This window comes from Bombus vancouverensis, chromosome 5 (assembly GCF_051014615.1).
Source record: "Bombus vancouverensis nearcticus chromosome 5, iyBomVanc1_principal, whole genome shotgun sequence".
NCBI lineage: Eukaryota > Metazoa > Arthropoda > Insecta > Hymenoptera > Apidae > Bombus > Bombus vancouverensis.
The window spans coordinates 8460171-8573087 of NC_134915.1; the positions used below are offsets into that span (position 1 = coordinate 8460171).

At 34.8% G+C, this 112917-nt stretch overlaps 3 protein-coding genes across 5 annotated transcripts; 1 reads left to right on the forward strand and 2 right to left on the reverse strand.

Moving 5' to 3' along the window:
• Positions 1 to 3324: 3324 nt before the first annotated feature.
• dve (SATB1_N and homeodomain domain-containing protein dve) lies at positions 3325 to 62228 on the reverse strand. 3 transcript variants are annotated; one of them, XM_033343385.2, is made up of 9 exons: positions 60895 to 62228; positions 57244 to 57353; positions 50728 to 50998; positions 15510 to 15652; positions 14473 to 14775; positions 6237 to 6534; positions 5986 to 6173; positions 5240 to 5620; positions 3325 to 3765 (listed from the first exon to the last, which is right to left on the reverse strand). In XM_033343385.2, the coding sequence occupies exons 1-9, from the start codon at positions 60929 to 60931 to the stop codon at positions 3589 to 3591; spliced, it is 1908 nt and encodes a 635-aa protein (XP_033199276.1). In that variant the 5' UTR covers positions 60932 to 62228; the 3' UTR covers positions 3325 to 3588. The 3 variants fall into 3 exon arrangements, with proteins under 3 accessions (XP_033199276.1, XP_033199272.1, XP_033199281.1); XM_033343381.2 differs by having other exon boundaries at positions 5986 to 6534; XM_033343390.2 differs by lacking the exon at positions 57244 to 57353 and having other exon boundaries at positions 5986 to 6534.
• Positions 62229 to 86550: 24322 nt separating this feature from the next.
• On the forward strand, positions 86551 to 94509 carry LOC117160798 (Organic anion transporting polypeptide 33Eb). The gene is made up of 10 exons (XM_033341821.2): positions 86551 to 86742; positions 87483 to 87743; positions 88134 to 88343; positions 88624 to 88882; positions 89332 to 89473; positions 89547 to 89838; positions 89940 to 90132; positions 90213 to 90468; positions 90666 to 91107; positions 91760 to 94509. Exons 2-10 carry the CDS (start codon positions 87485 to 87487, stop codon positions 92662 to 92664), a joined length of 2958 nt encoding a protein of 985 aa, XP_033197712.2. The 5' UTR covers positions 86551 to 86742; positions 87483 to 87484; the 3' UTR covers positions 92665 to 94509.
• A 348-nt stretch (positions 94510 to 94857) lies between these two features.
• Oatp58Dc (Organic anion transporting polypeptide 58Dc) lies at positions 94858 to 105478 on the reverse strand. The gene is made up of 8 exons (XM_033341834.2): positions 105133 to 105478; positions 103801 to 104415; positions 103182 to 103291; positions 100350 to 100789; positions 98851 to 99526; positions 97363 to 97744; positions 96344 to 96445; positions 94858 to 96001 (listed from the first exon to the last, which is right to left on the reverse strand). The coding sequence occupies exons 2-8, from the start codon at positions 104129 to 104131 to the stop codon at positions 95880 to 95882; spliced, it is 2163 nt and encodes a 720-aa protein (XP_033197725.1). The 5' UTR covers positions 104132 to 104415; positions 105133 to 105478; the 3' UTR covers positions 94858 to 95879.
• Positions 105479 to 112917: the final 7439 nt, after the last annotated feature.

The following is a 112917-nucleotide window of genomic DNA, read 5'->3' on the forward strand; positions in this document are numbered from 1 at the left end:
TGGTTTAAATTATTCCTGTGTCGGCTGACAAATTAAGATCAGATAGAGAGATGATCCTCGAGGCTGCTGACTTTTAGATTTTCATAAGGCATCGGCCCGCCACCCTACCGGCTTCTTACATTCCACCCTCTTTCTTCCATACTCTTCGACCTCAATTTTCTTATCCGTCTGAACAGTCTACTATTTCCGTCTCTGTTTCTGAATCTTCAATCTGGCGTTTTTCGAATCAAATATTCGAACCGCGTTCAAGATTTGTGAAATTTTAATGCCTAGTTCAGAATTAATTATTTAGTTGTACTCCTATTTCGTTTGTAGAAACATGTCATCAGTTGTCAAAAGTTGAAATTTTTTAACGCGTTATGGTGATTATCTTTTTCAACAAGAAACGACGAAATTCCGTAGAAAATGTACCGTGAACATCAAATTTACAAATAAGTGCTTACACATAAATCTACGTACGTATTATTCCTAATCATAATTAATTGTTTATAGAAACATGTGAGGCAAAATTTTTTTTAATTAAAGCTTAATGCAGTATGACTACATCAGTGTGTTCTTATTTTTCATATCATTAAAGAAAGATGATTAATTTCATTACACACTTCTTCAACGACGCACAAAAATGTTTGCATAGAATGATTGAATGTTTAATACGTCTAGTTTATATATATTATAATTCAAACAAAACGAATGTTATGCAGAGTTCTCAAAGGTTTTTCGCTCAAATAATATCCATGGGTTCTGCAAGCATAAATGAGGCTCAACTTTGTAAGCTTTCATAAAAATAGAATGAAATAGTGTGATACTTCATTAATTTGTCTTAACGAGCACCAACATAATTTAAATGAAAAACATGGTTTTCCATTGAAACACTTAGCTTGATCTTAATATGTTTTCTTATTTTATTTGCAGACAACATTTTGAATTGTTCAGTTAGTAACTCCAGTATTCCTTTGCAGTGAAGCTTTTTGAAACCAAAAATGATATTTCGGAAAAGAAGATTATTCTTATGTATTAATCTTCATGTACACATATTTATCTTTTCCTTTTTAACTTGCTATCGATGAAAATAATAATTTATCAAAATTGCAAAACCGATATCACTGAAGTACGAAAGCTTAAATAAGGTTCAATTTTTAACACAATTTTTGCTAAAATGCAAGGAAAATCGTTGACGATACGTATGTATTTACGTGAAGCACTACACCAGTAAAATCAAAGGTTTGGTGAATTGAATAAACTTTTGCTACGGAGTATCGATAACAAATCGTTATCCGTTTATTGAATGTACTAAAAAGACATGCAATACAAAAAGAAATACAAGATATCAATACATTGCAATTTTCTTAATTATTTAATTGTAATTTATTGTAATTTATTTAATATATTATCTTTTTATTATTTTAAAGGTAAGAGAAATCTTGAAGTAAAAAAATTAATGAATTTCCAAATTCTGTGAAACTTATTCGATATTTATACGATTCATCCGATATCGGTAAAATAGTCCCGATTTCCTGAAGAACGTCCCTAAATCTTTGCCGCTCTCTTAACGATGTCTCGACTTTGCTTCACTCGAGAGACGAATCTCAATAACGAAAGGGATAACAGTTTGAGTTTGTACCTGTATAGTCTCGGATAAGAAGAGGCTGCTGCGGTGAAGTCGAATTTCGATGTTTTGCGAATGAACGAGCATCGACCTACGTGGATCTTTACAAGACATTTTAATTGGACAAATCCGCCTATCCTCATTAAATCCGCCCTGACTTCAGTACGATCTCCCTGTTGTCGTCCTATGCGTGTATCTCATAGATGACGAAAGCACTTCCCCTTCGTCATCTTCGTGTAGCATTGTCGACTTAAACGGAGTCGAAAGTCTGATATCCTCTGATCAGATTCGCTCATACCGTCACAGGAACTTCGATAGAAAGATCCGTTTCCTCTTTAATCATTAGTTCTGCATACTATTCGCCATGGGGAAAACGTGTCGTTAAATTTTATGTTTTCTATAAAGTTGATTTAAATCTTAGTTATTAGTTGACTCTTATAATTGTATCATTAGCTTTTTTTAATTTTGGCATTATTTAAGAACGAGAAATTTATTTGATTTCATTTTAACTGAGCGAAAATAAATTTGAAAGAAATTTGGCAACAATTTGCATCTCGTACTGAATTAAACAAATTTTAATGCAGCTCAGTGTCAGTGTATGTCACGTTATGATTTATATACATTTACATCTAAAAAGTTTGTAGATTTTATATATAAAAATAAATGACGTTGAATAAGATTCTCTTTTAAAATGTCTGTTTATTTAATATATATGGTCTGCTATAATATTCACAGATCTTAAATAAGTTAGTACATAATAAAATTTTTCATATACATTCCTTAAAATTAGTAAACATCTCCAGTTTACTTAAAAACATAATTAAGATTATGATGTGTAACGAAACAAGCACGTATACTGTATTTAAAAGAAAAACGGTTTAAACATCGAATTGTATATACTATAAAATTGTAGTATTGATTTTGAAGAAGTGATAATTTTATGTTGATGTGACAAGTATAGTTCTTTGCCAAATCTGTAGAAAGGCTTTGATTATTATTGTAAAGCTTGAGTCGGAGTTGACTCGACAGCAACACGTTGATTTCATCTTGGGGTGAGATTTCAACCCCGCAGACTCTACGTTTCGAGACTCGCAGACATTATTACAGACATTTACGCTAGTCTGTATCATATCTTATATACCGCATCTAATTAGATATTGAATAGGACTGGGTGCTGAATAGAACTAAATATAATAAAAATATATAAAAATAATACAAAATAGTTTTTGTACGAATAAACATTTCTCACATCGATGTATGTGAAAACTAATTTTAACCCCCTCCTATTTGATATTGCATATATTCAACATTGCACTTTAACAAGTTAACGCATTTTAACGATTAACTAAATGATAAATGTATCAATGTTTTCGATAAAATTACTTTTAAGTTCTAGTAAATTATGCAAAATCTTAGTAAAAATATCAAAAGATACGTATTCTTGCTATTAATAATACATAAAAGTGAAAAATTTGTCTCGCAGAATGACATATGTAACATTTACTATCCAATTATGCCTCATTGGTAGCATAAGTAAATGGATAAATAAAATAAATACTATGAAATGGGTATAATAATATCTCAATGCATCGCATGTTTGAAAAGATTCTTTATTTATTTGTTCCTTAAGCCATAACAGACGAGGAGAAGAGTATTTACAAACAAGGAAGTATAGACACATCGATACTATTTAAGAAGGATAATGACGATGCTATAAATCATGACGTATAGTTTTTATTCGACAGTATTCTCATTATGTACACTTATTAAGGTCCATAATAATTATATTAATTATTACGCGATAATTACAACAAAAATGTAACCGGCGAATATGGTCACAAGTCAACGATATTAAAGAATAACAGGTTGATTAACGATGTTTCCAATTCTCCTCTTCTCTTTTCTTCCGTTTTACAGTACATAAATGATCGTGTCTTGTGACACCTTGGTTGTTCCTACTTTACGTTACATGAGGAAACGAGCTAGTCTGCATGATATGGGTGCGTTTGTGGTGATTCGCCCTCAAAAAGGGCCATTTTCAAGCGCTTACACTTGGCCCGGCGATTCTTGAACCAAAATTGTACATTTTTTGGTTCCAGTCGCGGGAACTTTTGTCGATACGGCATCCGATTCAGCTCCTCCGTATATTTCAGAATCAACTGCGAATTAAACAAATTAAACCTCTTAAAATAATCGATTGATTGACAAAAGTAACAAAATGGGATGAAAATTATAAACAAAGTAGATTCTAGTTACGTCTTGATTCTTATTGAATTTTTGAAGTGAAAAAGTAAGTGTGAGACTGGGCATTTATTGATAATAAAATATATAATGTAGTTTATCTTACTCATATATCTTGAATAACATCTAAATTTATTATGTTATAAACACATTGGACATAATTTGTTTCACGTGTAATCATTTTAGAGATTTTAAACTGAACTTTATTTTCTCAAATAGGATGTTAATTTTTCGTGTTCAAATTTTAAAAAAATTTTAGAGAATAAAAAGATCTGCACAAAAATGTATTAGTACTACATAACTTTCAATTTAATAATTTAGAAAGCGTTTGGCTTCATTTTTTGAGTATTTATTTGGCATAATTTGTACCTTTACGTAATTTTTCGTTTATTCCATCATCATTTTAATAATATTCCTCGTGTAAATATCATAGCACTTTTTTTTATACATTTGAACATAAATATCTATCTTTTCATTTATACAGAATATCAATTTTCTTTTTCTTTTTCATAATCGCGTATGAAGCCTGAGAATACTATCACTACTAAAGGAATAAGATATATTTTCCATATATTAGACAAAATATTCGGTTAATTAATTGGTTTATACATATGTCAGTATAAATACAAACAGATATTTTATTTAGAATTGTTAAAATTTTGGAATAAAAAATATAACAAATAGTACAAAAAATATAATGCTGTTTTAAACAAAGTAGACCATTAAATCTTTCGAAGGAAATAATTCCACGAAAAAGTACGCAGATTACGTGCTTCTTGAAATCATGTAACTTTCGTATATAGCAATTTTTGACTATAATTTGCAAAGTATTTAAATTATGCGAATGAATATGAATTAAATACTATATTGAGTGAACCATTCTGTATAAAAGTGTGTAAATTTTATCTTTTGTATTATATTTTTTTTATTCACAGCCACAGGAATTAAACGCATAATCTTTAAAAGAATGCAATGTACAATTCTGACTACATCTTCGTTACAATCAAGGACATAGAAAGGATAAAATCACGTATAAGGATGTATGAAATAATATAGCGATGTTAAATTCATTTTTACTAACGTCATATTTAAAACGCACTAATATTTTAAGCTTGAGCAATCATGAGTGCTATTTTTACCTATTACATCAAATCAGGAAGCGAAAAAAATGTAATTCTAAATGCTAGATAAGAAGATTGGCCATCGTACTGTACATTATTATTGATCATTCTCGTTCGACTTGCACGAATATATTTATTCAAAATTTCAAAAATAGTATTAGCTTCAAACATCCAAGAAATATCGTAAAACTGTTTCAATGACTAGATGAGTATTAATGCCGAGTAATGACAAATGTACATGTCGATGGTTAAATAGCATCATTCGACTTACCGCGTGACTGGGATGAGTATTGTGAGTGAACCAAGTTTCGAGTCTCGGTACTTCCGTTACAGGATCAATGAATGTCCGGTTCCTTTTCCTCCTCTCGTCCAACATGCTAGTGGAACAACCAGCAGATCCACGTGGCGGCAGATAAGGTGACATATACATTATTCCATGACCAAACATTGAACTAGGAACCAGAGAAAATCCAGGTGGCAATGGGCCGGTCGGTCTTGTCTCGTCGTCTTCTGAACCGGAGGATACCCTGGCATCTTCTTGTTTCACCGAGGATGGCGTTGAAGGTGCAGGTTGTTGATCCTCGGGTCTGGTTGTAAGTGACAATGGACCAACGGGTGGGCTACCAGGTGGACAGGGAGAAGGTGATGTCGACTGAAATATAAATGCATAATAATAATTACATATTAAACATAATTACATATTAGTAATCGTTATAGCAATAGTAAATTTGCTGTACCTTATACTTTATTTAAAAACGTATGTTTACTAACTGAATTTCATTTTAAAAGCGATCAAGATTAATACTCGTTTTAATATTTGTTTGAAAAATAAATTTGCCAAAATTAGGGTTATACTTGATTCATTATTATAACATCGAATATTTTGCTCTTCTTTTTGAAAAAATTACAACTTTGTTTTCAATTGCATTAAGATGAGCTTTGATCAAAATCTGTTGACTCCGTATCTCTGCTACAGGAGCAACAATTGTTTTAATTTTTTCGTGTTTCGGCACATACCTGGTTCCTTGAATCCTCTTCCTCGTCTGTACAATCTTCGCTGACAATACTGGCGCCTCTCGGACTGAGCCCAGGAGGGCTGTAACCATTGACACCCCTGTTTTCAGCCCTCTTCTGAGCGGCTCTGGCATTCTTGAACCAGTAGACAACGTTATTTACGTCCAGGGGCTTCCTGCCTCGTCGAGACTCTAGGGCATTCAATTCCGAGACGTAGTGTTGAATTTGTTGACGTGACGGGTGTTGATTCTCACCGAACCATCGCTGAAGCCGTGGTAACTCCAGTTCGGGATCGAAACTCGTTCTCATCCTAGTTTTATGTGAGTATTGAAGAAGCGCGGGATGCGGAGGACCGATCGTACCACCTGCCGATCCAATGGTACCGCCTCCATCCGGCTGAGGGCTCTGCGTGTGATGCTGATGATGGTTGGAGGAAGGTACTATCGGGTTTAGACCTAAACCCAACTGTTGCTGTTGCAACCAAGATTCGAAGTTTCGTTTAGTTTCCTCTGATAAATCGTTTCCACCTCTACAGAGAGATAACAGTGTCATCTGCAAATCAAACAATAAGTTGTACTTGAGTAACTGAAACAATTGCAACAAAGATGAGAACCTTCTACCAAGTTTGAATGCATTTCGTTGTTGGTTAAACAGTAAGTATGGCAGCATCCTCGTAACTTTCTCTTTGAAAGTGCATTTTCTAGGTATTTTAGTACTGGAATGTGGTACTGAGTCTTATTTAGTGGCTTTTGCTTATCACATTATAGATCGGGAGACAGTGAGCATTTTTGATCGCTTATTTTCATACGCAATACTTGCAGCTATTCCGATTCTTTTTAATGATGGTAATTAACAAATGAATAGTCTGGCTATTGATTACTTATGAAAACAATGTATTAAAAATATAAATACACTGTTCTCTTTTTCACATACGTGAAACTTGACATACTAATTAATACTATCAATACTATCATCAAACTTAGTAGAAAAGTAGTGTGACTGATCTTCGATTATGGAATTTGCAGTCTGGCAACGTTTTTCGGTTAATAACTTCTTATTTAAAAAATTTTAATTAGAAAATACAACAGGCTTACAAAATTCAGTTTGATTCCAAGGTATGGTACAGTTATCTTCGCACATACGAAAATTTTTTTAATCATTAATATTATTATGAAATTATGTAAAACAATAGTCTGGCTGGCGCACAACGTTGAAGAACGAGTCTGACGATAATTCGAAGATTTGACAGAAAGAAGTTAGTGCACTTATTTTCAACAATTTGTCTCTGGACTCCAGCAATTACTGTAGCAAAGTAATCTGAAAATTTTCTTCGTTTTTGTGCATACTTGTCTTCGTTGCGTTAAAAATTTTTAAAAGGCGGAATTAAGCAAATAGACCGCGGTCACCTTTGTTCATTCAGCAATAGAGAGTTACAGCGCTCGCCAATTAATGCATTTGGCGAGCCTGGCTTGTCTTTGGTAGTTCAAAATGACAGCCAGACTATTTTTTTTCATTACTTCATACATTGAATTGTTATGTGGCTAAATTTCAAGCCTGTGAGAATAAAATTGCGTTCCTTGTATGACCGCAAACGAAAAAACGTACGGATTTCTTGGTATTTGCAGGAAATATTTTATTTCGAATAACATCCAAACTATCTTCTTTCCTCATTTTATGAGATTGTCATCTGATTAATTTTCAGCCGTACGAAAATAAGTCCACTAAGCTTCTTTTTTCACTATTTCCAGGCCAGATTAATTTTCCATTTATCCGCCAGACTTTCTTACTGAGTTTCACGATACGATTAATTACTACATTAAATTTCATCTTCGCGAAGGTGCAACCAGTTTTTATTCCAAATTATTTAAAGCCTTGTCGCAGTTATGTCTATCAGAAAACCGTAACTAGACTTTCCATTTCTTAATAAACAGTAATAATTCTGTCTAAATAACCTTCAAATTTGGCTGCAAAAATAAATGATCAAATATGTTTACCGCCTCCTGGATTGTTATGTCGTTGTTTAGTTTAAGATCCTTTCTTTCTGTTTATTCTTGGTCGCGAACATCCCTTGTACGTTAAGATAGCTGAATTTTTTGAACAGTTTAAATCACACACAGGACGCCATTGAAATGCGATTCAGTTTTATCAGCCGCTACGATTTTGGCAAACAAGGATATTGGTACAAGAAAAATGCAAGTAAAGATAATGAACATAATGTGATTCTAAGAACGAATTAGCGATACAATAGTGCCGTTAGATTAAATGCTATGTAGGGAATCGAATAATGAGACTACTAATATGTGTAATCGTCAGTGTATTTAAAACAGATCTTGTCGCGAAACGGTATCTATACAGTCGTTTAGTCACAGTTTAGACTGACTCGTTTGCGATCACGTTCGTTTATTTATAATCGTCAGGAGAAGGTCAAAAGATACAAATTCGTCTTGTTTTACGGTTCCATGTAGCGGCGGCATTGTTTTGCCCGGAGTTCATAACTCCTTGCAATACCCGTGACCTAACGGTCTTGATACTCCGAAACCAAAACAACAACATGATTTGAAGCAAATTCTAACTCTTGTGCCGCTACATCACCCCCTACCAGTGATAACGTTTTATTGCCTTTGCAGAGAAAGTCCCCGTGTGTAATCTTTTGTGATGCCTAACCGAAACCTGCCAATCGGGAAATATACACCTCTACAGCTACATATGAATTTGAGGAAATGTCTATTTCAAACATCAAAACGCCAAATGTTTGCTGAAAAGCTATGCACTTTTATATCTCATAAAGATCATAGAAAACTCACGAAGAATCGTGTCTTTTAAGAGTCGACGGACGAATGAATTCACGCGAAGGTTTCACGCGCGTTTCTCAACAGTTCATTAGATTACATGGAGAAATATATGTATGTATGCATATGAACGTGCGTACTTGTGACGATATCGCGCGTGTTTGCGCCGGATAAAAATTGATGCGTACACGCGGTTAAGTTCATTTATACATGTTACAGATACATAAACGATTGTCATGCATCTGCCGATGAACGTTATTCTGTTGCTACATTTGTAAGTACGTTGCTTCCTTTTTAATAACACCGAGTGTCTGCTGAGCGCGGCAAATATAATAACAATATCTCAATTGTTTCCATTTAAGACTTGATGAAATAAGCGGCGAATGAAACAAATAAATACACTGAAAAAACTATATAATTTAAAAGAAAATTATTACATTATATGCAATAGATACTTCTTTACGAACGTATGTTATATTCTCATTAGACGTACGAAAAATGAAAACGGAACGCTGTGCTGTGCCTGGGGAGTTTAAAAATTTTGTTAACAAAGAAGGGATTGTAAATGTTCGTATATAACGGAAGTAGAAACTGAACAACTAAGATATAAACTAATTATTCAAACTTGAAATGTTAAATAAAAGAGGAAAGATGAGTACTAAATTAAATACTTTCATACGTATTCGTTTTATTCACGTATTAGTGCAAAAAGAATTTCAGAAGCATATGTCTCAAAAGTTCATTGAAATGATTTTTAATTGCGAGTTTTGAAGTGTTCTACCTTGTTATTTATTATTATGCATAATATAAATATATACAACAAAAGTAGAACAAAAAACGGAACAAAATATGGTTGGATTGAAAAATGAATCATTGCTCCATAAGTAGTGGATTCAAAATTATATAGGAGATTATTTATTCAATTAAAATAACAAATGATTATTAAAAGATAAGTAATGTAACAAACAATTTAACGCATACGATGTGATTTTTACAATGCTATTTAAATTCAAAACGACCCTGGAAATGTATGTATCTTACACTTTTATTTATACGACTTTATTTGCTTCTTACAAATTACACCCAGTATGAAAATAGTTGTTAATAATATCTATGACGTCCATAAAAATTACACAGTAATAAAGTTATAAGTATTACTGTATCGAGTGATAATACGAGTTAGGAGGGTATCGAGGTAAATATATACATATCGTTGTTCGCGCGATATAATTCCACCGGTGGTGTGGCATTAAGAAGCCAGATTATGGAAAAGTTTAGATTCGTAGGAAGTAGTACGAGGTTTGACAAACGTGTGCGTTATCTGGACAATGATTTATAAGAACAAATATCTCCGCCCGCGAGGATCAAGGTGCTCGACGCCACTTTAATAACGCGGTAATCCGTCGCGTATCCATGGCACCTTGGTAGCGTCAGATACGGCGCAGAACAATTATTATCCACAGGCTGTCACCCGTTAGAATTTCTCATACGACGAATTTTACAACCCAGCACTTAATCACTCAGGTAGGCAGTCGAGACACAAAGCGGTTGACAGGGCACGAGATTTCTGAAATCGGTTGATATACATGTAAACACCGTCGAAGAAAAAAGACGGGCCACCCAAGCTTATCTGACAACATCGCGCTGTAATTCGAGCTCTGATTTACGCCTATTTATTATTTCCAGATGACGCAGTAGCGTCAGCTGATCATCCGCAGGGTGGTAGTAAATCAATCGTCATCGCAAGAACTGATATCAAATATTTTGATGATCAAATATTCTCGACTGAACTCATATTGTCAACGAATGCTCGAATGTAGACTTTTTCGTAATACAGAGGCTAACGGTTGGATACTAGTGGGAGACACAGCAGGAAAACCACCAAGAAAATTAGACAAGGATTTAAATTTGTTGTTACGAGATTCTAGATTTGCTAATGTTACCAGCAGCTGTCTCTTATTTACGCATATCGTTTTTAGTACTACATTCTCACACAGTACGTCAATGTACAAATTATTATCTCCGCTGATATGTTTCTTTACTTCTTTATAAGTAGTCGTGTTGTGTTTGCTCACTTTGTCGCGATGGAAACGGATGAGGATATTACCTACAACTTACTTAATATACTAGTTGCTTGCTGCTCAGAATAATGTACTAACGTTATATATATAACGTTTCTTTTCCTATAATGGTATGATATGACATGATAAAAATATCGATGAAAAATGCTATTATACTTTCTGTTAATATATCTTCCAAAATTCTTCTTGCCAAATCGTGTGTGAGGTATACATATGCATGCACGTATTTACCAAGAACAGAGCAAGTCTACTGTTTTTATGTTTTGTATGCGCAAATAGAGAGAATTATTGAAATCTAACATTTATGGAACAATGAATTCGCGTTTCTGATTGATCCGAGTCTACATAAAGACCTTGCTGGAACAATGAAGCTCCAGGCAATGATACTAAACGTTAAGGAAGGCAATTCTAGGCATGACAGCTAATCATGCAAATTTGTCGAGACTTCATAAATCGGTTGGTTAGCAAGTGTTAGCTAGCGCGAATGTCGAGTCTTGGCCAAATGATCGGCAGATTAAGTCGCATGAACTCGAGTCGGTGATTCTCCATCACAGCCGTTCGCCATTAGTCGACGGGCCGAAACTCGAACAGGAAACGTCTGTCAGGGAAAATTGGTAATCATAGACCACCGCGAGCGGCATTAAAGTTCAGGGATGGGCGAGTATAGCAGGATCTTCAAAGAGAGTGCACTTAGATAATGCCCGCCCGAAGGGGGTGGCATACCCCATCACCCTTCTCCTTCTTCCGATATCGAGGGGGCTTTTGATGAAGGCTGCGAATTTGGTTGAGTAAAGGGTAATCCTATCACATGCTATGAGATCTTCGTTGCCGTCGAAAGGGCGCGCTCGCGTTGCTCTCTCATGGAAATCGTACGATGATGCCTCAACCTTCGAAGAAACGAAGTCGAGTGAACCCAGTCCTTAGGATTATCTCTTCCGAGGAATTAGAAAAAATGTCTCTATTTCGGTCATTTGGTTGTTAATATTCTTTTGAACGTGATTCTGGACAATCGATGAGAATGATCATTTCAATTACGAATTAAACATGATGTTTTTAAAATCACCTAGGTTTTCAGAACTTTATTCGTCTTGAAAATGTACATTATTTTATTCAACTATTAAGTTCTTCAGATATATGGTAAGTATAGTAAGTTATGATCAGTAGATATATTGTTACGAGTATTATTTTGATAGCCACAGTGTGAAATGTCCGAAGCAATGTGTATCGCGACAGAAAGTCAAGAAGAGGATTAACAAGAAAATCGATATTGATTAAATAAATTTAAAAAATTGTTAGAAGTTGCTGAAATCTCGAAGTGTAAAGATAAATCATTTCAAAACGAGTATCATTGCATTGCGTTATGAATACATATATGTAGAGAATAATTTTATAAATATTGATGTAAATACTCGTAGGACATATGGTCACGGATAACAATGCTATAGTATACTATATATTTGTGATTTTTCGAGTTTCGATCGTGTTATTAGTATTACATGTATTAGTGTTATTAGTACTAGTATTCCAGTTCACTTCTTCAGACCTGAAAACCTTTCACCTGAAGACACAATGTACTAATAACACGATTGACAAAATCACAAATATACTAATTAATCATCGTGAAAGTTTAGAATATAAAATACATACTATAGCTCCATTCTTGTTCAAATTTATTAATGGTTTGTAGTATGTCGTGTAAATGTTGGAAATGTTAGTAGATGGGCTAAAATAAGTCAAAATAAATTGTAGAATTATTAACTAACAATAGGTTTAATTAATTGGAAATGTTCCTTATATTGAACAAGGAGGATTTAGATACTGTTGTGGTTGTTTGAATCTGGGAAAACATTTATTTAAAGCGGAGATCAACGGGGATCGAGACCAAAAATCTGGCAAAGATTACTGCTAGTTCTTAAAGGACGAACAAGAGCGCAAGACGGAGGACTTCTTAATGAGATTAGGTGTCCCGAAGACAAGCACTTTCTGGTTAGATTTACATTTTAAACATTTTTAAGCGGTCTTACACGGAGATTCCTTTCGGCTGCTTGATCTTTAAGTTGTTCTTAAATTTCGCGGTTTAATGCTTTAACACCGTTAGTCGATCTTAATCTTTGTTCGGACAATTGATTGAACTTGTTAATTTAATTTGTAATCTCGTGAACATTCAATAACTCGTTTATGTCTTTAATTGTCATTATGATACTGCTTCACACTGGGTAATACTATTACATTTCTAACTTAGTTACAAAAGCATTGTTTGAAAAAGTTTCCAAAAATATTATCGTAAAAAAGAAACAATGTTACAGTATAGAAATATGTAACAATATTATGGAAATATTTAAAACAGACAAGACCGGATCTGTTTATGATATATGAATATATACTGCTATTCGTAAGTATGTAGACATTTTACTTGATTATTATGTATTAATAATACATAACGTTACTAAAATATAGGAATTAACGAGGAACTATTGATGATAGCAATATTTATTATTTTTACGTGTGGAGTCAACGGATGCCATATAAAATATAAATTGTTTATTTAATATAATCTAATCTATTAACATAATTGTTACATTCGCGCTACATAGTTAATTTTCTTATCTGAGAATTGGATGCTCGGCTTGAATTTTGTGAGGTGAGATCAACGCGAAACATGGACCTTCTCCGTGAAAAACCCACGTAGTGCATAGATTTCATCTATACATTTCTTCTATTTCTTCTCCTATTACTTTTCTTTTCCTTAATTTTTTGGCTATAAAAAGAATAGGAACAAGAGCTAAGTGAATCCAGTTGGACAAGAGTCTTTGTACCATAAAACTCTGGAAGATCAGGTATCAAAGTCGCGATCGAGCTTATTGCAACCCTTACTTTGTGATTTGTAGTTAGAGTCAACACATAGAAATCGCGATAATTACACCGAACAATTGTATGCCCCAGTTTACAGAATATGCATATACAGTACTCTCTACTATATACCATTATATCAAATCATAATATTCGCTGAGAAACTCCACAACGGTATACCTTTGCCGCTCGAGTAACCGATTAGCTAACGTTACAAGGCCTACGAGTAACATTTCCTGCGGCTCCCAGCGTTAACCACACGTTGCATGGGTTCATCCCTGCGTATATTTTCTTTGGCAACCAGTTTAATAAGCAAGGTTGAATTTACCATACTAACATACTTCATAACTTAATTATGGGCTAATCCGGTTCGTAACGTAATTTACGAATTTCTTTTGTCTATCGATTCTTCTTAATTTTCTCTATTTCATTCGTAACTTGACAATCAAGCGAATATGATGAAGAAAGATGTTCCATAAGAGACATTTATATGGTGTTGCTCAACGTCTACAGATGTAAATCTTTTTTATTGCATATTAACGTTTAAAAATGAATTTTACCATATCATGATATTGTACGACAGCTCTGATAAAGGATAACATCGTCCTACATTTTTCTATGGATGAGTACTTCTATTTTTTCCATTTTATAACTTTGTAATTAAATTAAATATTTTAAAGAAACGAGCAAGTATCCGCGCATTTCTGGACGTTGTCATACGTATTAAACATAAAGACACGAAAAAGCTGATTTAAAATTGATAAACTTACCTCGTCTAAAGGACAACCAGCTGAGACAAGAAGTGCATGACTATGGAGTAACAGTAATCTTAATAATTTGTTTCTAACTTCAGCCGCTGGACTAGGCGGCGGCGGCCTCGATCGGTATACTTGAATCTTCAAAGTGGCGACTGATGTTAGTTCAGCTAAAATATCACCCACTGTTAACAAAGGACCGTCCGCAACTTTTTCCATTGGCAGAGGTTTCCAGTTCCTTATGACGATACTTCCTCTAGCGCTTGGTATCAAATCGCTTGAATAACCAAGACGTACTAATGCCTCGCCTACTAAATCCTGCAAAGGCGAAAGAATTATCTTATTAATACTATTGGAATATGTGGTGATAGTCGAAGTAAAAACAGGGTTAAGTTAAGCAAGTTAAAGACAGGAAATCTGTAAACTCTGGGTAAATGGCGCATCGTTTTATCCAGATTATATGACACTATTTTTATTAAATCACAGTTAAAATTATTTTTGTTAAACGTTACGCGTTATATTTTGTTCTTCTACCGTCGGGAGACTGAATTGTTAATTTATAAATGGAGATTACAAGGGAAGAACTTGTTACATTTTCCATTTTTTATAGAGTATCAGTCTTAAAATCAAGTACATTGTAAATTAACTTTATGTTATTCAAAATATCTTTCTATTTCATTTTAGAGTTAAATATGTATTTTACCATCCTTGTAATTTAAAAAATATCGCTTGTCGTATTATTAAAGTATTCAAGGACATTTAAATATTGCTTGTTTTATAAAGCATAAATTGTTCTTAGTTATAAAGTGATATTACAATAAAAAAAAAAAAATAAACAGAAATGTACTTATCATGTACTTTTTTCTCGTAATATTCAAACAGCTAAAATTGAAAAAGAACTTTGGACCATTCTTATGTAGAAATTATGCTTGTAACTACTATGTTTATTAGAATCTTATGTTTGCTGATTGAAGTTATTACTTTCCGAAAAATGAATGGCGGTGTTTAGAAAGTAATACTTAATTTTACATTAAAAAGAAAGAAATACTCACTTGGAAAGGCATAGCCACAGGGATGATAACGTAAGAATCCGTTTCTACTTGAGGCCTCCGCCAGTTCTCACGAGAGTTGCTTACATGCGTTTCTACGATATTGTGAATCGTCTCGACTACACAGTGCACTGGAAGATTTTTTCCTGAAATCAACATTGTTTTCATTCTTAAGATTCTCTCATATAACATTCGCACAAACATGACATTCGAGTTTACATTTGCATAAATTAGTAAAGTGTTAGTTCTTTTCATAAATAAGAAATGATTTGTAGAAAATCTTGATAAACTTGTTGCTATAACGATTTTCCCAAATGTTTACGTCATGTTTCATAAAATTGTAGAGAGATGTGTAAAACTCTTTCAGCATTTAATTTTTGTAGCGCAAATGTAAGTGTCAAAAGATACTTTCTAGTATAAAGTGAATTTATAGAAATATTCGGAAATATATAAAAATATCCGAGATGTCGACACATTAATTAGAAAATTTTACTTCTATAAAATTCAAAATACTTTAATGTTTAGTATTTGACGTAATATGATAAATATAAATAATAATTCTAATAGCAATAATAATATAAGTTACCTGCTTTAGAAAAAATTAAATATCTATATAAGTTATCCGTTTTGGACTAATGTTAATTAAATTAAATGTACAGTTTTATTATCAAAGAAACACGATAATTCGTGTTAATGATAATTCACAGAGTAAAAATTTAATTAATTACAATATTTGTATATATTTCAAGGTAACTTGTAGTACTGTATTATAATAATCTATAACTCGACAATTAGACGGCCGATTCGTACGTAATACGAAGTCAGAGTATTTCGACAAAAGTTTTCAATCGTTCAAAATGGAGAACAGGGCTTCTTGAACAATCAAGCTAGTTCCGGCTCTATACATTCGACCGACAATAGGCACACGCTTTCGCATTTCAGGATTTGAATTCGAGGGTCCAGATGATTCGTGAAGCTGAAGATCGCTGAGAGAAGTCTAACTCTCGTGCTAAGCATATGCAGATCCACTCGTCTATCCCGAGACAATAAGAGCTGGGCGATGGCACAATAGCTGCGATCCTTGTGTAACCCTGACTTAAGTCCCAGAGTCTATCCCACTTCAGGTTATAATCCCAGACTTCTACGAAACTGAGGAAATGGAGAACGAGAGGAAACAACGAAAGAAGGAGAAGGAAGGAAACTTGGTTTTGCCGATTTCATTCGGAGAACAACGAAATACTTATTAATCAAAATACCGGCGGTATCTCTCTACTGAAAATGAAACGATAACTGTAAGTAGTTATTCATCCCGGAAATACATATTGTGTCGTACTTTTAATTATCTAGGATATATATGTGGCGCTTTTTATTTTAATTTTCCATGGAATAGATGTCAATTATTCGTTATACGAATACACAATCAGTAAGGAATTAAGTAATTGAGAAATCAATTCTATTTTTTTTTTGTCAATTTTTAATGTTATAAGGCAAATTATTTTGCTACGATATACGAGCATAAAAAAATAGATAGTCGTATTAAATAGGTAATTGAATAATTATATGTAAATATAACCAATAAATTTTTATATATGATAGTTGTCTATATATTAAACGATAAAATTTCTGTAATGTAATGAATACACAAGCAGAAGGAAGGATAATTTCTACATTGTGTTCTACTAAATATTTTTATCATCTAATTACTAATTTCCTTTGTTTCCGCGTTTCAATTATACGAATTAAATATGAAATATCGAAGTTTACCACGAACTATTTTCAATATGCATGATTTCTTCGTTATGAACGTGTTGATCGACTTACATATTAAATCATAAACTGATATAGGATGTTCTCAATACTCGGTGATGTAAGGTGCTAAGTCTACCAGTAAGATGACCAACAAAGGATTTACTGCCGGTGGCATGATATTAGGTATTAATGCCCTAAACTTCCATCTAATACGCTGGTTGCTATAGGGTCTACCCCCAGGATGCATAAGACAGGTCGTACCTAGGAAGACCGAAAGCTGACCAGTGGCCACCTTAATCCAGGGACGTATAGTTTTCATTAAGGTGCCCTGCCCTAGCGTCGTCTCTGTATGGGGATCAGCTGGTTTAAGGTAGGCATATACTCCGCAGATTTGACCACGACCGGCCGTATTATGCGGTCTGTTTATTAGCAAGCTTTCTTGATACGCACAGATCCGCTGCTGTAATCTACTGCTTTGATATTTATTTCGTCAATTTTTAATATCACAAAATGTATCGCGTTCATTTTATTTTTCTTATTCTTTCCGTTACAAAATATCCATAAGAACGCGTTCGGTTTTTAAATAAATATTACTAGAATGAAGGCCATATATAGTCAGTAAAATAACATCTATATAATAGATAATAAAACTTGGAAAGAAAAATTTACAAGTTCGATTTAGGTGACATTAAATTAAAGAAATACAGGTATGGCAAAATGTATTGTTAGTATCCGTTACGATGTTAATGCTCATTGTGCTTGAAGTTTGCTGAAAATATCAGTAACGTAGCTTTCCATATATTTTTTGTTTTCAATACACGAGAGAGAAAGAAAGAAGGAGAAAAAGTGTCAACCACTCATCCGCAAAATCTTTAATCTCTGCAGCGGCAAAGACATTTCTCATTTCTGGTGTAGACCCTATCGGGCTTCCGGTTATCTCCCCGTTTGCGCTGTGAAGGAAACACGACGGAAGCGTCAGGACGGTTCGTCTTTGACAGTTCTCGCTACAAGATAAGATTCATCCCAAAGACAACCCTTGAAGAAACGAAACAACTTTTCTCTTGATAGATTTCTCTCGTTTACGAAAGTTGCTATATTTTCAAATCGATCAATGAACGACTTAATCTATCATATTTGTGGTATCTATTCTGCACGCATGTTGTATATATTTTAATGATCCTTTGAAGCGTAAATTGCCTTTTTTACGAAATTGGAGAGATTGAAATTAAATTTCGGACATGTCTTTTCAGAATATGTTTGTAAGAAATATTCAACGGAAAAGTTAAAAATAATATCCAGTTACAAGCTGAAACTTAATAATCCTACGTAACTGCAAATGAGTACTGTAGTAAAATACCGTCTTTTAAATTTTGAAATACTCGCAAATAAATTTTAGCAAGTAATTATTTATAGTGCATAACGTCTGTATTATATGAATCTAATATTCGTAAATTCGCGTAGAAAATAAATAAAATTGTATTAAAAGATTATCATTTAATTTAAAATATCTTGTATCGAATAACTATTGTTTATAAAAAAAAACTTGACGGCATGACTGTTATTAAGATAAAATGTATTATAGAAAATGAAATTGTACAGTGTATATGTATAAGAAAATATATAAGCGATTCGATAAATATTTGAATATACCTTGTAAATGTAATTCACATAGCTAACGTTTAACGAAGTTCTACACGATAAATTAGCGGACTGGTTCTTGCACCCATTGCCAAGTCGGCGGTGCAGATACAAGATAAAAAGTTGGAACATATTTTTCGACACCCCGTGATCACCCATTCCACGCTACCGTGATAATGGGTTCTTTAGGTGCACACGGAGCTGCCAGGGGAATGAGACGAAAAATCTTTACTGAATATTTCTTCTATATCTTCGACCCCTGTTCCTTCTTAGGGGATGATTATTTATAATATCAGATTCGTGAGAACGTTTTTAAATCACTGTCGAAAGATCCTCAGGATCATTTAGATACATCGATAGAGAAAAGAAAATTCCTTGCCTCGTTGCAGAGAAATTTTGATTAAGTAATTTACGGTGGAAAACGAAATTTTTTTTCATTGTTTATATACATATACGTATACATACACATAATTCTATTATATATTCAATTCTATATTTATATTTATATCCATGAAATCTGCAAATTACAGAGTGGAGATGGATTGAGATTAACTACGATATTTGTGCATTTACATTTCGTTTTAATATAAATCAGTTTGTTTGTACTGCAAATAATTCGTTGGAAATACATATTACGTGTAATTGAATGATTTTTGTAACGGTATTATAGAAATCAAAATATTATGTTTGTTCGAACATTTGATAAATACTGCCAACAATTTGCATTCTTTGTTCCAAGAACAGAAATCCGCACCAAATCTAATGTTCTACATCCGGAAGAGCAGAGCTATGCAGATGACTCGTAGTACGGCAAAGTCTTCGATCCTAAGGTTTCCCCTTCGTCTTGGTGACTTGGTAATCCAAGACGATTTTGTCTAATCTCTCAAAATCGAATCAAGCTGTGCCCCGAAGCCTCGACTAAAGAATAGGGATATTAGAATCCATGTTTGACGGTAAAAATTTAAACGAAAACAATTCACAGGTAAATGAAAAATCTTGTCTATTGTTGTTGTATAAAATAAAAGACAATATCACGAAGATATTTGCAAATGTTTTCTACATGTACAAAGAGAGGATCTTCTATTACTGTAATAACCTAGGCTAACGTAGGAGACATAACATTCGTGCACGAGCAAACGTCTAAATTATTCAATGTTCGTCTATCTTGTCGATTGCAAATAAATCTGAATCTATAAAAATGTTGGAGGCAAACACGTCCTAGCACGTTACGGAATTTGCGATCTATGGAAGTCTGCCACTTCCGTTCTTGAAACTTAACCTAAGCGCGTACATTAGAAGGAAAGTGTGGGCGTTTTTGGTATCTGAAGCTGATCCGGCGGATGCCGGCCTTTACAGATAAGCGACCAACTCTTTCGAACTCTTTATCTACACCCGTCCTCTTTCAAAGTCTTTCCCTTTCGCGTTTATTCAATCTTCCGTGTCGTGTTCCCAACGTACCATATTGTTTGCAGCATGATTAAACATTTGTAATGCCAATTTTCATGCTCTGTCTGATTAATTTAGAAAATATCGATACGGTGTAACATTCGGTTCGCAATAGCAATGCAACGCAATTTAGTATTACAGATCATGCGTTTCCATTATGGATTAAGCGTTGCGAAAAATGTTCGATCAAGAAGATTCTTCGTAATATTCGCGACATAAAAAATCAGAAGTTGATATCGCTTGGTCGTGCTCCATTTGCGTGCATACGAAGGTTGTGTCCGTGAGTTCGCGTGCGATTTAAGCTCTACAGCACCGCTAAGCTCGCGTTGGGGAGAAAGCACCAGATAAGATGTAATGAGATAACCTCACGGCTAGTGTGGCTTATAAGATCACCAGCCACGCGACGAAACCTTCTAAATCTAAGTGTTAGCCGATTCTTAGAGACAGGATCACGCACCGTGCTAAAAAGTACATCTCAATACAGTACTCGATTGAAAAGTGCGCGATCGTACGCGAAATAGCAGATCGTAACGAAATGGTATTTCATTCTCTTCTAGATTTCATCGACGCTTTTTATTTCTTGTCTTTTCATGACGTTTTATCTCAGTTAATTGGTGTACTAGATGTAGAAGACGGAAAAATGAGAGAGACGAATGTAACAAGTTTATATGTTATATGTAGAATTTAAAAATAATTCCCAATTTGCTCCAAGTTCTTTTATAAAAATAAAGCAGGGATGAGAAGAATAAATCGCATCAAAAGTTTGAAAATAAAAAACATGTAAGCTTTAAACGGATGAAAGAAAAGTGTGTGACTGGCAAGGATGCAGAGTTAATATGTCTCCTTAATCTTTTATTTCGGACCATTTTTGATATAACAACGTGATCTTCCCTTTCTCTCTCTCTCTCTCTTTCTACCGGGCTCATTAGTTGTGTCGTGCAAATATTAATCTCTTTGTATTTCGCTGAACCTCGATCCGAACCTCCGAGGCGCGTTTTACTCGATAGTCGAGATCATTCTCTCAACGTATGCGTCGCCGTTGAATGAAAGCAAGGGTGAAAACTTGCCCTAAGACGCTTAGAGAGTAAGCTCTTATACACGACAGAGAATAAGAGAAGGGCGTTGTTCGCTCGTACTCCGCTACCGTTTCCCTGTATGTATATCCGTTTCTATGTATATAGGTGTTTTGCATATGCGTGTATCTATATGCGGAATATGCGAGTGTACGCGCGCTTACACGCACACACATCACGAGCGAAGAGTTTGTTTTCCAACATCTGCACAGGTTCGTACGATTTCGCGTCGTTCGTCGCGGTAACTGACATTTGTGTGCACGCACTATACTCGAAAGATTAAAATTACTTTGGTAAACTGCGTCGAACGAAGGAAAAGGAAGGAAACTTCGTAAGATACTAGAAGGGGACGGGGGACGGGCGGGGACAGGATTCTCGAAGAGGGAGAACGTCTCGTAAATTTCTCGACTAAGGAGCTTAATTTGGATTTTCGGTAACGAGTTATTGTAAGCGCCAACTCATTGGGGGATGATTTAAGTGGCACCAAGGACAGGTTCCGGTCGTCTATTACCGATAGGCGATGGATGGATTATTCGTTGGATTTTCAAGAACAATATCGTGAAACTTCTTATCGGTACCAGTCTGTCGCTTTCGAAAGTCTTGCAGCGTATCAGAGAAGACAGCTAACATGAGATTCGGTTTATTTGTTTAATTTGAGCCTGAGATATCGGGGTGGAAGCTGATGGATGGATTTTTCCCTAGTTATGCAATGTTAACCAATATTGTCTAGAAATAAGAATATGCTGTTTGCGGAAAAACAGCGATGTCTGCCTGATGCATAAATTTAATTGATTTCCTTTAAACAAGTAATGATTTCGCTTCGATTCTGGGTACAATAAACGTAGTAGCGTAAACGACGTTAAATACTATATGTTAATTTAACGAGTTATATCAGGATGTTTTTACGCAGGGTTTATAATGCTGGATTAAGAAACAGAGATATGTATGTACAAAATGTATATACCGCAGCAAACATACCGTGTTTATGTACAATTCAATATGTGAAAAACATTCGAGGAATGAGTTGTTGTACCGTTGTACTGTACTGTACTGGATAGTACTTTTAAGTAGGCTAGCAAAACAAATGATACTATCTTATTCACTCTAAGGATAGCTACACATAGGTTGACATTTCTCGATTTTGTATATATGGCCATTCCTTCACGTAACGTGAGAAAAACAAAGTTTGTTACCTGAATCGAACATATCGTTTGTATGAATTTGTTTCATCGCTTTTGAGCATTGAATTAATTTTTGCGCTATCTTTCATATGGCGGGTTATACGCCAAATATTATATTCATGTCACGTTTCTAAAGAATATAGGTCATCCCCTAAGCATCTGCAATATTTTCGTTATTGTTCGACTGTATGGAAACAGTTTGCAAAGTTTAACGATTCAATAAGCAATAGCTTCGTCTCTCAAGATTTTAAGTTGCGAAATTTCAGGCTCTCGGCACTGATTTAACACTTTCGCTACCGCCGTTTAAGGCAAAAGTCGCTGTTCGCAGTTCGAGTTTCCAATTTTCAGCATGTTACATAATATGTCATATATTTTTACGTATATATATAATAATAAAAAAAATGATAGGTAGACGATCCAAGGAGCATTTAGAATGCGTCACGTATGTGTGATTATAGGACTGTAATAAGCAACTAGTGCGTCACACATGCGTTGTAGCGAGAGGATAAACAAGATAACATATCCAACAAATTTTATTGTTGCATAAAATTTATCAATTGTACATAGAATGGAGACCTGTATGACGCGAATGATACGTTCCGCGTATATATATATATTTTATTTAAAATACCATAAAAAATGATCACTGTTCGTTTTTACACACTTTGAAGAAATAAATCAAATGCTGTTCCTTACTTATAGATAATCGTATGATTCTCGATAAATTCACAGGTGGTTGGGACACATACGCATCGGTTCTTTCCTTGTACGACAACAAATTAAATTTTATTTCGAAGTATCATATCCTACAGAATAAAAATCGTTTCCAAAATTGTGTACGATTATACAGTTACAATTTATTAATTTACTAAGTTATCGATTTATTTATTTATGCAAGTTAATGGAATTCATTTTTTCATGTACGTATAAACAATGTAAATGAAACAATGTGCCGTTAAAAATTAGTCGAAGCTCAATATATCACACAAGTGTAATTTCATTCTTTTCTACGAGTAATGTTTTTATGTGTCGATGAATTGTCTCGTTTCAAAGAATGTAAAAGTCTAAAATTTCAAACTCTCAAAAGTCGTAAAAAAATATAGATAATCTTAAAATTTCGGGAATTGGAATGTTGACAATCATTCTCGCTTAGCGTGAGATTCCTTGCAAGTGTCTGACGTATGCCGCTGTACTGTTTTCGGCTAAAGCCAGTATTTACGCCGCAGGAATTTCCTGTAAGTGTCAGACGTTTATATGTCAATGCATCGAAAAAGCGTGCTTCTAAATGATTTTCAGCTATCGTATTCGCGTCAGATGTACACAATTGGAAAATTGTAGGAAGCCCACCTTTCTCGAAATATCTGTTCCTACTAGATAGAGACATTTAGTCACAGTGTTAAAAGTTAAAAATAAATATAATTTATATAGGACTGTATGTAAAATTTCTGAAATAAATGAAGGACGAAATATATTTGACAAATAGAATTTTTATTTTATATTCAAAACAATTGAAGAAGAAAAAAGGAAGGAAATTAAAAAACTCATTATAGAAAACCTAGGCTTCCTTTATAGTGAATGATAAAAGAGAGGGGAAAGACGATTTTATAAGAAGAAGAGTAGAAAATATTTTTTCTATCTGTACAAGTCACTTTGTTTAGGAAATTATTTCACAAAGTCTTTCTTATATGAAAGCAATTCTCGTCAAAAAAATATCAGATGATTCGCAATTGACAAAAATTCAATTATCGTTTAGACATTTTGCCTAAAAAAAGAATTCATTAAATATGAATACAAATCTTACGGAGAGAATTATTAACAAATATTTTTTAACGCAATTACCGAGCTTAAATGCGTTACAGTATTAGAATGCAAATGTGTAATTACTCAAATTGCCATTTATAATTGTACAAAATATGCAGTGCATCCTTAATGTCGCACAACCTTCAAGATATATCCTATTTCTTAGAGATAAATGTACCTTACGGCTATAATAAGGAGAAAGTTATTAAAGATTATTTAAAAGAAAGAAGCGCTAAACGGTATGAAATGATTCAGCCTGTGGCTGACAACCTGATTTAGAAACGGGATGGAGTCCTCCACGAAATCCTCAGAAGGAAGAGAGCTGATCCTTCCGGCGACCGGAGAGTCCTGCAGAATGACGTAGTAATCCCACGGGAGAGCCTCGGCCTTAGCCTTAGCTTAAGCCATAAGGGTTTGCATACACGCGCAGAGAGAGAGACCGGCACAAATCAGGATACACACACAAGCAAACGTACTGTATACAGTGGCTTGCACGCGTCCTTAAAATACGGATATACGCGCAACACGAATGCTCCTAATCCACGAGGGTTTCAGCAAAACCTGAACCCGCCATCGGCCGAGGAACACTTTGGATTTAGCTATTCCACTTGCTCGGACGATCTAAAATATTTAGGGAGATCGATGAGAGCTGCGTGCGTTCTGAAGTAACATCAAAGACGATCGGATATGCAAAGAAACTGAGTAAGATTCCTTCTCGACTTGCCATGGAAAAATAAACGTTTCAAAGAGCTTATAGGTTCCCGGAGGACCGACGAGTTTCATTTTGCTAATGATGTTTCAAACCTTTATCTTTCAATTTCTTTCAGTCTCGTCCCTTTCCATTTTGTAGAATATTAAAAAATCTTAACATTGTGTTTAATTGCAAACAGTAAACATTTATGGAAAAATTTTCAATTTAATATATTACGTATTACTAACGTATTACATATTACGTATTACGTATTACGTATTACGTATTACGTAATATTTCACGTTACCATCGACGTAATATCGACTATATTACATCATATGTATAATTTACTTATCTTATTCCCACGTTTCTGCTACATTTTTGTTGCTAATCGCTCTTCTTTCGCACAACTGGAAATACCACGCAAGAAGGGTTATAATTGAAACACAATAGTTTCGCCGGTTCTTTTGAACAATGAAGGCATTTTATGCGACATTGTGCTAAGGCACGTAATCTTCGGGGGTTTCTCGGGAAGTGACGCTGGTCGGAGCAAGCTAAGGTCGGTAAGAGAGAGGGGTCGAAGAAGACGGCAGCCACGAGCATCGAATCGGTGATGGAAGGGTGAAGGCTGAAGGAGGGTAAAAGGGGAGGGTTAAAGGGCTCCTTAGCGGAGATCTTAGGCAAATCCAGCGTGAAATCGCATCAGAACATCCCCTTGCCAAAACCACCACTTACTCGTACCATCCTTGCTTGATATCAGTGGTATCCGCCTAAGAAAATTTTTATTGCTATTTTTTCTTCGGTCCTCTAAAAAAAACTACGTTTACGCACTGCTTAAATATTATGTAACATCATAAACGTTAGGGTAACTTAGGGTAAAAGAATTGTCACTATTATAAGTATTTTGTGATATTTACTTGTGTTGAATTTCCGCCCACTACGATAGATGTACTTGTTTTACATATGCATTTAGTTAATTGCCATACGCGTATACCTATTACATATATGCCTATTATACGCATGTAACTGTTAATTGATTCTTAATATAAGTTTTTATATTCAATTTTAACTTCGAAAATATAACATGGGTAAATTCCTATACGTTGTTACGTATTTGTCATGCAGTTACAATTCCTGCACATCATCAATTGTCGCTATCTGATAGAATTCCCAGCAGGGAATAAGGGATAATAAAGTCTCACCTCTGTTTTGAATCGTCACGGTGCTACAGGTAAATGTGACTTTTGACGAGCTGACGACCATAAGGCTACAATTACTCAAGACTTTAGCCAGCGCACTATCTCCGGCACTCGCATTCTTCCTTTTCTCTTCCACGTTCTTGCCACGGGACCTTTGTCGGAGCTTGCTTCTCTTAATCAAACCACGGAGAGAAAAGACATTAAAAGCCGCGGAGAGACCCCGTATCTCGCTTCGAAATAAAGTTCTAGTCAACCAGGGAAGATAAGGCTCCCCCTCGACGCTGCTCTCTTTCTTCTACTCTTATAGGATCGCTGTCTAAACGCACTCTATTATTACAATACACTCAGCCGAGCTCAACAGAGTCGCGTGTGATTTCTTCTTCCACAGAAGATTATGTCGTATCCTATGAAAATGTTCCCCTGGCATTAGATAACACCTTAATGATCGAAGGTTTAATGCATTCCCTACTGCGTGGAAGTATTATTCTTTTCTTTTTTTCAAGCTTCTCTAAATTAATTAAACAGTTTTGAACTTTAGGAATCAAATCCTCTTACGAATAAACACTGCCTTTATTTATTTTATCGTTATTCGGATATGTTAGGATTAGGTTTTACTACTTAAATCTATGCCAAATACTGAAGCGTACACTATAATCACTCACAATCAAACTTTATTGTTGTGCTTATTACTTCCAAACATAGAGCTTGAAAACATAAGACTTTCGAATATAAACGTAAATAATATTTTCACAAGATGGTAAGAGAAATTTTTGAGAAAATAATTTTCTACTGTAAAACGACATATGATTAAACACGAACTATTAATTATTCTGTTCATATTATCTGTTCTTAACACGTCTATGATTCTAAGTTAATTACTTCGATCATAGTTCAGAACATTTACATGAAATTTATTTATTCCCTCTTATGAATTCGCATTGCTAGTTTCAGTATAATATGTATCAAATTGAAATGTAAATAAAGTTACCGAAAAATGTGTATAATCTCTAATATGTAATCTATAGAGTATCACAAAGGAAAATAACCTAATACATATTTCTTTAATATAGATTCTGAAACGAACCACTATATAAATATCATAACGAATACTATACTTTTTGATGTTTCGTGCCTTTTTGTCTCGCACGCGCATTCTATCTGTCTCTTTCGCCTTTGAATTCCCCATAAATGCATAAACATCCACAGTCTATCAATTACATATTTTATCTTTTTCTCGGTGAGCAGCAGAAGCTCGATAAATTTGAAACTCTTCTTTCTGTAACATGCATTACAGCAACGAGCTGCATGCAGCGCATAGTTCTTTGTTTCATGGTCTTAAACCTGCAAGAATATTTGCGAAGAAAAACTTATCACTTACGAGAAGCTTAATACGCAAGTCTATTGGTCGGGAAATCACTTGAACGGATCGAATCGCGCGGTCACCGACGCGCCGTTCTGGTAAGCCGCGCTTTCGCGAGCATCGTCTTCGACGCGAACAGGAACTCGAACTAGATCTCTGCGTGAATACATCCAGGTGAATACATAATGTGTAATCCTCGGGGTATGCGGACTCGGCGTCTTAAGCTAATCTTGTTAGGCGTTCTAAGCCTTCGGCTGACCCTGCGGAGCGGACTTTTAATCCCTTAACACGGCTACGCGCACGAAGATTTTGCATAAGAAAGAAATAGGATTGCCCTGCCCCTGTTCGAAGGTGACGAGCCGTTTTCCGTCTTCTTTCGCACACTGCCAATGTGTTTCTTAAAGAATCGAAGTTCCGTGTTGCATACGTTCAGATCGGAAACCTTTTCATTCGAAAAAGCAGCAGATGCCAAGGGTCTCTCTTTATTTTATGCGATCTCTTTTTGCGTCACCTTAGAAGTGTTAGCTTAGAAAATTCATAGAAGTGTAACTATTTTTTTACTACAACGGAGCAGCTGGCAACATGCTATGTTTAATTTTATGTCAGGCGCAAGATAATCGGTTGGTTACATTCGTGTAATCGTGTACGTTACAGTACATAAATTATGTCAGCATCTGATGCAATTTGATATAAAAGATTCGTATCTTTGTTACATTCTCTGAATTATAATATAAAAGTGTTCCATAACTAGGGTTAAATAAAACACTGGTAATCTTAAGCTGAAATAAGTAATTTGCCTGCATATTACGTTACTCTAGTTTTGTATTTATTTGTAAGAAATGGCTGACGCTTTGTAAAATCTATATGCTCTTGTAGAATGTAGGTATATAGAAACACGTGTTTTAATCGCTGCAATTGTAAAACCTTAACGTTGAACAAACTCAGTTTATAACTACTTAAATTCACTAGATCCAGGTATCTTCGTACAACTTATTTTTATCCAACTCCAACTACTGTTCTTTTCTTTATGTATCGATATTTACTAACTGTACGCAGTTGGCCGAGATTCAAAATCATGGTTCAAAATTAGGTTAGTGTGGTTTTATTTAAAAAATATATTTTATCTATTTATTATATAATATAAATAATATAAAAATGTCCAAATATGTATAAACGATAGATTAACATCGAGGAACAGATTATTGATTCAATTCAATGGGTAAGTAATTGCATCAGTTCGCCGATATTTTAAGTACATTACATAATTGACGATTACCGAAAGAGCGATTCGTGGTTTCTTATCCCGAAAAAATTTCAAAATTGGTATGATGTTTAGTTGATTCGGTAGATGTAATATCACAAGTGCTAGAAACGTTTAAAGCACAGAGTGGACCACATTGTCTTCATTATAATTTATCATGTTGTTAGTGAATGGATCAAAATTTCAACATAATATGACTGAATCTCACGACTTTTTATCTTTGCATAACATGTGCCGAGGAAATTAATCGATTTTGGTACGAAAATATCTTCATATACCTCGCTCCACATTTAATACAATTTAATCGTGGATTTGTTAAATTTCATATAAAGGATCGAGATTCCCTCTTCCATTTTCAATTATGATACGCCAATAAATTTTACCATGAAAAAACTTGAATAATTGAAATATCGAATAGTAATTATTTGATGTAAAATAATAAACTTAACGTGTACTTCATATCCGTCTGTACTAATTAGTTCAAATGTTTTGCAATAATTCTTGGTGTCAGCACTACAATATCAATAACAGAATTCGAAACTTTATAATTACATAGCACTCTTCTGATAATACGAAGTAAGCCAAATTACTTTTCGCATAAATGCTTGTACATATTTTTATAACATACAATACAAATTTAACAATTTTATAATATACAAATATTTAACATACAATTTGGTAATTGTGTTTCAAAACCTATAAGATTGAACCTGAAGCTCTGGACTCTGCAACTCACATAATCTATGTTTATAGCTTTCAAATTTTACTTTATTTGCTTGTCGATATGCTATTTATTTTATCTTGTTAGTACGTTATTATATCGATAGTAAACGTTTTATCTACGAGAATAATTATCCCCCAAGTTTCAAATTAAATTAAAAATCTGTAATCGATATTAAGAATCTCTTCTTTCACTGGTGTACAAAATTTTAGCTGCAAGGGTTTAATCACGTTTGAAAATTAAGTAGTTAAACATAAGTATCTAAATTCGGACGATGTGAATGTGAAAATAATTATGATATCAGCTTTCGAGTGGAGAAACTCTTTATAATTCGTCGCGGTTCCAGTATACAGTTTGTTTGTCCATGCGCGTTGCAACATAAGGAAAAAGCAATTAACAAATCCTATTAAAAATAAAGTCAGGAGACGTTGTCGACGGAGACTTGATGTTGTCTTATATCTATATTTATAAGAGTCTTAGAATATTAAGGCTCCAGAAGAGACTATTATGATTATACAATGAGAGCAAATTCGTAATTCAACGACACATCCTTTCTGTTTTCTATCCTGCTTCAGGCTATTCTTAAGGTTCATAAGACGACTTCAAAAGAAAATTACCGTTATTGAAATTTAGTCGCCTTAAAATTTATTTCTATTAATATAAAAGTTTCATATTTTCCTTGATCTATTTATATATGCAATAAGATATTTGTCTCTGTTATAATATCCCTACAAATCCAAGATCGATACGATTAAAACATATTTGCATTTATCATCATGTAACATATTACATTATAATAACACAGTAATATTCTTATGTTAAAAAATATAAGCTTTACTTTGTTTATCTTTTCTAACAAGGTAGTAGTATTTTTTTCTAATTGGAGAGCAAACAAAGATGCAAATAAAAATATGTCGCTTGAATGAATAATTTGTGGAAACATCTAATACAAACCAACATCCTGTATTAAATATTCATATTTTACTTAAATTGGATAAATATGTGTTATGTAAATATTGAAAAATTATTGAAAAATAAATATTGAAACATTAAATAAAGATCTCGTATGCTAATGCCTTTTTTAACGGGCCTTATGTTCTATATACAATCTTCTAGTGATAAAAGACGAAGAACCACGGTAAAAATTTATTTAATATCTAATATATCCATTATAATGATTACTGGCGTCGCATAAAACACGTGTAAAGTATCTTACAAATATTACTCAAATTAAAATGTTAATGCATACCTTACGCCAGACGTGTACAAAAGTTAATATGTAACATAATGATTTATAGTCCCACATGTGCTAGAATAGCTGAGGTAAATTCGGGGTATTTGTCTTGCTCCTAAAGATTTTTTTTACTTGGAATCTAATCGAGTAGACGCCCGGGAATAAACATTTAAAGCGTGATTACGGAAAGGGCCGGAGGCACCCATCGATGACATCACCTGCCCCATCGTGAGCCTGAAAGAGGAGAAAGATAAATCGAAAACAGGATGCAGAGGCGTGGATTTTCGCAGAGGCCGACGTGGTGGCATGCACACACAAACTCGTATCCACCAGTACATTGGAAAACGTAGTTGGAGATACGGTGGAAAGAGAAAGAGCGAAGATGAGGGGATCAGTGTATACCTACACGCGTCATGGTACACACGAGAGTTAATGCCACTCACACACCGTTGCCACCTTCGAGGATTATCCTACGGGGATATTTTTGATCGTGCAATAATCCCTAATACGATTTACACAGCTCGTGCTCGCAGGGACGCACACATTATTCGCTGACGCCCATAACCATTCGCGACATTGCACCTGACTGTCGCCAGGGCGCCTCGCGTTCCGCAAGAATTTTAATTAACCGATACCGATGTCGAATAAATCATCTTTTTATTCGAGATAGTTTACATTGTCTTTCGGAGAAATATTAATAAGCAGGGGCTGTACAATTTGTTATGGAAAGCTCGAAGATAATGATTCAGTGATAAATCGTACCAGCGAAATATGATTAATATAAAACGCTAATACTTGTGTAGCCGAGATAGTGAGCGTACTAAGTCATAAAAAGTATACAGCCAGAGTACTGGTATAAATTTAAATAACGATTAAAAAGCAAGTGCTGAAAGATATAAATAAGTTTTGAACACACAGCTGGTGTACGTACCTTAAGGTTGTTTTGGTTGGTTATGATTTAGCGGCGTAAAATACGTGACTATTGTTACAGTTTAGGAGGAGAGATACTCATATAGTTAATTATAGACGCATGATATGTAATGTAGCAAACAACTTCAAATGTTACGAGGGATTGACAATGTGAAATATTCTACAGTTTCATTAAATTCATTGAATCGTGTCTTTTAAAATCAATGATTTACAAGTTTGGGATGAAAAGATTTATTAGTAAGGCATCGGACTTCGCTAATCTCGCGGTATCGTTTCGTCTCTCCTGCTCTAGGTATACATTTACAGATCTGTATATTGTATGTACGAAAAGATTATTACCTTACGTTAACGCATATTTTAGTTCCTATTTTTTCCCTTTAATCTGAAACATATTTGTATTCAACATAGTGTAACATATTATATTATGATAACATACAATATACATTACAGGTGCAGTGTAATAAACATATGGTTTTTTATCGAAAGATACTGTTATTTTATCGAAATATATATATATATATATATAAAAATTATATAAAATATCTAGAAATATATAAATATATAAAAATTTCGATAAAATTGACTTCATACGTATTTATCTGTGAAAGTCAGCAAGCAATAATTTAAGTTCTATCTTGCAATTTTAAGAACAATCTATAAGAATCTTAAGGACGAAGAGGGTAGTTCTAATGAAAATTTTTATTTAACAAGCACCAATGAGATCTTTGACAAGAAAGATTAAACTACTCTTTGATGCTACAATGTTAATTCAATTACTTGAACGAAGGAAAAGGATGGACTCAATCGCACAAGGCGGCAGTTTTCTCCCATCTTAACGATAAGAAACGGCAAAGACTGAGATGTTATTGAAATGTCGCCGCTATTCCACTACAAGATATTACAGATTGATGAAACTGCAAGGACCGATTAAAAGATTAAAACATAGCGGCTAATCGTTGTTATGGCGCGGCGGGTAAAACGAAGGAGCCAAGTGGCACTCAACGGTTGTTAGTCGCTCGGATAAAGATAAGCGTCGACCCTTCTTCTTCTGATTGTGAGACTCCTTCGTCTTCTTCCTCTCGTCAGACGTTGGCGAAGATTAAGCCAGCAGCCGTGGCCGGTGACCCGTGAAGATAACCGGCCGTATATTCCTAAAGCCGTCGATCGGTTCGTCGTCCATGCGCTTCTCGTAAGCCGCGACTTTTTTATCAACCCCTTTCGTGCGTTGCATCGTTAGCTTTCGGATTTCCGATGTGCCGTTCATTGCACTTTCAGCTGCTCGCACGCGCTTACGCCGCAAGGAATCGCGTTCCAGATATCGCATTCATCGGCCAGCGAAACAAGACGTTGAAAGAGAAAAGAGGAAGGAGCGGTTTCTGTACGCGGATGCTGTACCTACCTGTTCCGCAGCTTGCAACAATGCCCATCTTTCGTCATTTCTCACTGGTCCAAATTTCGTCAATATTCATGATCGCTTCAGAGCCTATCCAATTTCGGACAAAGATATATTTCAAGAAATTACAAACGATTGGATTTATTATACACTTTATGCGCGTAACAAGAAAAAGAATTTTGCCATTTAAATTATTTGCTGAGAACGAGTTTTTTTATAGAATACCACGTAGAGGCGTATCTTCTTGCGGAAATTATTTAAACATTTTAAAATTAAAAATTGCGTATGATGCGTTTTAAGAACATTTAATCGCAAATGTGACGTATTGAAACATGTATTAAAGAAGAAAAAAAGAAACGTACATATATTTCGAAGCTTTTATCTGCTGAAAATGATATTCTCAGAATGATATTATCGATCATTTTTATTCCCTATAAAACTGTAGCGCTATTAAATTTTATATTGAAAGATTACAATCACCATTTCGTTATGGATTTGACAGATTATACATACATTATTTGCACAGTTTATTAAAAAGTAAATCATATGACAACATACATTTTGAATGCTGTATGCACAATGTACATACATTGTAACCATGAAATGTAGCGTGAATCACTCTCTTTGTTCAAAGAATTAATTTTATTGACTGCATCTTAGGTTAATCGTAAACAATAATACAGATAAAAATAAGATAACGTGACACGAGCTTAATGTAACATGATAAAGATCGAGAGATTAGGTGAAAGTGTGAAATTCCATTTAGAATATCGGTGACCTCGTTTCTAAAATTATGATAACGCTTGATTAGTATCTTGTAACCATTTTTGTAGCAAAAAAATACGACATCATTTTAAATTGAGATCCATTTCTGACATCATGAAATTAGATAATCTCATGGAATCACCCACAGCGATCACTAAATCCTACACTTCAAAATTAGCATGCTACGCATTTGTGTAACCATACCCAAGATCATGCTCGGCTATAGATATTATTATATGCGTGCATTTACATACTCATGAGATTATGTGTTAATTCAAAACTTGCTTTGGATTTATCTTTGTCAATGTAATTTTCATCTTTCAGAGTAAAAATCCATTTTAGCAGAGACCGCGTTTAAAGTCGATTATGGAATATTTATACGGGCTAAAACACGTATCAATTATCATGATATTTGAGCTTTGAAAACTATTTCAAGCAAAAGATAATTAGCATCGAATGAAGGCAGGAATTTATTGGTGCAGAAGGAAATATTTTCTCTCTATGATAAACCGAAATCATCTTGTGGTTTTTAAATAGAATTAATTTTTGCCCGCAACTTCGTTCGCGTGGATTAATATTCGGAATGATTTTTGAGCAGATGAACTTTTATGAATGAAAAGCCAGATACCTTTTGTGCTATCAGTTAGATTAGTTTCTGTAGTAAAAAATATTAAATTACGAAAAGGTTCGATTTCAGAACAAATATAACGTGAACAATAACGTAATCGTTGCTCGTCTTCTACAAAACATGGGAACGTATACAACTCAGATGTTAGGCTGTTCCTCAGTTTCTACAAAACGGATTAAGACGAAACGTACCCTATTTTCTTTCTCCGACACTAAGCTATACAACAGAGAAAGCCCCATCAGAATCCGTTCAGTAGTTTTTACGTGATGCAAATATAATACAAACAGATAGACGGACAGACAGACAAAAATTCCAAAAATTGGTTTTTTGAAACTCCATAGCTAATGGAGCTATATAGCCGTACCTGGATGACTATTTTATTCTTTCCTATTCAATGTACAGACACAACCCTTCCATTGTTTTATCATATTTGTAAACAGATATAGAATATGTTGTCCATGTTCTTAGATTATAAGAAGAAATTATTTTGGAAATACATGGATCATGCAGTTTGAGATTAAGAAAAGGAAAATACATGATGTTATTCCAGATACTCCAGTTTTTTATTTAAAAAAATGTATTAATATCTTCTTCAATTAATATCGATGAAAGTTCAAATATCGTTATGATCAATCCGTACAATGTTATTCAAAAAATTCAAGTCTTTTTATAAAAAAAAATAATATCCTCTTCAATTAATGTCAATGAACATTCGCTTAAAAAATGCTTTTGTGACGTTAAATTGAGGATCAGTTCAAATATCGTTATAATAGTCCGTACCACACTCTGTATATACATACTTGCTATACATTCGGCAATTTTTCGTTAAAATTATACTTTGTTACAGGTATATTATAAATATTTGTTTATTTGCAATTTTATTTAAACCTTCGGTATTAGAAAATTTACAAAATTATACTTCTTTTTATCGTAAAAAGGTTTAACGAAATACTATATTTCAGTTTAGTAACTATTGGCGTTTCATTAAGGTATATGTGACTGTTAAAGGTTGGAATTATTGTTATTGAAACGTATACGATTATTTAAATTTAATATACCTATGTATGAAAGAAACTTATTATGCGATTTTACATTGACTATTTAATTGCTAAATATGTAAGTATTTCCTCTTAGTTGGATCAACTAGATCTACCAAAGATGTAGTGTATGACGCTGCAGGGTTATTTCTATTCTTGCTTGACTCGAAGCGAAATAAACTTTTAGATTTTCCATTTTCCTTCACCATAGATGGTACTAACAGGTTACGGTATAACAGAACTAAATTTCAGAATGTAAGGGAATCTATTCTATTTTCTTTCAAATATATCAACATGTAAATCTTCTTTATATCTATATTTTGTAATTATTACGTAATGTGCCTCAAAGTTTGTTTTATTTTATTATTCATTATTGAAATGATATTATTTATTTTTACAGTTTATTTTCATATTTCCGTACTAGCCACGGTAGTATTTATAATAGTATTATTTACTTTATTGCAGTTAAGAAATCTCCATAAGCTTCTCGTCAAATTTTGTTCTTTAGATTACTGATAAATGTACATATATATATATATTTGAACATTACATCATTATTAAGTACAAATGTTTATAGCACTTCGTATTCACATGAAAAGATCATTGAATGAGAACAGAATAGATTTCTAAGCTTGTTAGTATCAACTACATTAACAACGAAGAGTAAATACTTGACCAGTATGTCTTGAAAAATACAATACGTATCGAACATGTCTGAATTTTATCCAAGTTTGTCCTTCCATATTACGATGATGCTGGAGCTAAATAGTCAGCATAATGTGTCCAGTTTATATTAATTCTGGCATAATATTGTACAATTTGCAGTTATACAACAGATTATTATAATGATCATATTTCTCGGTGCAATAATTTTTAATAAATGCCAAGATAATATTTTATTTCCTGTAAAAAAAATATCAATTACTCTCATACCCACGTTCTCTCTCTCTCTTTCTCTCTCTCTCTCTTTCTCTCTCTCTAGGTCATATACAAAAGTATAATATATTATACAATTTACTCATTACTGTATAATACAACAATGTTGAGTGTAAATGTTATATCTATCTTTTTTCGCCTTGTATGTCGATGATTATTTTATAACACATGTACACAATGCACACATACGCTGTCTTGCACACAGCATCACGGAAGTGCGCTTTTAATCCTCGAGCTAAAAATCAATAGCGTGGCCCCTCGATGGCTAAAACCTCCCCCGGGATAAGCTCGCGCTAGGACCGTAGTTAAATAAATCCTGGATCAAAGGATAAGTCCTACCTCCGCTCTCTTTTTTCATACACACACTTTTTCCTCTCCCCTCTATCCGCGTTCCCTCTCCCTTCTATTCTACACCACGGATTATTTCCAAGATCGTAAATTATGAATCTTAACCAGGTCGACCTAGGGAAATTATTTCCTTTCTCCCTTCTGCCTTTTCTGTTCTACCGGGTACAACTCAGCTAAGCAGGAAGATCGAGATTTGTGGGGGTCCCTATTCGACGGAATTAAGATCATGTTCCGACCTTTTTTCGCATCGGCCTCTCCTGCTACTTTTTCCTTTTCTTCCTCTCTTTCTCTTACTTTCTTCGTTCTCACCGCTTTTTGCTTGAAATAACGTTACACATATACAGGCACCTCGTGCACTTCGTTTGTACGGGGATGTCGTAGTGCGAGGCTTAATCTCAGATTATTTCTACCTGCTTCGAGGATCAAGGATTAATTCAAGGACGAGTTGACTTATTTGCGAGCAACGGCCTACGAACGTATTACTCTTTTAAAGTGGAAAATGCATTTTATCGATCTTGCAGCAATTTGCTAATTTTTTCATCGTTCGTAAGGGAGTTTCGACATCAATCAGTTTTGCGAATCATTAAATTATTTCTGCTAACGTTATAACCGGGACTAATTGCTTTTAAAAAAGCGTATGATAACAAAAGTATCGTGGAACGAACGCGAACACCATGTGTAAAATATATGAAACGTAATATAAAATGAATTCTTGTATAATCGTACGGTATTGAACGTGTGTATCTGCGGAACTGACAAGTACAGTTACTCGCGTTTAGGATCATTGGCCGAAATTAGTGCCTTCTTTAAAACTATGTTTGCGATGAAATTGCAGTATTTTACGAAACACGAGTTGCACCGTTAGAGTATTGCAAAATGTAGCATGCATATCATATGCTATGCGCAAAGTTCTTTAAAGGGAATTTAAATTGACCAGCAAAAAGGAAACGAAAAAGGAAGGCTCAGTGTTTGAGCTTTTAAGGATGAGCGAGTTCTTTAGTCAATAGGAACGTGGAAAAGAAATCGAAAAGCTATAGAGGTTGGTTTCCTATCGTCTTGTTTAGGTTAAAATCGAAGGGCCTTCTGTATCAGGGTTTTATACGACGAACGTATAGCATAATCCTTTATTGGCGCAAGGAGCAGGCTAAACGGCTACAGGATCACATTGATCCTAGATTTAAGCCCAGTATAAGGAGTTTTAATATCAGGAGTTCATAAGTACAACAGGAATCGTTTGCAACTTCTTGAAGATTCCTGGCAAGATAGTCCTTAATTAAATGTGCCTGTTTCAATTGGTTTTGACTCGCAAGTATTTGAAAGTATTGCACTACTTCAGAAGCAGATTATTTCCTGAAATAATAAAACCCTCCTTAAAATATTTTCTAGAAAGACATACTAACAAATGAACATAAATAATTAATAACATGCGTCAGACAACTAAATACTTATTGCACGAGCACACGCCAGTTTATGAAATACAAATTTTCCCTTCAAAAATTGAAGAAGTATGTTTCTCCTTTATGTATTATATCTTATACTCTATAACATATCACGGTTTTTTAAATTATTGCTGTTGTTACATTTTATTCCGATTATTGTTCATCAACTCGAAAAATAAAGCTTCTATACGACGTATCTCAGGAAAATTAATTATCAATAGTACGAGCGAATGTTTTGAAGCGAGTGACTGAATTAGCATAATACCACGTTACTATATCATACAATTATATAATATAGAATAGCAGGAATGTAAATTCAATAACGTGAATATCAATTCTATTTCGCGCCTCTACTTCAAGATCAATTGCTATGATATAGCTACTCCTCTTCCTTTCACATAGTGCGAAGGGAGGCTGAACCGCTTGCAAGGATCTGTAATCCTGATAACACCTTCTACGTATATCCCCTCTGGATCGCCTTTAGTCTCATGTACAAATGCATCCCTATATTTGGACGCGGTGTCCGTTCCTTCTTACGCTTGTTGCTGGCTGACGCTATCCTTGTTGGCGTCTCCACGTTATCCCATGGGAATGTAGGTAAGGGTACTGTGTGACCTCTCTATCCCAGGAGAACAGAAACGATGGGAAGAACTGATAAGGGATCACTAGCTTGTTGAATATATCAAAGGTCTCGAAAAAATGTCAGGATCTTTATTATATAAATGCATGGAATGGTTACTAATTAAACAATGCTGTTATATGAATCCTTTATTCGTTGTAATATGTATTCGTACAGCTTAATTTTCTAAGTAGTCAATTTTATAATCAAGGTACTTTGTATTTTTAAATTTGTTCGATAAAACAATCGTAACGTGAAAGACGTTATATTTTCAAGCATAACACGTTTGCAACGCAAGATGATTCTTTTAATTATCGCCCAAAGTATTTTTATGATCGTTCAAAAAGGACAAGCAAATGTCTTTACGCGAGTTACATTCCGGTAAACGGATGATTACAGAAACAAAAAGGATACATTGTATTTTATACTTGAACACTCTGTAATTTGGAAATCTCGGATAAAGAAATTTGTTAAATGATTAAAGGGGGATAAATTGTGTATGCCACGTATTATGAAATTGGGTTAAATAACTTTTGATGATTATCAAATTGCAAATTCATAATAATTTCACTAATTCATTGAAACGTTCCTTTTGTTGTTTTCAGCGATACAGAATTATTTCATAATCGTTTGATGGATATATTTTCCATTGTTATTCTACAAGCGGTACGTCCTGCACTTCACATGATGCGTGTAAAATACATGTGCACGATGTAAAAAATAAGCGAAACTTGTTTACTCGAGTATTAGGGAAACATGCAGCCTAGTTTCCCAAGGAACATTCGCAGGATGTTTCCTATTTCCACCCTGTTGGAAGGTTCTTTTTTCTACTAGCAAGGTCAATATTTATCACAACAATCGAACATAAAGAACAATCTCAAGAAATTTTACAATTTCAACAATTTCTGTAGCGTTCCCAAATTTCTCGTCGATAAATTTATTTATGGTACACTGCAGCCAAAAGTAACAAGAGATGAAAGTACCTTACGAGTTCAATATTTCAAAATGTATTACAATCATAACAAATGCAAGTTATTATGTTGAACAAGTATAGTTGAAACACGTACATCTATATTTTATTAAACAAGATACAAAGTAGAGATGTGTAGTGAATAAAATATCTTTCCAATACCAAAGATTTCTCGTCCTCGGTGCTTTTCGAATTTCTAACAAAGACAGTTTCTATATGGCTTTTGCATTTGTTTCTATTCGGTCTTGGTTGAATGTAACTTACAATTTTAAGCGCATCATCTACAACGCAGACTGTACACAGACACGCGTCGATCAAAATCGATTTTATGACAGACATAAACGCGTATACCTGTTCGAAATGTTCCTAAGGATGTGATATAATTTATGTTAATAATAATTCCTTAAAAACGATTTGTCGTTCATATTGTTGGGCGCAATAAATATATGTCCTATAATGCAGCATTTCTGTATTTGGAAAAAAGAAATGAAATCACAGAGAAGTTTTATGTAATGAATTTAAGAAAGAAAAGAAACTTTTACTTTTTTCTTTTACATGCAAAGGTAAACGTTATTTAAAAAATTGATCGGATATATTTGGGAATATAATTAGTGTATATCTGTAAATCAACATTTAATTTATCTTGTAAAAGTTGCGCAAAAAATTTACTAATGCATCCAACTGTCTCTCTGTTAATCTTGGATTAAATAATCCTCAAGATTATGCAACCTTACCGTTTTGTTTGCCAAAGACGCTTCAGGGATTAGTAAGTCTGGGTCTTAAATGACGGGATTATATAATCCAGAAGATTATTTAGAGCAGGATTAGACGTAAGATAGACACAGGGTAATTAATTTAACATCAATGTGCGCCGTTATGTGCCACGTCGATAAACACGATAGACACGTTATCAAGGTATATGAATCATTCACAAAAAATGACAAGGATCTTACAAAAGCAGAATTTATCAATGAATTCTTATTAAAAATAAATCAGTCATAATGAAGAGCAATTGGCCGTATTCTTTCCACCGAGATTCTCGATATCACATATTTAATTTCTATAGTTACTTGTTCCTCTTCACAGAAGCTGACCATTATTTAATCGATCGCATTCGTAAAAGTTTCTACCATCTCCTAACTCCTTAACGATCTTGTACGTTGAATTCGAACAATTGACATTCAATCAAAACCTTAACAAATCAATCAATTACGTGCTACATGAAAATCCTTCGATGCATAAGTCATCAAATCTTCGACTAAACGAACTTGACGAAACTGATAAGCAGAAGTTTAGATCGTTTCGAATTCTGTAGAAGTTAAACTTCTATATATTTACTGCATTATTTTTCCTTTTTTGTAGACATAAGAAAGTAGCAGAACAGCTACAGCTTGTATTTATAATCCTTTGAAATTTATCGTTGAAGGAAAATATAGATGAAAAGTAGAGTAAGAAGAAGATGAATATATCGAGTAGAATATGTAGATAGAAGAGATTCTAAAAATAAACAACGGAAAATGATAAATATAAAATATGAAAAAACTAATGGGACGAGAAAAGTTTTGTAAGAAAGTGAACAGTTTGGAGGGAGGCACGCGTTATACGACGAATAAAGCTCGCGTGCAAGGGCGAGGTATCCTGCCATCCTGCTATCCTGGTTGTCGGGATCCTACAAAAGCCCTTATTTGGGTCACGAACCATTTCTACAATCCGGAATGTGCTTTAGGACACCTACTCGCCGCTTCTGCTTTCCCATTCGTTAAAATAAGGCGGCAGGTGTCAAACAAAGGATCTCATTTGCATACTTTTCGAGTAAAAAGGATACTTGTGACTTTTTGGCCAGCGAATAACAGACCAAGGCGGGAATATCCGAGATAGGTTACTTTCTAACAAAATATGCGCGCCCGATCCACGAGACGTCTAGTAGGCCTACGAATTATTAGGAATCGATTTATAATTTATACCAACATTCGAAAACTTCTACTAAATAGTGAAAATGTACGGTATAAAAAATGGGAAGAAATAAAAGGATTAAGAAAAGTTTACATTTGAAAACTGTTGGGACCTTGTGTAATTTGTAGATAGAATAATTCTCCAATGAATCAATAAAAAAATAGCAAAAATAAAATGGGAAAATTATGGACAAGATCATTCTTGAGAATAGCATAGGTACGATAGTGAAAAAAGAAATACGATTAATTATAATAATATATGCAGTATTAAAATTTTTAATTCTAGACGGAAAATCTGGAAGCATTGTTGTAAATAAAGATTTAAAACGAAAATACTGTTGAATATAATTGGTGTACGTAGTTTAATATTGATAAGAAATTACAGAATTAAGTTACAGTCAATAATAACAACATTTGGCTATATCGTATAAAATATAAAATAAAGGGAAAAAACTACAAAAATATTAAGAGAAGTTTCACTTTATTGTATGATACAACTTGTATCTATTTGCCGAAGCTTCACAAATGGTATGTCCGGATAACATACTAAATAAAGAGGTGTTTGGGAAGGTAAAAAAGGGTAAGAAATGACCCTTGAGCACCAGGATCACAGAAGAAGAATTACAAAACACTGGTACCTGTGTTCCAAATCGATTATCCTGAAAAGTCTAAAAATCCACAAGGATCAGGCCCTCATATCCTACGTCCTATGCTATCGGTGTTACAAGGAAGTCTACCTTTTTCTTTCCTGCGATCCTAATGTCCTTCCTCGCTCTTTATCCCAATTCTCGCGTTAAAGTTGACCGGATTCTGGACAAAATCCAGCAGACAGAACAGTCCTAATTGTAAGAAAGTTGTATTGCTTTCGAAGTGTAAAAGCTTTATAGTGCTACCGTTTGTCTCTTTCTCGTCGTCGGATGCAACAGGCTAAGAGCGCTCCTACGACGATGCGCGCCAAGAAGGACCTCCGTGTGTTGTAATCCTTGTCACATTCTGTTATCCTGACACGAGAAATTCGCCGCAATGATCTGTCGCGAAGCCTTCGAGCGCTCATATAAGGACTTCAATTTATTTAATAGGTAAAAACTCTTTTTTTTTTAAATTGTCACTTTTATTAATCGATGTACAGGTTATTATTAAGATAAAAATTTCTCAAACCTTTCAGAACGAAATATATATTTTAACCATTTCAAAGTTTAGATTTAAAACAGTTTATTAAGGAGGGAAGTTTTAGCTAATGTTTCGTTGAGAAATTAAATCAATTGTACAACGTACGTTCTTTTGAGAAATTTTAGAGTTTTTTTCTACAATGACTGAATTTTTAAAATATCAAGACGAGGACGTTATTATATTCTAATATGTGAGAATTGTTTCCCCTTATTAAATAATATTCAATACCTTTTTTTCAAGAACATGAAATGTACCATTGGTCGTATTAATTAATTAAAAATGACGATATTTACTATCTTTATTTTCGCAAATATGTTATACAAATGTTAAAACATCGCTGAACACGTCAAAGTCAATAAACTTTATATGTGTCATTTATTACAATGTATTTAAGAGTATGTGCATGTATTGAGGTTATATGATCCACGGATTTATCGTCATAGTACGACTGCGAGGTTTTAGACTCTCTAATCCTGAGATTCGTTTCAGGGACAAAATGGCGAGATTATACAAACCCCAGATCATTTAATCCAGGATTAAGATTATGGTCACAGAGGAGTGGGCCTCTGCGAATGTGTCCCCGCATTTTTCTTCTCCGCGGAGAGGAACGAGGGAGATAAAATCCATATGGGTCTCCATGAATTAGTGCCCCGAGGAAGATTCTTTCGTGGAATAATAAGGTTTTACATACGATATATTCGAATTTTAATCGTAAAAAGTACAAATTAAATCCCAAGTCATAATCTATCTTCTATCTCCAGGAAAATGGAATTTACATAATAACTATGTTATACATAGTATGCAGTTGCTTGCACGTTCTCTGTATTCAGCGGTGAAACCTCGTGTCTTATAAATTAATATCGTCTGATGTTAATAAATTATTACTGCCGATATTCCCAACTGCATGAAATATACATACATCGGAGAGTAATTGGAGTCGCAGATACCGGCCAGCGCGTATCTTCCTTGTGTTTAATCCTCCACAAACGATTCAGGATTTTACCAAAAACTGGAACTTCTCCGTGCACAGGCAAACAAACAGAATCCACAAAAACACGGCGCATTCCTGTAATCGTCAGCCGTACGATGAGCAGTAAAATCGTCTTGCGTCCCTTTCACACCGACTACCGACCAATATTTCCATACAAACCGAAGCAGTACGGCGCGTCACGCCGCGCATACTCGCGCCTCGACCCCAACTCACAAAGAGGATATCTTTCGAATCGTTCGTAGAATTCCCGTCGTATCAGGACGGGATGTAAAGCTTTCTGGGGGATGAGCCGCTTAGCCTCTAAACCTTGTGTGCTCTGCCATAGTCCTCCAGCTCCCCGCGTCGCCACCCTTGATCCACCCCCGCCGTCGTTCTCTGCGCCACCCTTTTGTACGGACCATCATCTGCGTCCGTGATAGGTGTGCTCTCGTACGTGTATACGCATACGCGATCCGGCAACCGTATATACGGTTCTACACGGGGATTATCCAGGTTCTGTATTCGTGAGGATTATCTTTGGCCGTTGCATCGATGTGTCCTCACGTGTGTGCGTGGCTTTGTGTGCGTGTAGCCAAATCCTTTGGCGGCTCGGCCTGGTTCTCTCTCCTCCGAGTCCTGACGCGCGTGCACCGTTTTCTCTTGGTGTGCGCGATCGCGCCTCACTGCAGGTGCACGCTCGTGTAAATGTACGCGTATTGCGACCACGTATACTTCAGTCACTTGGTTTGACCGGACTCCATGCGCGTCCCTTGCGAATGTACTGGTAACTCGCTGCGAGGATATATATGTTGGTGTAACTGTGTGAGTCCTTGGTTCGGTACATGTGTATACGTATATGGTCGAATCTGGGATTAATCCGGGATTATTGGTCGAGTGTGCGCTGCCCGCCTCCCACCGCCTGCTCCCCAAATCCGAAATCCAACGCACACAACTCAGCTAATCCTAACCCCCATCCTCTCTTCCTCGCATCTCGCGCTCACACCACCAGTGTTCCACTCTTGGCATATCCTGTGTGTTCCACGACAGTCGAGGCATTATCTACAGGGTGTACGTGAAAGTCTACAACCGACTCTTCTTTCATTTCGCCCGGGACACACTCTGTTTTAAACCTCGTTTCATTCGATTTTTCGTCTTAACGACCAGCTCAACGACGGAGCTCTCTGTCCTTCCGGAGAACAAATTTCACTCACATTTTCGAATAATCTTAATTAAATCCGATAGACGCGAATTTCGTCGAAATGGAATGCAATTAAACGGAGTTCCGAATCAGCTTTGTTACGCGTGTATTTCTTTTCGCTTAAACGGAACTCCTATTAAGCTAGGAATTCCCGCGACCGAATGCAATCATTTTTCCTTCGAATTCTAGTATTATATCTAGAATTCTATATTATGTGATTACATTAATTTCACGAGTTCTCGCCATAACTATCGTTATCTAACAATTTAATCTCGCTGTTTTCAAAAGGATCATTTTTAAAAACTTGGGTATTTCGCGTGCTGATTGATATTTATCAAGCGGATTATTGTTTGTTCTTATTCGGACGAATGACATCGCGATACGATTAAATACGAGTAATGCGGATTTATCCACGCTCAAGTATAGATTTTGACATTACATTGCGTTCATAGTTAAGAACTACTCAACGTCGCAATAATTTTCGATGATGGTTTACAATTTACCATTTTACATTACATTAAATTTTCGTACATTTCATATATATTAATGTAATATACATTCCATATAAATATAGAATATCTATAAATCAATAATCTTCTTCCGTGTTATTCGTTACACGTACTTTTTCATTTACATGTAGATATTGGTTTTACTAAATACTAGCTTACAGCTAAACTTTTTTCTTTCCACTAGTTGTATTTCATTACTTATGTTCATAGTTCTTAGAATAGCAAATGGAAAATATGAAAATAAATAGATAATACATATTTAGTAACATCTTCTGTCAAAAGGTATAGCTTGTAACAAAGAAGATCACGTATAAGATAATGAAAATTAATCGCATATATACACACGTAAGTAATGAGAGATACGTATATATTCGTACATCGTATGAACGTTGTCAAAATAATGATATCGATTTTGTCTTTAGCTTTCTGTGTGGTCAAGTTACAAGCCATATGTAGCTGTATGCGTACAGGACAATTTCTGCAATACAGATCATTTTTATCTTTAAGCGTTTAATAATTTCTTACACCGTGCACAGCCTCGAAGTTTTTATAAATCAGATATAACATTAATACGTGCTAATTTTACCAAAAATGTCATGAATTTGAACATTTAGGGAACTTTCCATATCAGCTTTACCACTCGCTTCACATTTCCTTCATTAATTTACCAATTAATAACTCGAACCGAATGGAACACTATTGACATCCGACTAGAAAGACGGATGAAGTCTTCAAATGACGAGTCGCTTTTGATTCTTTCATAGTTAATATCACATAGCTGATTAAAGTTTCCATTGAAAATGATTAAAAAATAATAAGCTTTCGAATGTATCAAACCGTAATATACCGGTGTAGGTGAATCGATAAATAAATTCAGAGCTTCTGGATGATAAACAATAGGCGAGGGGATCAAAAGTTCGATTTCCAGTTCCGTAGCAATCTAAATGGAGTTGGAGAATGGGTTAAATGTCGTAACGAGTTCAATCGTATGCTGCAAGACGGTGTAGTACATGTTCGCGGATCGCCCAGCCACATAGCCAGGGATTCAAATTTAATCCGGATTAGATTGTAAGGGTTACAATATCCTTCTCTCTCGATACTCAACCCTTATACGTACACGAGAAATCAAGCTAGCCTCGCACAGGTAGAACCGAGACACATGTACACGCACTCTATTACCCTAAGTCGCGATTGTCGTACTCGCCAGCCAGTGAACAAGACGACGCAATTTCTATCGAAGAAATATAAAGGTATTTTTATTCAACGTCTTTTTTGTACTGTATTTCCAGTAAAGCTATTTTGAAGAAGTTCCAACAGATAGTAGCAGGACGTATGAAATTTAATGATGAGGTTCTGCTTAACTCTACTGTAGAAATATTACGTTCGAATTAAAAGTGTTACGAACAATAGTAAACGCTGCATGATTCTAACGAAATAAGAACAAGAGAGATTTGCAAGTAACAGTAAAGGCAGAAATACTTAATTTTCGTGAAAAATAAATTAAGAGACTTCGCAATCGACGCAATTTAATATAAAAACGCTAGAAATCTTTGATTTAGATTTATTAGACTTATATATGAATCATTGAAGGAACGTCTATGTGATATGGATGATACTAGTTACAAAAATTTACTTATTAAATTTAAATGTAAACAGATTGTACATGAACTTAAACAAATATATTAGCTGAGCACTTTTGTACGATAAAATTAATATTCAAAACGAAATTTTACATGTTGCAAGTTTTAAGCTACCGGCGTTAATAAATCCTCTTGCACAACGGTAACAAGTTTGTCGATAAAACAAATTAAATTAAAGTAAATTCTACAAATTGCTGAGCCAGTTGACTATCCTACCTTCTAACAACTTTATGCATGTTGTATTAAATATCATAGTCAGTCATCAGATATCTCGATAGTTTTCGGTATGAAGTACCAAGCAATAGATTTGTTTGTTATGCGCTGGAGAAATCATCGGCTAGTCATCGAACTGAGCTAGTTGAGCAAACAGTTCTTTCCATCGATCCCAAGGTTTCGTAGAATTTCATGGGATTTAAAAAAATCGAAAACGACAGGGAAAGTCGTGATAAGAGCGACGGAGACGGCGGAAGAGTGGGAAAAGGAGGTATCGGCTGAAGACCGAGGATTAGTCTTGACGCTGAAGATTTAAAGAGGATCCTCGAAATCCGTAGATTGAAGAAGTGCGTGCTTCCACGTCTTCCCTTCCCTTTTGCCTTCGTCATTCGAAATTCCAAGGGCAAATATGTACTTTTCCGCTCCCTATATTTCAACGATCACCGTTTTCTTACCCAAAGTCACGATCATGGGAATTCCACTGGGATATATCTTTCAAAAACATTCGAATATGCCCCATAAACTATCTTTCTTCTAAACTTTTTAGCTTTTTAAATGGTTAAACGTAACAGTGTATTATCGTATTAACGGTTCGAGAGAAAAAAGAGATACAGATTGATGGTATTATTACGAGTAAGATGGATTATTAAGAGTAGTATTTTAAAGAAACTAATTTAACTAATTTAAACGAAAGGGAAGGATTCTTTAATTTGCTTTTATTCTTCTCTCATCTTTTTTTCTTTCTTTTTTTTCGTTAGCAAATAAATAGATATATTCTAGATCCATGTTGCTATTTAAGGAACGCGTTGAAACACTTGTCAAAGGGGATCGATACGTCTCGAAGCCAAGCGTGGACTCTGGTTTTCGTTCGCTCCGGCAAACGGACGCGTGCAAATTGTTTCCACTGCATTATCGAGGATCAAGGAAATTCCGCCGATAGTCTATCTCGTTTACGAGCTTTAACGACCCCTTCGAGCGACCTCCATCGTCTACGCACACAAGCTGTTCGTCATTCTCGATGGAAACTTGCTCTACGAACACGGAATCCAAGTTCTTTAACTTGTACATTGCGATGGTTAACGGTTCCACTGTTCCTCGAACAGTATTACCGGGTTATTTTTATTGTTTGAAAAGACGCGGGATTAATTGGACGATTACAGTGATCATTACGCTAAACTAAAAAACAACCAATCAGTGCAACACAAAATGAACCAATTAAGGCATCAAAATTATACATAAATTAAAAAGAGATGCGCTTATACTATATTCAATAAAGTTTGGTAGAATTAAAAATTAGAACAATCGCATGTGCATATACAGTGAATACAAAAAGTGTTAAAACACCGTTGTAGATATTTATCATAGCATTTACACACTAATTAATTAATTCCAAGTACCTATATTACACTTCCTATTATTTAGTAGTGCTTTTGTATGGCTAGAAAAATTTGACATCATGAAAATTAAATGTAGAACCTGACGAAAAATACGCTTCTTTCAAGAATAGGGACGCCATCGTAATGTAAAATTTAATGTACGTTTACGTGCTTCTGCAATTGCAGAATGTTCCGTTAATAATAATAATAAAATAATATAATTACCTATATATACATATATATTCATATTAATTCTTATATGTATAATGTACAACAATATTATATAAAATTTGCATATAATATATTAATCATAGTTAATACAGGTAAATAAAAAATGTATATAATAATAATAATATAATATTAACATTCTATCTAGCACACAGTAAATAATTTGGAGACGTGTTCAATTTTCAATGTAGAATAAATATCTTTAATTGGGAACGTTTATCTTTTATATTAAATCAAATCGTTTCAAATAGATATTTTCTTAAACGGGCGTATTTTAAGCGCATCAATTACTATTAAAAAATAACTTAATATGTGGCGAAGGATAGTTTGGTGGCATCATCGACACTGATAGTCTAGACCAAGGTTCACGATGTAAACATATAGAAGTCGTTTTTATTCGATTCAATACCATGAAGGTGATGTACGTCCAAGAAAATAACACATGAGCTATTCAATGTGATTTTGGATGAAACTGTAGTTAAGAAGGATAAATAAATAAGCGAAACAAAAGAGGAATTAAAACGAAAAAGAAAATTGAATAACTTTGCTGGTTTTTGAAGCACCAAGTAGTAAAATAATACATAAAATTGATGTAAATACAACATTAACGAAAAACACAAATAAAGTTATATAAATATAATATTAAATAAACTATCACATTAAATAAATATTAATGTAATATTAAAATAAACTTATATATCTCTTACAAGGCATTAGACAAATCAGATAGAGAATCGCTATGGTATAAAAAAAAGTGCTATCCTTGTAAACATTTCAATTTCTTCAAACTTAATAGAATTATAGCAATTGGTAGAAAAGAAAACAATGATGAAATAAATATTAAGCAACTCCTCGAGCAAAACCTTTCGTATCCACAGTGTCAGAAGATAGAATTGAATAATGTAGATTGATTAAAAAATAACTGCGAATAAAATGTTGCGTTGATGTTCTGTTTTTTCTTTTTTTTTTTTCTTTTGAAATCATGCAACTTGGAAACTATGCCGTAATACTTTCATGGAATTAAAATTTTATGTCGATATAATAATATGATACAAATTGGAATCTCTGTCTTCATAATCCTAAAGTGATCAAAATAATTAGTAAGTTCGATTATAGTATGAAAGAACCGCGCTAAAATCTTTCATTATAATTTCGTAAAGTTAATTAATAAGCTTTACAATGTCGTTTGTTATAAACAGCTTGCATAGTGCAAGTATTCTATAAAATACGATATATATTCTATTGTACTGTATACACAGTACAATAGAATATATATCTTATTTTATAGAATATGTGTACGGTGTCATAAGGTATGATACATAATATCTTTATCATATAGAATATATTATAACATTTAAATATTAATTCTAGCATTTTATGAATAAGCGGTTTCACCCGACAGTGTCAAATTATTTGTAATAAAATTCTCCCAATCTTATTTCAGTTGTTTGTCAGAAATCAGTGTGGAGCAATTTATTTGATTTAATTCGGCCATCGACGATCATCGAATGATAGATGGAAGAAATGGAAAAAATGGTAAAGCTCACCCGTACTGGAGGTAGATTTGCTGAGATCGAATCCTTCCTGTTTGGGGCTTGTATTTGCTTCTTGCTTGGGGTGTTGATTGTGCGCAGCAAACGGTGTCTGGGGCGTGCTTAGGGGTGTCTGCGATTGATGAGGATGCACCGGCGGAAGCTGAGTAGTACTCTGCGGCTGAGACTGTTGGGACTGGTGAGACTGAGGACTCCTCGGTAACGAGGACACACTGCTCGGCCTCGAAGGTGGCGAGGTCTTGTGTGTCAATGCCAAAGCTTGGCTCTGCAAACGAAAGAGTTCAACTTCCTAATTAATTATTTACTTATGTCGGATCATTCCCAAGATTTCTCAGAAAATTATCGTGTATAGTTTCAGACAATATGTACATATTGTTAACATACACTCGTTGTTAATATAATATAGTGATTGAATCGCAAAAAATTCTCGTTCGTTGAGTACGTACAATACATTAGAAAAACTTGTTAAAATTGTTATACATTTGATGATTAAATATTCACAAATTCAAATATCAACAAAGATAGTGATAGTTTATATATTAGTATTTCACAATGAATTTATTAATCCCAAAAAATACATACATACACCAAAATGTAAATATTGGTGAACTGTGAGTAACAATATTATGAATGACATACTAAACTAGAAATACTAATAGGTCAGAAAGACGTCCAATCATGTGCATATTTAAAAACCATTAATTACTATCATTTTGTCAAATACAATGAGATTTTTTATAACCGCCCCCCTCTTCCTCCTTACTTCACATCTGTCAGATGCATGAACTGTACATATGATAATCGTGTAAAACAATGGAAAGGGAACTGTATATATTTTATATGAAGAATCACGTGCGTACCTTGCTTTCAAAAATCGTGTATAACTGGATTGCAATTATTACGGATTACAGTTACGGTTTATGATTATCATGCTACGTTACACAAAGGCTGTAATACTTATTAATTTCATTGAAAATTCCGAATTCTCAGTTTATAGACGTGTCTACTTACTGATATGGTTATAATTAAATGGATTAAAGTACGTGAAATACCGAATTAAAATGTTCTTAAGGTAAATTTATATTCTAAGAAAATATATATTATATTTTCGCTTTTATTTAATATATAAAGATTCGCGATAATAGCGTAATTTATCTTTTATATGTTATTCTTTCTGAAATATCTGGTGATAACAGCAATAACAAATCTTTCAAATATATAAAACTGTGAAATACTTGTGAATTAAAATGCAAAATATTTATTATACATCGAAAAAAAGTAATCATTAATTATCTTTATAGCTTATATATCGTAATATAATCTTAACAGTGTTGCGATTTCCCAATTACATTGCATTGTTGCATTGTTGATAATTATTAGTAATATAAATTAATATAACGTTTAGACGAGAGGTCATACGCGTTAATAAAAAATTGTGTGTATATATATATGTGTGTGTGTGTGTGTGTGTGTATGTTAAGATTAATAATAAAGAGTAAAACGTAACTTTCGTGGAAATAAAGTGATAAATTTAAACGATCATCAACAATCGTTAGCAGACACGTAAAGATAGATAAAGTAGACGCAAGGAAAGCTGTGCATTAATTGTGCGGTTTAATAATAGACATAAGGAGAACAACGTAATAATTTCGTCATTAATTCCGATGAGACGACACTCTTAACATAGTCGAATCCGCGACGATTCGGTCGTATCGAATGAGCCGGATGATCTAAGCGTTCTCGTCGATGAAATCTGAACACGTGCTCAATTCCGACAACGGTCTGCTAAGGCATAAGCGCGGACTTAGATTTATGTATGAGTGAACTGAACTTAACACTAACGGCTAAGCCGTTCACGATGTCAACGAGGGTCAAGTGGGCCCAGAATGCGACAATCCTACACTACGACCGAAGTGCGAAATGCACCGCGTGGCAGTTTTCGTTGTCTGAAAACTGGATCGTCGATGACGCTTCCGAGGAACTGCATGACCAAATCGACCAAGAAACCGTTTAACCCTCTCATACTCTATCGTCATTATCTTCTCGATCCGCAACGCATTTTACTCTCAATTTTTATTGGCCGTTATCCTACTATGCTAATAAAACGATCGAAAAAATAGCGAAAAATGTCCATGAAGCCATAGTACATACTTACAATTAATTACGTTCGTTTACCCTATATTTTTTGTAATTTTTGTGAATTATAAGTAAGTTCAGTACGAATAATTTTGAATTAATTTTGGATTAATTTTGGATCAAATGTCTTAACCTAGTAAGAGATTTAATGATGATTAAAATCAAATTAGAAGATTAAAAATATACCTTTTTATATCACAATACAAGTGATAAAATAATGCTTAATTTAGTACGATCGACATGTTGTTTTATCTAAAAATATAGCTAAATTAATGTAGAAGTATATTGAATAGACTTATAGTATATTGCATCAAGATCTTAAATTAAATTTGATTAGATAGCACATTTCACAAAAAAATACAGTAAGTATATTTAGAAATACTTGTTATATATGGAGTGTTTTATAATTAATGATATAAATCATCATAATTAATCAGTAATATTTTTATAAAGTAAGAAACGAATGGATTTCAAAATTGTTTTTTGAAAAGAGAGGGGCTGTAAAAATTTATGAATCAACAAAATCATTTTCTGCTTACAAAATTGTTAATATTATCAACTATTTATCAAATTTAACAAAATTGTATACCGTATAATTTTGCAGCATCACTTTCTAAAATTCATAATAAATAAATCCTAACTTTAATTATAAATAAACTATAAATAAAATTAGTTTACATTATAAAACATTAATTTGCATAATAATATATCGTTCTTGTAATATATCGAATGTTAAGTAAAATAGCCTCTGTATAGTAACATAAATGGCTGATAATTTAGTCCCATGTGCAAATTTTATTATCTTTGTATCTAATAATAATATGCTATAAATATTTGTCAAGTTTTATTTATTACGAATATATCGAATCAACGTTCTTCACATTATTTTCCTATACCTAACACAGTACTCTTGATATAAACTTTGCGTTTAATCCTGGTAAATTTACAGAAAATAAATTCATTATGCCTGGTTTCCTAAGATATTTATTCTACTGTATATTGTTTGCTAAAAAGAAAATATCCATAGGAAATAAACGAACAAAAGTACAAAACTTAACTATTTATTTGAAATAAAAAATCATTTAATCAATTCGTGATATTTACTAATTTGTTACGTAAACAGTTCTTAGAGTCAAATACGTGACAATACTTTCTTCGAAATATAGATACACACCTTATACTCGATACATCGTTTTGATAAACTATTACGATAATTCTGTACGGCCATTATAGGTAGATTTTTGCCACTGCCGAATTAATAGATTCAAAGTTCAATCAGATTGTATCATCGAAATTTTACAAAGATGTAAGATAAGCAATATTGAATCAGTAGTAGGCTTGATCGTGCCATTTCTAACATGATCTTACGTTCTCTCGCGCGATTCGATTTTCTTGAATTCTACATATAATTGCAAATGATAAAATCTTATATTTTATAGGTTGGCATTTTCTTCCACTTTCAAGAATAAATTGTATACTTACTCCTTACTGTTTCTTTTTTCTTTTCTTTTTTTTCATATTCGCCTATCATGAAGACAATAGAATAAACAAAGCGGGCTCTTTTTGCTGTAGAAGTTGTTTATAAACTGCATCTATTTATAAACTACACAGTATTATTGTACGTCGACTGCACGAATTGGCCATAAATAATGGGAAAACAACTAAAGCGAATATAACGTGATGTGGTACGTTGGCGTTAAGTTCGTGTAAATCCCATCATTTCGGTGCAATAATCTATCGCAAGAAAATGATCGAAGAAATATTCGACGGTTGGCGTTGATCGGTGGATAGGCAACGAGAGGACCGAGTTCGGGTCGCTGATTTTTTCACTGGTCCGGACTGTACCGGGGTACCAGCTACTGTTTCGGGAGCTGCTTCGAGGTATGCACTCGCAAAAAACACGTCAGACCGCTGAAGACCCGGGCTTGGGTGCGAGAGCAAGAGGGTACAAGGTGGTGAGAAAAGGAACTGCAGGAGAGAAGGAAAGAGAAAAAGACGGAGGAGCAAAAGAATCAGACGGCGCTGGCGGAGGAGGTGGAGAAGGAAAACGTAGAAGAAAAGAGACTGACGAAGACACCGTGGAAGCGGCGAAGAGAGGAAAGGAGCACAAGCCTGACACCGGTGTATAAAGTAGTGGACGAGGGAGGAAGGCAAAGTCCGGAGGTGAGCGAGGATTGAAAGAGGACGACTGCTCCTTGGCTCGTTTCTACGCGAGGAATGAGGATGAACGCGGGCCTGTAAGCGGGAACGCATAAGAAAAGGCAACAGGTGGATGGGGTTAGCGGCTTATCCGGCTAACGCCCCAAGTGATATCGCGGTAACTTCGACGTGACGCGAAAGGGGATGCACCATTCACTGTGCAAAGATGCGTTCGTATTCCTTTGTATATCCCAACAATTTCCGAATCAACGTAGATTCCACTGCTTGCCTATCCCGTTTCTTAATTGTACTATCTTTTCGATTACCTAATTTTAATTGATTTGATTGATTTTTTGAATATTACCTTCAAAAATTCGATAAAGAAAGAGAAATTGATGCTTAAAATACGAACGAAATTTAAATATCGTCGTCCCAATCGACGACAAATTTAACAGAATGAAAGTACTCTTATGTATAATACGTACCTAAGTTTCGCAGCTGTAGTTTTAAAGATAGGAATTCAATGTTAAATCTGCACGAGAGGGAATTTTGTTTTCTTTGACTTAAGTAATTACTTAAATTACCCCTTGTCTTTCTATGCAGTTACTTACGTATGTATATATATAAATATATATTTACATATATTACGTATAACTGATGTAACCATAAATTCTAGATTATCGTGGCTACCGATTTTATCCTTTGCAAGCGAAAGTAACAATCTATAATTTCTGAGCGGAGCAAAGAATTCACAAATTATACCGAGCAAATTCGTGGCTGTTTCTCTCGTTAATAAAAGAGGAAGTACCTATCAATGTTAGTCCGAAAAAAGTTAAACGAATAATAAAAAGTAAACTCGGTTGTTGTATGCAAAATGCAACATCATCACGAATTAATGCCAGCATCGCAAACAACGGTTCGGCATCGTTTATCGGCGGATCAGCTTATCTACCGGGTGTAACAGAGATACGCGTCAACGACGTTTCCTGCTAGAGTGTTTCCCGTTAAGACGATAACCTTAATCGCCGACCAATGTAAAATGCTGCCTGGTCCTGTGACGATCAAAGGCCCCAGAAATTCCGTGAATTTATTTGCGGCTAGACTTGTGTCGCGTCTTTCTAACGAGCTTACGTAAGTTCGAACTAGAAATGGTCGGCCTACAATGTTTGGCAATTGAACATAGGTCCAGTTCGGAGTACTCCTTGCGTCAGCTTCAATAACCTTCTAAATTAATACATCTTCCTATCAGAAATTTTGCGACGTCTTTCGTGTCGAACCTTGCCGCTCGTGTTCTTCCACCATATCCGTAACGCGTAAATTATCCAGTATTCCACGCGTATTATTTTCTTGAAATTTTAACTTTCGTTCTTCTTATCCGGATAATTTTAGTAGGACTCCATTCCCATTTGCATTTGATCTGATAAATTCTAAATGGTTTCTTTCTTTACGAATGCTGATTTTTATTCTTCATGACGTGCACCAGTATCGAACGAAATCCGAAACGGTGATCACGATTTATTTTATTTTTGCATACTACCTGTAACTTGAATTTAAATTTATATTTTCGTAACGCGGCTTCATACGGATAATTCGTTATGCAAGAAAACAGCGCTAGATACGACGTGTAATTTATTTATAACAGTGGCGTTTATTAAATTTAATTGTCTGGAGGTTTTCAAATTTGAAAATGTATTGCTTGAAGCGGAAGATAGATTAAAATCGTATTAAATAACTTGCTTTTGATTGTTAATTGATTAATTGGAACAATTTTAATTTGTATCGTTTTACACGAATTGTAGATTTCATGCATTTAAAACATTCGATAGATAAAACATTTAATTCAATTTCTAAATATGCTCCTTTTATCAATATAATCTTCTAGCGTTTATTAACGAAAAAACCAGTTTACAAGTCGGTGACTCGCTGTAAACTGGTTTTCTACGTTTTAAATATTCTGTGTAAGCGTGTACAAACTCAAAATCAACGATCACATCTCATCTTTCAATTCCAATTTATAAGTAGCATTGGATGATTGACGAAAGCAATTTCGTAAAAGCAAAGCACTTAAAAAATGTCCTCCCGACAAGAGATTAGCGATTGAATAACACCGACCAATGTAATATCTGTTTTTATCCAATATCGATAGAATGGAATTAAATGTCTCTGTGGTTTACGTTAATCGTGCAACATTCTAATCAGGCTTATCGAAATATCAGATGGCCGATATCCACGTACAATAATTGGCCCTCTTCCCGCGGTAGATAATCCACGGATTGATGCTTCCACGACTACGTTACGTAAATTGCTCATTTCGCTACCAGATGTTCGCTGCCTTCTAGTCATTTCTAAAAAAAAAAAAAAAAGAAAGAAAGAATACTACGTGAAACAAGAAGAGTATCATTTCAATCGTTCGCTGAACGAAATCAATAAAATCGTAACACATGCTACGAGTGTTTCAAAATTCTAAATATTCAAACTTCCCTATGTACTATTGAATTGGATTATTTACAATAATTTATTATGATTAGTAACGCGATAAGTAAGAGATATACGATCACGAAATATTATTATTTACACGCAGAATTCTCCCTATTAAATGAAGATAACGCACGATATCTTATTTTCTATTTGCACCTTAATAACGTCGCACTTATCGTAACGTACCTGTAACCTACAACGGATGTGATCGCATAAAATTGTATTACGACAGGAATACCTTGATTATTGTGTGTTGATTAGACATTTTTAACGGATCGCGATGTACCTGAAGAAACGTGATAAACGTTTCTTACAGAAATAAATCATCAATGTTACCATTTCTAGACAAATGACGTACGATGTAAGGCTAAGTATCAACACTTTTATAAATATTAATAAGATATTCATAGCGTGTTCGATGTTGAAGATAACCGAACAGAAAACTTGGATGAGGAACTGTCAGGGAAAGGGACGAGAAAAGTTCTATGTGCATTTGATGTATCGGCTTCGGCGGCCGGATAGATGGATTACAATCATTCCGGTAGCTGGGGTGGTCAAATACCGTGACCATGCGTGCCTCGAACCTATCCTCGGACGTACATGTACGCACTTTCGAGTGCACACGTGGCCTCGGTGTTCGTACACGGTATACTCCTGCGCGCAATACGACAAGGACGCATCTTCGACTACCGGAATCTGCTTTTCACTACTGGAATTTTGGAACACCGAATATGTATTCCGGTTATCTTGAAAGCTACCAACTCTCCTTGGGTTACCATGTTAACAGAAAGCATACGATGTCCTTTAAATTAAAAAAACGTCGCGTCGTGCTGTCTGTGCAAGAAATTCGTGATTTAAATATCACATGTGGAATATTTATGTCATTTATTTCGCACAAGATTTCTTTTAATGAATTTAATCTAAGGAAAGATCTGAATTAATGAATACCTTTACAATTCCGTTTAATAACCTCTGTTCTGATTATTGTTTGACGTACGTAATATTATTATATAGCAATTTCTTTTTCAAAATGTTATTGTTCTTGATAATACTCGATAGAAATTAAGATGAATAAAGCTTTTGGTTGAAACAATAAAAGTACATTATGTTCGCCATATACAGCATATATAGCATACTATAGTTTCTGTCAGTAAATTTCGTAGAATATAAAAATATCTGCCTATTCCGAAATCTTTCCTATGTTCTGCGCGTAAAATGTAATGTAACGATATATGATAATTTACGTTTGACGTACGTGACATTTATGTACTTAATACGTAACGCTAATATTTATTACCAGGTACTTCGGTACTGACTAGTTGAGAAAAACTCGAAATTTATTTGCATACGAAACTGACTTGTCGCTATGACGTGTAGAGTTGCTTCCCCTACATTTTCCCCTCAATTTTTAAGAGCGGAAGGTAAATGCCTGTTACACTTCAGAGAATAGCAAGGGAGGGGCCGATTTGGATGTCCAACAAACCCCATATAATACTACCGAATCCCTCTCGGAATATTGTTCTTGTGTTTATTGAGGAAAAATACGGATTACATTATGCGTAATCTTGACAAGGTGCAACACTCCTAAAAAAGGAAATCTCTCGATTCCCTGACAAATCAACGTAACAGGCATTACCGGATTATCTTTGATTTCGTCGCTTCTCACGCACCAAGTTTAGTCGTGTTTTTATACGTGCAGGTGCACTCAGAACTCGAACGACTGAGAAAAAAAGCAAAGAATATTTTTCGAACTATTTCCTGCTCCATCTAATCTCTATCTACAAAGTGAAACACATTGAGAACACGCATTAGAAGTAACAGTTAGAAAAAGTATGTGACTAGTGCATGCATATGACGAGCACATTGAACTTCCGTGTCTTGGAAATTTTCGGATATCCATTGATGTTACAATGATAATATCGTTGTAGTATAAAAACAATAACATTCGTTGTGAGATTAAATATTATATTACGAAGAATTTTGTTATCCTTAACGTTTATAGATAGAGTGGAACGTACCACGAAGACGATAAGGTTTTTTTTAAGACAGCAAGATGTTGGTACACCGAGATCGGAATACGTTCGAATATCTAGGTCAGAAATAAAAATCAGAAGTTTCTGACGATCGAGAGATCGACTGGTCAATGGAGATGCGGTCTTATTGCATTGAATGCCAGAACGTGGACGTGGTCGTAGCACAGGAAGAAGGCAGGGGCACATCCGTATCGTGGTCAGAACCCGTGACCCCCCGTACGTACACGTGTAAACGTACGTATGGCCATCCACGCAACACATACGACCCGCGGTTTTACCAAGGATTATCTGACAACCCTTTCCACCACCTCTACCACCTTTAGCATCGCTCCGGTTGCCTTTCTGAAATTTTAGAGCGCCGAATCTACATACATACTTGACACTTTTGTCTACCTCACTCGACTTCTTCTGCTTAAGAAATTCCTACTACGGAGGACCATATATAACGATCTGGTTAACCAATATTATCTAAGTACATATGAAGTTTTTAATTCCATTTTCTGTAGCACTTACTGTACTCGACATAATCTGTAATCGTCAAGTTGAATCTTTTATTTTCCTCGACACATTTCGTGGTACCCGTAATTGTTCCCTCGTAAATTATTTTATGTTAAAAAATTTTAGAATAATCAGCAAATTGCAAGACAAGATAGCATTAAATCTCTTAATTGTCTTGAATTTATTAAAGGCAATATATAATTCATTGATTATCTGTTAAAAGAATTTGATGTTTCTAAATCTTGAAGATTACTCTGGGATTCAATTGAAGTTATTTCTTATTCATTTACCGCGGTATGATTTTTTAATAATTACTATCTCTGATGTGACACGTATTCTATGTAGGTATTATATTTTTGAGAACTGACCTGTTAATGTTATAATCGGTGATTAACTTGCAATTTTCTTGGGATATGTTAAGACAACCAACTTGTACAACTAGCTATTTAACTAACTTAACTACTTAACTCGTAATTATTGCCAGCTTATGATTAATATATCTATATAAATCATTGTTCGTCTCGTGCATTATATAATAAAATTGATTGTTTATAGTTTTTTATATTTACTTAATATAAAAATTGATATTTGAAATACTTTCTTTTGTATCCAAGTAAACTGTCTATTCTAAGATCTAACGAAAAGTGGCAAATTGATATCGGGGAATTAGCTTGGTGGCAAGTTGAAGTGCTCCGAGAGGGCAGAAATTGCTAGGGTGGCCAATTGGCTGTGTAATGTTAGAAGGGGTTACTTTTCAATGATGTTATTCACGGATGCCAAAATCGGGATATCATTTCTTCGATATGAATATCAGAAGCGAAAGGGATGTTTGAATAATCATTTGCTTTTAATTATTAATGATACACATATTATTTACCTGTACTTGATCTGTTTTCGTATTTGCAGCCATCCATGCCTCTACAAACGTGTCCATAGCGCTCTGAAAATCCATTCCCTCGTAAAGAGTTCCTCAATAATTATCCTGGGACTCGGAAGTCGCCGCCATTTTTTATTTTACACTGACATTTATTGTTTCGATTATTTTCACTGATTAATGTTTGTCCTTAGTTCATGAAATTTACCAACGATTAAGACCCAAAATCGCTACACTTTCTCGCTACTCACCATGCAAATATAAATTTGTTGTAAAGTCACAATCGCGTCTATTCATATTTCGAACGTCCTTAATTATTCTACGTCTCCTAATGTCAATTTTTTAGCATACACAATACCATACACAAGATACACACTCTAATATAGGACATACACTTTGCTTCAAATCTCATTAACCGTAATTACGTACGTTCGGTTATATCCTCATGGCAGAAGTTTTTTTTACCGCGACGTTATTGATTATTAAGAATACATTATATTACTATCATCGAATAGTAAAATTGATTTAATCACTGGATCAATAACGGCGTCGACCGCGCGCACTTATGACTAGATTGAGAAAAAATGGTTTTGCACACACGTGTTTGCGGAATGATGCGACAGTATCTCGAAACTCAATGAAAACAGCGCATGTATGGAACGTGACTTTACACTAAGAATGTTAAACCGATCGAATATTAAATTTCAGTTTCTTTCGATACATACGATAGCTTTTGATTTTTTGGAACAAAAGTTCACTATACGTTTAAATAGAAACACTATGTCAATAAATAATATATACACTGGTAAAAATTGTTTGCAAAACACTCCAGGAATATTTCAGTCTTTAAGGAGAGTTTAAAACATGTACTCTTGGTTAAGTAAATTGCAAAAGTGTCACTAAATCAAATTGATTTTCGATCGGCCAATCGTATGACGTTTCAGTTGAAAATCGGTCTTGATCGATTAACTCTGATCAAGCTTGAAAAGCTTCAATGTCATCGTCAAAATCACTCCGAACGATCGATAACAGATTTAATCTTAAAACGGTCTCACAGTTATTAATCGTACGACATCGTCAATGAACACTATTCTCAGTCATGTTTTCAGAAACTTAACGTTGCTTTTCATCGATCTTGAAAGAAAATCCATCTTCAGGGCGGAATGTGGATCGAAAGATTTTCGTAACATGTATCTCGATCATGTTCTTTCGAAATCCCGATCTAAATGTGAACAGGTCGTGAATATTATACACGATGCTGAAAAAGAATACACGAACCGCGAGAATAACACGTTCGCATGGGACGGCGTTCCAGCCGCGACTGTGCGTGCCGAAGCGTCGCGGCGCTGGTTCTGCCCCTACGACGCCCTACCCGCCGTCGCTATTACCCCACCACCTCGCCAGCTACCATCGCCCACCGTCGAGGACTATCCTGGTCCTCACTTGGATGGTTCACCCTCAAACCCTCCGGAACTACCTTCCTCATCCGTGCAGTTTCTCCGCTTCTCTCTTTCCTCCTCTCCTCCTTCTCCTCCCCCCTCCCCGCTCACTTTTTTCACTCCATCTTTCTTTCATTTTTTTCTTTTTCTCTCCTGTGATTCGTCATATCCTCTATCCTTGTCTTTTACTCATCCGCACGATCTTACCCTTTTTTATCTTTCGCCGTCCTTTCATCTTCTTCTCTTTCAAGTTTTCGTTTAAAGTTTCCTGGTCCTTCGATTCTCTTTGCTTTTCTTTTCATGTCTCCTCTACTCTCTCCTGCTTCGCCTTATTCACCCCTTTCACCTTGTGTCTACTTATATCTGCTTTTCTCTTTCTCTTTCCCTCCTGATGTTGTTAGTTTCCTTTCTTTCTCTTCTGATCCCTCCTCTCCTCATTCCGTCTCTCTCCTTCGCTATAATTCGACTCCCACTTCTCTGGTTCGGGAGCTAGTTTTCCCATATACCCCGCTCTTCTTAGCTGTACCACTTTCAGTCCGGGGGTGTGTCTAGAGATAAGATGCACGTACACTGTTGCACCTGTGTACCTGCAACACGCTGTGCAAAGCATCTCGTCGTGGGCATCGCAGACCAGGGGCCGGAAGACGGAGAATTAAGATCTCTTACGAAGATTTCGATCCTGCCCCTTCTAACTTGTTTCCTCGGCTATGGGTTTGTTCTCCTGCACTAAGGAGTTTCTCATCTTTCTGTATTCATCCAGTTGCGTCAGTTTTCTTTGTCTTCTATTCACGTTCTGCTTCGGCAAAAACATTTCGCGGAAAGAGTTTAAGCTTGACATACTTTTTGATATTGGCTGTAAATTTTCTAATAATAGCAACTTCTTAATACCCGGGGAAATTCAAATGAAGCAAAATAAAAAGAAACGTACAATGAAATATTTACGTACGATAGAATATTTATTTATATACGCTCTTTATTTTCAACTTCAGAATAAGCAAGTATTTTGATATTTCTGTCGAGACGAGCATCTTTCAATATTTCTCTTTAAAATTGTTTTATCTACAATTTTAATCTTACTTTCAGCGTTCATGTATCGTAATATTAATGTTATTTTTAACCGACAAAATTATAGAAATATTTTATAAAGGAATGCTTTTCTTTTTATTATAATATGTAATTGTGTATACGAATCTATAAATTGATTTATATTATTTTCAGACAAGCTAAAAGTATATAATAGCTCATACATAAATAATGTATCATATTTCTGTCGTAATAAATCGAGGGAAATAAGTATTTCAAGTGATAGCGCTTACTATAATTAATGCCACTGTTTTAATAATAAAACAAAATTTAACTAAGAAGTATTCGTCTAGAAAATTTAATTATTTATAGAATTGAAAATTCTCAGTGTAAAACAAAATTATAAAGGATAGAATATATTGATTGTAGTTGTAATATCTACACATTGTTATTATGTATTCCTTGATAAAAGTCCTCTTCTATGTTCTATATTTTATACACAATATAGAATATAAAAATTACTTGGTAGATAGGCAATATGAATTAAACTTATAGTATACAATACTAACTACTAAGTAACCGTTAATAGCCAAGATATTGATGCGATTCTAAATTCCCAATTAAAAGAAAATGCCTTGGTGTTTTTAATGGTATTTACATTTCATGATTTCAAGTTCAGAGAATTTTGTAAGTTGAGTTGGACAGTAAAAGTACAGCAACGTTTAAAGATCTATATAGCTGAAAAATTTTATATTAAAAAATTAAATTTTGTTCTGCATATTGTGGTTTTATAACGCGGTTAAATTATTATGATAAATCTATTATGATAAGCCAATATTGAACTAATTTTCTTTTAACAATAACAGTACAAACGTATGTAAGTATTAAGGAATAGTTTAAAATTGACGTTAATGGATAATTTTAGTTTTATATGAAATTTAACAGAACTGAATTCATATTTAGCTCATGTCACGTATATTTAGTGCATTAGTGTTTAGTTCATAAATGCACTGCCTTGTAATCTACAGATAACGAATTATAAAAATAATAATTTATACTACACCTATAAAATACAAAATGAGTGTCGCTAAATGCAATTTAGATAAAATTTTGATTTTTGTTCATGAATAAACATAATGCCTCTGTTTATGAAAAATAGATGATATATTAATATAGTTCATCTCGAAGTGGATGTTTAAAATGTTAAAGAACATAAATGGATATCGAAATATATTATCAGCTACAGAATTCGCACAATTGAAATTCTCTCACAAAAATTATAATGGTACACGACTATTTCTAGCGTTAAAATGTGTTGACACGTTATTCGTTTGATAATTCCTTTGAAATTATTGCATCATTTAAATTCTTTACATTTTTTTATAAAATAATCCTATAGATTTTGTTGATTTGATTTAGTCGAGTAACTAATATTGGCTTTTCGCTATTCCGATATGTTCGTATTAATTCGCGTTAATAAAATCTCTATTTTGATAAAATTTTGTAATTTACCAAATCATACTTGAGCGTAAGAACAAAGATAACGTTAGATCAAAGGAGCTAACACTCAAGGGACATACACCATGGACGATACTTGCGTTGATTTTGGCTTCAGATTATACGATTCGAGGGAATTAATTTGTAGCAAGCATAAGCGACGACGAATAAGTAATAACGTTATTCGTGGCTAACATATCTGTGAAATTTCGGTGCTTCTCGCTGTTCTTGCATATTCTCCTACACGAACATAAATTGTTACATTCGTATATGACTCATGTATGGCTTCACATACACTCAATTCAAGCAGAAATATTCATTGAGTTTCGCACATAAAGACATTGCGAGTAATATAACGAAATAAGATAACAAATAGATTTGTGTGTGAAAAACACTGGAAACTAATGAATGAATAATGGAATAAAAAAAAGTCTAGTACGTTACTATGCGTTTTCAATAGAATGACCGTCAGAAAAATTAAAACATTCATCATTGCATCAAAGGTGTGTGAAAATAAGGGTCTTAGCGCAATGTGTAAGTATCTTTCGCAATTAATTCTAAATTAATCCATAAAATGGATACAGGGTATTAATTATTAAACACAGAAATTGACAAATAAAGACCAAAAGATAACTGAAAATCTATTTTTAAAAAATCTCGAAACGAGTGTCGTTATGATTGTTCAACATTTGTAACAGATTACATGGAGTAATAGATTGCTTATATCTACCGCGACGTTCCGTATCAGTTCCGGTTTCCGGTGCATCGACTATAATAATGATTACCGTTTAAAATATTTTACCGTTTCTTTTCTTTTTTTTACTATTTAAATTCGGTGTTATTTCTGCTTTCATTTATAAAGTTGTTCCATTTATCAAATGACGCGTTGAATGCGCACATCGGGATACATACTTTATATTCAGTTAAATGAAACAGCAAAAGTCGTTTAACCCAGATTGCGAGAGAAGTTATTGATATCGATATATGATATTCGATTTATGCGAATGAAGAAAAAGTTCATCAGTCAGATCGGTCAGCTTAATCTCGGCCAAGCTCCGATAGCGCCACGGTATTAGAATAGATAATCTCGGGATTAAGGGGAGTGCTCGCCTGTTAATCCATTATTCACGTAACATCTGCCATTCAACGTTCCATACTATTTCAACGGTGTTTTCATCGTTTCTTTTTTCCCTCTTGCTACTCCAGTTTACTTTCAACTTAACGGAATTACCTGTTAAAACTTCATACGAATAAAAATGTAGTATCTAAAATATTCGATCGATAATTACGGTGATAATCTGTGCTTGAACACGCAGGTTGAGATTTTTCGGTGTAGATATTTTCGATTCGTTGAAATTTTATGTTTTTTATTATTGCGAGATATAGACACGCAGTTACGTATTTCAGGTCGAAATAAGATAATGGAAACGCGTTGCGAATTTGTCTGTATACGTAGTATGGTCTCGTGCATCTTACCACATGTTGGCTGAAGCCAGCCGAAAATCTTCCAGGCAAATTCCTGGTGACAGATTGAGGAAATCAGGAGATTTCATTCAGTGATACAACATTCTACACTTTTCAAATCCAATTCCATACGTCAATCAGGTAAGCTGAAATAAAAGCTGGATTTTCGTATCAAGAAAATGCTTAATCTATTTTTCAGTGGAAATCGATATTCTCAATAATTTGTCATTGTTTTTGATTAACTTGAAAAAATTAGCTAGTTGCTATGAACAAGTAACGATAGAATGCACTTGCTCAAGGTATCATATGAAAATGCTATCATGATTAAGAAAGATTTTGGTATTGTTAAACTTTGACGTTTAAATACGTAGTTTGAAAAAAATGAGAGTACCTCCGATTGTATTGTACTCCAATCGTAGAACAGAGCCGAGAATTTATGTTTGAGAAATTTTCTTTTCTTTTCAGCTAGTTAAATTATTTTTTAAAAGAAAACCTCTTCATTGTATCAGGCCCGCTTAACACTAGTTTAAACTTTCTTTCGCACTCTGATTTCTCGTTAACGGAAAAATTATATCAGCTACCCAGTTTTATCTTACTTTCCCTTACTTCAATTAAATTAGATCGTTCCCCGATTTTTTTAGCATTGTTGAAACAATTTATCCATTAAAGCCATGTATTTTTCAAATTATCCAAAGAATACGTTCTTGCGATATAGAGCATTTCTTTATATTTCTTTCAGTACTGATAAACAATGTGGAATAAAACGATTAATATAATTACCTTATGACCAACGTATTCGATGATTTCTCGTTCCAAGCAGAATACTGTTTAAAAGAAATCGTGTTTATTATGTATCGAATATGCGAATATTGTTTCTTTATACGGTTTCCTGAACATTGCTTTACATCTTTAAGCGCAAACAATTTTACCTTCAAACAAAGAAACGACTTTCTTTTTTTAAATGAAATGCATCTTAAAAGATGCGAACTTGCCTTCGATCTTTGTTGCCAGTGACGTTTAACGATTAATTGTATTTTAGACGTTCGCTTAAAATCGAGATGCCGTTTACAGATACAAGGGTAGAAAATTCTTTTTTCTATCGGCAGTATAATTTCACTATATGTAGCTGGAAAAGCGCCGGTGACATTTAAATAGTACGATCACCAATAAATTTCTAGCGAAACGTAAAAGAACGAATTCGCTCGCTGCCAATTTCGAATCCAGTTTCGCGACGCTTTTCCCTATATTACTATTTCCCATGGTAACCCAGCGCTCCTTATCGCAACGGTGAAGCCAATAAAGCATCTACGAGGCTTTACCTCAAACTTCTCCAACCCCTGCCTGAACGATGCACTCTTCCGACCAGCCATCCCCATGCAAACGACACACACGTGCACACGAACGGGTACAAACTAACCAGTCTGGCCGTATATAGATTGAGCGTCTTCCTTGTAAAAGGAGCAAGGACCGGTAGCGAGGTAATGATTGCATCCGCGGATGCCACGGATGCAATCTGTGTGCAAAGCGGACCGAAGTTGAAACTCGAAGGGTGGAGACCGGAGGAAGAGGAGGTTGGGGAAGGGAAACGAGGAGAAATAGAAGGAAGAGAGACGGCATGATGGGGGAGGCGAGGAAGATGAAGAGGAGGAGGAGGAGGAGGAAAAGGAAACGAAAAAACGAGAAGCAGGGGATGGATCACGGATGGAAGGACTACGGTTCCCGTTTAACCGTGGAGGGGTTACCGGTCGAAGCCTCGCCGGTGACACGGCTGGTCGGACTATTTTCCAGGATCGCCACAGTGGGTGGTAAAGCTACGCCGGCGGGGCGTGTTCCACGAAGCTTGCAGGCGGAGCTTTTGCGACTCACGCCTTCCAGCACCAAGAGAGTAGCTTTCCCTTCGAACCGGCAACCCGTCCCTCTCATCCCTCTATGCGGAGGATAGTTCCTCTCGGAAGCCACCCCTGATACGACGCGACGCGAAGCGCCGCTCTTTCCTCTTGGAGTTTTTCCAAACCGGCAAGCTTTCCCCTTTCCTCGGCTCTCTTTCCCTATACTCGCCAAACTCTGCATCCGTGTACCGGCGGATGTACACGCTTGTACGCGTGTTTGGACACACGCTATCGCTGGAAAAAGTGGAAAAAAAATAGAAGCTTGCCCATTTGCTCGAGAAAATCTGACTTTTTAGGAGCAGCGGAGGGGCTGTTAGGTGGAGCCAAGCGAACCACGGAGGACAACTAAAGCGAGGGTAACGTATGCTCGGGGCTAATTTGTCGAAGCTTACCAAGAAAATTATGAGCGTCCTGCGCGATGCATGCCAATATCCATAAGGGCGAGGTCGTTTAGCACGCTTCATCCTGTATTTTTCATCTTCCTCAAACCGTCAAACACTTTTCTCGGAACGTTTAACGAAGAAAACGGGGAAGCTGGTAGGGATAAACAGCGCTATCGAATTTTAATTTACCGATAGACTCTCTTAATACGCTGGTTCAAAGTAGCTTTCACATCGATAAATCGCATCCATACGAATATTGATTCTCTTCGAAGATTTATATACGTGTATTACGAAATATTATTTAAAACAGTTCAACCGGGTATTTTATTTCTCAAATTTTGTAGTGGTAGTCGCAGGATCTGTCGTTGATAATGAAAACAAAAGAAAATGAACTTTCCGTCCAGAAAAGTGAAAATTTCTTATGTTTATCGTCTGAAATATAGCAGTTCGTAAATCTGCGTAACTGCATAAAAGTTTCTCGAAGGCCTTACGTGCTCGTTTACTCAAGAGAGATAGTTGGAAAGTAAAGCGAGAAATAGGAGACGATAATCAAAATGTCGACATTAATTCAAATTCGATAAAAGATTTACTTACACGTAGAGAATCGCGTATTTAAACAACAAAAAAGCAGAAAAAAAAGGAAATATAAGAAATACGTAGCCAAAGCATCGAAGCGTTCATTGATTTACTTTCTCTCTCATTCAATTACCAGGATTGGCAATAAAATGGAAGTAGCCGTCGAATTTAAATTTCGTAGTCGATGCTCGAGACGCGTAAGCGATAAAGAAGAACTGGTTGGAATAATATCTGAAATAAGAAAAGAAATATACAGTTCTTTTCGGAAATACGTACGCGATATGCCGCGAAATCTGTCGAGCATGTGGTCTGGATGCGTTAAGGTACAAATTGAAAACCATTTAGCAAATCTCCCCCATCGTTCGAAGTGTTAATAAATTCTGGTTTACGAGGGTCGGAGGGGTTACGTTATGGATCTACGAGCGTCGGTGCGTTAACTCACATAAAAGCGGTCGCGTTTCCGCGCGTGTAAAAAGGATCTCCTGCCGGAACAGAACGCCATGGGAGCCCGCGAAAAATATTTCGTGTCATCGGTACGGATCTTTTTGCCGCTCCATCGAGCATGATCGTCCTTTTCCTATGTGACTATGCTGTCGCACGAACCTAAGGGGTGCAGTTTCTTTAACGCTAATATATTTGAGAACGTTATTAGATAGATCGAAGGAACTGCATCGAAATGTAAATAATACGAATAGTTTAGCGTAACAAAATAATTGGAATAAACAATTTGGTTGGTTCATGGGACTGATACAAGGATTTTTTAGTTATTGGTGAACAAGGAATAACTTCGTTACTTTCACCAGTGTACTTGGTAGGTTAATAATAATTAGAAGCAGCGTTTACTACGTTTCATATGGAGTCATCAGTCTGTGAATATTTATCAAAAATATATTAATGATATATGTTAATTAATTTTATAATTAAAATACACCTCGTTGAAAATAAGCAAGTGTCCGGATACATTTTAAGTATCTGTAGAGTATACATATAGTTGTATTACTCGACAACGTTTGTGTATCATAGAATCGTGCATTGTATATATTAAATTTTATTGCGTACCGTACTATATATCTAAATATTACCGGAATGCATAATATCGTTATAGAAGATTAATATAATAAATTTTATATGAAAATATAAAGATAGAGCGTGGTGGGCACTAAATATGGGTAATAATTATAATAAAAGTATTAAATCTCTTTCAGGCGTAATTATTCCTTTCAATCCGGAATTCACAAAATAACTTCGTATAATCGATATCATAACCGTACATTTTAAAGGATCGCTAGCTACGTTATAATCGATAGAAGCAATAACACATGTGAAAAATAAATATACAAACGTAATCATATAAGTAAGCGATTTTGTAATTAACGTAATAACACACAGAATATGTAAAAACAGCATAAAAATTATATTTATTGATCTAAAGATTATATTCTTACATCAAAATTGCTTCTATAAATTAGTTTGATCGATTTCAAATCTCTTCCAAATAAAATCTGAATTCGAGGTAATTTACAGATAAACAATAATAGCTGACGATCAATACAAATATAATTGCCACGCATTAACATTACAATTATCGTCGAACAAAAATACTTCTCAATTGTGTTTTTAAGATTTGTTAAAATCTCTATATGAATCAATAACGATGCTGCTAATGAATCACGATAGTTTTTCCCAGCGTAACTATAAATTCGATCTAAATGTAATCAGCTTCCATGCTCTTTCCTTGAGTTCCTTTATCTCCTTGTCGGCCTGAAATGATACTGAATTTAATACAGCTTCATTCAATAAACTCCCATATACATACTCATCTTCGTGTCACCAAATTCTAACTCGACATAGAGTTGTACATCGTAATCCTCTGACTATGTCGAGCAGGTCCTTTGAGGGTGAAAACGTTACCGGCAGCACGAACGAGAAGATGGAGCAAACGAGAGAGAAACAGAGAGAAAGGAAGCGGAGATGGGTAGATATATTCGTAGTTTGTCAGAAATCTGTAGGTATAATACACCGTAATAGGAAAGAGGAGATTCACCCTCGTTGCATACGACTATCGGGAAAGTATAATATTATCTGGAAAATGTACGAATACGTGAAACGAAAACATTATGCGATAGACTGAGGGAGCGGAGGATGCGCGATCACCTCAAAGGCTAATGTGAGGTTTTGAAATTTGGATTAGGTTTGCAACAGTGGGAGGGACATACTTGCTACAGGACACCGACGATGTCCCTTTTAGGACATTGAGGTGCGTAGTTTGGAAGAGATTTGGGGGTGTAAATCTAGTGAATAGGGTTTGCTCGTGTGGTATTCGACATCAAGCTGCTTAAGCGATAACTGTAGACTAATCAGAGCTGGGAAAGTTCGAGAAATTGCTAGAAAGGGGTGAAGATGCTACAGCCTTTTCGAAAATTTCCAGATTTTAAACGAACCGTTTATGCTTATTTTTGTGGCAACCAAGATAACGACAACGATAACAAACGTTCTCGTAACCGAGCAATTAATGAAAGCAATTGCTATGAATCTTTATTATTGTAACAAAAGGGTAGGTCATATAAGCCATGAGTTTTAACGAGAAACAAAAAAAATTGTATTCCCTCAGTTTAAGATAAAATTATCTATCATATAGCTGGATTCGTAAAGTTTGTCTTGAAGTATTCGTATAAAGTCTAATTTTCTCTCTAAAACATAACAGAATTTCACTCTATATGAAATGTCATCCATATAAAATATCAAGGATATAATTTGGTGATCCTAACGACGTAAGTATAGCTCGCGTATAAATTTCCTATAAGTGACAGCATTAACCACGAGAAGGGAAACGCGGAATCGGTAATTCAAATTCGAAAAGATAATGTCCCGTTGGTATAACGTATATTTCGCGGTACCTGCGCCTAGTTAGGCAAGTTCGCTTCCGAAACCTCGTCTCTAACCCCCTCAACGGCGTGGACGTAAGGCGATGTAGACGCGGCTTCTCTCCCGCTACTCGACCGTGGATGCGTTATATATCACGAAGAAAACTTTCAGCATAGATAACCTACTTGAGGAGTTAGCCCGCGTACATGCAAATTTCTGAATTATTATGCCGCGACGAGTATATTATGCGAGCTAGTTCCCATCCCTTTCGCGGCGCTCGCGCTTTCGTGGCCCGTTCGTTTCACCCCCTCCCGAACATCACCCTTTCCGCGTTTCTGCTACGCTCAACCGGCTGCACTTATCTACCGCTTCGCCACTCTTCGAGATCGTTCTTTCGAATTAATCTGACGAGACTAGGTGCGCGAAAACGCTGAAGGAAATATTCGAATTACGTAGTTGTAATAACTGTTTGATATTTGTTGGCGAAGAATAAGTTATACGATTGACCAATCCGATTCGAGATGTATTCAAAAAACGATATCAACCTTTTCAATCAAAATGGGAATATGATCGCGTCCTCAAACGTAAACACTTCTAGCATGGAGTTTGTCTCAAAACGAATACAGCGATGATTCGTCGTAGAAGAATGCGTTATATAGGATCATCATACAGTAAAGTATTTGGTATTTTTTTAATGTCAGTGACGTCAAATTTACGATACTTTCACACGAAAGTTACTTGTGTAAAAGCTACATATCATTACGTAATTATGGCAATAATAGGTGTCTTGTAAATATTAACTACCCACTCCATGAGAATTTAATTCTCATCGTTATTCCTATTATTGGTATAGAAATAAATGGTAGAAATAAGAGCGGAAATATATAATAAACGAGGGAGAAATATTTAATAAATATTTATTTACTAAAGAATACTAAGGTAAACTTTGAGAAAGAATGAGTTTTTTGTAATATTGTAGCAATAGCTAAATCGTATACCTTTTACGTTTATTCAGTCAAAAAGCGCATATCGTAAGAGATATCGCTAGTGCCTGTCTACTACTATCGATATCTACTGTATTACATTAAGAATGAAATTATTTTTTCACAAGTTAATTATACAATAGGAGGAACTAAATGCGAGATGACTCAACAGTGAAATGAAATTGATTCTTTCTCCATAATTTTTCCATTTCGATATAGGGTATGAGTAACACTTCTGTAACGACAAACGATCGAAGATGAAGAAGTTCGAAAGAAGACTGGATGCGCAACACTTTCTCCGGTTAATTGCGTTAATTGTTCCGGAGCAATATCAAGCGGTAATTAAGGCTGCGACGGCTAATTAAGTTCCAAGCAGAGACATCCGTCCGAGCACTATCACCCCTCAACCCCTACAACGCGATAGGACACAAAGCTACGGACTAACTGAATTTTCTTGAGCAACCAGGCGTCCATCAAAGATCCCAGTACTGGAAGACCTCGTAAGGGCTTTCGAAGGGCATAACCCTTAGAATTTGGTTTTCTACAATTTACCACTGTCAGAAAGTGTTAGCTCCATTTATCGAAAGGTAAGCGACACGTAATCGAATAGAAAGGAAAACGAATGTACCAATAAAGTAAATATATAAAGAATTTTCCCGTGCATAGCCTTCCATATCTCTATTATTTTTTATATCAATTGGTATTTCCAATAATAAAAGTCTGTTCAAAATGCAGTTGACGTTAAATGATTTCGGAAGTACCTTCTCAAACAGAGTTGGCAACACTGAAAAAGAAGAAAATTTAATCTATGCTTCCCATGTGTCCATAAAAAAGGTTCATGTGGAACTCGAATTTCGTAACGAAGTTAAGCTTAATCCCATTACCGTTGTCGGACAAAGGAAAAAATTTCAAAAAAGTTGTCGCGGTAGGAAAAAGGGTTACGTGTGTTTATTCACGTCGATGAAATTTATTCTCCTCCCTGAGTATCCGTGACCTATAGCTAAACGCATCTAGTCTGTATACTGGGTGTACGCGATAAGTAATTCACTTATAACTCTATTGAGTTAACCCTTGCTTCTGCAGTGCCTCCATTTAGTCTCTGAACCCCCTGTTTCGATGGTACTTCTGCTCTTCTACCTTCCTACCCCCCCCCATTCTCGACTTCCTCTGAATCAATTGGTTTTCGCGATATTAAAACCGTCGAACTGAACTTCTATTCTGTACAATCTGAATATCTGCAGATCGCTAAAGCAACGTGACCGAAGATCGAATATCTCGTGTTTAATCTTATATCGTGTGAATTAGCTAAGACATGGGGACGTGATACGAGGAAACTGTAACGATGAATTTCTGTTACTACCAGTTTGTAATAATTGTTATCTACACTGTTTGTTATCCATTCAACAATTCATGAATGAATATCGAAGATTTTGTGTCATTCTGCGATATCATCATGAATATTATAATAATCGTGAAATATAGCTACGGATTTTGTTAATAATTCATTGAACGATTTGAACCAGTTGCGATATTTCAGTTGTGATTAGCCTGTAAACTAGAGAAATCTCTCAGGTTCACAATTTCTTGGTTGTAATAATTCTTAATTTCCAAAAGTAAATTATACCATTTACATTTATACCAATTATACCATATTTACGTTTATCCGCTATGATTAAAATCGACATAATTGAAATTGATCTGTCTTCCCTGATTTTTCATTCCGTAATTATAGAAGCTCTAAGTGGCGATCCGATTAACAGATTAATTGAGATTAACAATAAGAAAGTTAATAATTTGCACTGATCGTGGGATTAATTTCTTTCCATGATAGTTCCAAGTATTGAATCGTTTAGCATTCGAAAATATGAAACTCGATATCCGATTAATTAAACGTATAAGCTATAGAGACGATGAGGAAGAAGGGGAGCAGAGGGAAAGGTAAACTTAAGATAGAGAAGGATTGGGGAGAGAGAATGATAACAGAACAGAGCAAAAGGTTAGGTCATATTGCGGATAGGCAAAGTAAGTATCTACCTCGTCGAAACGTCAGTGTAAGACCACTTAGGGCAAGGGTTCGTCTCTTTGGGAAAGCTTATGGCGGGCCCTCAAAGTGGCCATTACGAGCCGATGGTTGGTCCATGGATGGTCTGTAGAAATCGACGGTCAGTATCGTCTCTTCCCTCTTCTACCCCTTACCACCAACTTCTTCCTATCTCCTCCATCTTGCTCTCTTCCGGTACCATTTACCGGCCAAGTTGTCCAATTAGGTGTGTCAAGAGGTATCGAATAATTATAGCAGTTTACGTTGGTCGGTGTTCCTATGAAACACTATCAGATCATAGAACAGGAATTATTTGCTTGCAAAAATCGGACCATACCGATCAAGGTAAAGTCACGCGTTTATATGTCAAAATCAATCTTTCTAAATTTTTCAATAAATGGTGTCTGAGATATTACTCGTTTCCAGGAGGAGCAATAACTAAAGAAGATATAACACGTGAATATAAAAGTTCTATCAGTTTTACGTACTGAAGGTATAACAAGTGTTTTTAACATTTTTTAATGTTCCCTCTGTGTTCATATGCTGTTTATTTAATTCTGCGACTCTTTTCCAACTACTATACTCCTCATCTGATTATATATGTGTATAATATATATGTAATATATATAATACCTCTGGCAAAGAACTACTGGTTCCTAGAGTCTATGAAGTCACCAATGCCCGTTTGCTTTGTTCCTCGTTTGTAAATGATCCGCTTCATTGTAGTTGATCTTCAAGCAAAATACCCATAAAATAAAAACGAATAAATCGTCCTTTATAATTTCTTCATTTATAATTTCATCATCATACTTGCGATATATATTTTGTACAGATTTTTGTACTGCGCTGTTAGTTTTCTTAAATTCATATGGCATGCAACGAGGTGTACGAACTTTAATCCATGCAACTTTGAACTTTAACATTTGCCCACTTCAATCGTTGATATAAAATAAACAAATTCATCATTTTTTATATATTCTTAAAGTAGGATACGCAAAGTTATTATGTAGTATTAGTTTTCATTTAAATTTATCGTAATTTATTTACAAAATCAATGTTGGTGATAATGCAGCAGCCGACCCAATTTTTGCATTCACCTGATACATAAATCTACATCGAATAGAGAAGAGAAGAATTTTTGCTTCATAAGCCATAATATTAGTAGAAGTTGATGCATAAATATCTATTTTACGATCAATTTCTAACTTGGAATTTCTTTTCTGGAAACCTCAGATTATTTAGTTTGTATCTAGTTTGTACGAAAGGAAGGAAAGTTGTCATCGTGCTTTTTAACGATAAGTTAATTACATACGTAGCTAGATATTAATTTTTGTAATTGAACCATAGTCTGAAACATTTGTATGACAGCTTTTGTTAGTTTCATATCTGGTCTAGGGTCTAGGTCACTTGCAGCGACATTTCCGAAGAGTTCGACAACTCATTGTCAACTATCTATACTAACGTTTGACAGTTATTCGATAGTTTCCGCCTTAAGTAACATCCTTTCAGTAACGTTTAATGTATCAACGCTGCTATAACCTAGAAAGTAAATCTTATGTTATTTCCTTATTAACGAATTAACACACGTTTGTACGTATACGTATTTGAAGAAAGTTAATCGGTATTGTCGTATTTCACAAGTACGACTGAGCGAAGATTATATTGGTAATGGATATCTTCATACTCATCGCATGTATCACATTATTTCGGAAATTAAACTTTCCCACGAGGAATGTTTCATAGAAATTAATTTTCTTCAGATTAAGAGAATCATTAACTAAATGTAATATCGTGGAAAATAAATCTTTTCCGTGGATCGAAACAGTTTTGGAGGAAAGCTTGTAGTAACGGCGAAGGGTATCTCAGCCGGCGGAAAGACACGTTTAAAGAATTAAAGTATCTAATGCGAAAGAAAGGTCTTCGAAGCCGCCGTTTGAAAGCGAAGCATTGTCTGCTTAAGCCTGGCATTCAGTGGCCTCTTTCTCTCTTTCTCTCTCTCTCTCTTTCTTCTCGAGTATAAATTGCGAAAGGTAAGATAGTACGCAGGCTGGAGCCGGTGGAGGGAGAAATAAGAAATTAAGAGAGAGTCTTAGAAGAGAATAAAGCTAAGAATTAAGGCGGCAGAGAGGCTTGGCGGAGAGGAGTGGAAGAATCAGGGGAAGAGCGGAGAGAAAGAAAGCAGGAAGAACGAGAGAAGACGAAACGAACTGAAACCGCCGCTGGCGCTCGCTTTCGAGCTTAAGTCCTTCCAGAGATTCTTACTCGCGCGTCATTTAACAAAACAATTAGAAGTTAACCCCTTCCTTCGTTCATTCGTTCTTTTCTTTCGAATCTACGTCCCAAAATTAAGGAGGATTTCAACCCTTTTCAAGACTTCTCGATTTAGTATGAAATCTACCGAATTTTATGATCTATGGTTTATAGATCGGAATACGTCGATATCGAGTGCTGAGATACTAACCGAGTTATGCGTGCGTATATCGTGATGTACTGTGCGAATTTACCACTATCGTCCAAAAATTTACAGAAAATACTTTGCTAAAGAATAGATCTCTTTATTACTATCTCTTTCGGATTTTTCTAAGTAGAGACAGAATGCCAATTAAATAAATTCGTGGTATCATACCAGGTGGAAATTGGAAAGAAATTTGAAATTCTTTCCGAAATTCTCGCATGGATCAATTTTGATATAAACATCGTAAACAGTATACCAAAAAAAAAAAAAAGAAAAGAAAATGCGAAACGATAAACAATCTCGTGCGATGCAACGCGACGATTCTATTTAACTTGGAAATTTTAGACGTTAACATTTCTGGTTTACATGGAATATTTTATTTCTTGTAGAATCGTAGACGAGGGAGAGTTCATCAGAGAAAAAAGCAACGACTCCACTCATGAAATTACCGAGTATCATTTAGCACGATGGTGGGAGGGGAACCATCTGCTTTTTCCCTCTTTCGTGAAAAGTCTGCGACGGTAGCAGCGCGCCGCCATGAATTCCGTCTTTCACGGCGATAAATAAAAGTAAAGCGTAAAGCAAAGACATCCGGCGGCAACCGCCCCTCGTCTGGTTGAACTGTACGACCAGCGACTACCCCCGATCTTGTCGATACCAGACTGCATCGAGCCCCTCTTATACCCCATTGAAACCACTACCTTTTAGAACTATGACTGCTTCGCGTATCGAGCGTATAAAATAAATATACCATGTTTTTCCGTAGCGGCTACCGTCAAATGTGCATAATCTTCAAACGAAGGTGTATACAGGATCGCGATGTCGAAGGGGTTCGTTTCTTTATGGAGGGTCGAAGGGACTGGAAGGAAAGATTTCTACCAATTATCAGAAACGCGCCTTTTGATCTGTTTGCGTGTATGCGTTGATTTATAAAACTCTTACTCTTATTTGAAAAAAATCACCGGGGGGAAAAGATGTTCTGTCTACGTCTGTTTCAGCCTTCCCACGCCTCCGTCCGAGACGTTCCGTCCCTTTACTTTTATGCGCGGATACATCGAAGGGGTTCGCGCAAAACTTTCCTCCCGATTCCTTATTTGTCTGGCAATTATTTTTTTCAGGGAAAATTAGCGTGGACAAACTTGATGTCGCTTCCCTTTTCCACGGTTCTCGTTGATTTAACCGATTGCTAGTTTAGTCTTCTGGTAGCAAATACTTGCTTTTCAAAGTTCAACTTTCCTCTATGTGTGTATGCAAACGATTTACACAATTTTATCTATGCATCGGACTACGATATTGATAAATGTACATAGTCTTTGGCATAAAACTCCGTAATTTCATTGCGAACCGAGATATTTGCCGTAGTCTGCGATCACTGCTGAATATTAATTATAACAATCAATAATTAATAAGTTCTAATACACACTAGCGATCAGAAGTATTAGAACACTCGTTCGTTAAATTCTTTAAGAAATTCTAAGAAATTTCACCTTATTTGTTATTTTACATTAAATATGTTGCAATTTTTAAGCAAGCATTTTTATTTAATCCGTTGATGAATAACTAAAAGAAAATGCAAAAAAATGTTACATTTCAATGGGTTAGATGTTTCCATTCTTATAGAACTCGACCAAGTTTTTCTCCCACTATACACTAACATCTTTATCGCTTGCCTATACTCAAATCTCTCATCGCTGAACAATGCAGAACTTTACAGTACTGAATAACCAGAATTAATCTGGTTCTTTTTATTCCCTTCGATACAAAATATATATCTAAAGTAAAAGTGAAAATAATGAAATCACGTTGAATTTAATACTTATAGTCAATATTGTAAATACGTATAGAGTACGCATTTCGTTGCATCTGAGAAATTAAGTAGAATTGGATTTAGGACACAAAGATCTCAAAAAAATTCTATTCTATTCTATTCTGTTCTGTCTATTATATGCTGTATCCTTCTGTGTATGAGTAGGCACAATGTAGTTGGATATTTGTTTACTGTTTTTCTGCAAGATTCGGAGGATTATGAAACCAAACGTAAACACAGTCAGGTATCGTGGATCGACCAGTCAGTACACAAAGTGAGTTTAGTGAAGCAGGATACGTTTATTAAGATTATGACTATCGTGAAAATTTATGTTATACCCGATCTTTGCGAACGACTTCAACAATTCACGAGAAAACGTGGTCACATCTTTATTGAAATCAGAGATGCTCCTTGAAATTTTCCTACGCAGTAAGTAATTATAACAGAAAATAAGCTGTAATTTGGAATTGTTGACATACGAGCGTGTTTATACGGATTTTCTTTACACATTATTTTTATACTCCGTACCTTTGTCGTACTTTCTATAGGGAGTTCAGGGAAACAAAGTCTTAAATAATCGTGTCGAATGAGAATCATTATTGTTATACTATTTACATTATTTCGTTAATTACAGTTTTACTTGTTCTGTTTTATATTCAGCGAACGAAAACCTTCCTACGACCCAATAACACTACAATGTTTTACTTTCATATAAGCCTGAAATTCTTACTTGATTCAAATAATTTCCTCGTTGTAAATTAATTCTGCTATATGTTATTTTAATCATTGCCTTGTCTTTGATATTTTTTCTTATTGAAACTAGAGTACGTAATATTTTATCATTGTTTCGTTACTATAGATATTGGTAAAGATGAAAAGTGTCTCATAGTATTGTATATAGCAAGTTTAATTGTTTTATACGAATCTGAAGGTTAAATCATTAGATACCGAATGTTAGTTAACTAGATACTTTATCGTATATGTATTTCACATATTATAACATATGTGTCTATACGTGACATAAAATTGAACGATAAGATTTGTTTAAAAAAAAATTACTTGTTTTTAAGAGAATCGCTAATTTGTTCAGAGAAATAGTAAAGATTAACGAGGGAGACGCGTTGAAAGAACGATTTATCAGGATCTGTGATTCATAAAAGGTTTGTAATTCTTAGTCGTGATCCACCTTTGCATTGAGTCCGATGGGAATACGTTGTAGGCGAGTGGTGTGAGTTTCCCTGAGTGGCTATTGTCATGTTAAGCGCTCGTCTTTCACCCCTGCCGTGGTTTCGTTAGGTCGAAGACTGTTATCTCATCAGTGCTTTTATGGAAAACTCTGCGTCGTATTTCCTTTAAAAAAGCAAACGGGGAACAAAGAGAAAGAAACTGAGGTTATTATACCATAAACTTCAAAGGATGAATTGATGTAGTCAAATTGTCGGTACGAGCATCCATGTAGCAGTCAAATGTAATATAGCTCCGTATTATCAAGTATCGAAAGGATTGAACGATTCAAAACGTGGAATAAAAAAAAAAAGAGAAAAAGATTTGAATCGATAGACATTTAACGATTACTTCGATTTGTTTTACGCAACAATTTCGGCCGAACAGAGCAAACACAACACCGGATTCCGAATGTTAGAAATATATTCCGCAATCTGTACGTTTCCTTTGATAAAACGCACGAAATCGCAGAGTAAAACGATAAAAATCAACGAATATATTTAATCGTACAACAACACGCACGGTATATTGTCAGTGGACTCTTGCCACAAGTGATCACCGGTCAAAGTTAGAGTCGCAGACGGACATTTACACACGCGAATACAGCGGCAACAACCGCGTTCGTATTTGAATGAATCCCGTGGAAGGGTCGAGGTCAACGAGAAGGGGACAAACCTATGGGATGGTCCACCGACGAAAGCCAGGAGCTTTTTAACCGACGGCTACACTACCCCCGATCGGCCGCTCCAGATTAATTTCATCATGAATGTTAGCCCAACACTTGAGATTCAACCGCAGCCAAACACGGTCCACGATACTCTATTAACAGTTTAAAGCGTATTACAGTCGCGACGCGAGCTTGTTTCGTCCGCGTATCACGAGCCCGGCCAAAGCTCGATGCTCGTGAAAAATGTTTTCAACAAATATGTTTTCAAAGAAATGTACCAGCTCGATTGAAACATTTGCGACGTCCGAGAAATCTGCTGCTCGTAACATTTACAGTCTTTTTTAACGTTACTAAACTGTATATGTAAGATATTGAGATATCTATGTAGAATAGAATAGAATATGTAAATAAGGTATTGAGATACCTATGTAGAGTAGAATAGCGAAACTGACTGGAAAGATCACTTTGGTTCGGAATAAATTAGAACTGAACCGGTGCATGTAACTCTTTCGGAGCATACATCCATTTTAGACGCTTTACGCTTTGTGACAAACGTGAATCAATACTTTAATATAACTTTAGTAACCATAAAATCGAAATATGCATATCTTCGGTATAACACTTGTGCATCGTTAATTGGCTACATTTCGTACGAAATTGAATTTTAGTTGCTGCAGAACTATATCGATATATACAAGGTAAAAGGTTTGATCACCCAAATGAAAGTCGAAAGCCGTGAAAACGATATTATGAAGGATATATCGATTACGTGATCGTTAAAGTTTCAGAGGCGACGTGTTACCAGTTTTTTGCCTGGTTGACAGAGGCTGCCAATTAGGCGTGTCTGAAAGGTCGTAGCACTGGGTAAGCTCGTTTCTCGAAGACGGGGGCCTCGTTCGAGTTAAGAACTCGATGGAAGTGGAAAGAAGAAAGAAACAACGAGAGACGCGATACGTGGGATCTCTCTTTTGCCTCCTTTGCCTTTTTTCGGTGGAAATAAAACTGTTGTATCTACTAATAAAGGCGGAGTCTTACTTTTAAAAGCGCGTACCGCTGCTTCTCTTCTTCTTACCCGCTTCGTTCCTTCTCTCACCTTCGTCCTGCGTTAAAATAGGAGGGATTAGTTCCTATGGTAGCGCGGGGGCTTAAGCATTGATGAGGTTTTTAAATGGGTTCTCCTTTGACGATGGTAAGAGAGAGCGCAGAAGACGTGAACGGCCGACTGGTTGGGAAAAGGGGGACAGAGTGGGACGATATTTACCGGGAGATTAAAAAATCGGGGGAAAAATTAAGTGTTACGGGGGCACGCCCCCGACCAGGATTTAATTCTACGTAATCCTCTGCTAAGATCGCCGAACTGGCGATCCCTCCTCTAGTTCTGCCCCTCTCCAATTTTGAGACGGCCGTTCGTGATTTTCAACCCTCCTCGATAGTCTTTCTTTTTCCTACCCTTTTTTTTTCATCTTACGCTGATCGTTCAAGATTATGCTTTCAGAAAGTTCTCGGTTAGATGCGCGTAAGGAAGTTGTGAAATGTTCAAACAACTCCTAAAACGTTTCTCCCTGTACAATATCTTTGTTTCGCTTAAGATATACGTTCCACTTGTTATTGGTACATCTTTGTTCGCCACTTTGGTGGGTCGAGCATATTTTTAAGTCGTGTTGTTATGTAATACAGTTTTTCTGACGATGCAATTTGCCACTATAATCGTCACGTCTATTTTATAAAAGAAGAGTGAAAAATTTAATAGAAAGGTAGTAACAATTGCGAAAAACAAGGGAAAATACAATAATATACTAGATATAATCATGTACTAAATATAAAAATTAACTTTATAAAAGAACTATATTATTTGTAAGATGATCTAATTGTTATAAATACCTATCTTTCTATTCGTATGAGTTTGTAATTGTAATTTTTTGATTTTCCAATGTAAAATTCACAACAATAATTTCAATACTAATATATACAGTCGCGATATTGTATATAATTTGAATTAATATTACAGATATATAAAAACAGTGTTCATTTGTTCTATCATTTTCTTTTACTTGTCATACCTTCGTTCTCGGTGTTAATTAAAATCACTCTTGTGTACATAAAATAAAAAATCTATCTGATCAAACATCACAGTATTGCATATGACTGTATCGTAGAATTAACTAACACCGTTCTTATGAACCTTTGTTAAATATTCGATTTATTTGGTACTAAATTACTGTGTGAACAATATCAATTTCTTTAAACAAATCAATTGCTTCCAGTAATCACACATATTTGCCTGGCTTATGTTAGTTTGCATACATAGGGTAGAAACTCATCTGCGGTAGTTCAGCAGTACGGTTGATGGAAAGTTCATTTTGGGAGGAGTTGAAGTTTGGCGACGTCGCGGGTCTTTTTCCTGGCTGCTTCCACTCAAATAATAATGTAGCTTAATTACACGAGGACAAGTCGATATGTTGGCGATACAAATATTTAGAGGGTGGACGAAGAGTAACCGTGGAACGATGTTATTAGTAAATTAACCAACATCAAAGAAAATGCGAGCGGTGGTCACTTACTCCGCTAATGGAAAGCCTGCATCCTCCTGTGTGAGATATCTATAGATGTACTTACATACGCGTGTATATAAATACATTTCTATATTTCAGTTATAATACTTGGAGCGTTGTGCGATCGTTATGAACGAGCATATTACCGTCTATGGCTCCTTGATGAGCATCCATCCAGAACTCCAAGCATACGTACACCAGTTATCTGATGCAACTTTGTAACATTTATCCCTCTTCGTACTTATCTGGCAAATTGAATTTTCCTATTGTTTCAAACGTGCAGTTGTTTTTATTTATTCTTCGGTGTCGCTAAAACGATATTCATTTTGGATACTTATATATGTTATCAAATAAATGACGAATGTTTCATTTGAATGAAAGGAAATCTTTTATAAGCCATGATAATTACCATAACAATTGCACGTTATTCACAATCTTTCTACGTACGATAAAATTCTTTGAAATTGCCAATTAATATATGACAAATTCATGAAAGTTTAATTTAACGAAATGATCTACCTTTTTGTGTTCTTTCTGTATTATATATTCTGTTTTCTAGTAAACAGGTACATACAACCCCTGTGACATAGAGATTAGCATCAATAAAAATTGATATTACTTTTGTCGAAAGCTCCTGCGTGCTTCTAACTTGGTAACAGAATTCGTCGTTCGAATTGCCAATCTCTTAGATAGTAATTACTTTGCATATTTTACTTTATACCCTTATGTCTCTACATACTAAATCTGTCATTATTAACTCTTAATTTCACGATTAGAAAAGTTTTCATTTAAGGAACTATCCTAGAAAGAAGAAAGGAGGTAACTTAAGAAATAAAAGATCTGTAACCTGTCATTTTCACAAGTTCGAAATAATATTTGGTAGTTTCATTGTTAAACGATTTCAATTATCTCTCAAAGCGAGAATTCCGTGAAATTTTACCATTCATTTTTTTGTAGCGTGCTAGAGGCCGGTCCGATTCCCATTTCAGCAGCCGACAGATTCATTTATCATTAGAAAAGAGTGTCATTGGCTAAGAAAATGATGCATAACGCGGCTGACGAGAAGGTCGAGAAGTTGGAAGGGCCGTATATCCCTGGTCGGTCCTCTTGCCGATTTTCTGGTGTCTCCTATTCCTCCGTTACGCTGGGGTCTTAAGGGTGATTTCTTTTCGTTTCTGGCTCCGCCGGACTAAATTTTGCGCGTTAAGCCCTCGGTGTAATCCTGCCCTTAATATTCAAAAACGTGATCGCCCTGCCAAGCATCCCGAACGAAGGAACAGCCCTCGAAGAGTGGAGCACAGCTCGACCAACCGAACTGGCGAACGAGGGAAGCTTTTCATATGCTAATTGGCATTCGTCATTTTCTTATGGCAGCGACTTAAGTGTGCTTAAGCGTGCTAACTCCTTTCTGGAAGCGCTAGAGCTTGGCCAAGCTCGTGGAACCGGCCGATGCCATTTTCGAAATTGGACAGTTTCGGGATTCTCCTTGCCAACTCGCTGTTTCAGGCAACCCGGAATACCAAATTGAACGAATACGTTCTATAACATAGATTTTTCGTTCCCAGGCACCACAAACACCGGAATTGATGGCGTTGATATCCTTAATGTCCCAAGAATTCCAGATATTGTAGGGTTTCGGTGATTAATTAAACGTTCGTTCATTTTTATGCCATTTTAAATATGCAAGTTTATGTTAATATATTCATCCGAAGAAATGAATTAATTTCAAACTTTCCAATAATGAAAAGTTGTATGTGTCTGTAAATAACGTAAAGGAATTAGATGTAGCAATGTGTATTGACCTTTATTATGAGCCATCTTTTTATTTCGGCATATATTAATCTACCTATATAAAAAAAACTATATAAATTGTTTGTATTTAAAGTTCACTTTCCTTAATCCTTTCTGTTGATTGATGTATCGAAGAAGGTCTTGTAATTTCTAAATTCTTTAATAATCTTAAGAGCTGATAACTATGTTATCTTTAATTCGCAGAGTTATCATTTGTTCTAAGAACTAGGCAAGTAAAACATATGCTTTAGGATATAAATATCTGTAAACCGTGATTATTACCAGCGAGATATCAAATTATTCGCAGTGAGACACATGTTATGTAAAAAAATTGAAGACATGTTGCCAAAACGTACGAAGTTTGCAATGATTTATACCATTTGATATAATAATTATGGTTAAGGAAATAAAATCAAATTCGGATATATTTGTATTCTGAAGCATCTATTTGATCTGCACGCTTTTCCCTTGCACGATTAATTGAAAAATAATTCTAATTAAAATAAGATGAAAAATATGAAAAAAACAACCTACTTAATCCGTTTAATTTCAATCAGAAACTAAATCCACGTTATAAGTAACGTGATTATCGAAGAATTACGTACGATTCATCGTTAATTTGTCAGAAAATTGCTCAATCAATCAATGATATTTCACGATGAAATTTCTCCAATCATGTAATAAGACTACTAAATATTATACGTGCGAGCTCGTAATTGTGCAGATAAAGATTTTCGTCGATAAGATTTTTATCTATTACCTACATCGTTCACGCATTTAAATATTGAGTTTATGGATTATCACTTAACCGGCGATCGACATACGCATCTCATAAATATTTTTCCTGTCTGACTCGAGGTACGAGTATTACCGTCTCCTATTGTAGCACATGCGTATATTACACTCTACCTTTATCGAAAGATATCTGAGCAGCGTATCTGTAACAAGATAACGTGCGTCGACTAAAAGTGCCTCGCCTCTGGTCTCACGTTAGTAGGTTTGCGCTTTATTAACCCGTTTTCGTGAAACGAAACAAACCGTGCAATCGAACGTGATAAAACGACTCGAAACCCAGTTGTGATTGATGCCAACATGTGATTGCACATCGAGTTTTCGTGGTTACATCGATACAGACATCGGCGTGTTCATCAGTGCGTAAAAATAGAAGTTGTTGATCGATCGACTTCTCACAAAAGTAAGTTAACAAAGGCTACTGAAATGGTCAATAAAACTGAACTAGTTTTTGATATACGCGTCGTAAACGATAAATAATTTATATGTAAAATGCTGATTATGCCGAATACGACGATTCTCCGGTACAGAGAATCTCAGTAAAAATTAAACTACGAGTTCTAAGAGACGTCACCAGGTGATTCATCGTGACACATAAATCGCTAGACACGTGAAATACATTGCTAATTGAATTACAACTGGTGTTACACACACACACATATATATATGTAGGTAATAGCAGAATTAATCATTAACCCATCAAAAATGACGAAATACGAACGAAATATTGTCATGTTTTTACGCTTAGAATTACTTGTTGTATTACTTTTGTTTAACATTTATTATATTACAAAGTTGTGGAGTATGTAATTCAATATTGCTTTAATAGTCTTCAAAACCTACTGAAGTATGAAACATTTTAATTCTGCTAGCAGAGTACAATGTAGATATTTATTATATTTGTTATATTCAGTCGATAAATTTAATATCTATCTATTTTGAAAGAATATTAACACAAACATGTTATCGTACGTGTTTGCAAGGAAAATTAAAAGTGGTATTTCAACATTAGCGGAGATTTAAAAATTCAGTAATAAATATATGTATATTTTCCTTATGTAGCGTGACCAACTTTATTTATAATGTAAACAAAAGAAACGTAAGAACACCGCAAATACTTTATCAGTTGATCTTATTTTAAAGGAATGGCTATACATCTTCAAGAAGTGATGCGATCAGAAGTGGAGGGTGGCCTTGCTGGTCCAGCTAATCCGATACCGAATCAGTCGATAGATTGCGGTTGTGGACTACTACCATGTCCGAAATTAGCAAAATTTGCAACTCGCCGACTTTTCGTTGGCTTACTCTCATGGGTTGGCTTGATTCAAGCCGCTGCTTACGCGTATCTTTTCATAGCAGGACCTACGATCGGAAGAAGATTTCAATTTGATCCTTATGTAATGGGCATGTATTCCTAAAATTCCTATCATCGTACAAATGCTTTTCGCCACTAGATTTCAAATATTTGTTCAAATTCATATGTTTCTAAACATAATTAAAGAAATAGAACCTAAGCCGAGATTCATTTCTTAGACATTACAAAGAGTACACAATTTTGAATATTTTATATATTTTATATCTTGTGCATTCTGTGCATTTTTGTTCCACTAAATTCACTGTAAATGCATATAAATCCGGGGTCTATTCGTAACTATGACGAAGATTTTTATCGGCTTTTATATATTATACCACAATTCTGTGAAATAAAGTTTCAAAAGTATTTTTAGTACGAACGTTAAGACAGAAATTTGGAGATCAACGATAATCACTAATTACTATCCTTGAATGTTGCAGAATGGGTACTTATAATATCTGATTTGACACCTTTCCTTCTTGGAGTAGTCGTTGCATATTGGGGTGATAGAATTCACAGAGCTGCATGGATTGGCGGTATAGTTCTTTTGCAAAGCATTTCGTATTTTATTATGATAATTCCTCATCTGACGCATCAGACCAAAGTTATCGAAGAAACCGAAAACATGACACATATGTCGATATACGCAGGTGAATAATACATATTAATAATACATTTCTTATTCGATCATTATCAATAGATCATTATGTATTCGTGAATAAATTCATTTTCTTATACATTTACAAATACGATTAATTTCTCGTATCAGTTAATAGAATAAGAAGCATTGAAGTTTCGATGGAAACACAATTTTTCTAAATCTGTTCCTCTTGTCGTGATTATAAATTATAATTTACACCTAGTAATAGAATATTGATGTATTACATAATGAAAGAAGAGAAGTACAACTTTTAACATATCATTTTACAGATGATAGTCGAGATCTGTGTTTCGACGCTTCTTCTAGGATTGTTGCAAAAGAGAGTCAGCCCTGTTATTTCACATTTTCAATGATCTTCGTTGTACAAATTATATCTGGTATTGCGAACATTGCGTACTTTGCGTTGGGTATATCCTATTTAGACGATAATACAAAGAAAAAACACATAGCTGCTTTCATTGGTGTTCTCATTTCTGCGAAGATTTTCGGCATTCTTCTAGGATCTATCCTGGCGTGGATTTGTCTCAGGTGAGCTAAATTTCTAATTATATATATATATATATATATATATATATATATATATATATATATATCAGAAATATATATAATGTGCCTTATTTAAAATTCTATAAATAGCAAACTAACATTCAATTAGAAAGAAATAACGACTTCAAATGTTCATAGAATTAACGAAAATTCATTCGAATAAAAATTATAAATGAAATGTATTACTTATGTTTCATTGTAATTTACGCAAATTCGATTATTTTATAACCTTTTAAAGGCAGATACCACTGTAAAGTTCTGCATATATGATATTCTAAAAAAAATATTGAAAGTTATTGAGCACCAATGTTCTGATAAAAGCCAGAATAACGATATCCAAAATTATTTTTTAATAAATCAAAATTTAAAATACTGATATAACTTACGCAAAATATATATTCAATGCTTTGTGAAAATTTTTATTCATACAGAGTCGACGCAGTGACTTTGAGCTTGATAAAGTCCTACAGAGAACAAATCGGCGCATGGTGGTTAGGGTTACCAATTCTAACGATACTACTCATAGTTCCTGGTTTGCTTCTTTCGTGGTTCCCTCAAATGCTACCATCTGAGGTGATTATCTAATTATTTTTGCCTGTTTAATGATACTAAACACGTATCTATAAAGCGATATTTCTTCCATTAGGTTGTCGAAAAAGCTGCTGCCTCGTTATTACATAGTTCCAACAATCAAAATCGAACATCTCGCAGATTGATTAGCCGAAAAGCTGGTAATTCCAATTTCTGGCCATCGGTCGGTAGACTGTTCATTAATAAAACTTTGATTTGCCAAGTCGTTTCTTGTAGTCTTTATGTTATGGCGATTGTGCATTTTATTAGTTTTGAAAATCTCATTGCGCAATCAAGATTTCACGTACCGAAGCCAAGTGGGATGTTACTCGGCTTCGAGGATCCAGCTTCGTCAAGATTAATATTAAGTAGGATACGAATTACATCTCAGTATAATTTTGAGATACAATTTTGAGATATAACAATGTCGTATAACGTATGACTAAGTTAATGTATTACCTATTTTCAGATATCTTGAAACCTATTCTAGTCGCCTTGATCGTGATCGTTTCTGGCCTAGTTATTTCGAAGGCGAAACCTGGTGCTAAGTGTATCATTGGTTACAGTATCATCGTCGTACTTTTAGCATCTGTAATTATTTTCTCATTGTCTGCCTCAACTTGTGAGAAAAAGCCTATTGTTGGTACCACTAGAAACGGATCGTAAGTACATCAACAGCAAATGGAATAGAAAATTCAATAATCATTTTAGTTATTATTATTCAGTACATATTTTTTTTTAGTCTCGTCCTGTTGAAGTATTGTAACAGAAATTGCGGCTGTTCGTATGACGCTGATTTTCGTCCAGTCTGCGATAACAAAGGCACCTTTGTCTTTTATAGTCCTTGTCACGCTGGATGCACTTCTTCCAAATTTATAAATGGCGTAACAATTTACAGTGGTTGCAGCTGCATAGAAGAAGAGATAGGAATGGAAGTGGAAGTGATCGATGGACCTTGCACTTCTACTAGATGTCAAAATAATTGGATACTTTTCGAGGCAAGTATCTTGCTATTCCTTGAAATGTTATATATCTTTCCAATTTCTCTCGTTTTTTTTTTTGTTCATCTCTTTTTCTAAATTACAATTTTTAATTTTCTAAATTTCGAAACCCTAGGATTTCATAAATTTATCTCTTTAACATAGTTACGTAGCAACGATTATAATTTAGTCAATGATAGTTTTCTCTCCTTTAGTCCGGAAGTCTGTTGACGTGCATATTAGTTGCATCAACTTTCGTGGGAGATATATTGATAATCTTGAGATCAGTCAACACGCAGGACAAGGCCATCAGCATAGGCTTGTGGATGTCGTGCTTGGCTATACTTGCGAATATTCCCGGAAAAATTCTTTACGATGTGATTGCAAATCTAACGTGCCGACATTGGGGAACTCAAAGATCTGTGTGCCATCTCCATGATGGCTTGAAACTTGGCAACTATCTGTGCTACATGACAGGTTCACTATTAGTTCTGTCTGTCATATTGAAAACCCTAGTGTGGTTCTTCTGCAGAGACTTGGAGCTTTATATTCAGAAAGACGAAGAACCAGCAGCAGCGACTGAACTGAGAAAATTGATGCGCAATCCTGACGTTGCGACTAGTCAACAAGAGGAACCAACTAAGCCTGACCATGATAGTAAGTACATTGGCAACCGTGATTTGTAGAACATCAGCCTTCTCAAGTATTTAATAATTAATAATCTAATAATTTAATAATTAAACTTAGAAAAACTTTCAACTGATGTTAAGAACAACTACCATTTAACGCAAATCTATTATAATTCAAGATGTATTTAACTTGAAGCCATGATTGTTCAGAAAAATATTCTAAAGCTCTTACATATTATGATTAAATATTACGGAACGGAATTTTTCTTCGTATATGTAATTTTATTTAAATTTCATCGATACAATGTTATCTGATCTTTCGTATGTAACGATATTTGTATCGTGTCGTAATTAAACAATTAGACAAGCCGTGAAATAATGCATAAACACTTTTGGAAGTAATAAACATAGAAGCATGTTACGAAAATCAGAAATGCAAGAAGAATTTCAACGACTGATTAGTTTGTCATAAGTCTAAAAATATATTATCGTGAACTTCGTAAATTTCAAAGACCCCAGTGAAGAAAAAAATAATAGCGAAAAGAAAGAATATTAATTAAATGCTTGGCATCCCTTTCATAACCGCAGTGTTAGAAAAATCGTAAATGAAATGTCGTATTGATGCAGCTTTTATCTTTACTAAGAAGTGAAACGATTAAATTAAAACCATCCTTTTTTAGATGACACGCCAGTTCGAGTAGATATCGCGAACGAGGAATTGAATATATCAACGAGGTCCCTAAATGAAAGTCTGTCAAAGAAGAATGAGGAAGAAGAGGAAGACAAGAGTGAGGAAACAACTCTGAAATATGGTCCCATCGGTCCTGGGGATCGTCGAACGGACTCAAAATCATCGCTGAATCAAACGACGCAAAATCGAAAGTCAATGATTCGAAACTTACAGTCGGAGGACGAGTTAAGTTCTAGCGACGAAGAAAGCAAAAAAAAATCGAGTCCAAGGATAGCATACAAGCCGTTGAATCTCGATTCCGATGTAGAAAGTGATTTAAGCAGCGTGGAGCCAAGATCGCGGAAGCGTATTATGGGGAAGGACTACGATTCTGTTTATACCAGCGATCGCAGCTCTTCCGCGAAAAGCTCGCTCTTTAGACGTGAATTTCCTAATCCGGATAACTACGGGGATCCGAGACAAGCGAAACACATAGATGGTTCTTCGGAAACCAGCAGTTTCAAATTTTCGAGAAAGAGGCAAGACGTTGAGGTACAGAAGAAGGGAGATTTCAACGAAGTTGGTATACCAATAGTAAATGTTCCTGTTTCGCGTGCTTCCGCGAAAGGTGTAAAATCACTTATTGATCGATATGAACTAAACGCTGAACAGCAAACCGAAGAAGGCGAAGAGTCCTTCAGATCAAGTGAAAACGGAACTCACATGGAAAGTAAAATAGGGATCCCGCTAGTAGCTATGGCACCGAAAAGACCTCTCTCGAGGAGTCAATATTCATCAGGGTTCGGCAGCTTAACGGATGGTAAGATTCCTGCAAATCGATCCGAATCCCGCGAAAGCCTTAGCACAAAAGCATCTAGTAAGGGCAGTCTAGGAACACTGCGCACTGATCTCTAATGTACAACTATGTTACATATCAGTTCTCTATTTTGAAATTTTATACGAAAATCTATAAAGACACTTTATTTATTTAACACTTTTGGCTAGTTTTCTTTATCTGTCGAATCTTAATTCTATAATACGCACAATTATTCATAAACCGTTAAAGCGTGAGCTACCACGTAAAAGTAAGTTCTTTAATCTTAATGAAATCATATGTTATGAAATCATATGTTGCAAAAAATTTGTTTCGCTGAATTGTAGTTTCGTAAAGTAACATATAACTAATTGAATCTTTGTAGAATAGAAGGAATATAAGTAAATTAATTAAAATACTTCTAAGTACAGGTAAATAAGAATTAAAGAGAGTATTTTGTATATCAAAGATAGTTTTAAGCAAATAATTTTGCCTGAAATTTCAGAAAAATGCTCAAAAAATTATTAATATCATAAAAATACGTTTTTTTATGACTTTTGAAGACTAAATTCTTTGCATTTAAAGAAAAAGATGTAACTTAAGAATAATATAAAAATGTATAAAGTATCTCCTTCTATTAGAAGGTGGAAGTATAATGCGACGTGCAAAGATAAAATATAAATTTTTCCCAAACTTGCTTTCCAAATTTTGCAAGGTCAGTATTATTTATTAGCATGAAAGTATATTTTTTTAGGAAAAGAATATATTTTTCCTATTATATTGTATAAACATAAACTAGTGCTAAAGTTCAATCATATCTAATTTTTTAAAACTGTCTTGAACACCAAACAAGTGATCAAGTTTTTAAATAACATTAACAAAGGAGTAATTTTCGGATATTTAGAAAAATATGCAACTTATATTTTTTTATTGGTAATTATCTATATCGAAGGAATGAAAACAGTTCGCTATACAACACCATTATAACCACGACTGACCAAAACAGATATAGAAAGTACAAATTTACAGGTGATTGACAATAGTTTGAATTTGGTAAAAATTTTCAGTAGAAGAATATTAGCGATCTACAGACTATATCTATACTATAAAAAGATTTATAGGAAAAAAATATAGCAATCAGAATTTCCATAAAATTCCAATTCAATTAAATCGATTGATTATTAATGTTTAGAGTACAATGAAAATTACAGTGTTTAGCTGTAGAACTCAAACATAATTAACTCGATCTATTTCCACTGATAATGAATCGGCGAAAAAAAGTGGAGCGGTTAAGATAACATACGGTCAGTTATCCTAAAAGTATCGTTACTTTATTTTTAGTTTAATTCTTCTGTGGTATTGGATTTTCTAGTACTCGAGTGGAAATTTATATCTACTATCAAGCGAAATGATCAAGATTATTGAAAGTCGATAACAAATTTATGAAATATATTAAGTACAGGTTTTCTTCGTCTAAAAATATTAGATGAATTTCGTACTTCATTAGAATCTGTTAGAAAATAAATATTCTAGATTTATGTTCATGTAACACATCTATTTCATATTAAAAAAAAAAAAACAAATTGACATAACTAATCACCGATACGTATCAAGAAAGACTGTATGACCACAATTAATTTTATATAACACTGCCAACGACGAACGAATTAAAATAAAATTAAAGAGTAATCGGAAAAATTAAATTGTTCATATATATGACGATGCATTTCATATATATTCATATAATTAATAATAATATCTAAAATTATAGTAATTTCTTTATTTAGAAATATTTTTATATAAACACTGTATAATATGTCCATTTTTATTTAATTTTATGTATTTCAGGCAGAATATACCTAACTTACCTTAATAAACTGTTTTATACACTGGTTATGTATTAAAAATGTGACTCAACAAAAATATAATAAAAATTTTGACTCAAATTGTTATTCTTTGATATATCTATGTATAAAATACGAATACTACAACGTTCAATATATATATATCTGTTAAAATCTTTTATATATTTATTACGAAATTATTCAAATATGTTATTAATTAACTTGTTCGTCTCATTTATTTGTTCTTGAATGGTTTATACAATCGCGTAAATCAAACAAAAATGAAAATCAATCACCAAATTTTGAACTGTAATTGTGCAAATAAATGTACCATTTTAATTCGTTAATTAGAAAGTAGGTATATATAGGTATATAGTATCTCTTTCGAATTTCAAAAATAAAGAATCATCCTTACAAATAGTAAGTCGGGTTGTTTTAAATACAGATTGGTGTAGATAAAATTGTTTTATTGAAACATGTGTATATACTATTAAAATAAAAATTTCAAAATAATAAGTTTCTATTTCAAATTGAAATCCCCTAATTTATTGCTTTTTTCTATTGTTAATGATATCAATTTCATTTTTAACAGGGATTGTTTACGACAACAGAATTCCACATAACACTGTATCTTTATTAAGTGACATTCTTCCGAGTTGTGCTGCAAATAAAAATTAAATATACCTGAATGTTTTCATACTATGTACTTTTATTAATTTCCTTCTTCTTTAACGATTTAAAAAAGTCAATTGACAGATTATTTGCAACCAATCGAACCTCGATATTAATACGATATAATTTCAATAACTCCTCAACTTTTGCGTTCGAGTTTATGTTACGTAAATTAGTTTGCTTCGAGTAAAAAATATATGTATATATATAATGATCGTATTCGAACAGATTTTCATCTTAATATTATTCTAAAACATGGCAACGCTTCATTGAGTTGAAGAAACACGATACATTACGCTACGCTATTCGATTAAAAATTAAAAAAAAACCTCCTTTCACCAATGGATTGAAAGTTTTATCTTTAGACTATATTTTGTACACGAAACGCAGGTTTATGACTAATTCGAAAGTCTCGTACTGTTATTGGTGAGCCTCTTTACATTCGTATTTTCTTACGCTGTTTGTATCTCATAGGAGGATGTCAGGCTTCTCATAAGCGATGAAAACTATTATTAATTGTGGTAATAAAACGGGGACAGTAAAAAATGAAATTCATTTTCTTCTTCAAATACTATGCCTCACGAGTGAACTAGTCAACAGTAAGTTCTACCTGAGGTACTACGAGCGTTTAAATATCCAAAAAGTTGCTTAAGGTACTTGTAAAGTCTTTATTCGTCGGCTCTCCTTTTTTCCAACGCTCCCGTCTTTTTTTTTCTCTTCACGAATGACTTCGCCCCTCAACCTTAACTCCACATTTCCTTGAAACGAAGCGATCTAGCTCGATCGTTGGTGGCTCAGTTTCAAAGTGTCTCTCCCGATTCTTCGGCTATGTCTTTCAGCTCGATCTCCTCGTCGAAGATTTTTACGTCTTTCACGAAATACCAGACACCCACGTCAAACAACGTACCGATCGTTACGAACGCTAAGAAGAAAAATATCATAATGCTAACGAACTTATCTTGCGAGACGGATTATTATTATTCTAAAGGTAGAATATTATGTAGCATAAATCGAAATTTCAAGCGATATTTGATACAAAATAAAATTCGTGCGATTTTTGGCATTTTCACAATAATACCATATTTTCCATTTACTTTTCCATTTATTCATAAGTGCAATAAAAGAATTAAAGGCATTTCGATAACGAGCGTAAATGCAAAAAGGCGCACGAAATTGTTTTGATATATGATTTTATTATTTTGGAAGTGAAATATTTGCTAAGTCTGAGTTAACATTTCCAAAACGAATCGAACAACAAACTTACTGGCTGCTGTAAAGTTCAGTAGATATCTCAACGTTTCCCCGTTATAGAGCCAACAATTTCCTGTACCTGAACATGTTTTTCCCCAAACAAGACACGTTTTATCTGTGGGCAAATATGTAAGGAGAAATATTTAGCCAATCTTTAGTCGAATAAAAGACAGACACACGTTAAACAGAAAACGGAAATATTCAATGTATATGTAAATAAATATTTGATTTCTTGTGATTAAATACAGATTATTTCCTAATGTTACAGATTGAACATCACTTTGAATAATATAGTCTAAATTTTTCATTCATTAAAATAAATTTTCCATCTCTTACATGACAATTTGAATTTGTGTTATTTCGTTTGTCACAACCTGTTTTATATACTTTACTATTGTACTTTCTGTATGTCGGCTATCCTAGTTCATTTTCAACAATGATTGCCAATATGTTCTGTGAGGCTAAATAATAAGAAATTATTCTAGAAGTATTTTTCTTTTCTGAAACCACATTAAAAAATTATAACAGTAAAAATCTTCACATCATATTATCGTCACAGGGGATCAATACATACATCTTCGTACGAAAGTTAGTATTTTTAAAAGTCTAACATTGTAAAATTAAGTGCTGTTGGAAACAAAAATATCGTTCCCTCTCTTTTACACATTTATTATAATCTTTTGAAGGCACCAAAAACAGGCACCTAATGGTCTATGTTTATGTAAATATTTAATATCCATATCATACCGTAAAACTTTATCATATACGGTAGATATATTTATATCAAACTCTCTCGCATTAAATATAAGTTCTAATGCAATTTATATCATACACTTTTAATCTACCATAAAAATAATATTCGATAAATTAAATATTACGTTCTAAAATTCTATTAGCTATAGTAAATTTAGTAAAATTCGATAACATCTACTTATATTTATAGAACGTACTGACAATGTTCAGTCGAAACCAATCGAAACGCCATATGGTATAGAGAAAAAACTTCTATTCTCTTTAAATAACGTGTCTTACCTAAAATAAATCCAAACAAGATGGGAGATGGTATGAACGCAAATAAGCTCATAATCATTAATCCAAAGCCCATAGCCACTGTTTTATCCTTCTCATCGACGCACCTAACGGAAACTAAGAAGTTCGACGCCCTTCCAGTCGCGCCACTGAACTTGAGCAGACAAACCACAGCCAGAAAGACGTAAAATTTATGCATACAATCCACGGGACAGGCTCCCGGTACCGCGGTGCCTAAAGGAGCTGACCCATCAGGTTCTGGAGTCTCAAGCGGATCCTCTGTTGTATACGTAAAATTATTGTTTGCAAACAAAAATGGCAAACGTGCGAATTTTGGTTTGATACAGCTACACTCCGTGTACATCTTACTACCATTAGCCTGCATCTAGAAATAATTGGATAGAAATGTAACGATTATGCATTTACAAAATTAATAAATTATTAAAATTTGAAATTAAAATACGCGTCTAAGTTATAATTTTCTTTTTCTTTTAATCGTCTTATTCAAATACAAACGTTTATTACGAGCTGAGTATTTAAACGTTATTCGAATTAGAAGATTAGGGGAAAACGGAGAATGTTTTCAATTTTTCTTTTTTCTTTTAAATAAGTAATTCCACAGGATTACTTTCCTCTTATCTTTCATATCATGTAATACCTGTCTATGTTGCTATGGATATTTTTGAATGTGTGAATATGTTGAATATCCTTTACAAAAACATCATCTGTTTCATTGCTATTTCGCTATTATTAAATCCTCCTTTAACTCTTTCAATGATTTCTTCGTTAATTATATTTTTCAATCTGTCCAGTGTATCGTTCAAATATATTAATATATTATATAATATATAATATATATTAATATAATAATATATATTAATAATTATATATTAATATAATAATATATCAAATATATTATTATATTTCATACTACCTGCTGTAATTTCATGTACTCTATTGGCATTGTCATCGTGTACACTACATTCTGTTCTCGACATTAAACAGGCATATTTAGAATATACATATATTCGCTTTTCTCTACTGACCGATGTGGTTTGGATAATCGAACGTCCGATTCGAATCGAAAATCAAGGTCCTATTGTATCTCGATATCGAAATAACTGACCTTGTTTTTATAATAATAGAAACTTGCAATGTTCGACTGACAGACAAATTAATGTAATATATAACAATTATTTCTTTGTCGATCATTTTTCTGACACCGAATAGAAGCATAAACCTCATACTGTAAAGGATATAGTTAAATTCATTAAATCTTGTTCCTTTACGGATGAACTTTCGAAGCAAAACTATTTTATCACGTTCCTCGTTTTTCCCTTTTGTCCTTAAATAATATCCGCGACTTGGACTTTTAAACAAAATCGTAGAAAATAAAATAGATGATGCAGTAAAAGCGTTAGTTTAGAAATAGTTTCAATACTTCGATAAAAAAGGTATTAATTTAAATTTAGAAAAAATGCGATATCGAACCTTCATATTGCGACATCCAGCGTGACAAGCTGAAATAAAGGTTTTCCCATGTTCCGAGCAAACAGGATTGTAAGTAACGTAATCGCAATGACATTGTTCGTTACACGGTAGTAGAGTCTTCAGGGCGCCATCCGGTTGAACTGTAATTTGATTGTCGTTGGCGGAACAGCCAAGGAACGCGTAAGAGATCATCCCTACAACCGATATAGCGCCAACCATCACGTTCCACGCGGCTAAATATCTGGCCTTGGGTTTATACTTGGAGATGATTAAACCGGACAGAAGAATTCCAAAAGCACTGAAGACCAAACCGACTGTTCCAGTAATTAACGAGGAAACGGAAGCGGATTGTTTGTACTGTGTTTCAATATATTTCGGCATAAAAATCCAGTAAGGCATGTATCCCATAAAGTAGAAGACAGTTGCTAGGTTGTTACACATTAAGGTAGTGTTCGTTAGCAGCCGCTTGAACGTCCTCAACATGTCCGCGATAGAGGCGGGTAACTCTGGTTCCTCGTCGTCTTTTATATTGCTTGCCGATTTGTTTCGTTCCAACGCTAATGCTTTACGGGCTGCAGCTCTGGGCAGCGTTTTGGGGAAAAGCGCGATGATGCTTGCGAAGACGAAAAGAAGGAACGCTAGGATAATCCAACCCAGCCACCAGGCACCTAGCCACCTATTAACGTTCAAGCATCAATAAGTTCATCTTATTAATAGAAAATATAGATATACTAATAGAAAACTTAACTAGCAGTGTAAATACTGCTATCAAATTTATTTTGCGCACGAATTATATGCTTTTTATATGATCCGGTGGTAACGTATTTTATTATAAACAATCAAATTATTTAAGAACTTCATGGTGCATCTATCACTTTATACTGTTATCGTAACATCAAAGGTATTCAAAACTTTATGGATATTTGATTTAGATAACTATAATTGATTTCTTGATCTCGCCGATCGTTCCTGATCTGACTGATGAATGACTTCCATGACAATTAACGCGTTAAGTATGATAGAATTCCTTATTGATATTTTGTTGTAATAAATGAGAGAGATTCATATATATCTTTAAAAATATATAAAGGAAAGTTTTAATTTATAGTTATATAATAAACTGAGTATTCTAATGGTGTAACCAAAATTTTGAGAACATGCTTAATAATAATTTCCAATTCTTAGAAGTATCATCCGTTTATGTAGCTTTATGGTCACTTAATATTCCGTTTCTCATTCGTTTTACTGATACATCGGCTTTTTTATAATAATAATATAATTTAAAATAATAATCGTACAACATTGTTCTATCAAAAATGGCAGAAAATTATGATTTCAGTTGTAAACGTAAGCCATTTGTTATTTGTAATTTTAATTTGATATTCTGAAATTTAACTTTTAGTGATTTTGTTACTCTGTCACTCGATTTTCTAACGATGTTATTTTTCATTGGAAAAAAAATCGAACTACCCATCTGTTTTATGAATTATTTAGCGTACCTTGGATCCTGTGTTGTAATCGTAGGCGTTAATGTAGGGCTGATGTAGAATTTGAGGGCAAACGAAGCTAGACCATAACCAATGGCCGGCCCCAACATTCTCAAGAAGTACGAAAAGCTGATTAGAGCTGGCGTCTTTGACTTTTGTATATTATCGTCCATGTAGGATACTCCTAAAGTATAATAAAGTGAGCCACCAACTCCTGATACTAGCTGTGCTATAAACAGCAACACTTGAGGCGCGAAATTTCCATCGTCATCGTCGCATTCATTCTCTCGACTCTCCTTCCCGAAACATAAAAACTTCCGGTATTTATCAGGTATATGACTCGAGTTTTCAGCTTGCGGTTTCGCTCCGTATTCTTTCGTGAGCAGAAGAGCGTCTTCTCCGGGACCATATAAGAAATGCGGCAGCATCGTTAAACAGCAAAAGAGAACTACCTAAAGAACAAAGCAAGTAAATTTTTTTATTGCTTCCTACAATAGGAATAATTCGTTTGTTTCATAAGTTGTTCGCATTAGTTTAATTACGATATTAAAATATGAATATTATCGATGACCAATGTTTGACACACTAATAACTGCTGACGTGTTATTACGTCTTTCGTAACAAAGTTACATTTTTCAGTGTCATAACTACCATACTTAGAAATAAGTGAAATTTATATCTTTTCCTTTTCTGTATTTATTCCATATCAAGCCAATTATTATTTTTTCACTTTGTGCTGTTGATAGTCGTAAGTACAGAGATAGTAGTTTTAAAAAATCTTGAAAAACGTTCATTTCCAAACTTTCCCTAATTAATCGATTAAATGCTATCTACTCAAGAAACAAGACTAAATTATCCGACGTTTCAACCGTTATTTGAGCCTACTGTAATGTGCGCATTTTTCAAGTTTCGGTCTCGCTTTAGTTTCAATCGAAAAAAAGAAGATTTTCAATATTTTAAAAAAGTCCTTAACATGCGATTGAAAAGAGAAGTCATGCATATCAATGACGACACTTTCATATTTTCCTCAAATTTAAGAAATTTTCTAATGACAGAAAAGTAGATACGATTCGATCGACAATGAGCCAAAGTAAAATACTGTTAACCAATACCAAGGTACGCTACTGTTAACACTCAAATCTTTTAAGCTAATTCTGAATGATAAACCTGCCTTTGTATTCGAAAAATAGGCATAATTCGAATTTGCGAAAAGAAATAGCACAATTTTCATTATATTCCACCATACTGAAACCCTGTAAATTACGTGGGTGTATAGTATATTGGCGAGAGTGTCAATTTATTAAAAATTGTAAACGTGATAAAGGTATCTAGACACGATATCTTTGGTTGACAATGATTCAGTGCAATATGAAGATCAAATAAAATGAAGATTCTGAAGATTTATATTGCATATTTTTTGTGATTGCTGGTTATCATGAAACGTATTGCTTTGGTAGTTTGAGTGAATACCTTAAATAAAATCAGCCTGGAAAATGCCATGCACTTCATGAAATTGTTATATCCACGATCGTTAGACACGATTGTCTACAAGTCATGTTTACCGTTACTGTTACCGTGACGTTATCTAACGATTGCTCTGACAATAATTCATCGCGTATTCGACTGTCTTATGCGAGATAAACGTTGAGTAATTAATTCATCGAAAAGACGTAACGAAAGATGCTGAAGGACTCAAAAACAATCTCAAACAATTAGAATATGAATTAATCATCATTTAATAATTAATTTATGAAAAACAGCTACAAATAAATGTTATAAGGTCTATGAATTTTTATCCTATTAACATTATTCAGTTTTACGTATACATAAAAAAATGAAGCATAACTTTTGTTAGATTTAATTTTCTATTTATTCTATATTGTTACATTAGAAAATCAAATATTCGATAATGATTTATTAATTTCTTAAGGGTCATTGGTTCTTAAAAAATCGATGTTTCATGGAATTCGATTAGTGCAGAGTAAGCAGAGTGTAAAGATACCTTTTTACCATGCGCAAGCAATTCTTGACTGAAACTATGTCGATAGAAATTGATCCCCAGACTTTTATATGTCACTCTGGTTTATTATATACCTTTTTTCACGTAATATGTCGATATATAAATTTATCTTGAGTTTAAAAATGTTTCTACTGATAATAGTTTACAAATCAATATGAAAAGAAATAGACTAAAATAAGAAAAGAAGAAGGAGAAAAAGCAATAAATAATTTTTCTAAACGATGCAACTGAGAAGTTCTTTCAGTTACCTAAACATCGAGCGAAATGTCACTGATACGAACACGTTGTTATTCCACGTTATTTAGCATAGTAACGTCATATTTTCATACTTCCGAAAATATTAATTATGCGTAATACAACCAAGCAGAATTCTGAATGCTCCAAATAGACGTGATACAAACTGGCTTCTAACTAAACGCGAATTATTTCAACATAATTATTGAAAATACGTGACGCGAGCTGGTTCACGCATACCAGCAGCGCCTTTTCACTGCCCAATGAATGGAGTGCTTAGCTAAGCATACTGTGGCGAGAGTACGATGGAAAGAGGCGTGAATGAGCGTAGAGCTACGATTTCAACGCTTCCTAATTTAATTAAGAACTGACCAACCGCTGGTTTATGACGTCTCCTAGTTCATTCTTCGGGGCGTGTGCCGATAGTTGATAGTTTTCTCTACGTTCGTCGGTCTTCGCGAAAGAGAGAGAGGGAGAGAGAAGAGAGAGAGAAAGAGACAGACAGAAAGAAATCAAGTACATATGTATATAAATAACTCAGGATGTTTTTAAGTGACTGTGAACGAGCAAGTTGTTTCGTTAAAACTCACAGTATAAATCCCGAATGCGATCCATCGAGGCCTGTGACCCCTTCCTGCGTAATAAGACAGGACCACGGATACAAACAGTTGCGAGATATCGTTACCCACAGAGATAAGACCTAGAAAAAAAATGCATGTTTAATGTTCTGGATCAGTGGAAATAATTAAATTGCCTCGCTCCTATTGATTCATGATATAAAGTACAAACACTCGATACACGTTAAAAAGGACATCGCATACTTCTTGTCCGTTTAGCAAATCTCTCAAAGCTATTGGATCATTCGCTATCATATGCATTATCGCAGAGAAATCGTTTTCATCCATGTCGTATTACGATACTTGGAAATATATAACTACCCTTTATATGAACCTGATTATTTAACATAAAACTTACCATATAAAGGTGTGCTTTTAAATTAAAATGAAAAGAAAAAGTTCTTTCAATGTACCTATCTAAGATCTGAATTATTCTCATTCTACTAACTGTAAAAAACTAAACTCGATCAGAAAATTTACACGCTTGTATGTATTCTACGTACAATAGTCTTTCAGCTGATGACTGAAAGTCGTGCAATGTTAGGAAGCACACCATGTTACTTCGTCTTCGTCAAAGTTTATCGATTCTCACCTGTCGTTTTCGAAGGTATCTTGAATCTTTTCTCGATGGTAGTAATGGTACCGTTGAAATACGCGTAACTCGCCGAGAATATACATCCAAGCACACCGTACAGAAACACATAAGCCTTTTTATTAGCGAATCTCTGCAGGGTCGGGCTCCGTATACACCAGATCCCGCAGGAGGTTTCGTCGGTGATGGGTAAATCTCTGAAGATGTCTTCGAGACCTCTCGAACTCGGCGTGGTAGGCGTCGTTGGGGTAGTCGGCGGCGTGGACGGTACCCTCAACAACTTCAGGCTCTCCGGCCCGTTCTTCTCGTGGTTGCTCGTGTTATTTTTCATGTTGGTCGACGACGCGTTGACTACTTAGCCACTCTGCAGCTTCGAGATCGCTCTGACCTCAATCGCTGATCGCACGTTTTCGATCGACGTCCGCTGTTCTCGCGGCCCTTGGCATCGCTTTTTTCCTTCAACACGCTCCTCGGCGCTTCTCGTTCTACTCACTCTACTTCTGTTTTACTTTTCCACGGTCACGTGTTCTCCATGTTTCGGTATCGCGGGGTTAAAGCCGATCGTGCGTCGATCTGATTCTGACACTCGATCAAGATATGTCGATGACCTTTAACCTGAAGATATACGCGGTCAGATTAGAAATCTAATGATTTTTTTGGACAGGATTATGAGTACACTTTCATTAATCACTCACGAAAACCTTAAGAATGACATTTCATATGTACGTTACATCTTATATTGACGTTATACGAAACGTCTTGAAGTTTGATGATACATAACAAGAACAGATGACTAATGGAAGCAGACGTTTGAAAATGTGAAAGTACGTATGTAATTACAAATTTTCTGTACCATTGTATATGCTTCAAATCGGGGGATATTCGTTTTAATTTAGATATAATCAATAAAAACAAAGTTCATTCAATGATAAAAGTAACTCCTCAAATCTTTCCTTATCTTCATATCAAAATAATTATTTGGCTTTGTCTATTTATTTGCAGCAGATTTTTGCCTTCTTTTAACCGATATCGTTAATATATTATCTTTTTACAACTATTCCTAACATTCAGTAGCGTTAACGGTAATCACCAGAGAAATCGCGAAATCTGGTTAAATCTGGCTAAACTAATTCAAATATTTGAAAAGCAATAAAAATACGTAATATCAGAAATAAATACACGAGATGAATTTCAATGGAATAAACGAATAGAACAATTTAAAAATGTGCCATGAAAACTGCACGTCGAACTCGATAATTACCAATCGATGTAAATTTCGAAACGAGGCAATTGAAAAGTATGAAAGCTCTTACAAAATTCACTCACACCTACCGTAAGATAAAAAAGATTTTTATGTCGAAACGAAAGCGATTGAGGATAATGGCTGGACCAATACCCGGAACGCCACCGAAAGGATAAGTAAAATATTTATAAGAATCCTATGGAGTGGCAGGTTCGTCTCGCGAAGCAATTACGACACGGTTCTTGCAAAATGTGTAAATGTTGTGTCCGAAAACGAACGATATTCCTTTCCGACTGAAATTGTCTTCTGAGAGTGACACAGATGAAACCGTGTTCGAAATCTCCTGCGGACCCCCACTTTCGACCCCGAAGAACCGATCGGACGACAGAGGATCACGACGCGGAGAACTGTGATGCATCTATGGTACTTCGGTTCGCGTTGCTGTTATCAAGCGGGCACATTTTCTACCTCTCTTGCGATCACATCGTGTCTCCTTCCCCTCTATTTCCTCGCTCACTGTCTGATCTACTGCCTACTCCCTTTCTCTTGCGCGCACGCCTTCTTTCTTCCTTCATTATTTGTATTCCTCTCCGTTCTTTAAACATCAGAAGAATTTATTTGTATTTGACTCCATCCTGAAAAGTCTACTTTTGATAATCTATATTTGCGGAGACATGTCGATAATGCGACCTTATAAGAATGAAAGTTACTTCGGAGCTGACTCAATGTAGACTAGAAAATTACTTTCTATATAGAATAACTATATGGGAAACAGAGAATAGCTTGAAGAAAATTGTGGGCTAATAGAGCACTATATTGACGAGCAAAAGATCAATGACGTTTCATCGATACGATGTCTTACCGCTACTGGTAAAGTTACAATTTCCCTGTAGTAAATGGAAAGTTAAGCGATTAGATATAAAAAAGATACTTCGCTAAACAACGGCGAAACGTAGTGCTAATTTATTCCGCTGTCTCCAGCATTTATGTCTCCACGAGTGTTAAAGAACACTACAAACTCATTTTTAATAAAAATCACTCGAATGCTTCGGATGTAACCCACTAAAAAGCTGATAATACGATTCGTGATAATAATAAGATAATAATAAGTAACAAGAGGACAATATTTGATAATACGAAATGTAATACGTACTATAATGTGCTAGAGAACACCGATAAGAAAAAAATCTTCTAGCTTAATTCCAAGAAATAATTGAAACTTTATGGTAAACAGATAGGCCGGTAAAGAAAAGTACCAACGTCGGTTCTTATATGTCTATTGACAATTATGATAATATAAAGGTACATTAAGCGAAATTCGCTCCAATTATCTCATCGTCTGCTGCCTCCAATGTCTCATTCTTAAAAAGGGTATTCCCAACTAGGACTTGGTCGAAAGATACAGATCTCAGCAAGATAGACGAAGCCTCGGCTTTGGGTATGGTGTCTATGCTCGTTTCTAGTCAACCTCCGGGAGCAGAGTCTCACATTGTGAACCCATTATGATTTAATAGAGCCGACGTGATGTACACACACGCGCACACTACGCGGCTGGTAAACTCTTCCGTCTATTCCCGCGCATTGCTAATGGCACACACCAAACAGCTATACCGCTAATAGCTGGCGGTTAATTGCTGAAATTTAATTTTCCATCGAAGAATGGATCGGCCTGCGGTCGTGTTGTCGTAGTTGCTTCGACCTCGAGATACTTTGAGATTTTCCACGTTAACCTATACGATTCACGTTAATTAGTGGTCGTACACCACTGGAAAAAGAAAGCGGAAAAATACAATTACATCGCGATGAAGAATACGTTTCTACAAAGAAAGATCGCTCTTTAAAGTATTAGGTAACGGTGAAATTTCACGATGTTAGTTTGAAAGTCTTTTTCTCTGCTGCTCATAATTCGACTATGTTTATTTTATATTTATCATTGTTTCGTTAAATATAGAAACGATTATTCGATAGAGGCGATATCAGGACCAGTTCTTAACGTTCCCAGTAATTATTTTCATCGATAAAGCGTTACTGTGTCTCTTCTGAGAATGTTTTCTTTGTATTTAAAAACGACGCTCATCTTTCGCTATTTTAATACCCTTTGAAATATATGAAATCTTAACTTGGTTTATTTGGACTGATTTTGCTATCCAATTTCTTAACCGTATGATTTATATAAAATTCGGCTATCGAAAAATGAAGTACGTAAAATACAAGCAGGAAGCTTTATTCGTTGACGATCCTCTTTTTCTGTTTAACAAGTAATCAACAATGTTTAACTCAAACAGTTTCGGTAACCTTGGAGTAAGAAAAATGGAAGACGTTGCGAAACCGATTGAAATCTTCTTATCGCGGCTACTAAGATAATTAAACGATATTACCAACCGGCTATGAATTCTGAATGCACGTGTCTCTGCTTGCGGTAACCGAATAACGTATGTATGTAGCGTATATTCCTGATTTGTGGTTACCTTTGCGCACTAACAGAAACAAAAAAATTTAACTGACAAATAAGGAAATACGTAATGCATAGCGAACAGATGCTATCTATCATATCTAGCTGGTTCGTTTAATATTTCGGCCACTTTTACTTACCTACTTGCTAATGTTAGGAATAACGGTATCACGCCAATGTCATTCAAACACAAAGAAACGTACAAGTCACGAAAGAGTTATTAACCAATTTTGACATGACTTGTAGGAAATATCCCTCTTCTGACGTTCGTATTCTTGTTTGCAAACATATGTCAGACATTTTGTTTGTTGGCAAAAATTTACATCTACGATAAGGCGGCAATAAATTAATACACAGTATCATCTTGTCACTAAACGAGCAAAACGTTCTGATCTCGTCTTTTCCTTCTATTGCGCTAATTGGGTCTTGTAAGGCAGCGATGTAATCGAACACCGAAATTCGTAATAAGATAAAAACTTCAAATCTAACGAATAAGGATAGTTATATTTTCCTAATGTTTCGTAAGTTTGCAAACTACTCCTCGAAAAAGTATCGAAATGTGATTAAATTGTTTTTATTTCGATTCATAGGTGGATCATAGATGTTCTTTGCCAGTTAGATTTGATTAGGAAAGGATGTCAAATAATTGTAGATTTACGACAATTATGTAGACGAACACGCTGAGCACTTATGAAATTCGTTGAACGTTTTCTTCGTTTGGCGAACAGAACAATTGAAAATTCATAGCGACGAACCACTGTGCATAGTACTGTTTACTCGCCTCTCATTAAATCTTGCACAATTTATAAAACAGATGTTGAAGCTTCTTGCAAAATGACGACTACCGGCTATTTCATGGGAACAACAAATAAGACAATTGTCTGATACACGTGTAGAACTTTTAATTACTACTATCTTTCTGGCACCGTATTTAGGAAAAGTAAACGGTCGTAAAAGCACAATTCATTCTTTCGGTAAATTTAACGCATTGACAAATCTTATGAGATTAATCAAAATAAAGTAATTGACGTAATTTAAGATAACCTTTCGAATACAAGATCTCTTTCCCATCAAACATATGACAAACGAGACAAATCAAGAGCAGAACTTGTAAATCAGTATTATATATAACCTATTTCAACAGAATTCTAATCCCTCAACATCGTTCCCTTGAAATTGCAGAAATACAGTTGATACTTTTATTTCTCGTCTCAAACGTAGATACAATCTTAAAATACCAGTTTTGTCCGTTAAACGGAGAAGCATCGACGTCTAATACTTTTTTCCTTTTTTTGGAATCGTGAAATCGAAAGTTTTCTAATAAATGACGAAGACGATTGTAAGGAAAACGTATTAATCACGTTGCGGTCGCGTCACAATAAGAATGTTCGTATTGTGCGGCTGATCTGGTAAATTAAAAAGCAAGAGCCTGGAGAATCGGTCTAATAGATTGACAAATTTTGTTAGACGCGCTGAACGCTACAACCCACTTGCGTCGCTAAATTACGCAGCATTCGTAGAATAGAAGAATCAAGGCCGGACGAGCTGTATTAGAATCATTATTATTACCCACAGTTAATGCTAATCGTCGTTTTTCTCGAGGGCGAATGGCCTTCTATTCCTTGCATACTTTTGCCGACATAAATGCGAATAAATATATTGATAGCTCTTGCAAAATTGTTCCCCTGCTCGATTAATTTTGTAAATCTTTTACTTTCACTTATTTCGTTTATTATACGTTGAATATTATATTTATTATTATATATATTATATTCATTATTATATATTTATTATATTTATTTATATTCATTCTCTGTTTTAATCAACGCTGCGTTTGTGAGTCTTTGATTTCGTATTAGATGTAACTCTGTGTATGCACTTTATATGCTGACTGTTCTTCGTGCACATAGCCTCTTCTACACATAGCCTTATGGGCCAACCATTTAAAATATAATTTAATATAACTATACAAGGTGGTTGGTAACTGGTGGTACAAGCGAGAAGAGGGTGATTCTACTCGAAAAAAGAAGTCGAAAATATAGAATAAAAAATTTTTTTTTAATTTCTCTTTTTTTTTTTAATTTTTCCATCGAGACAACGATCTACAGTGTGATCCGTTATAACGTACCACATGCGTACCGAGCGAAAATTCAAAGTCGATTTTCTCGAAAACAAAGCCTCAAACGAAAAATTTTCGTTCTATATTTGCGACTTCTTTTTTTGCGTAGAATCACCCCCTTTCCGCTTGTACTACCAGTTACCAACCACCCTGTATATACGTATACAACATGCGTATTGTATTATGTTATAGAGTAATTACGATAATTACATATTGTAACAATGTAATAAAATAACTGAATATAAGAGAAATCACATATATCGCCTGTAATTAAATTTATCGAATTGTCGTGTCGGTAATCCTTTATGTTTATCTCAGTTATGGTCTGAGATGTCCGACCAGAAATCAAATAAAATCTTCTGGAAGATAGCAAAAGAAATCGATTTATATATAAACGAAACGTGTTTCGACCAATATTAAGAAAGAAATGCAGGTTAGAAATAGCAAGACGACGGTTGAAACCGGTCGCTTCCGGTAAGCCGCGCCGCATACCTCTATCCTCGTTCAATGCATATTGTCGACGTTAGTCTAGATCAGACTATACCTCGACTCAGAAGACGTTGATGAGGTCTATATGAAAGATGGGTCAGGGTCATGCACAATGCACCGTGTACACACAACGACAAAACTTCCTAATACGAAGCCGACCCGTACATTCACGGTAACGCGTTCGCATGCTTTCAAAAGGCCGGCATTGATAAAAAATGTTCAATTTCTACTAGTCGTTTTATCTTCGGTCGTAACAACTATATCAGTTGTATCGCGATACGTGATTTCGTATTTCATACAAATCCAAGTGTCACATATTCGTTTTATCGATTGTTCTCGGTTTCGTCAATATATCGTGATTACAAATAGCACGGCAAACATTCGAGCGATGTAAACATTAACGCTTTCGAAGTTAAGAAACCGATCACATTCGATTGTTCTCTAACTGCTATTCTGCAAAATTTTCCATTTATTATTATAGCATTCCTAGACGATCAAAGATTTTTTAGACGATCAATATATATACTACAAATATTAGTTAAGCATGAATTGATACTAAAATTCAAGAAGCTATTTCATTCTGATTGATTTCAAGTTGGTTTTTGTTTGTTTATTGAAATTACTGGAAAATTGAACAGCCTGCTAATTATAGCAGACCCTTTAATCATCGAATGCATCACTGAATCCTTAACGAAGCATTAAAACGTAACAGAGACTTTAACAAATTATGCGATAATTCATATTTTAAGAATAAATTGGGCCTCAAGATAAAGAGGCGATAAGAAAAGTGAGTACTTCTTGGCAACGTTACGTTACCAAAACCGATATTTAGATTAAAATAACTATTAACGCTGCGTGTTTTTGCATGTGTAAGGTTTATTCAAATCTTCTTGCTAGCCGTTCACCTCGGCTGTGATCAGGTCGCGTGGAACGATATAGCCGACAATCGCCACGGTTCGTGGTACTCGGCGAGCAAGAAATTCTCCTACAAGAAACACCGAATCAGAGACAAGGTCGAGAAGCAAGCGGATCCCGAGGGGAGCGGGTGGTCGAGCGACGAGCGACCATCGTAGTCGTGATTTTTCTTTATTTACGGTGGAGTAAGGCAGGGCACTTAATCCTCCGGTAATGCCAAAGCGCATCCTCCAGGAGCGTGTCTAAGGATGCGATCGATAGAGACGACCTGACGTCACGAAGACGTCGCGGAATTCATTACGCGGCTGGGCCTTCTGCCTCTGTCTGTCTGGGCTTAAAAATTAAAAGGCTCTCAAACAGAAACTCCCTTTTTACTTTCGGGCTCGCGGGTTTGTAATCCTTTGACTAGCGGAGGTCTCTGCACGAGCCTCGACCCCCGAGAATTTAGGATGGAAGTCTGAAAACAAGCCTTCAGACCTTACCCCCTTCCCAAACGCTTTCCTTCCTCTGTCGTTGAGCGGCGAATCAGCTGAAACCGTCGATCGCCCGATTTAAGTATACTTTCCGTTTTTTTTTTCCTGTTTCATACAGCCAGTCGAAACCCCTTTCTTCCCTCTGAGCATTACGGCCTATTTGCGGGCGATTTAACGAAACCATTACGAACCATCGGACTGCTCCAAGGGGACGATCTTCGCTTATCGTATAACGAAATTTCAAATACGCTCGATCAAGTAAACATTTCTTACCCTGTTCGCCGGTGACGAACTCAGCTGCGTTACCAGTGATCTGCATGGTTTATTAAAATTGTTGCTTAAAGATATTTAGTACATTTTTGTGAATATATAACATACTTTCTTATTCAATCGTTGCTCAGCGGAGATTACCCCTTTTCTACCTCTATGTGACAATTAAATTGACGCTTATGCTCGCGTGAGACATGAGCTCAGCCAATACACGATTTTTGACAAATCATTTTCTTATTCATAAAAGCGCCGCTTTTTCTTCACTTTCTGTTTTTTATTTTGCATTTTATTGTATTAAGAACGTAAGATATGACGTTAGAATTATAAAACAATATGTTACTATCTATATAAGCAAGAATGAATTTCGTTAAAAAAATCGCGCAGTTTTGACTGGTTAAGTCGATGAAAATTGCATATTAAGGGATGAAAAAATACAGTCGTTCATGTACAACGGTTCACGACACGTATTATAGAAAATTTTTGTGAATATATTTCGTGTGTTGTACAAAACTTTTTCCATTAGCGTTATTGTGAAACACGATTATCGTTGTAGTAATAAAAAATATTTAATATATAGCGTGAATAATTGCTATAAACATATAATTAATGCTAAAGGTGTTCGCTCTAAATTAATTAATATAATAGAAAATCGATTGTTTAAATAATTTCGTCACCTTCGTGAAGTGTGTTTTCAAGAAATATCGTGCAACTTCTATATACATTTTCCGATTTGTTTCGAATTTTACCAGTGTGATTATGTTGCTTGTATCATGTCATATGTCATACAAAATCTTTTACATAACACACATGACATATTCGGGAACAGAGTCTATGAATCTAAATACTTTCGTGAGCTATTGATATGTATATTTCCAAGTAAAACTAGCCCGGGCTTCGTTGTACAAGGATTAGATGTAAATCATAGGATATTTATAGAGCCTAAATGTCTTTTTCTAAGTTATAAGTAATATATATAAGTTGGAAACCATTACATTGTGCTGGAAATGATAATAGTTTTACAATTAAATCGTTTGCCACATAATATTACATTATTAATGCTAATTGATTGATATAGTTTAAACAACCTACTGTTAAAATTTATATATTGAAAATATATTATAAGTTTATAAAAGTTTGATAAAATATATTTTATTAA

What these genes read in the sequence shown, in the direction of transcription:
- dve (XM_033343381.2), bottom strand. Translation starts at nt 60,931, where the DNA reads ATGGATGGCTGCAAATACGAAAACAGATCAAGTACAG. An exon ending in CAAATCTACCTCCAGTACGG is followed by an intron (nt 15,653 to 50,727) that starts GTGAGCTTTACC and finishes TGTTGATTTCAG; the next exon opens with GAAAAAATCTTCCAGTGCAC. An exon ending in CTGTGGCTATGCCTTTCCAA is followed by an intron (nt 14,776 to 15,509) that starts GTGAGTATTTCT and finishes TCGCCTTTGCAG; the next exon opens with GATTTAGTAGGCGAGGCATT.
- LOC117160798 (XM_033341821.2), top strand. Translation starts at nt 87,485, where the DNA reads ATGGCTATACATCTTCAAGAAGTGATGCGATCAGAAGTGGAGGGTGGC. An exon ending in ATTTGATCCTTATGTAATGG is followed by an intron (nt 87,744 to 88,133) that starts GCATGTATTCCT and finishes TGAATGTTGCAG; the next exon opens with AATGGGTACTTATAATATCT. An exon ending in CTCAAATGCTACCATCTGAG is followed by an intron (nt 89,474 to 89,546) that starts GTGATTATCTAA and finishes TTCTTCCATTAG; the next exon opens with GTTGTCGAAAAAGCTGCTGC.
- Oatp58Dc (XM_033341834.2), bottom strand. Translation starts at nt 104,131, where the DNA reads ATGAAAAATAACACGAGCAACCACGAGAAGAACGGGCCGGAGAGCCTG. An exon ending in ATTACAACACAGGATCCAAG is followed by an intron (nt 99,527 to 100,349) that starts GTACGCTAAATA and finishes GAACGTTAATAG; the next exon opens with GTGGCTAGGTGCCTGGTGGC. An exon ending in ACTGAACTTTACAGCAGCCA is followed by an intron (nt 96,002 to 96,343) that starts GTAAGTTTGTTG and finishes TTTTCTTCTTAG; the next exon opens with CGTTCGTAACGATCGGTACG.